At 43.6% G+C, this 128,304-nt stretch overlaps 1 protein-coding gene and 1 pseudogene across 1 annotated transcript; one reads left to right on the forward strand and one right to left on the reverse strand.

Annotated features, from left to right (window-relative positions):
- Positions 1-15,044: 15,044 nt before the first annotated feature.
- On the reverse strand, positions 15,045-86,820 carry CLIC4 (chloride intracellular channel 4). Its single transcript, XM_047724774.1, has 6 exons — positions 86,574-86,820; positions 51,163-51,272; positions 39,340-39,465; positions 33,182-33,288; positions 20,011-20,192; positions 15,045-19,281 (listed from the first exon to the last, which is right to left on the reverse strand). Exons 1-6 carry the CDS (start codon positions 86,643-86,645, stop codon positions 19,117-19,119), a joined length of 762 nt encoding a protein of 253 aa, XP_047580730.1. The 5' UTR covers positions 86,646-86,820; the 3' UTR covers positions 15,045-19,116.
- On the forward strand, positions 42,091-47,113 carry LOC125099168 (60S ribosomal protein L36a-like; annotated as a pseudogene).
- Positions 86,821-128,304: the final 41,484 nt, after the last annotated feature.

Raw genomic sequence — 128,304 nt, forward strand, 5'->3', positions numbered from 1 at the left:
CATGGAATCCCCAAAACACTGGCATCCCCTGAGTTAGGCTCCCGGGCCCCTGACAATTACAATGGGGGACACGGTTCTTCAGGCTTAATCCTAAGAGCCAGAAGACGCAGGATGGAGCCCTGAGTCAGCCCGTTATGAGGTGTGCAAACTTGAGCACAGAGCTGGACCTCTCTGAGCCTGTCTTCTCATCCCTAAAATGAGGGTAATACTGGCACCTCCTCCACAGAGGGGCATGAAGAAAATACAAGAGCCCTCCATACAGCCCTCAGCGCTGGGCTCGGCACAGAGTGAACACTCAATAAACACCAGCTGTTACTGCTGTTGCCATAGGGCGGAAAGCCCGCTGTTAACCAACACCCAGACCACCACCCTGCCTGCTCTCAGGCCACGGTCTTCCTCTGCCCTGCCTCAATAGCCAAATTATACCCCTCCCAGTCAGGACTGCCACAGGCGGTTGCACAGCTCATACACTGCACAAAGTGCTGTGGCTGGAATGGGGCTCAAGTCCCAGCTGACTCCGCGGCTCAGCCAGGTGCACCGGCATGTGAGCAGTGCCCAGAAGAGACACATTTTCTAATCTGTCCCAGAGGGCCACACAGGCAGCAGCAGGTGCTGTGGATCTCTGGCTGAGCTTGCCCCAGCTTCGACCACTCCCAGGACCTGAAGCAGTGACTGCCTAGGTCAGTACACTCCAGCTGCAGCTCAGCTCCTCAGAGAAGGTGGTGGCCAATGGAAGGCTCCCCATCCTTCTATAATAAGAAAATGACTGTCTACAGCACACCCCCCCAGCCCTGCACCTCCACAGTCCATGCAGGCTGCAGAAACTGCAGTGTTTCTGCCTGACAGGCCCCGGCAGGAAGACAACAGTGATCCACTGGTTTGTAAAACTGTATCTATATATTTGGCAGACAACTTGGGGAATCTGAAAATCAGTTTATTATTAGATGAGATTAGAACATGATAGTTAATTTTCTTAGGCATCGAACTGTGTAGGAGAATGTCCAGATTCTTAGGAGATGAGGGCTAGATTATTTAGGGATGATGCGTCATGATGTTTACAACTTCCTCTGAAGAGTTTCAGAAAAATTATATAGATACAGATGTACATATGGATATAGAGAAATAGATGTGGGGAAGAAATGCACATAAGCAAACAAATATGGCCAAGTGTCAACAGCTATTATATCCAGGGGGTAGGTATGGAGATTTATGTTGAACTATTCTTTTTAAAAAAATATTTTATTTATTTATTTATTTGAGAGAGAGAGAGAGCACACAAAAGCAGGGGGAGGAGGAGAGGGAGAGGGAATCCCAAGTGCACTCCGAAATGAGTGCAGAGCCTGACACGGGGCTCGATCCCATACCCCCAAGATCATGACCTGAGCCGAAACCAGGAGTCGGATGCTTACCCAACTGAGCCACCCAGGGGCCCTCGTTGGACTATTTTTGCATCTCTTCTGTACATTTGACAGTTTTCAGAATAAAAATCATGAAATATTTTTATTTCACACGTAATATTTGTAAAGGAAAGGGTGAGAAGTCTCCCAGGGTCAGAGTTCTCTCTGTCTTCCCCCGCCAGCCTGCACTATGGTCTTCCTTTCTGAGAGAGACCCTCCTGGGCAGACCCCTGCCTGCTTTGGATATATGGAGAGTGTCCTCCCAGGGCGACACCTTAGAGCCACTCAGAAACCAGTGCCTGGAAGGGCAGACCATCACCGCTTCTGACTCGGTCCTCCCAGAGGAGTATAGACGCACAACTCTGTCCCCCGAGTGCCCTCCCCCTTGGGATCCTCCTTTTAGAGTAAGGTATTCCTTCCTGCATTTTGTATAGTCGAAGAAACTGGAAATCACATGATTGTCCATGAGTAGAGGATTGGAGGCCTGAACTGAACAGCTGTGTACCTGCACGTTCGGACACGACGGTAGGTCTGTGACCTTCCAAGTGAGAAAGCAAGTTGCAGAGAAACCTGAAGAATTTGTTGTTTTTAAAAGAAAACACTAGGAGGGATGCCTGGGTGGCTTAGTTGGTTGAGCCGCTGCCTTCGGCTCAGGTCATGATCCCAGGGTCCTTGGATAGAGTCCCACATTGGGCTCCTTGCTCAGCAGGGAGCCAGCTTCTCTCTCTGCCACTGCCCGTCACTCTGGCTGCTTGTGTGTGCCCTCTCTCCCTCTCCCTGATATAAATAAATAAATAAATAAATAAATAAATAAAATCTTAAAACAGAACAAAACACTAGGTACATATGATCATTGTGTGTGCCTAGAGAAAGATCTGGAAGGTGGCCCACTGAATTGTTCACAGTGGTTACTTTAGGAGAGTGAGAGTAGTTGGAGGAAGAGAAACTTTCACTCTCGTGTCAAACACATCTGCATTTTTGGAATCTGTTCACAATTCTCAAGCACACACCCCGGAGCCCTCACTGCATGTCAGCAGCGTAGCGACGCTCTCTAACTCTCACGCAGCTCCCACTATGTGTCAAACGCTGTTCTAAGGACCTCATGCCTACTAACACATTTAATCCACACATTTTTCCCATCATCCTTCCCAATTTAGAGAGGACAGAGGCACAGAGCTGTTACATAACTTCCCTGAGGTCACACAGCCTGTACGTGGCGGGAGCTGGGATTTGAACCTGAGCAGTCTCTCTTCAGCAGCAATGCCGCAAGCTGTTGCTATCCCCTCGGAGGCCTCCTCCGGCACTGTTTCTAACTCTCACAAAGCTCCCAGAGGGCTTCTGTGCCCGACTCAAGGACTCTAAGAGCCACTGAGAGGCCGACCCGAGTTGGCCCAGGTATTAACACAATAGAAGCTGGTAGAGGTTCGTCCTCTTCTTTTCTAAGAGGGAGGCAGTGAGGGCACCAGAGAAATAAAGACGGTGGACTCTGGGTAAGGCCCTGCAAACTCCAAAGCCCTTTCTCCTTCCCACGCACCTGTGGTGCCACACAATGTTCGTCCTTGAAAATCAAGGCCCTTCTGCTCCTTCGGCAGATAAGGGAACTGAGGCCCAGAGACAGGGAGAACCCCAGGTCTGGACAGGTTTGGCTGGGGCCTTTCAGGGCAAGGGAGGAGAATAAAGCCCAGTCCTGTTGTCCAGGCCTTCCCCGTCATGCTTTCCATGGGTGGTGAGCACTGAGCCTCGAGTCCCAAGGGCCTCCTGCTGGCCGCCAAAGGGGAAGCTGTCTCCAGGACACCCTTCGCAGGTGGGACCCCATGGCTCCCACGCAACCCCCATCCTCAGCGTCGCTGGGGCCTGGACAGAGGTGTCACACTGTCCCAGAGCCACACCTTAGATTTCTGAGAATAAGAAGTGGCCCAGCAGCCCGAAGACACACCCAGATGTTCATGGGGGCAGATCTGGGGCGTGAAACTGCGGGTAATGTTTATTTCCTTCTTTGTACTTTCCCACACTTTCCAAATTTTTATTTGGTGAACATGCATCACTATTATAATTAGGCAAAGAATACCGGACTTTTTTTTTTCCTCCAGGAGAAACCAAGGACATATCACAGGACACATTTCAGCCAGTGAGCGTAAACCGTGTGACACTTGCTAACCTAAGAAGAGGACATGGGAGAGGGAGAGAGTCAGAGAGCCAACATCTGTTGGGTGCCTACTACGCGAGGTGCTGGGAATGCTACGTCCGTGATCCCTGTCATCTTCACAACCAGCTTGGGTGTTTGGTGTTATGACTCCCATTTTACAGGGGGATATACTGAGGCACAGAAAGCAACTGCTCTTCCCACCTCACTATCCTGCCTTTCCTTGACGTAGTCTTTTGACTTGGGAATTCCATTCCCAAGAATGTATTTCTAGGAACTACTTTAGCAGAATTCGAAAGCTGTAGGCATAAAGAGGTGTGTGTCAGCAAACTACAACAGCAAATACTGTATGATCCAACAAGGTGACAGAAGACGCTATATAAAGGGACCTTCGGCCATGGGGAAATAGTTTCTCCATACGTGGTAGCCAACCCGCACAAAGGCCCTGCCTCCTTCTAGTCACAGGCGTGTGAGGCCCCGCCTCACGCTGAGTAGGGCTGCCTTGGTGGTCAGTGGGCTATAGGGGAGCGACCTCAAGGAGAGGCCGTGAAAGATGTTGCAACTTTCGCCTCAGTCTCTTGATGGCTCGTTCAGGAGTAAGCCGGTGGCCACCATGTCGTGAAGAAACACAAGCCCCACGACAGAGGGGCCCGGGTGGAGAGGCGCTGAGGCCTCCTGCCAACAGCCACACGAATGTGCCATCTTGGGAACGGAGGCCCCGGAGCCCCCTTTCAAGCCCAACTGAGCTGCTCCCCAAATTCTTAACCTACAGAAATGACGAGAAAGTAAGCATTGTGGCTGGGTGTCTGTGAAGCTGGAGAGATCCTGGCCAGACCAAGGACATGGGTTCTTGTGGTCTTCTCGACCCGTGACCTTTCCCTAAAGCTCCTCCATGAAATTCTTTGATCATTAAAAAAATAAATAAATAAATAAAATAAGTGAATAAATGTCATTTTTTAAAAAATTTAATTTTAATTTTTAAAGATTTTATTTATGTATTTGACAGAGAGAGATCACAAGTAGGCAGGCAGAGAGGCAGGCAGAGAGAGGGGGAAGCAGGCTCCCTTCTGAGCAGGGAGCCCCATGCGGGGCTCGATCCCAGGACCCTGAGATCATGACCTGAGCCAACGGCAGAGCCACCCAGGTGCTCCGAATAAATGTCATTTTAAGTCACTAGGTTTGGGGGTAACTTGTCCACGGCAGTGGATGAACGATGTCCCATGCAGCAACGAACGTGAAGGGTCATCTGCGTGAGGGACAACATGCGTGAATTTCCCAGTGTTGAACAAAAGAGCCCAGATAGCAGATGCTATTCTTTGTGATTTTATGGATACAGAGATCAAACACTTTCAAAATTGGGGCACCTGGCTGGCTCAGCCAGTAGAGCTGGAGTGATCGTGGGGTTGTGAGTTCGAGCCCCACGTCTGGTGTAGAGCTAACTTAAATAAATAAATAGAAATCAATCAATCATTATTAAAAAACACTCAAAATTAACCTATGGTATCATAGTAGTGGTTCCCTTTGAGGGGGCGCTAATGAGGGGGGCCAGTCAGGAGGGGTCCCCCAGGTGCTAATATTGGCCTGTTTCTCCATCTGGGAGCTGTTTAGTTCAGATCATGGGTGTGTTTAGTGTGCAAAATTCCATCAAGCTGTGCATTTGTTACTAGTCCGTATAAACACCCTATTTCAATGCGAGGTGTTTTTAAATGACCATTTTACATGCACTGTAGAAAATCTAGACCCCTGTGACCAGGCTCTGGTCGGTGAGCTGGGAGATCCTGCCCAGGGATCTCTGTCCTACAGCACACACACGCACTGGAAGGCAGGATGGAAACAACTGGAAATGTCTGTGTTGGAGGGGCAGGGATTCCAGGCCATCCTTACATCTTTAAGGATTTCATTTGCCATCTTTACATCTTTAAGAATTTCCTTTAAGAATGTATTATACTGGGGGTACCTGGGTGGCTCAGTGGGTTAAAGCCTCTGCCTTTGGCTCAGGTCATGATCTCAGGGTCCTGGGATAGAGCCCCACAGCAGGCTCTCTGCTTGGCAGGGAGCCTTCTCTCCTCCCCCCCCCCCACCCCCTCCTGCTTCTCTGCCTACTTGTGATCTCTGTCTGTCAAATAAATAAAATCTTTAAAAAAAAAAAAAAAGAATGTATTAAACTGTCTTTTCAAAGGAATGAACTAAAGGGCCAAGAGGTAAAATACATTTCTGCAGGGGGTCTAACCAGAAACTACAGGGTAGTCCTCTAAGCAGTGAGCTTTCTTATTCACCCAAAATCTGGCCACCCAGAAGAACTCCTTCCCAGAGATTTTACAAATTGCTCAAGGTTTCTCTGGCAGGATTGGTTATTGCAACTATTGTTTACATTAAAGGTAGAAAAGTGAAGGCCTGTTCCCAAGGTTCACGGAACGTCGGGACCGGGAACGTCGGGACCGGGGAGGGAGAGAGAAGGTGTCGCAACATCATGGGCTAACAGAGCAGGAAGTATCACTTTGCTATGAAGTAAGAGGGAAATCTGCGGCCCTGGAAGATTCCTGCCAGTGCTGATATTAACAGGGTCAGATCAGAAATATCACCCTCCAATCCCCAAATGGCTACAGACACAAAAGAAAGAGGAGAGAGTTCTCCAGTTTCTCTGAGCTATGAACTTTGCGCTCCCCACAGAATTTTCCAGAACAGGCTCCATATTGGTCGCAGTAGACCTCAGATGCTCTGATGTTCAGCTACTGTCTTGAAGACACAGAACCTGTTCATGCAGCCCCTCCCCTATGTCCTCACCCAGCTCGGAAACCCTCAGTGGCTCCCCTGTTTGGAACCCTACAGCACAGCTTTAAAAAGTGTCCCTGATCTGGCCCTAATCCACAAATCCAATCCCAGCACCCAGAGTTGCCTAACCCTAACCCAGAGTTGTCTCTGGCCTCCAGGTCAAGGCCCCATTTGTATCCCTCACCTGGGAGCTCCCTTCCCCAACTGCCCTGTACTCGGGCAAGGGCTTTCTAAACTTCAAAGCTGTGGAAGAAATCACAAAGGAAATGTTTGATAGACCCGTGCTACAAAAAGCAAAAAATTCCAGTGTGATTAAAAAATACAAGCAAAATTAAAAGACAAACAACTGGAAGGAATGTTTGCAGCAAATACCACAGACAGATGGTTAGAACCCTTAATTTATGAAGAACCCACAAAAATCAATTAAAAAAAAACACAAAGATGCTCATGGATAAAAAAGCAAAGGACATAATAAAAAACAAATATAAGAGGCCAGTAAACACGTGGAGGGGGAAAAAAGGATGCTCGATCTGTCCAAAGGCCCAAGAAATGCGAATAGAAATAAGATTAGAAGTGAGATGCCATGAAGTGAGCCCAGACACTGCTCCCTGCTAGCTGAAGAACAGAGAGATGGCATTTGCCCCGAGGCTGTGGGGAGCGGGGGGGGGGGGGGGGGGGGGGGGGGGGGAAGGGTGTAAACCAGTGTGATATTTCTGGCAAGCCACTTAGTGTTATTTATCAAAAGCCTGAAAAATGTTTCTACTCTCTGTCTACATAATTTTTTAAGCCACTTACTTAGCAACTTTCCAGCAAATAACCTGGTGATACGTGTCCAGACTCTTAAGAGGTTCATACATCTGCTTCACATTTCTGATTATTTTCTCAGAAACATGGAAGTTGAATGACGGTCAAAGATGCACGCACAGAGATACCCATTGCGATGTAAGGGTGTGATAACAGAAAGCTGGAAACAACCTAAACACCCGTCCGTCAGCCAGGGCATCAGTGAGTCAATTATGGTGAATCCATGGGACGGAAAACATTAAACAAATAGCCTTATAATAATCGAGAGTTCCAGAGCATGCGGGCAATGCTTATGATATAATAGGTTTGTAATGGAAAGTAAGCTGTAAATCTTAAAGAAAAAAAAGAAAAATCCTAGCCAGTAGGTGAGAAAACACACCATGAATGAGTGTCTCTGGTGGTGAATTTGGGGGAAATTTGTGTATGTGCTTCTTTACTTTTTCCTGTACTTTCCAAAATTTCTACAATGGGCAGAATTACTTTGATAATCGTTTAAAGGGTTAAAAACCTTTTAAGAAATTATTCTCCTTGATACACTGTAGAGTTTCCTAGTGAAAAAGCAATTTTCCCATTCCAAGTGGGCGCAAGGTAGGCGCCATAAATACACACGAGGGAAGGAAAGAATGGCCCTTTTAAGTCTCTTGTGAATCGTTTCTCACTTTCTGCTTTTATTGCCTGGTTATTTGTGTTTATGTCTTTTCTCCCTTGTGATCCTGGAAGCTCCTGGAAGGCAGAAATCACGTGTCCATTTATTTGTGATCAGCTGGGCCCTTGTGCCCAGGAGGTAATCATAGTGTTATTTTTTTTTTAATGAATGGAGCATCTGATATAGTTAAGTGTGTTTTAACAGGAGAGAAGGATTATTTGTTAAACCCATTCCTTATGAAGTCAGGGGACTCCCTGAGAGTCAAGTAAAGGAGATCAAGATGTGGTTTCAGGGACCACTCTGCCCCTACCTGGTGGCCATCCCATTGTCTAGCTGCCCTAGGGGTCCCCGTACTGCAATTAATTAACTAAGGGGCCGTGGGCAAGTCACTTATCCTTAGTTCCTTCCTGGATGAGCCAAGGGTGCTGGAGTATTCCCAGCTTAATGTCACCATGAGTTCTGAAAAGCATCTGATAATGAAAGTTGGCTCAGAATATCAAGTTAGAAGGTTATCTTTAGAACGTTCCAGAATTTTTCTTAAAAAAAAAAAAAGGCTCTCTTGGTAATCAAATCAATACTATGCGATTGAGTTGGGCTTCACTTCACGTACATTTTTGTCTTTAGGTCCAGTTTTAAAAATAATTAAAATAGGCAACCTTAAGATTCTGCTAAGGACCGTAGGAGTCTTGGAGCATGTGTAGAGACGAAGAACGCTCTCTCTGCAGTGAACTATTCAGGAGAACGACAGGACACGGTTGACATAACAGAGTTTCCAGGGAAGGAAGGGAAGGGAGGGATAACCCCGGCTTTTCTTCTCCCGCCCCTCCCTGGATGGGGAAACCTCCCCGCCACCGCAGCGGGACGATTTTGCTGGCTTACAGTGACCTCTGCAGACAGCGGGGAGTTGCACATCCAGCTCTGAGCCAAGGAGGTGGGGAGGTCCCTGACGCTCTCCCTGGGCTCCCGCAGTCCCCTTTCAGCAGGCAGGACCCCTCCTCCAAAGCACTCGGTGCGATCGGTACTTCTTGTTGGATCGGTGCAGCAATGCTTGCGGGGCGCCCACCTGACTGTGCCCCGGAGCTGGAGCTGGGCGGGGTACAGTCCTGCGCCTCCCGGATGGCCCCCCTAGAAAAGTCGACTTGGGGACCTCCGGGCGGTTCCACCGCTGGGCCCAGAAATCGGCCTTGCTGAGTCCCCACTTGAGCCCCTCCCAACTCAGGGGAGGTGACAGCATTCAACCCAGCGCCCTAGGTAAATTCCGGAGCCAGTTGGACCTCTGTCGCCTTCCTGGGCACGTGGCCTTGGGCAAAGTATCGAAACTTTCTGCGCTTAAACGTCCTTACCTTAAAAAGGGGGGGGGGGGTAATAATCATCCCTACCTCAATAGATTGTTGACCAGATTAAAAGACCTGAAACATTTTATTTACATAGAAATCAAGATATTTAATATGTTCATATGTACGTTATGTATAAGCTTCACACCGTAACTGACGCACGGTGTTTACTGAAAATTATTTACTCTTCCCCGACTGCGGAAGTCAGAGGAAGAAGGATCACTTCCAAAAATCGAGGTACGCCCGTTCTCATTGTGCACAAACCAGAATGCGGAATGCGTCTCCGGCCGTCGTCCCCCGAAGGACCGCCCCCACCCCGTCCCGCCCCGCCCCGCGGGGGTCCCCTAGCCCGATGACACTCGGCCGGGCCTGGAACGGTGGCCGCGCGGACCCCTCCTCCGGGAAGCCTGCCCCGCGCCGCCGCCCTGCGCCCGCGGCCGCCCCGTCCCCTGCGGGGCTCCGGGAGCCGGGTCCCAGCGCCCGGGGATGCCCGGCGGCCGCGTCGCTCGCCCTCCCTGCCGCCCCAGGCCCTCCCACCCGCGGCCGTCCCCTCGAGGGCGCGCGGAGGGGCCGGGCTGTGCGGGGAGCCGAAGCCCGCGGGCCTCCTGGCCTCCCGGCAGCGGGTCCCCCTCCCCCGCGCGGAGGTGCGCGGTGGGGGGGAGCGGCCGTTCGGCACCGGAAGGAGGGGAGGAGGCCGGAGGTGCCTTCGCAGCGCGCGGCAGCCCTGACAGATCTGATAAAGAGGAAGGAAGCCCGCGACGCGGCCGAGCCGAGCTGTGGGCTCCCCAAACTGACGACGGTCTGCAGCTGTCGCGGCCGTTTGCCGCCGCGGGAGCCCCAGCAGGGGAGCCTGCGCCCCCTGCTGGCCATTTTAGAACTGCACCCGACGGGCGAAAGGAAAGCCCGCAAAGGCAAGGCTAATGCTTCCTGCAGCGCAAGGTGGTAAGCCTTCCTCGGGCAGGCAGGGCCTGTCCCGGCCTGGGCCCTCTTCCTTCCGCTCCTCGCCAGGGAAACCTGCCCCAGAGAGCAGACAAGAATAGATTTGCTCCCGGTGGAACTCCGCTGACCTGGCCACCCAATGACCTTGGCCGTCAGGGGTCAGGCCGCCAAGTCCACCCTAGTAAAAGTAGACACTCGGGCAGATGGCAGAGGACAATCTGCATACTGCTCCCTGCCTTGGGCTCTAACTTTGGCTCTTTATCACTTAATAGCTGTGTGACCTTGAGCAACTTCCTTAACCTCCCTGTGCATCAATTTCTGCATCCATAAAATGGGAATCATAGTCTCCATCTCATAGGATTGTTAGGGAGACTAAGTGAGTTAATATACGGAAAGGCTTAGCATAGTTCCTGGCACATACGTTAAAAGGTCTTAGTCTTATTTTGCACTTGCTGTATAATTGATTCCTCATTCTGGAGATTCTCTTGCTGTCTTTCAGTCCGTTTCTAATTTACTTCTACTGTGGTCGGAGAACATATTTTGTTTCATTTCTTTGAAATTTGTTGAGACTTGCTTTACAGGCCAGCATATGGTCTACTTTGCTAAAAGTTCCATGTGTACTTGAAGAGAATGTGCATTCTGCAGTTGTTGCATATAAGTGTTCCAATGTCAATCAAGTCAAGTTGGTTAAGTGAGTTTTTTAAATTCCTTAGTGTGTGTTTGGGGGGGGGGTGCTTTTTCTTTTTCTTTTCTGTTGTCCTGCCAGTTACTGAGAGAGCTCTGTTAAAAATTCCTAATGATGACGGTGTATCTATGTCTCCTTCTGGCTTAATTTTTGCTGTATGTATTCAAGACTGTGTTATCAGATGCATATAAATTTTGGACTGTTGTATCTTCCTAGTGAGTAAACTTCATTACAAAAGGATGCTATAAATGTCCTATATATAAAATGTCCTTCTCTTTAGGTCTAGTAATACTTCTTGCCTCAAAGCCTGATTTGTATGATAAATGGTTACATCTGCTTTTCTTTGATTTACTGTGTCAATAGATTGACTGTTCCATCCTTTAATTTCAGCCTTTCTGTGTCATTATAGTTGGTTTCTTGTGCATGTCATATACTGGGGTTTGAGTTTATTTTTTTTAATCGTTCAACACTTTGACTTTTCATCAGATTGTTTAGTCCCCTTATATTTAATAGAAGTACTAATGGTGTACAGTTTATAGCTAACCTTTTGCTTTTTTTTTTTTTTTCAATTTGTCCTAGCTTTTGTTCCTTTCGTCCTCTTGTTCTTTCTTTGGGGTTCATTGGATTCTTTTTTAAACTCCTTTCCCCTCAAATCTTGGATTTTTAAGTTATTTGTTCTTTTAATTATCTTAATAGATACCCTAGATATTATAATCTTTATTATAGTTTTCTTAAATCAGTACTTTTACCACTTGCCAAATAGTGTAAAGATCCTACAAGTACTTAACTCCACTTAACTTTCCTACTACACTTCCACCAATGTTACGTATTTATAATACATAACCACTGTTATATATTCCACATTATATACTTTCCTCCATTATATTTTTCTTCTATAAGCTAGTTATGTTCCACAAAATGTATTTCCACAGAACGCAAGTACATAAATGTTTACTTCCACAGAAGTGAAATATACAACAGTACATGTCTTCAAGACATTACTGTTGCTGTTTAAATAATCAATATGCTATTACATTTGCCTACAGGTTTTACCTTTGCCATTGCTTTTTATTCTCCCTTCTGGTTCTGTACCTCAATCTGGGGCTCATTTTCCATTGAGCTGAAGTACTTCCTTCAGTATCTTCAGTAGCGCTAGTTTGCTAGTGCCGAGTTCTCTCTGCTTTTGTCTGTCCGAAAATGCCCTTTTTGGCTTAGCTTGTGAGAATATTTTCAGTAAGTATGGAATTCTCTGTTGGTAGGGTGTTTCCCTTTTCTTTTTAGCAGTATAAAGATTCCCGTCTTCGGGCTTCCAACCTCTCTGCTGAAAAGTTAACCGTTAGTTTTATTGTACTCCTTCAAAGGTTATGGGTCATTCTTCTCTGGCTGTCTTTAGGATTCGCTCTTTGGTTTTCAGCGCTTTGACTAGGACGTTCTTAGGTGTGGTCCCTTTGTTTTTATTCCATATGGAGTTTGCTGAGGCTTATGAATCTGTGGTTTGATGTCAACACTTTTAGAAAATTCTTACCTATTATTTCACCAATTACTGCTTCCGCCCCGTTATGTTTCTGTCTGAGACTTTAGTTACATGTATCTTTGGATTGTGTTCCTTGTCCCCTATGCTCTTTTCTTGTAGATTTCTTTTGTTTGTGCATTCTTTTTACTGTCTTTGTTTCAGTTTGGACTTTTTCTGTTGACCTACCTTCAAGCACTAATCCTGTCTTCTGCTGTGTCCATCTTGCTGTTAAACCATAAAATGAATTAATTTCATCAGATTTGTGCTTTTCAGCTTTTTAAAAAGCTTTATTGAGGCATAATTTACAAACTATAGAATTCACCCATTTTTGGTGAACACAGTTAAGAGGCTTATAAAAAATTTTTTTTCCTTTTTCCTTTTAAGAATTTATTTTGGAAAGTGGTGCCTGGGTGGCTCAAATATCTGATTTTGGCCCAGGTCATGATCTCAGGGTCCTAAGATCAAGCCCCACATGGGGCTCCATGCTCAGTGGGGAGTCTGCTTCTCCATCTCTCCCCCTCCTCATCCATGCTCTCTCTCTCAAATAAAATCTTTTTTTCTAAATAAAATATTTTGGATGCTGTTTAAATTGAGCTTTAATTCAAACACAAAGGAAATCCACATCACTAACTTTGCCAATTAACCTGTCAATAGACTGATGATCCAAAACTTTAGCATGGTAGAGCTGCCTCCATGCAATTTTTGAAAATTGAGATATAACTTATATACCATAAAATTCACCATTTTAAAGTACACAATTCAGTGCCTTTTTGTATTTTAGTATTCACAAAGTTGAATAACCATCCCTGTTACTTTGTTCCGGCACATTTTCATCACCCCAAGAAGGAACCCCATACTCACCAGCAGTCACTCCCCATTCTTTCCTCCCCCAACTCCTGGCAACCCACTAATTTGTCAGTCTCTGTAAGATTTCCCTATTCTGGACATTTCACATAAATGGAATCTTTTTTTTTTTTTTTAAAGATTTTATTTATATTTGAGAGAGAGACAGTGAGAGAGAGCATGAGCGAGGAGAAGGTCAGAGGGAGAAGCAGACCCCCCATGGAGCTGGGAGCCCGATGTGGGACTCGATCCCGGAACCCCGGGATCATGACCTGAGCCGAAGACAGTCGTCCAACCGAGCCACCCAGGCGTCCCTCACATAAATGGAATCTTATGTGGCCTTTTTTGATTGGCTTTTTTCACTGAGCAGGTTTTCAAGGTTCACTTTATTGTGCCTTGTGTCTGTACTTTTTTATGGCTGAATAGTATCCCATTAATGAATATAATGAAAAAATTATATATAGAACATATATAGTGTGTGTGTGTGTGTGTGTATAAATTTTTTAACCCATTCATCTGTTGACATCTGGGTTATTTCTGTTTTTTGGCTACTAAAAAGTAAAATAAGCATCCACTACAAGACATATGTGAACAAAGTTTTATTTCTCCTGGTTATAAACTAAGAGTGGAATTGCTGGGCTGTGTGGCTGCTCTGTGTTTAACTATTTGAAGAACTGCCAGACTGTTTTCCAAAGTGGCTGCACCATTTTAGATTCCCACCAGCACTGTATGAGAGTCCTGATTTCCCCACATCATTGCCCACATTTAATAATGTCTCTTGATTATAGCCATACTGGAGGGGTTTTTTGTGTGTGTGGTTTTAACTTATATTTCCCTAATGACTAATGTTAAGCTTCTTTTATGTGTCTCTTGGCCATCTGTGTATATTCTTTGAAGAGCTATCTATTCAAATCCTTGCTCATTTATTATTCAATTATAAGAATTCTTTATATATTCTGGACACCAGACCCTTACCTATAATCCATATTTAGAACTGATCGATCATCCCAAAGTGATCCCTTATGCTTGTTGGCAATTCCTCCTCCTGCCCACAGCACCAGGCAACCATTATGCTGCTTTCTGTGTGTTTTGGGGAAGTCCCTCCTGCTCATGAAATCTTGTCTCCTAAATATGGTGAGATTATGGGAGATTTCATTCTGCCTCTTGGTAGCCTTGGACTTAGCTTCTAGCATGCCACATACAGTTCTGGAATTCAACAAATTATCTGTGAAAAAAACAATCATGTATTTGGACGAGATCGGGCACGTTCAGGGTGGTATGGCCTTAGACCAATCATGTATTTGGGTTCCTGGGTTTCCAGTGTGCCCTATAACCAAGAGCCTTGTTATTTTCTTTTCCCCAGCAGAGGCCCTCTGCATGGGCCAAACCCAATCCTCAGTTTCAGGCCAGAATCAGTAAATGCCCCCCCCAGGGAAGAAAATGGCCAAACCATCAAAGGCTTCCTTCACCTCAGAAAGGCTTCCTTCTCTGAAATTCCAATTTATTTAGTCCTTATTGCTTCCAATTTTCTGATGTTCAAAAATATTTTGTTTTTGTTAGTTGCAGCCTGAATGTTGTGTTGCTGTGACCCACTACATCCTACCCATCAGTTACTGTAAACTTTTAAGTCTTTATATCTCATCAGGCGAGCTTCCTAGGTTTTCCTCCCTTCTCCAAATATATATATGGATTATAGAGGGGAATAATTCTTCCGTATGAATTTTTTAAACTCATTTGTCTTATTCTCGCACACACGCACACTTGAGATTTTGTTGGAAAACCTACTGAATTTATAAATTACTTGAGACAGAATTAAAACTCTTCTTAAGCTCCCTACCATGAACATGATATACCTATCCATGGAGCAAATTTCTATTAGGTCCTTTGATAATAGTTTGCACTTTTCTTCATAAAGGAATTGCATGGTTTATTAGATTTGATCTAAGATTAATAGATTAGAAGGTTAGCTTCTTTTAAAGCATTTTATTTTTTAGAATAGGTAACATATGTTACAAATTTCTCAAATCTCAAAAAAGTATACATTGACAATTTCCCATTTTCCTCAGTCACCCAGGTTTTGTCCAGAAAAAAAAGTCATCCAGTTACTAGTTTATTAATTTTAATATAGTTAGTATTAATATGTAGTAATTATATTTTTTCAATATTTTATCTAGTAATCTGGCTAAATTTCCTTATTATTTCTGATAGGTTATTTTGTATTTCTTTTATGTATATGCATCATCTGCAAAAAGCATCCATTTGGTCATTTTTTTTTTCCATTCCCTATTCTTTCTACAGATTTTACTGCATTGACTAGCACACTTCTAATAAAGTAGCTGTAAAAAGTAGCCAAATAATAGCTGTGATAGAAGGCAATCCTGTCTTATTCCTGGCTTTAATGGGAGGGCTTTATTTCATATTTACATATGAAATTAACTGTAGGTTCTTGGCAGATGGCTTTTCAGGTAAAAAAAATTTTAATCTCTGGCCCTACTTTGCTAAGAATGAGAATCATAAGTTTTTATCAAATTATTTTATGCACCTACTGAGATGACCATATGATTTTTTTCCCCTTTAATCTATTAAATGTGTTGAGTCACCCCCTCATGGAAAAAAGCAGTCTCAAGTAAAACACTTTTACCCCAGGTTGTTATTTATTTTCATGAGGTGGGGGAAAAAAGAACATTTTATGATAGTGAAAATATACTTTATTTCTTTAATACAATAGCTGCCAGCAATATACTGGTTCTAGAGAGAGAAAAGAAAATACAAGCATTCTATAATAAGCTTTCATTTGCCTTTTCAAGTAATTCTAAAGAAAATACTCCCAATTCTGTTCAACATTAGGACTGAGGGAATTGAAAAATTTTTTCCATGATAAAAATATAATTTTGACAGCCCCAATCTTGATCATTTGTAAAGGATGGAATTTTTTTTAAAAAGCCTATATAGTATATCAATGATGAATGCTTCCCTCTCTGAATCAAATACTGATTATAACCAGTGTAAGAAAATGGTTAATCAATAAATGATGAAATGTTTATCAAAATGTTCATGAAAAAATACATTGCTATTTCTTCTCATTTTTTACCTTGTAGATATTTCCTAAGTGGATATTTTAAATGTACAGAAACAAAAGCTAGCTACGTAACTCTGGAGAGATTCAAAACTCAACAGACGTTAAAATGCCTAAATTCTAGAGTTGATCAACTTAGTGTAAGAATAAATGTCAGAAATCTCTTCATTGTATACAGATTGCTCAAGAGTTTAAAAATAAATTGTGTAAGCTGAGTTATCAAGAAATTGAATCTTATATATATGATTTTCATCACAAAAGTCAATGATCCTAATAAAAGATATTAGAGGGATATAGAAAATCTGCATCTACATTTTTTTAAAAAAGGAAGTTATATCAACTGAAATAGTAAAGAGCTTTCCAACTGTTCAACAGAAAAATTTCTCAGAATTCCTTGGAAAATAAGTGAGAGTTTCCATTGACTCTAATTTTGCTGAAGTGGTACAGAAGGGGCTTAAATGAGGAAATAAATGATTTAGTTGTTGTAAAAACAGCATCAGATGGTCTGCATTATATCAATTCATACACACTACATGAACTGCCATGAAAACTTTTATGCCCTAAAATCTCCCAAGATTTTAAGCTATGATCTTTCCACAAGTATAAAATGAGGGGAAAAAATCATGTTCTGGGTCATCCTTTTTCCTAGCTTTTGTCCATATGCCAATCTCAATTTCATCTATCTTCCCTGATAACGTAATAATAAGATCTGTCTTTCTACATCAAAATCGTAACAGACAGACTCGCCTTTCTTGGACATCTAGAGAGAGAGCCAAACACAATCATGGGATAAGTTTTAAAGAGACAATGAAGAGAATAAGTATCCAAAGTGAAAACAGTTCATGACTGAATTTCAGAATGTGGTTTTCGTCCCTCTATTTTGAGCAATGTACCTCCGTCCTCATTAGCCCCTCTATTCTGCACCACGCAGTCCCCTGCTCACTGGAAAGGACAGACCCTTCTCCTGAATCTTTTTCATACTTTGAGAGACATAAGGAGAGGTTCAGTATCACCTGAACGCCAAGTCACTACTGGTTTAAAAGGAGGTGGGAAGTGGTGATGGCTGCCTGTGTCCTGGTGCACACAGGACATTTTCACCCACTGAAACTACTGCTCTAGAATTTCTCGGTGATAACCTGAGTGCTTTTCTTGAAACCAGATAAGTCACTATCCAATATTTAATTACAAAAAGGTGGGTGCCCAGACTTTTGATCAGCAATGAGGAGTTGTAAGAAGGGCAAGGCAAAGAAACCTCCCTGAGCCAAATGGATACAATCTGGAGTTTATCTTTCTATACCAAGCTAATTACTAATAGGTTAAAAAATGCAGTATATGCTTATAAAAATCAGGCTGCTTCCGTAACGCCAGTGATTACTAAATGTTAACACACCAGGGGGGGGGGGGGGGGACATTGCCATTTTAAAGCAATAATATAAATTTCCAAAAACAGCCTATGAGAAATAGCACGTCTTAAACAAGTTACATATAAAAAAATTACCAAAAATGTATTTTAGTTACAACCACGGTCTTTGGAGCAGTAGTACTTAGAAAGTCCATTTTTTAAAAATGAATAAATACGTAGCAAACTTTTGTTTTATTTTTACCAAGTTCATCTTCCCTTGTTAGAGAACCAATCATTCCTGGTTTAGGACTTCAATTTAAAAAAAAAAAAACAACAAACCATGCAGAGTGCTATTCCTCAATGTAGCTTTAGAAAAATTTAATCAAAGGAAGTTCAATGATTGAAATTAGGCAAAACTGCAGTAAATACGTACTCACCATTAGAACTATAATATAGTTCAAAAGGAGTGAACCACCCTCTACCCATAGTTTAACAGTCACTGGGGAGGGGGGGTGGAATGGGAAAGCTGGTAATGTGTGTTTTACCTTGCTTTTGATATATGTTGGATAATGCATCCTTTAGATTATCCATATTAATTAAATATGCTTCAGAAACAAAATTCTGCCTAATATTTTGACAGACCCACGCTACATTCCTTAGGTTAATACCTTGTTAATTTTGACATTACAAGTTGTTGTACTGCTGTAGCTAAATCAACTAAGCGTCAGTTTATGTAGTGTTACTCAACAGATCTCTGGACAGCAAGGTCTATGCTTACCTAAAAAGGAGCTTTTTAAAATAAAGGAGGAAAGCAATAAAGTTCCAAACAAATGGCACTGGGCAGAATACACACAAAAAACAACACATGCAGACAGAGTAGCAGGGGCCCACTGGTTTTTCTCATATAGATAAAATGCTTGAGGAAGATCTTGAGGGCATCACCCCTCTCTTCTGAACTTTTAGCTTCTACAGAGCCTCAGATATAACTGGCATGAAGGATAAATGCTTTTGCGCAAAAGTAAAAATCCATGTACAAAGTAAAAATAACAAACTCTGTAGTGACTTTCTGTGGAAGGCTCTCTCCACCGTTGGTGACAGACCCAGGACAGACTGAACTGAAACAGAGTGTTCTGATACAATAGCGATCCTTTCATATACTCTTACTACATATTATACATTTCCCAGAATACATAAATATTCCTTGTACCATGCACTGTGCACCAGTTTGGGGCTGACTGAGGAGGTCGTGGGTACTATTTTAACAGTTAAACACTGCACGTCCGAAGTTCGGCCCTCTGTCCACCGTGGACAGATGAAACGGTAGGGCTCCGGACAGACAGCGATCTACCGCTACCAAGTGGGGAGTGTGGCGGCGTGTCTCTGAATTAGAGGAAGAGGGTATGGGGCAGGGGAGGGACACAGGATACAGAGTTTTAACATAATACTGCTTAGGAGTGTATATTTAAAGATAGCTACTATACCTTGTCTATCCTTTATCCTTATCTTGAATAACTGCATGTTCATGCAAAATAAAATTTCTACTTTATAGGAACAGGAGCAGTCTGTTAGGAAAAGCATATTCTTAGGGGAAGATGCGAAGACATCTCTCTCATCAGTGACATTTACTTGGTAAGTCTTTTGGCTACATCACTATAGGCTATTTCGACCTCCTTATCACTGGGACAAGTGTTGGTGAACTCGTCCCTACTGTACGCATTAGTTAAGTATCTCCAGATGCCGGTCATCCCTTTTGGAATATCAAAGTTGCGGTATTTTTTGGCCACCACCTGAAATACAAAGACATCAAAAGTTAACATTTATTTTCCAGGACTTGTAAACCAGACTTAGCTCTGATTTTAGGGCAAACGAATTCTGTGAATCTCTGAGAACTGTTTCTATTTGGGAAGAAGTCCCCTTCATTCTAACTAAAGTTTTAAACAATGACAAGGACCGCAAGGTACATCAGAACTTCAGTAATGTAACAAGAATTGCAAACGCCCTGCCCTGGTGACCTAGAGGGACAGCCAGGGGAATCCCCAGGTAAATACTTGAAGGCGTGCACACGATTCTGTTTTCCTTGGTCTTGATCTTTGTCACACAACTAGTGTTAACTACTATTCTATTTAGCACAGTGTCTTACGCAATAAATGCTCAGTAAATATTTCTTTGCCTTGTATGGATATAACCAGGTGATCAAAGAACAGAATTTGACAACATAAGTCAATGTAGCAAACTCCAATTCAAACTTACCTGGTACATTTTTGAATTTTTAAGCAGTCACACACACACACAAATTCTTCATATGCCTCAATTTTAAGACCTAATTTTCCATTCTACTAACCCTAGGATATTCCAACTGTTGCCTAAATAGCATTAAGTTATATTGTTCGGGGTTCCTAGCCATATACCAGATCCAAAAAAAAAAAAAAAAAGGTCATAGACAAACAAAGGGCTATCTTAGTACACAGAGAATATGTGGTCTAATGGCAACGTGACACCACATCCAACAGGCCTACCTTGACAATGTGCAGCTTGGGAAGCAGGTTGCAATCAGCTAATGTCATTTCATTGCCATCCAGAAATTTACGCGTAGAAAACTTAATGTCTTCCATACTATTCTCATCAATTTCATCAGGGAGGGGAGAATTCAGATATTCATCCAGTTTCTGCAGGGTTTTCAAGAGACCCCTCTCCAATGCTGAAAGAAAGATGGGGATACTGTGAGACAGAAAACCACCCAAGCCCCAAAGCAGCAGCAATACTCTTCCGGTCAGTAACGATTTTATCCAATGTTTACGCTGACCTGAAGTGCCGCAGAACAGGACAGGCAAGGTTCCTGCTCTCCTGGATCTTATTTACGAGGGACAAGGAATGAGACAAGCAAGTACATTTGTTCAGGTAAATGCAGAAAAGGGCATGTTTCAAAAGCTGGAATCTATAACAACTCAGCAACTAAATGCCCCACTTACAAACACACTATGACCTGACACACTTGCTGTTTAAACTAGAAAAATGAGTGAGAATAGGCCAAGCTATTAATTCAAGTCTAGGAAAGAAAATTTTGCCAAGACAGAGATCCTTGCCCTGAATTTGGATGCCTATTTCCCCAGGAATATTTGGATTTGCAACCAAGAAACATGCTAAGATCCAGTACAGACCATCCAAGCAAAAAGCCTGAAGTTTTTGCACTGTCTTGTAATACATAGGAAGCCAAGAACAGCACTATTTTATAATAACACGCAGGCATCTGAGTAGAGAGTTCAATTTACAATAGGGAATCAGGGGGCTCTTCAACCAAATAGATTAAGAAGCTATGATTGTTATAATTCAGAGACGAGTGGGACAGAGCCACCCCGGTGTATCTGGAAAGTCAAGGGTAGTGACCTTTAGCGGAGGGAGTGGGGATGTCCTTAGAGAGGAATAGGGAATAACAACAGACAAGTCTTCTATTATCGCTTCTCATCCTTTACCTTCCCAGGCCCGCTTCACCCCCCACTCCCGGAATGCCAAGCTCACACCGCTGACTGCAGTGCTCGGCCACGGAAGAAAGCCAAAGGTCATGAGGTGACAACCAATACAGTCGTAAGTTTGAATAAATTTAGTTCCATTAGAGAAAAAGACAAAAGTTTTCTATGCTTCGTATTAGAGGTTTCACCAGCAGCGTTAAGTGTGTCCTAACTCAAAACCTCTTCTTCCAAATCGCTCCCACCTGCTCGTGCCTTGGCCCCCCCTAGCAGCGCAGACAACAGATGGCAGTCCAGAGGAGTAAGTGGATTTTAGACATACTTAGAAGACAAAAACCAACAGAGCTTGGAAACAAAACTGAGTATGGAAAAAGGATAGATGTTTTTAACAAAATACACACGTGAGCCCCTACTACATGCCAACTGTTATTCCAAGCACCGTTAAACCCGCTCTTGGACAAAGCAGTTTGCGTTTACATTCTGGGGAGTGGGCACAGTACAGAGAAACGGCCAACAAACGATTCCCAGGGCAAACGCTGGTATCATTTGCTGCCACATTTCCCTGCCTAGAGAAGCAGGTTCAGGGGGTGCGGACAGGAGTTCAGTACGAGCTGCCTTTGAGGTGTCCGTGGGACATTGGCGTAGAAGCGCCAGACAGACAGCTGGGCCACAGTGTCTGGAACAGTCTGGGCTGGAGTAGTACGACTGGAAATCTTGAGAACATAAATGAACGCCAAAGCCAGGGAAGTGAAGGACGGGCGGAGGGCCCAGGGTAGTGCCCTAAGGATCATCATCTGTGGAGCTGTGCCAGGCAGGTAAGCCACAGTCACTGTCACACAACATTCCACTGTGCGATTATGTAAGTGCTCGTCCATCCCCTTACTGGGGTCTGTGTTGCTTCCGGTTTGAGGCTCAAGACTAATTGGGTAGCAAACGTTCTTGGACAAATCTTTTGGTGCACGTCTGTTCCTATTCCACTCAAAAGTGGAGCTGTGGGTTACTGGGTATACCTGTGCTTAGGTTGAGGAGAAACTGCGATCGACTTTCCAAGTCCCCACACGACAGAGAGCGGTGCAGAGATGTCCCAGTGACTTCACACCTTCAACACTACTCGGTAGGGTCAGCTTTAGTCACATGGGGGGATGACAAATCAGGTGTAACACCTTCTCCTATTTACTATTTGGATATCCTCTTTTTGTAAAGTGCCATTTGCTCATTCTTCATTACATAGTTTATCTTATTTGTAGGAGTTCTCTATAAATTACAGTTGCAAACCCCTTGTGGTTCTACATGTTACGTATACCTTCACCCTTTTCACTCCCTAAATGGTGACTTTTTACAAACCAAAGTTACTAAACCTAATGTCCAATTAATCAATTGTTTCTTCCACAATGAGTGCTTCGTCTAGATTAAGAGGAAATCTTACCTATCCCCAAATTATGAAGATACCCTCCATTATCATCTAGAAGGTATATTATTTACCATTCATATTTATATCTACAACCCTCCTCGAACTAGTTTTTGTGTAGGGTGTGAGACAGGGGTATTTTCTCAACTCCATATTCGGTTTCACTGTTCTATTCGTCTATTCTAGTATTAGTACAACACTGTTTTAACTACTATTCCTTTATAAGTCTTGATATCAGATAATATTAAGTCTCTTTTCAAGATCATCTTTGCTATTCTTGGTTCCTTCCATTTCCCTAATAAATTTTAGAATTAGCATGTCAACTTACACACACGCGTGCATGTACGCATGCACAGAAAACCGGCCGGGCTTTCTACATATTCAACAGAGCCCAACTTGAGAACGGGCATCGTTATAATACTGAGGCTGCCAACCTATCAATACTGCTTATTTAAATTCGTCTCTTTCAGTGTTGTATGTTTTCTATGTATAGGCTTTGCTCATCTTTTATTGGATTGATTCCTAAATATCTGACTTCTTTTAAAAATATCTGACATTTTGGGACACCTGGGGGGCTCAGTGTGTTAAGCCTCTGCCTGTGGCTCAGGTCATGATCCCAGGGTCCTGGGATTGAGCCCCACATCTGTCTCTCTGCTCAGCAGGGAGCCTGCTTCCCTCTCTCTGCCTGCCTCTCTGCCTACTTGCGATCTCTGTCAAATAAATAAATAAAATCTTTTTTAAAAAATCTGACATTTTGATGGTGTAAACATTTTTGCAGGTTTTCTATGGTTTGTTGCTAGCATGCAAAAACACAACTGATTCTTCTAATGGCCTCATACACAGTAACCTTGCTAATTCATTTTTTTTATTCCTACAGTTTTTCAGTAGATTCCTTTGGATTTGCTACATACAGAATTATATTGCTTAAGAATAATGACAAATTTGTTCCTTCCTTTACAATGCTCTTACCTTTTATTTCTTTCTCTTGCCTATCGTACTGGCCAAGACCTCCACTACAGTGCTGAACAGAAGTGGGGACAGTGAGCACTACTTCCTAGTTCCCAGTCTCAAAGGAAACTTTTTACTAGTTCCCATTACATATGATATTTGCTGAAGTTTTTGTAGATTCTCTCTGCCAAATTAAGGCAGTTCCCTGCTATATCTAGTTTGTTAAGGGAAAAAAAAAAAATCATTGTACCCTAAGTATCATTGTACCCTAAGTATCAAACTTTATCAAGTACTTTTTCTGCTTCTATTGAAATGATCATATTTTTCTCCTTTATTCTATGAATTTATAGAGATATTTTCATGTTTAAACAATCTTCTGTTCCTTAGTTAAACCCCACCTGGTTGTGTGTTTTATCTTTTCTCATATTGCTGGATTAGGTATGTTTTATTTTAGACTATAGCATCTATGTTTGGGAGAGACTAGCCTGAAATCATCTTTCTTTTGATGTTCTTGTGTGGTCTGAGTGTCAAGGTTGCCCTCAAAAAGCAAGCTGGAAAGTATCTTCCTCTCTCCTGTTCCCTGTAAGACTGTGCAACGCCAATGTTACGTCTTCCCCAAATGCTTAGAAGAAGTGCATCGGTGAAACTATCCGGGTCCAGAATTTCTTTAAGAAATGGTTTTAAATTATAACTATAAGACTATTCACATTTTATGCCCTCCTATAGTAATTCTGTTACACTATACTTTCTGTAAATTTAACCAATAGTGTTTTCAAATTTATAAGCATAAAAATTTTCACAATATCCTCTAAAAATCACTTCAATGTAAGTCCTGTAGCAATCCCCTTTTGTTCCTAATATTGGTTACTGCTGCCTTTCTCATTTTTCTGGATTTTTCTTGTCAAGATTTATCAATTTGATAAATTGATATATCAATTTATCAATTTACTGACTTTTCAAAGAACGTTTAGCCTTGCTGACCCCTCTGTCATATTTGTTTACTACTTCAAGGAAATCTGCTCATTAGTATTTCCTTTCTTCTACCTTCTTGGGTTTAACTAGCTGATCTTTTCCTACCTAAACCCTCGAGGTGGAGACGGTCGGATTTCCAATCTTTTTTTCTAATATAAGCACTTACAGTTATAAAAGTTTCCCTTTAAGCACAATGTTAGCCATATCACATAAAATGACATCTGTTGTCTTTCATAATTTTATTTTTCTTCAGCCCATGGGTTACTAGAAACGCACTACTAAGTTTTCAAAGATGCAGAAATTTTCTAGCTGTGATTTTAGTCATGGATCTCTAGCTTCTTTTCTTTGTGGTCAGAAAAAAATATATTCTGTATGACTTCAATTTCCATTTTTTGGAAAAATTTTCGGATTTGCTTTACGGCCCAGCTTTACAGTCAATGTTGATGAAGTGTTCTACGAACATTTGAAAACCAGACGTATAATTCTGCAGTCACTGGGGATGGTGTTCTACGTACATATCAGCAAGACTACACGTGTTCGTTGCATTGTTCAATCCTGCTAGATCCTCTGACGGCTCGTTTTCGGGTGATTCTAACAGTTACTAAGGGAGTGAGTTAAAATCTCCCACCAAGACTGTGGATTAGTTTATTTCTCTTTTAGTTCTATGAATTTGGCTTATATATTTTCAGGCTAGGTATTTAGTAATACAGATTCAGAATCATTCTCTCTTTCAGGTAGATTACCCCTTTAAATCAGTTTGAAACATGCTTCATTATGTCTAGTTGGTGTTTCTTAATGTCTCCTTGTCTGGTATCGGTGCAGCTTTGCCCACTTCTTTTGGTTGGTATTCACACTACTTTAACTTTACCTTTCCTGAATACATGTGTGTGTTTCACGTCTATGTGTGTATTTGTTCTTGCACATAAGCAACATTTTTTTAAAAGATTTATTTGTCAGAGAGAGAGAGAGAGAGCACAAGTAGGGGGAGAGGCAGGCAGAGCAGGCAGAGGGAGAAGAAGGCTCCCTGCCAAGCAAGAAGCCTGATGCAGAACTTGATCCCAGGACCCTGGGATCATGACCTGAGCCAAAGGCAATTACTTAACCGACTGAGCCCCCCAGACGTCCCAGCAACATAGTTTGGAGCCAGCTGCCAAGTGACATCTTCAATTTGGAGTATTTAAGTCATCTACATTGAATATAATTACTATAAACTTTGGTTTAAATCTGTCATCATACATTTTGATTTCTACTTGTTCTGTGTTCTCTTGCTTCTTTTGGATTAAGTTTTTAAAATTTATTGTTCATTTCTCCCTCTATTAGTGTGTTGCACACTCTTGTATACTAGCCTTTGTTCCTCTGACTTAAAGTTCACTTATAACTTTCAGCACTTCCAGGATAAGGAAAAGGCCTCAGAACCCTCTGCTGTCACTACCTCCCTCCTGTCCTGAAGGCTGCTATTGTCACGTATATACATTTGACATAGATTTTAAATTCCCCAAGGCGTTACAGTTTTTTTATACAGACCGTATTCATTAACACTTTATAATGTCTTTATACTACTATTTGCTTTCCTCCCTTCTTGTGTCTCTTGCTGTACATCTGAAATCATATTCCTTCTTGCTGAAAAACTAAATATTTCTTCTAGGGGGAGTCTACGGAGATAAGTACTCAGTTTTTGTTTGTTCAAAAAGTCTATTTCACCATCACTTATTAAAGTTCATAAATAAAAAATTAATGTCTTAATTTTTACATTCTTACAGCATTTTTTTCAGCTGAAACACTTGGTGAATATATAACAGAATCACTTCTCAGAGCAGCCATGGGACACAGGAAGTGTGGATAATATCCTACTGGAAAGATACAGACATGAAGGAGAATTTGCCTTATTCTGAACATTAAAGTAAAATGACCCTGACTGACATCTTAGAGAATGTGGGTGTGTTATGACCACTGGAACTGTAAACGAAATGGTGAATTTTAGAGGCTCACGGAAAAGGCGGTAAGAAAAAGCTGACGGGTTTAGCAAGTGTACGAATCCAGGGAATAAATATAAAGGTTGTATCTTGAAGAAAAAACAAAAAATTATTTGGATGTGCTTGCTTGGAGAGTATTTTACTACTTACAGAATTTTAATTCACTTTTAGCTCTCTGAAGAGCTCTTAAGATTGTCTTCTAGGTTCTACTGCTGCTGCTGAGAATCAGTGCTCACTCTCGCTGCTTTTACCTTGACGAACTCTCTGCCACCACTAAGATTCTGTCTGGATCTCAGAAGATGCCTATGTACACACAGGTGTGGTTCCCTTTAAATTTGTCCTGCTGGGGTGGCATAATGTTTGACTCCATGGCCTGTTACCTTTCATCAGTTTTAGAAAATTCTTGGTGATTACCTCTATGTCTTTGGCTCCATCTTCCCTCCCCTTCTGGGACTCCACTTACATACATGTGTTCCTCTCTTCATTGTGTTCCGCAAGTCTTACACTCATTCCTCCGGTTTGTTTTGTTTGTCCTTTTCTCTCTGTGCCTCCATTAGCTATTTCCTTCTGACCTGTCTTCCAGCTCACTAATTCTTCATTACTATCTCATCTGTTCGGTTCACATACTGGATTCATAATCTCAGATACCATATTTTTAAATTCTAGGACTTCCATTTGTTTTTTTATAATGTCCAGTTCTTAGTTCAAATTTTCCACATTGTTCTTTTACCTTTGAATATGAATCTCTATATTAAAATCAGTATCTGATAACTATCTTGTCATTTTTAATATGTCTGAAAAATATGTATTAGTGGGGCACCTGGGTGGCTCAGTCAGTGAAGCATCCACTCTTGATTTCAGCTCAGGACATGATCTCAGGGTCAAGAGATGGAGCCCCTTGCTGGGCTCTGTGCTGGAGCCCAGCAAGAGAGACTCTCTCTTTCCCTCTGCCCCCCCGCCTCAACCCCCGCTTGCTCACACTCTTAAAAAAAAAAAAAAAGTATTAGTTATATTAGTTATGTTCAGTCTTTTAACATTAGCACTGTTAGATTTTTAGAGTTGTTAAATTTTTAAACTCAGGGATGGTTTATATTAAACTAATAGTCTACTAAATCATGAACCTCTTCCTTCTAATTCTTGTTATTAAATCAATGCATTATTCTTGCCTCCTTAACTGGACTCTGTTTTCTTTGAAGGTAAAGTCTGTGTCTTGTGCCTATTCTGTATAGCCCCTAATATTCACAGCATTCTACCCAAGCACAAATTAAACATCTGATTGATATCTATCACAGACAGAGGAAGGCCAATAATTAAATATAAAAGTTTGGAGTTTCTTAAATGTCTAGAGAAGGTTCAAAAGAAAATCAAGTGAATATGTAGAATAGATACTTTTTTAAAAAAGTCAGGTGAGTGGAGATATTTGTATGTGACTGTTCAATCTTTGTGGGAAGCTGAAAAGGAGGTAGGAACGGCATATTGCCATAGAACATAAGAGCCATTTTAAAATGTAAAGAAGAACTGGTAAAATTTTTTACTTAGGTAACATATCAAACACACTGGAATGTATGTATGTATATATGTCAAGTGACAGATGACAAGATCAAGAATCTACTTATTTTATGAATAAAATGTACTCTAGCCATAGCCAGGATGAAGCTAGTTGATTTCTTAGAGAAAAGAGTTAAGCAGGAGGACACTGGAGCCCAATAAACTAGAGAAGCTGAGTTGTAGCTGTGGAAGGCACAACGAATCACATCATTTAAAACAAAAGATCAAAAATACAAAAGCAGTAAATATAACCTTTCATTGATTACATGCAAGTCACTGATCATGCACACAGTCATAAAATGTTAAATTTATAAAGTGCCAAGAGAATGAAATGTGAGAAATAGCTAGGTTACTTAAGGAGTCCAGGGCAGGATGGAAATTTCATGGTTGTACTTAAAAGGGGGTGGCGGGTGGTAAGAAGGAAGGGACAGCAGAATCTCGGGACTGTAAAAGAACCAACTTAAAGACTCAATATGCTTCCTATCAAAATCAGTGAGTACAGAATAAATGCACATTAGATATAAGGATTTATTTTCAACCAGATTACAAAGAACGGAGTCGTGGCCTCTATGGAAGATAATGCTGTCTGAATTCAAACACTGAAACAAAGTCTGGGCAAGTTTGTGACCTTCAACCTGCTCTAAATTCATCCTTCTCCTGGATTAGTTTTCAAACATATTCAACAGAAAAACTAAAATACTCTGAATTTATAAGGTTTGAAACATATGATGCTTATAATCCTAGATGCGATGCACAGACTAAAACTAAGACACTGGTAAACATTAAAATTACTATTCTTTCTACAATTTGGGACCTAGGTAAGCACCTGCAATGAAGCTGAATTGCTGTACCTCCTAGAAATAATTTTTCAATAAGAACCTCATAATAAAGGGTATATGAATGCAAACAAAGAATGGTGAATTAGTTTGATTCGATTCTTATGTAACAACCTGAGGAAGGCCAACGAAACTAAGAAAAACAGAGGGGCCAAGAGGTACTAAAGAGCATCATTCAATATGAAGTTTTGAAGACAAACTACAAAGGAATTGTTAAGATAAAGAAAATGTCAAGACTGACCACTAGGAGGCAGTAGCAAGCTATGAAAAAGGAGCTCCTTGTCTTAGGGCAACCATTCTCTAATACCCTTGCTGTGGTAATGCTGGTTATCTCTAAGGAAGGTATTTGAAAAGCTCTCCAAAAAAATTAGTACTTAACTGTGATAGAGGCTATCTGATTAGTTTTAGATTAATTCTGAAAATCAAAACACCCTTTTTTGCCTATGAGACTATAGCAAAATTTTAAAACACACACAACACACGCACACGCACACCCATGCCAGGGTCAGAAGTGAGGGGAAATGAATACTTTCACATTAGTGGGAATATAAACTGGTGTAGACATTTGAGGAACAAAATCTTCTGACCTAGCAAAGGACATTCACTCGCACTGTTTGTCACAATAAAAAAACTTAAGACAATCTAGATAACTATCAACAGGGAAACAGTTAAATAAAAATCCGTATTATGGAATATTAAGCAGTATTTATAAAAAGTGAGGTAGATCTACATTTTGATATGGAAGAACTTCTACCACATAATATGTGAAAAGAACAACTGCAGAATGTAAATATACATATAAATACACACTCATACACAATGTTTGCAAAATTACATAGAAAAAAAGGATGAATATTAACTGTTGGGGAAGAGCTCAAATGAGGTTAAGAAGGGGCACTGAAGTTTTATTGAATTTATTTCTAAACGCTTTTAACTTTTTCAACAAGCATACATTAGTCAATTATGTATATAATTTGAGTAAATGCAAAACAGAAAGCATTAGATTTAACATGACCATATTTGCTGTAGGAAGACTACAATTCATAATGAAGAATACCAAAATTATGAGCCCTTACAAGGATAAAACTGTATTTTAAAGCTACTGCTAATTTCAGTAAAGGGCAGTCTTATGCAAACAATTTGTAAAGGCCAATAGAAAATAGGGAGAGGTCAGGAGTATTTAAAAATGATGGGGCGCCTGGGTGGCTCAGTGGGTTAAGCCTCTGTCCTCGGCTCAGTTCATGATGCCAGAGTCCTGGGATCAAGTCCCGCAACAGGCTCCTTGCTCAGTGAGGAGACTACTTCTCCCTCTGTCCCTCGGCCTGCTCGTGCACACTCTCTCTCTCACTCTCACCTTTTCTCTCAAATACATAAAATCTTTTTAAAAAAAGTAAAGATGATTAAATAATAATAATAATACAATTTGGTTCCATAGCTACAATGATGAACAACCATCCTCTGATTCCAAACACTTCCACAGAGAGAGAAAAAAAGGCAGGGAGACAGGCAGGGAGGAATTCTGAATAAAAAGGAATGAATTAGAACCTATAGATTCCTTGTCTCCACTTAAAAATGAGAATTTGGACATTATGAAACATGCTGTAGAACGTAATGGCAGATTTCATCACTACTAAATTCACTGGGCTCTTAAGAGTATTATAAATACCAACACACTAATAAATTATCTACTAGTTATATTTGGGAGTTTAATAATTTATATAAATTAATGAAAACAAAGAAGTGAAAAAAAAATTTAAAAACCCAGATCTGGAACAGGTCATATCTAACCCATTCTCATAAAAGGAATTACCTATTAATTTCTTTTAATGCTCCAAAAGATTACACAAACTTACTTCCGATCAGCTTGGACATGTTACCAAAAGAATTCATTCATTCATTCTTTTTTTTCTTTCTCCCTCCCTTTCTCTCTCTCTCCTGTATTTCCCTTTGTTTTATTCTTTAAGCCCTATTTGTGTATTTTGTACCCAATCTAAGTACTGACACTTCTCTTTCACTGACCCAATACCACAGCATCTAGGCATCGAATCCCTTACTTAGAATTACATCTTAAAAGGTCTTAAAATTGCCCAAACATATTGAATTTTGTAAAATATTTAGTAGGTTGGTAAAACTGATCAAAACTTTGTCTACTGAGTTACCACGTAAAATGACTACTCCATCTCTTTGTAAGTGGTTTATAGTTTGGGAGAAGGAGGAGCTGGAACACTAATTTCCAAGGCTGATTTAAGGCATTTTATTGCACTAAACAGACAAGACACCTTCAACAGATCTACATATACTCAGTAAGCTCCAAAGTCATTTGGAATATTGTTTTCTAAAGTCTCCTGGCAGTGACAGGTCCTATGGGGAAAGTTGCTTGGCAACTGGAATTCTTATTTACCAAGAAGTAATTTAATATAAAGCCTTTCAGTGATCCGTTATGTTGTTTGTTCTTATTGGTTACAACATTCGAAGGACAGTAAGCATAGGTGGCTACTTAAGACAGCAACAAACTACGTGAGTAAACCTGGCGATTCACAGACCTGTACCCCGGGGATTAAAAATATATGTTAAAAAAAAAAAAAAAGACAGCAACAAACTGATAGGAAAAAAATAGAATACAAAGTTATACTTAAATGAGTCACTTTCTCCCATGTTCTCTCCCCTCCATCCCATCCCCAAAGCAATTGTTTGGTTTTGTTCTTTGTGGGTTTTGTGTTTTGTTTTGTTTTTAAGCAAACATATTTTTTTTCCCTCTCCTCTCCACCAAGTGTCAAAAGAAATTCAGCCACCCTCCAGCTTCCAAAAACTACACAGAGAAATGAAAACATTATGAATTGAACTCAGATGGTTCAGGAACTATGGGCAAGAGCATCTGGATATAAAAGGATGATTTTGGGGAGGCCTGGATGGCTCAGTCTGTTAAGCAGCTGCCTTCGGCTCAGGTTATGGTCCCAGGGTCCTGGGATCAAGTCCGGCATCGGGCTCCTTGCCCGGCGGGGGAGCCTACTTCTCTCTCTCCCTCTGTCTGCCTCTCTGCCTGCTTGTGCTGTGTGTGTGTGTGTGTGTGTGTGTGTGTGCGTGTGTGTGTGTAATAAGTAAAATCTTTAAAAAAGGTGAGGGGGATGATTTCATGAAAAGAAATCCTCTGCAGGCAGGAAGGGTATGACAGAAAAGATACTGTCTGTGGACAGGAGGGGCTCCATCGTAACTGTTTGTTTAGAGTATAAAATGCTTACACTGAAACAGCAGGCAGAAAAAGAGCCAGTTACTTGGGAAAGTTGTCCCCAAACCAAGGCAGTTACTGGAACACATTGAAGAGCTGTAAGCCAGGCCCGGACTCTACGGCCTTTCCCTCTTTCCCTCTGCTGCAGAAAAACATCACATGCAGTGAATATCATCCCAGAAACCCTTGAAATTCAATACTAGATTATAAAATGTCACAATTTTAAAATTTAATAATAAAAAAATACTGGCCTGAATGGCTTGGATCTCTGCCCACAGAAATCACATAAGGAAATCAGAGAGTGCTTCCATTTTTTAAAAGATGTTTATTCTTGCTTAACCAGCACTGATAATTTCTTCTCTTTGGTTTTCTTGTTTATTTGCAGCCATAAGTTTCCACCCAAAAGAACCACACCCAAGCCACCAAACTGTCCAAAACCATGACGGATTAAAGTGTCTTTAGGAGCTGGAGTTTTTGTTGCTGTAATTACTTTTAATTAAACACTAATGCTCTCTCTGGAGAGTTTTACTCAGAACAATGCTCAACATCTCAAAGAGAAGAAAAACGACTGAATGGTGTGGTTAAGACAAGGCTCATTAAATGGGCCTCTTTCAAAGAGGCTTCCCTTCACCACACGTAAGTTTGGTAAATGAAATAATAAGATAGTGTTGTCCTTTAATAAAGAAAAGAAGGACTTTGTAGCTGTACTACCCTAAACAATTCTCACATGAAAACAGGACTTGAAAGTAAAATCCCTTTTTAGGATGCAGAGAAATTAGGAAGACGGGGGAGGAGACATGCTCTCTTAGAGTAACTCCCCAAATTGCTCTTGAAGGTGAATTATCACATAACCCACCCAGGCTGATTTCAAGTGACCAGAACCCAACAAGAAACAAAAGATTTAGTAATAATCTAAAGGAAGTTGTATCGATCCATTCCAAAGCACCACACCCACACCACTCATTGTTTCTGATGCCCCGTTAATTCTCTGTATAGCTCCCCCTTCACGAAAACAATTCATTCAATAAACACTGTATGGTACATCTACCATCCCAGGCACTGTCCCACTAGCCAAAAACAGGAAAACAGCAATTTAAGGTCTTACCCTGTTTATCATCAAATCTCGAGTCAACTTCGAAAGCCAGTTTTTAATACTTAATGGGAAGGTCTGGACTCCAAAATATTAATTTAAAATCACTGTCCTAACAGGATTTTTGGATTTATTTGGGGCTTTTCTGGTTTATCTGCAGTGGTAATCCAATCATTTGTGGGGTGTTGTGTGTGTGTGTGTGTGTGTGTGTGTGTGTTTTACCTTCATTAGCCTCTGGCCTTGAATTCTTGATATATGCAGAAAATTTGGCAAAGATGTCCATTCCAGCAGTATTTGATTCAGGGTGTTTTGGTGAAAGTTTCAAGTACCTGAAGGGGAAAAGTGAGAATGGATGATAGATCCTTGTAAGTTCTCTCCATCAATAAACCACTGTGCTAGCAGTTTCTTCACACCTTTTAACAGTTATTACTTTAAGAAATGCCATCATGTTTTCTATGGTATTTTTAAGATGTGTTTTTTCTTTAGGAAAGAAAGCTCTGCATTGTTTTTGTTCGCATATTAATTTTCTTGGCAACCAAAAGGCATCCGCACTCCACCTCCATTTTGTAAATTAGGATGTTGGGGAAACAGTCTTACTTGCTCAGAGGCATGTGCCAAGCCAATGGGCATCTTAGAAAGAGAAGTCTGGAGCAGCACTGTCCAAAAGAACTTTCTATAATGACGGAAACACCCCATATCTGAATTTCCAATATGGAAGCCATTTCGTGAAGTGTGGCTGGCTATCTGAATATGAATTTGAGTGAACCGGTGTAATAGAAAGTTAAAAATTCACTCCCGCCATTGCAGAAGCCACATTTCAACTACAGAGCCTTCTTGAAACAGAAATGCCTACCAAGTCCCTGGCAATTGCCATGCACTGAAACACCCGATGCTACCAGAGAACCCAGACAGCGGGGAAAAGAGGGCATCTCGGGTCATCCACAGTAGTTTAAGGACAAAGACGGCAGGAAGCAGATCACTCACTTCAACTCCACACTTGGGATTTTCCAGAACCTCCCATGGGCTAGATATTGGTAAGGGTGGTACTGAGCAACAGAACAGTAAGACACTGGGAATTCTGCTCACAAGTGCTCTTACAAAGTTTATCTGCTTTGAAAACGGACATTCATGACACACAGCCTTTTTTTTTCAACCACACAAATGTGTATTCTATATACTTAAATTCCAAACACACATACTCAGTGTCTATTTCCTCCTCAAATTGGAAAATACATGCGAGAAGGCTCAGCTCCTCCCTCCTCTCTTCCGCAGACAGCTACACCCACTGGGAGTCGGCTCCACAGGAATTCTGACCATTAGCACCATTTTAGGGAACACTTAATCTGTTTAAAGGCCCTGTAATATTTCACTGGAAACTGGGCTTGATGCAGTCAAGACTTTGGGGAAAAAAAAAATCTAACATTAAACTGGTAATTTAGATTTCTTCATGTATTTTAGGATACTGTCTTGCCACTTTTTTAAAAATTAAAAATGAAGGTGAGGTATTTTTAGGAAGAAATTTAGTTCAGTTGCAAGCTGTAGTGTCTGGTTAGTTTTTTTTATTCAAATTTTTTACATGTGTAATTCTGAATTCTAGGAGAGACATCTAAAAAGATGGACACCAGAGATGATAAAATACCTACTGAATATATATATGTTCAATTCATCTTCCCTTTTAATATCTATTTTTAAGCTTAAAGATTTCTCTTATAAACAAAAATATTTACAGAATGAATTTTTCAGTGAACAATTACAGTAAATGAATTTCATGAAGTTATAGACTATGTACACTATATTAGTAATATATGATTGATTTTTTTTTTTTTATTTTTCCCCTCCCCTTAACTGTAGAAAACTTTATCCTCTTTTTTTTTCCCCCTGCTTGTGCTAAAAGAGTTAATTCCAGGTTCAACATCCCTGAATTCCCTTTGACTATAAAAACAACCAGGCTCCAGTTTAAATGTTTTTACTGCTTGTAATACGGTAACTTCATTGACTCATTCCATTCCAAACAAAAAATAGCACAAAGAACATAAGTGACTCTTCAATACACTATGTCTTCCACTAGCCAAGTTTCCAAAATTATTCTTCTTTTCCCAACCAATATTTAGCAGTACCTTGTTTTTCTAATGAAGGCAGCTGGAAGGTAGGCTTACACTGCAGATCATTTACACCTTCATTGTTCACATATATTCATTTATTCCAATTATTAAGGGTCTACTCTGTATCAGGCATTACACTAAGTGCAGAGGTTGTACTGATGAGCACACAGAGGCATACTAGAGACCTATTTTAATGAACAGGTAAGAATGCAGAAGGATTTGCAATTGGCATATCCTTATCCATATGAAAACGGATGCTATTACAATTCTTAAAAACAAAACAAAAAAGCACTGTTCTCTAAAGCAGGTTAAACAGGCCCTATTCTTCTCCAAAACAAACCATTAAATCCGTACTACTAACTTAATGCATTCGATACCAGAACTGCAAGAGACCATTCACCTAAAACTCTCATTTTGCTCAAAAGGAAAGTACATTCTAGAAAGCTCATATACTGGGGCCCCTCAAATCCCTAGACTAGTTAGAAGCACTGCCAAACTACGACAGGCCTCGGTCCCCAAATCAAGTGCTGTTTCTGTTTTACTACAGACCAGATTCTCTCTGAATGATAAATCAAATCCTAAACCAAGAGGTCCTCAATCAGTTGCCAGCTTATCTGCATTCCCCCAAACACTGGATTTTAGTAATTCATCATTAATCACTGTCCCAAATAGCTTGATAAAGCAAAACTTTTCAATGACTGACAGTCTCATTTCAACGTTTGACTAAAGGTGGGCAAATAATCAATAAAAAGCCACGTGTCAACAACATCGTGGACACGAGCATCCAGGGCGTGCAGACTTTCAGATCCGTCCTTTAGTCTGTATGACATCACAGACTCTTAACGCAGAGGCTAGCTAAGAATATTTCCATCCTTTTAGGAAAGATCTCAGACATTTTCTTTCTCATGGGAATGTAAGAATAAAGTCTGATTATACAACCCGTTAAGTTACCCTTGTAAATTCAACTTTCACTGTATTTCTCACTTTAAAAAAGGGCGGGGGGGCGCCTGGGTGGCTCAGTGGGTTAAGCCTCTGCCTTCCGCTCAGGTCACGATCTCAGGTCCTGGCATCGGGCTCTCTGCCCGGCAGGGACCCTTCCTGCCACCCCGCCGCCCCCGCCTGCTTCTCTGCATTCTTGTGATCTCTGTCAAATAAATAAATAAAATCTTTAAAAACAAACAAAACCAAAAAATATACATTAAAAAAAAAGGCTTACTAACACTTTATAGGGTCCTTCTCTGAAACTGTCAACTCCCCTTCCCTTCTATCCTGTCATCAGAAAGTGAGCCATGCACACAGGTCTGCCTCAGTTAAAAATCCAAGTTTCAAAGCTTTTCTGGACAAAGTATTCCCTCCATTCAAGCAAGGGGAATGAAATATATATTTATAAATACTTTCCCCAGAGGAAAAGATAGATAAAGTTTCTTCTTTCTATGTAGACTGGTCACACAGACCAGCAAAACTTTCTTGCTTTAAGCTCTTCACTAGTCTCTAGATTCTGAACAACTCTGGAACAAGCAGTTGCCTGAATTTATCTTTGTCATGACTGAATCAGAAGTGCTCACACAAAAACACTCTGTTCTCAGTATCATCAAATGCCAAAAACATGTTATTAGAAAATGCTAGATTCTGGTCTGCCAGCTTGTGCAACTCCTCTGCCTTTTCTCTTCATTCGGTCTAGAAACAAGAAGGCTCTCACTCAGCGTTAGGAGGAAGATGAGCCCTAGTTAAGGACCCGAGGCCCTCCTCGTTCTGGAGGGGAAAGGCAGAGAGCCAGGACCGTCCTCGAATGCCCTAGCACACAGGAAAGGGAAAGGAATGCCCCCTAGTCCTGGAAAGAACTTCCTCTGGCTCCTCCTCTAGAAACAATTCTGCATGATAAAGACTCTGCTGTCTCCGTCTGTCACCTCAGGGGCTGTGGAGCCCAATCAGGGGACAGCACTCCCAGTGGAAACAGGCTGCTCCAAGCAGGGAAATAAAAATTCACTGGGGGGACGCCTGGGTGGCTCAGTTGGTTAAGCGTCTGACTCTTCATTTTGGCTCAGGTCTTGATCTCACTCATCTGAAGTGAAGACTCACCTATTTCTTAAAACGGATTCATTAAATTTAGTTTGACAGCCACCTTCAGTCCCACTTGCTCATCGCAGGAGAAACTATCTTTGATTTCTCTCCTGCCTTTCCTCCAAGCCTGAGCTGGCCTACAATTTTACACTCACTAAAGCACAATCCCAATTAGAGACTTACATTTCACCTCTTTTGTAAAAGTTAAACTCAACAAAATAAAAAATAGAAAAAGAGGAGGAGGAAAACAGAAGAAACACGGGTTTTTGAAGTCTTATAGGCCAGGCTTTGAAGAGCTCTGCCACCAGTAACTATAAAACTAGGACAAGTTAGATTCCTCGTCTTTAGTTTCTCCACAAAGTCTTGGAGAGGAGTGAGATAATCCACAGTGCACAGTGCATGGCACATAATTAGCACTGGAATGTTCGTTAGTAACAGCAGAGGCATCAGCAACATCTGAAGTACTCACTTCTATAATCAAAGTGAAATTTTTTAAACTTTATTTAGAAACTCTCTTCAGAATATAAACTATAACAGAAAGACAAGGAAAATAATGGAAATAGGGATTGGGATTAAAGAGTACATTTAGCATGATAAAATAAAATAAAATGATTTACAAAAAAAAAAAAAATCCCACAAGAAAAATACCCTTCAATTTAGCACTCAGTGAACCCTTAAGAACTGAAAGATCTCTAAGTTTTAAATTAAATTATTTAAACTGAAAGAAGAGACAATCTCTGGTTAGAGTAGCTCTATGAATATGCCCAAACAAAATCAAGTTGATTTCTATATATAAAAAGCAAAGTGAAAATATTTATTTTGGGGGTGCCTGCTTGGCTCAGTTGGTGAAGCATCAACTCTTGATCTAAGGTTGTACATCTGAGCCCCACAGTGGATGCAGAGATTACTTAAAAATAAAACATTAAAAAAAAAAAAAAGAATCAGAAGGAAGAAAATGTTTATTTGCAAGGTCTAATTAAAAAAGCTATGATACATCTTACAGAAGCTGCCAAGAAACCAGAATATTTTTATATTGGTTCTACCATTATCTTCATGTCCATAACCTCTGAGAAAAATAGCAAGAAGGAACAATTACAATTGTTGTTCCTACAGTTGAAGAAAGCCTGGAATGCCCGTCGTTCCTTCATTCATTCACCTGTGAGATGCCTCTTTTTGTACATTAAAGCTAATTCAAGTGTTCATTCTTTTTTAAAGCCTTTCCTGGTTCTACTCACTTTCCCTCACCACACCACGACCTCTCCATCCATACTGGAGTGTGTTTCCTGAGGATAGGAATTATGTCTTATTCACTACCGTATTCATAAGGCTTTGTTGCCTAGTAACTGTAGAATAAATGAATGAGTAAATTCTGAGTAACTGATTATTTTAGAACCCTCTGACCCAATAATCCCCTTTCTGGGAAATTTATCTGGATATGGAGAGTAAGAGTCAAATCAACTAGCAAGAAAGGCTTGGGCCAGAAGAAAAACATTTCAGGTTTTCAGAATAATGAAACCAGAAAAGCATAAAGCAAACCCTAATGTGTTGAACCTATGCCAAGATTACAGTACAATGCAAAACGGCACATTTGCAATTCAGGTAACTCTCATTATAGTCCATCTACCCCTCACCCGTACCTCTAGTTGAGTACCTTAAAATCATTGACCATGTGGACTAATGTGCAGGACCTGGGAATCTAGAACACTTCAAAGAAATACTTAAATAAAAACTGAATCCCAGGGACACAGTCTAAAAAGTCAATTCCCTTGGGTGACAGCTTCAGACAGTTACCTTTAAAATGACCTGATAAGAAATCCCCCAGCAACCTGCACCGCCTGCTTGGAGCTTCCAGCTGGGTTCAGTCTGAATCTGTCTCTCCCCATTTCTTCTCTTCTCAGTTGGGGACCAATTCCCCTCAAAGAACCAGTCTTTCCTAACCTAGCTCTCATGTCCCAAACCTACTTTCAGTGTATACACTATAGCTTAATCACATTCCTACCTATGCTTATTGGCCTAGCCAGAAGCCTGTTCTGACATCAGTGTAGCATTAACTGTAGCATTAATTATAATGAATGAAGAGAAGCCCTAGTCACTGCAAGTTAACGCTGTATGGATTGAACTCCCGTACCATCCAGAGAAAGATCTCTAAGGGCCAGAAAAGACCAAACTTTAAAGAGAATAGCAATATTTTCATGTGTATCTTTCTCTGATACTCACTTGGGAGGGCATAAGACTTCTTCGAGAAATTCTTCAATCTTATTTACATCCGTTTTGACTTCATTGTTAAAAGTTATAAATGGTGGGTGGGTCCCAGGAGCCAAGTTCTGCAGGTCTGCAGGCTTCCTGTTAAGCAAAACAGTCAAAATTGAATCATTTTTTATTCTGGGAAGGCAATAATACTTTAAATACTCAGAGTGTTTCTAAATGTTTATGTATATAAAATTGAAAATGAGTAGAAGAATTAGTAATATGGGGGGACGCCAAGGGGGCTCTGTCAGTTAAGCATCTGACTCTTGATTTCAGCTCAGGTCATGATCTCAGGGTTGTGAGATCAAGCCCTGCATCGGGCTCCATGCTGGGCATGGAGCCTACTTAAGATTCTCTTTCTCCCTTTGCCCTTCCCAGATCGCACTTGCTCGCTCGCTCTCTCTCAAAGAAAGAAAGGAAAAGTCACAGTATTTTTTCCACTAGTTTAATAGCTGCAATACTATTCTACTAAGAAGCAAACCTTCAAAAAGCACAAAATTCATGATAAGAAAATCAAGAATCTCTGACTCTAACCAAAAGACAAAGGCCCCCATTCTTATTCTAAATTCAACTGAAGTGTTTATTAGAAATGGTGGTAGAATTGAGAGGAAACAGTTTCTAGTCTCAGCTCCAGCACCAACTCATTGTATGGATGAGTAAACCATAACTTCTCTAGGTCTTCCTTTTTTTCTTTTCTTGTAAAGTCAGGAAGAAGAGCAGCTCATTCCTACAGTCCTTTCTAAGTATGAGATTCCAAATTCAGCAGCTACCAATTTTCCATTTTCCTAGAAGTTCACACTCAACAAGGAAAACGATCATCAGTCAAAATGACTTCAGTATAGAAAACATGGCATAACCAAAGGTAAAACACAACACAGAAAGGGCAAAATATTATAGTGAATAAGAAGGGCTCAAATATGTCTTAGATTAAGAATTTTGTCCAAGTTCATTAAAAAGCCATCAACAAGTCAAACAGGCGCCAACATAAACTGATACACAATAGATCAAATAAGTGAACACACAGAAAAATGTAAAAAAAAAAAAATTAGCAAAGAAATTGAAGAGTAAACTATGATGACATCTCTCTTCTATTAATTAGGAAAAAAAAATACACAGAACACTGATACAACTACTAATAGCATGGAATGTTGGCACCACTCTATTAAAAAGCAAAATGGCTCACTTAAGCCCACCAGTGAATCCTAGGATCAATAATAATGACAAGATAGCGAGTGTATCCTAATGATAAAATACAAAGCAAACATCAACATCTATGAAGTATTCTTACCGAAGTTGAACCTGAATCTAGAATCAGGCCTCTTAAAGCAGTTGTCTCTCAAAGTACGATCCAGGGGACCCTTTCACCAGGCGGTCCATGAGGTCAAAACCATTCTCATAATACTATGACATCATTTAGTTTTTCCACCCTCATTCCCTCATGCCTGAATCGCAGGCTACTAGTTGTGTGGTATCACAAAGTGATGTATACACAAACAGACATGAGAATCTGTCTTCTATTAAGGCAGACATAAGAAATGTACCAAAATGTAAAACAATGCCACTCTTCTAACTAACTTTGTTTTGGAAAATATAGTTTTAATTATAAACATATTTTTGTGGGGACGCCTGAGTGGCTCAGTGGGTTAAGCCTCTGCCTTCGGCTCAGGTCATGATCCCAGGGTCCTGGGATCGAGTCCCGCATCAGGCTCCTTGCTCGGCAGCGAGCCTGCTTCTCTCGCTGCCTCTGCCTGCCACTCCGCCTGCTTGTGTATGTGCACGCGCTCGCTCGCTCTCTCTCTCTCTCTCTCTCTCTGACAAATAAATAAATAAATAAAATCTTTAAAAAATATTTTTGGGATAACAAAATTACAATTTAACAAAATCACGATTGTTCTAACTAGTATATAGGTTTTAAATTTCTCAGCTTTAATTTATAATACAGTAAAGTTGATAGCTATAATCCACATAACTGAAAGCTCTTTGAGGCCTTTAATAATTTAAGAGTATAAAGGAGTTCTGAGACCAAAAATTTCATTTAGGAAACTTGAGGAGATGCAGGGCAAAGTTAAAGGATACCACAAAGAAGCAATCAAATACAAAATTCGGGACACTCTACAGTTGAAAAGAATGGATTTCTACCAGTCAATGGCATGAAGGAAAAAAGCCACAAATGGTAGTTGGAAGGAAATGCTGCAGATTAAGAAAAATTTAAGAGACATAACAACCAGATATAATGAGTAGAATTTGTTTGGATCCTGATTTGAACAAACCAGGCAAAGAAAAAAAAGATATTTTGGAGCTAATTTGGGAGATCGGATCATACGCTGGGGACTAGACGTGATAATGACAGGGTGGTCGGGTAAGAAAACGTATGTGCTGCTTGGAGATGTACAGTGAAGTATGGAGGGTTGAAGTGACATAATTTCTGGGATTTGCTTTAAAACATATCAGGAGAGAGAAAAAGAAAAAGAAAAAAAGGGACAAAGCAAATGGGTAAAACCTCAATAACTGAGTTGAAGTTAGAGGGAAGTTTATTCTATTCTTGCATATGTTCAAAAGCTTTCATAATTAAAAAGATAAACTTCAAAAAACTGAAAACTTTAAAAAGGCACCAAAAAAACTGCTTCAAAGAACTATCCCCCCTACCTATTATTATGTCCCTTCCTTCCTTCCTTAACACAAACGCAGAGAATTTGAACAAAGGAAATCTCTAAGTGTACCATGAAGGTGAAATACTTTGTCACTGAAAAGGATTTTAAAGATAGAGTGTACCTCAAAATCTCTACTCATCCCAGCTTATCCATTTTCCTTGGTCTTACTAACATATTCCTTCACGGTCCCTTCCCACTTTTTTCTCCCTCCACCCCATTAAGATTTGGAATGTGCTGCATCTATGACTACATTCCAAAAATACAAAGGCTTATTAATGATCTGATCAGTCCAAATTTTCTAGCTCAGAACGCCCCCACCATCCGAGCTCTGGAGCCCATCTCCCTCCCAAAGAAAATAAGACACAAAAATATAAAACATAAAACCAAAGAAAAATAAAACTTATCTTCTATCAACTTGTATAAGTACCTAAGCTCTGAAAAAGGACTTTTAAAAGTCAAAATCTGATTTGATATTCAATTCTGATTCCCTTCCTGAGCACGCGTTGGTCTGAGAAGGTAAAATTGAGCACAGAATGATAGGAATATAAGAAAGCTGAGTAAGTCTTTCAGATCCACATTTATTTAAACGGTGACTTTTGCCACGAGACTCCTGGAATTCATGTAAGTACTCGACTCCAGATCAGAACTAGTCCATTTCTAGGTTTCATTTCTTTGGTTTGTTTGGTTAGTCCTTTTTACTTCTCACCCTGCCCACCTGTTCTTTGATCACCAACAAGTCCAAGAGGTCCCAGACCACTTCATCTTTGGTCTCAGTCCCCCTCACATTCCCACTCACAGCTCACAGATGTTCCCAGTTACACTTTATTTCTTCCTCAACTCACCAAGACCTTGTACATAACCAAGGATACAGAAACCCTAACAGTTCAGGGTGTATAATTTATTTTCAAATCTTAACATCTCAAACTTTTTTTTCTAAGATTTTATTTATTTATTTGAGAGACGGAGATCACAAGTAGGCAGAGAAGCAGGCAGAGAAAGAGGAGGAAGCAGGCTCCCCGCCGAGCAGAGAGCCTGATGCGGGGCTCGATCCCAGGACCCTAGGATCATGACCTAAAATGGGTGCCCCTAAATAAGTACATCTTTAAAAATAAATAAAGGGGCGCCTGGGTGGCTCAGTGGATTAAAGCCTCTGCCTTCGGCTCAGGTCATGATCCCAGAGTCCTGGAATCGAGCCCTGCATCGGTCTCTCTGCTCGGCAGGGAGCCTGCTTCCTCCTCTCTCTCTCTCTCTGCCTGCCTCTCTGCCTACTTGTGATCTCTGTCAAATAAAATAAAAAATAAATAAATAAATAAATAAATATGACTTTTCTCATTCCAAAGTTATAAAATATATTCATCAACATTTTTCTGACTAACAGTCCCTTAATGCCTAAATGTAAGGTAATAACATACATCTGTGTTTTACAATTTTTTCATGAGCAAGGTAGAGTTATTAAAGGGGGAGAGAGGACAGATGCTTTACAATAACCCATGGGCGGAGGGCAACAAAATAAGTAACGGCTATTCTATAATAAATTGACAGCTTTTAGCTCTCCAAATAAAAATATTTATTAGGGGAGGGATAGAGTTGGCATGGTAGAGAAGAAAGAGCCAACGACTGAATAAAAAGGACCTGGCTGATTAAAGCCCCAAATTGGATACTTCTGCCATCCACCAGCTACGTGACAAAGGAAATCACAACCTCTTTGGATTTCCTGCTCTGTACCGCGATGTAAGACCTGCTTTGCCTGTGAAGATCAAATCAAATAAGAGCATGAGCTAAACCAAAGCATGCAAATGAGATGCATGCCTGCTTTCAGGCTCACTTTAACATAGCGTTATGCAGGAGATGAGTCTTGGCAGTTTTTAAACTCTACTTGAGTCTGATGGTTCAAAACTGGTTATCTAGCATTAACTGAATGGCAATAAGAAATTGGATTAAGCGAGGCTTATAAATTAGGTGTCTGTGTGGCTCAGTCGGTTAAGCGTCTGCTTTCGGCTCAGATCATGATCCTGGAGCCCCAGGATCAAGCCCCACATAGGGCTCTCTGCTCAGTGGAGAGTCTGCTTCTCCCTCTGACCCTCCACTCTCTCTCTCTAAATAAAGAAATCTCAAAAAAAAAAAAAAAGTCTTATAAAGTAAAATGAAATCAAGCAAAGGACTACCAATTTTCTACTAATATCAGGGACTAGTGAATAGTCCACTTTGTTTCTGCTGAAAAGCTGTATCGATTTTTAAAAAACAAAGGTGGTGAAACTATTCTCTAGGATTAAGTGTTGAGATGAAGAGAAACCATGTTGGGTCCTTACTCCAAGTCAAAGTAGGCCCCAAAAGAAACTTGGACACATCTAAATGCATCAACGGACTTCAAGCTGCAAGCACAGAGGTGACTTAGAAGCTGGATGGAGTCATCAGCCAAAGAGAATCTCACTCTGTACTCCCAAGGCCTCAGGTGTTTTGTCTGACCCACAAAGGCTCATTTTACAGACGCTGCACAGAAACTTAACATTTCCGAAAGTGCAGCGGGACAGAAATGAAACCGAATGGACAGGCAATGGCTAAAAATGTCAGGACATCTGTGGTTTAGCTCCTAAAAGCCCTTCAATAAATACTCAACGATTCATTCAAACTCATTCCCTTAAGTGACATCTAGAAAAAGCAAAGTGCATATAATTCATGCCATGAGATAAGAGCACAAATACTCTTCAATGTCTGGGGGTTTTCTTGTTTTTAATGTTACTTATCTGAGTAGTCTCTCTCTCTCTCTCTTTTTTTTGGGGGGGGGGTCAGAGTAGATGAAAAAAATTCTTCTGTTCTCTCTCATTTTGCTTCTTGTTGAAGAAAAGGAAATAAAGAGAAACAAAATAACACCAGACAGAGAGGGAAAGGAGGAATAGGAGGAACCTCATGGGACCTAATACTTTAAGCAACTTAAGTGGCTTAACTTCAATTAAAGTTTAATTCGGTACACTTGCGACAATTGGAGAACACTGGGCCAGTGGCTCAGTTCCAGCTGCTTCTTATAAAACGAGTGCAGTAGGGCCACAGGACACTGGAGCTGGGGTTTAAAGATGACCTAATTTTGTAACAAGCTGACTCCACTAAATGGAGGGAAAAAATATTAAGTATGTAGAACTTATATTCTTTTAAAGGTTTAATTAATTTATTTGAGAGAGAGAGAGAAAAAGAGAGAGTGTGTGTATGTGTACATGGGGAGGGGTGGGGAGAGAACTCAAGTCTGCTGAGCATGGAGCCCACCTGGGACTCAAGGTCACAACACCAAGACCATGACTGGAGCCGAAACTCAAAAGTCGGATATTTAACTGACTGAGCCACCCAGGGCCCCCTAAAACTTCTATTTTTAATTGAGTTCTTTTGGAAGGTACTGATTTTCAAGGCATAAAATTCATCCACATAAATCAAGAAAATACTGACACTGTACGGCAAGTATGGAAAAAAAATTAACACAAAAAAATCCTCCATTTGTTTCAGAATACTTTACTCCTATTAATTATTCTTCACTAAGTTTGCCATATTCTGACTAAAGTCACCAGCTGAATGAATGAATCATGGATTCACCAAAACATACACACCAAGATCCCGGTTACTAAGTCCTGGTCTAAGTTAAAGGATTTTATATTGATGACATGGTATACTGCTAAATCTTTGTCTACTTTAACGTCAATTTGCAGAGCAATCATGTTAAAACAAAACAGGACCCACCAAAAGGTTTCAAATATAGCTTCTATAATTCTTAAGAGATTTTCTTAACACAGTTGAGAGAGATTACACACTGACAGGTTGAGAAAAGCATTCACCAATAATGTTTTTCTACTTCAGCTCTTAGGGACGTCAACAGGATCTATCACCTTTGAAATCATTTTGAAAAAGACCAGAAGACGTGGCAGTGAAGCGTGCTCTCTCTCTGTATGACTGTCCATGTCTGTCTGTCTCTCTCCGAGTTTTTGTCCCCTCGCCCTCAAAACACACACATAGGGCATCTCTGTGATTCAGAATGCGTTTGTGAAACACATATCTTGATTTGCAGGGGTAACAAGGGCTTCACGTAGCTCAAGTCAACCTCACAGAGGGAAAGAAGGGAATCTGTACTCCTGACTGGCCAACAGCAGGAAATGCAGGGTTTCTCGGAAAGGCTGGCCTGTCCCATTCCATTCAGTCTCTCTGTATGTGTCATTCACACCACTGTCACCACCTGGAAACCAAACTTATCTCTCAGCTTGCTGAAGCCATTTTTCAGAAGGATGGAACCACAGAAACATGACAAGGAAAGCAAACGATCTGAAGAATCTATTTAGAAATCAGATTTTGTTCTGAGTTTATAAATGACTTTCAAGATATGCAGAACTATCAGTTTTATGGCTCTATGGCTCCATGTTAAATGGTTACAAAATTGTTAAAGTTTAAACTATCATAATAAGCTTCCAAAACTTTGGTATTATTACAGCAACTTACAAGTGAGTCTTACACAATACCTTACAAATGGTATGCTGACATGTGAAGCAGAAGGAAACCATTTGTGACAATGCAGAGGATGAGAAAGTTTCAGCGTTTAAGGAGGAAATGGGAACAGAAGCATACATTTCCCAGATCTTTTAAAAGTAGCCTTCTCCAATTTATTTATTTTCTCAGAGACTATCACGGAAGAGGGATTTTATTCACTGGCAATATAGCATATATCACTGCTTTTACAATAAAAAGCTAATTAAAAAAAAAAAACTAATTTCTTTCCATACTGACAGCACTCTCACAAATGTGGTGAACGTTCCTAAAACCCACTGGACTTTCTAGAAGGGTGGCAAGCACCAACCCCACAAAGTGACACAGTACAAGAAAGAAAAAAGATTCTCTTTATGTGCAGGGAAAGCGGCATTATGACAGGAAGCAGAGTGGCTATGGTTGGCTTACAAAGCTGATTTTCCAGAAAAAAGCTAAAACTACAAAGAAGATTGTGCTGAGGCTTGAATGTGTTCAGCCCAATTGCAAATCTAAGAGAATGCTGGCTAATTAAGAGATGCAAGCGTTCTGAACTGGGAGGAGATAAGAAGAGAAAGGGCCAAGTGATCCAGTTCTAAGCTTCATGGGTTTTTGTTTTTTAATTTTTTTTTAGCTTCATATTCTATTATATTATGAAGACAATAAAACCTTGAGGTTATGTTCACTTCATTTGGTTGCAGTTGGTCTTTTAAGAGGGAAATAAACTAGTGCCATCAACTTAAAAAAAAACTAATTTCTTTTTCATTTCCACTCTCATTTCTCAAAACTAGAAAAGCTAGGGTACCTGGGTGGCACAGTTGGTTAAGCGACTGCCTTCGGCTCAGGTCATGATGCTGGAGTCCTGGGATCGAGTCCCACATCGGGCTCCCTGCTCAGCAGGGAGTCTGCTTCTCCCGCTGATATCTCTCAAGTGTTCTTTCTCTCTCTCTCTCTCTCACTCACTCAAATAAAAAAATAAATAATTTTTTTAAAAAAATAGAAAAGCTTACCTAACAAGTATGTGACACTCAGTTATATCCAAGTCAGCATCTCGTGTGTGTGTGTGTGTGTGTGTGTGTGTGCACGTGCACACGCACCTGTGTCAGAAAAACAGAGATAAAGATAATAGACAGGGGTGACGGCAGATTACTGTTGTCACACCTTCTTTCTCTTCCCTTAGCCTGCCTCTTAGGCTTATCTGTGATTGCTGATCTAAAGATGCTGATCATTGATTTAGAAATTTCTGGGCATGGGCGCCTGCGTGGCTCAGTGGGTTAAGCCTCTGCCTTCGGCTCAGGTCATGATCCCAGGGTCCTGGGATCGAGGCCCGCATCAGGCTCTCTGCTCAGTGGGGAGCCTGCTTCCCCCTCTCTCTCTGCCTGCTTCTCTGCCTACTTGTGATCTCTCTCTCTCGCTGTCAAATAAATAAATAAATAAAAATCTTTAAAAAAAAAAAAAAGAAATTTCTGGGAGTAATGAAGATAGCAGAAGTCTTCAAAGATTTTCATCACTGCCACAAACCTGTCAGCCTAGAAGTAGGATATAAAACAATGAATTTTATTCAACAGGCCTGAAAATGGTCTAATGAATAGTGAAAAGGGCCTTGAATGGTGTTTTAGCACACAGTAAACACTGAAGAAGAAGATATATTAATGTTTTCCTTCCTTTTTCATGAATTTAAAAATGAGATAACTGACCTCCAAAGATGAGGCGTCCTGCCCAGTGTCCTAGGGAAACCAGTGACAGGGCTCTCTCCACACAGAACCAGGTCTCTCTCCCTCCTCCACTGCTCCCATTTGACGACACGTGATAACATCTTTAAATATGCCCCCATATTTTAATATTTTCTTTTATATTTACTTGAAGGTTTTGCTTAAATGGTGCTTGATGTAAGCCTAAAATCCTTCTGAAACCTGGGCACTTTTTTTTTTTTTTAATCTACAAGTTCTGTAATACAACTGCGACGTGAACAGAAAATGAGGTTTAGAAATGACTCCCCCCAAAGCATGAAGGCAGCACTGGCAGGCGAGCAACAGGAGGCTGTGCCGAGCCTCACAGGGGCACAGGAGTACCACCAGCAGAGCCATTAACACCAACTCCATTCAAAGAGAACGTGTCACACGGTGCCAGAAGTGGAAACTAGCTTGTTCTAGGATGAAATGTCATGTAACGATAATTTTCTCAGAGCACAGAGTGGGCCTCTAAATAGCTCGCAATTGAGTCTTACTGCTCTCCACCAACGGTTAGTTCTGCGATCAGTCCTCTTCAGCAAGGAATTAGCAGTTACGGGGAGAAGCAAGAAAATAAGCACTAGAGGCATTTCCTCCCCCACAGTTTTATAAGAACAGTCATATCTGAAGTTTTAATGTTAAGATTATGAACGGTACTTTTTTACTACGGAGTGTTTTACTCCTCTGTGACAACTTTATCTTCCAACAGTTTTTTGAACCCATGTTCACTCTTCTGAAATCTTACTCAAGACTCTAAGTGTCTAAGTTCATAGAAAAGGTCCGGAAGGATAAAGACCAAACCAAAATGCAGTGGTATCTGCGAGGGGAAAGCGAACGACTGGGGCCTGGGGTTGATGAGGGGATTCACGGTCATGTACTACTTCTACACTTTCCCTGGCCCTCGGAAAGCGTGTTTTAGATGCACCAGTGACCTAAGATTTCTAAAGAAAACCAGTATAGGCTCCAATTGTAAGTGTTCTCTGTTGATTTTATACAAAGCCCTAGAAAACAAACAGACATCTCCTTTGGAAGGTAATACTGACTAATTAGGAAGCCCTGAATCTTTCATCCTGCCTCCCATGGGTGACTTTTTACACGTAGGTATATTACTCTGGAACTTGTAAGTCCTCAAAGATCAACCAACATACAGAAATAATGTCTTCAGGAGTTTGTACAGGAAAAGGGAAACAGCCATTCTGAGCCCACTTCCTCTCCTGAACCAGAGTCCCTGGCTCACGGTGCTCTCACCGGTAGGGACCACAATCAAGCACTGTGTTGAGCTGCTCAAAGAAGGCTTTCTTGAAGCGTGGCAGTCAACTCACTTGCTCCAAGCCAAAAATGGGATGGGAGAAATCCATGTATTTTAAGACACAGGGTGTGTGCCTAGTAGCATGGTCTATTTTTAGAAGTTACATTGAGAAACTTCCTTTTTGAGTGCATGTAGGGAGAAAAAAACAGTAATAGAAGGGTAACTGCATGAATTATTTCATTCTTACTGCAGCTCTGTCCAAAATGAGGTAGGTAAATCCCTGAAAGAGCCTGCAGTTTGAGCTCTCACTATCCCCAGAGGCTTACCTCTGCATTCCCATACGTAACTGAAGGGGTTCCTGGAAGACTCCACGGCTTATTTTCAATAAATAGACCTTAAGTCTCCAAAAATCTCAAAGAAGTGCACTAGCAGTAACTAAAGAATAAAGTGTAAGAAATGGACAGAAGTCCAGGGAATGCCAGCTGAGAACTGGGAACGGGATGACAGCTCCCAGATAACTCGCTTGGTGACACCCGGAAGGATAACACACATGAATTCCACCACGCATCATGTGACAGCCCGTCCACAGTCTTTCTGGACACTGTTCGTGACTGAGTCGCTTAAAATAATAAGCAGCAAACCACGTTGCTGCCTTTGTGTCAAGAGGAATACATTTCCACTGCCCAATCCTGGATTTTCTGTTAGTGTAACTGCTCTTAACCCTTGATTTAAGTGTCTTTTTCCCTAATTATGAACGTCCTTCACCTCAAACCTGTTTGTTAAGGAAAAACAGAAGCTCCTGAGTAAAGGGAGAGCTTACGCTTTATCAGGGCTCTGCTCAGCCCTCTCTACTTTGGTCTGTGGAGAGACAGAGACAACTCTTCAACTAGCAAGACCAATCACAGGGCCACAGACAATCACTCTTATTTTACAATATATTTAACCAAATATGGTTAAAATCATATTACAGAAAATTCCCATTATTCCCTGAAAAGCAGAATAAATCAAACAGACCAGAGCAGCATTCATCCTCCTAAAACCGCACACTTGTCTTCAAGGATCCAGATTATAGACACACCATGTGTTTGGAACATTCTAAACCAATAAACTATCTGCTTAGAAAGTTCTTCGGAGGGACGCCTGGGTGGCTCAGTTGGTTAAGCCACTGCCTTCGGCTCAGGTCATGATCCCGGCATCCTGGGATCGAGTCCCACATTGGGCTCCTTGCTCATTGGGAGCCTGCTTCTCTGAATGCCTCTGCCTGCCACTCTGTCTGCCTGTGCTCACTCTGACAAATAAATAAATAAAATCTTTAAAAAAAAAAAAAAAAAAAGAAAGAAAGTTCTTCGGACCTCCACGTTTACACTGGAAAGTCAAAACTGAATTCCTGAATCCACACTAAAATTTAGCTCCTGGTACGGCTCTTGAAATTAAAAGTAAACAAACAATAAGTTCTTAAAAATACTGAGTGGCTAGTAAACGCAATTTACTGACACTGTGAGTTATCCATAATATTTATACAAGTTAAATTTGCCCACAAATCAGATCAACTTTAATATTTATTTCCTTTAGAAAACATTCACACGCAAAGTGAGGAATGGGGAGAGAATCAAACTGAAAACAGTATATATTCAACTTAAGTTGATTTCAAACTGCAACGAAGTCTTACCTCTTCAGGTCCACAGTTGTGACACTAAATACAACTCCTTTGAGCCAAAGTATCATGAAGAGCCTCTGGGAAAAGGGGCAGTTTCCTATGCTTTCACCATCACTGCCAGCCTGGGAAAGAGAAATCAACATTGGAGAACAGGGTCAAGGTGGTGATACTCAAAACGATAGACCTTTTCCTGACTTATACACAAGGGTTCGAGAAAACAGAAGAAGTTGCGCTGTACAAGGAAGGGTGGAAACTCAGGTCTCTTATTCTGCTCTTTCATTTGCCCCCCCAACCTTCTTAAAAATGGCCACTCTGCTACAGCACTGTCCTAGAGAATTTTCTGCAATGGTAGAAACGATCTGTACTACCACTGACCAAATACAGTAGTCATTTGTGACGTATAACTAATGAGTGCTTAAATGTGGCTAATTCCACTGAATTTTTTAATTTGCCTTTTTAATTAATTTTATGAAATGTTAAGTCATCTCCTGTTCTGTGAGACGGCATTTTTTTTTAATAGGGCACCATAAAGGAGAAAACTTGCAGGTTTCCAAAGAGTTAATAAAGTAATCACCAACGCCCACCCATTTAAAAAAATATTCATTATAAAATCCCATATCCTGTTTTACACATTCCTTCAAGGAGCAAGAAAATAACAAGATATCTTTATTAAAAAAAACTATCTGTAACCCTACTTAATATGAATGGAGCAGCTGACAACTTCCCCTAGCTCAATGATGAGATAGAATTTTCCTAAAAATCAGGGTGGGACAGATCTTTACTTCTGTCACATATGCCTCCAGTTTACAAAGGAGGGAGGGGGGAAGCCGGGCACAGGAGCGGGGAAAGCAAGCCAGCATGCTGGAAGAGAACATTCTGACACTTGCTACGGAGCAACACAGCCATCTCCACCACAAAGTCTGTGGAGAAAGCCAAAAATAAACTTTCAACAGCTCATTCAGAGATGCATGGCTCAAGTTCTGTTTATTATCCTAAAGTAACTCTCAAAATATTCAGAAGTCATTTCAGTAAGATGCTACATTAGTAGAGTTACTAATTCCTAAACTAATGGGGAGACATGGTGGAGTAAGACAATAAATAAAGCAGTTACCTGATGAAACATAACACAACTAACAAAATACATGGGCATAAAAAGAGGATTCCAGAACCCTACCCTAAACAGACAGCATGAGAGAGTTACAACTGAATTCTTTTTTTTTCTTTCTAATCATTCTTTACCAGAAATGAAACATACACAGAACTGTAGACAGAGTGAATCACATTCATTACTAGTACTGCAACTTGCAAGAAACTTGACTTCCTAAAGAAGGTCTAGTTCTTAAACTCTAATGTGATTAAGAATAACCTAAAAAAGCATTTTAAACGAGGCTCTCTGGGCCTTATAGCCAGAGATACTGATTCAGAAGAATTTCTCGGTGGGGCCTAGGAATCCTTGTTTTCTTACAGGCACCCAAGGAGATCACAAAGCAAAGCATCTGCTCTACACACTGGGAGACACTGGGGTGGGAAGGTCAGGATGAGTCCTTTTTCAAAGTACAAATCAGTTCATAGTACTAAGTCATCCTACGGTACAAAGTAACTGGAACTCAAAGTTGCTTTTTTGAAGATGTTGGCCGTCCCAACACCTATGGAACACGGATAACATACAAGTGAGTTTATCACAGATAAGAAATTAAGATATTATCTTTCCATATAGCTTGATGATTAATATTTTTATACAAGGTTGTGGCCTTAGATACTCAAATCTTATTATCATTCTTGTTTCGTTTTCCCCTCCTGGTATTAACATGCTTAGCAGCAGAAATAGAACAATAAGAAAACGTGTACCAAATTTCAGACTTACTGAAAAAGCAGTCAAGGTTGGTAGACAAAGAACAAGTCTGACTCACCCTGTCCTACTCCATTTGTTTTATCTGTAGAATGAACCATAATATCCCAAGATGCCTGTCACTGCAGTGTTAAAATAATTATACTGGTAAAGAATTTGTAATAAAGATATTATATATAGGCACTTGGAAAGACATTAAACCCAAGGCAAGCTGGAGAAAAACAGTGACGGGCTACAGATCAAAACCACCACACCACCATTTCCTACGATGGTCTGCAGAGCCTACACTGGAGTTCAGACAGAAGGATCTTGGGGACACGGATGCTACATGAAGACTTAGTCGGGATGCAAATGGCCCCTTTCCTTTCACCCCCGCTTGCCTATAATTTTCTAGCAAATTTTACCAATGTAGTCTCTCAGGCATATCCAAAGCTTGTTGCATATCTCATACTCTCTGCAAAACTATTCTTTTTTTTTTTTTTAGTTTTTTTTTTTTTTTTTTTTTTTGGACAGACAGATCACAAGCAGGCAGAGAGAGACAGGAGGAGGAGGCAGGCTCCCCGCCAAGCAGAGGCCCGACGCAGGACTTGATCCCAGGACCCTAAGATCATGACCCGAGCCAAAGGCAGAGGCTCTAACCACTGAGCCACCCAGGCGCAAAACTATTCTTTTACACACACACAAATAAAAGTACGCGTTTTTCAAGATAGATCTGAAAAGCTGCTATTTTAATGAACTATTCCCAAAACTCATGACAATTCAAATAAGAAAAACTGCCAAGTACAAGTTTTTCTGAACTTGTAACAGCATGAGAAGATTGAGAGGTAGTAACCAGATAATGTTTTCATCAAGTGTAGTGAAACTGGAAAGATTCAGATCTCCAGAAGTCGTAAGTCAAAAAACTTCCCCCTTTAATGCATGTTGTCATAATAAAGTTCCATTTCAACATTTCAATAAAATTCCATTCCAGGGAAAGGATCAAAAGCATGCTCTTCAATATGAACTACGTTGAACATAACCTATTGGTACAATCGAGTGAGGAGGACATTCTGGCATAGTGGAAAGCATTATACCCTGAAAATCAAGATACCTTATTCTACACCCAGTTTTTTATTATAACAAAAATTAACATGTAGGTATATCTCATAACAGTGCCTAAGAAAAGTATACCTTTAAAAAAAAAGAACTTTGCTTTTTACCGCTTCGAACAGTACACTCATTATTTTAAAAGTAATTAAAAACTGAAACCCTTGCAGAAGGTCAGAGTTCCCCTACCTTTGAACCATTCACTAGTTGCTTAATCTTCTGGATTTTTATTTTCTGTGTACGTACTACTTTTCTCTCTTAAAAATGTGATCACACTATATATAACTTTTTTATGATCTACATCATTTTATTCTCAATTTCATGCAATCAGCCCTCTGGAGGCTGTAATGTGCCCTCCAGCATGGTGTCCAAGGGGACCAAGGAAGGAGCCAGGTGTTTCAACCCTGCCAGCCAGTAAAAGGAAGACCTATTCCTTCCTCCCCACTCGGGGTTGGGGTGGAGGGGTGTCAGAGGAGGCCCAGAATACAGTAGTCGGGAGGTTCACAATCAACCAGAGGTATTGTCAATGGCGATTACCTAAGGAACTGGAACCCCCACCCCCCCCAAGCAGAAATGGCCCAGGGGTATCAATGGAGGTCACAAGTTATTCATTCTCTATCTGGTTGTAACAAGGCAGTGTCCTTGTCACCCATCTCTCCGCCCACCCTCCTCTAGAGCCCTGTCAGAGAAGTCTTATTTGAGTATTAGAGAAGTTTAAACCAAGCTTAAACAAGATCCAGAGTCTCATAGCATAATATGAAAATGTCCAAGTTTTGATCAAAACTCACCTGTCATACTAAGAACCATAGCAAACTAAATGAAACATGGCAATCAGTACTGTCACCATCAGGATGACAGAGATGTTAGAATTTGCTGATAAAGATTTTAAAGCAGCCGTGGTAAAAGTGCCTTAATGAGAAATTATGAACAGCTTAAAACAAGTGAAAACACAGAAAAAAGCCTCAGCAAAGAAACAGAAGATGTAAAGAACCAGTAGGAAATTCCACCATAAAATAACCAAAAAAAAAGAGCTCAGAGGATGATCTCACAGCCGAACAGCCAAATGGAAGGGAGACAGGAAAAAATCACTGAACTGGAAGATAGACTAGAAGTGACCTGCTTTACACAGAGAAAAAGTTGACTGAAAATATCAAACTTCCTCTGTATTTCCATAGTTTGAAGTCATCAATCTAACAGTTATTTTTGAAGGCTTCATTTGTGCTATTCATCCAACAATTTCACATGTATAAGTTTATTCTGTAGAAACATTTATACAGATGCCCAAAGACACCAGAGGGAGGAACACTGAAGCTCCATTTGTGACGGCAAACCACTGGAGACCACCCGATGCCGATCGATAAAGGATCTGTTAACTACAAAACACAATCAGACGGTGAAGTCTGGGCTAACCATGTGGCCTTTGCTGGAAAGGGCAGGAGTACAGTCACAGTTTTTCCCTGCGGTGTGTGAAGTAGAGAAGCTACTGCCTGAGTCTTCTGTCTTAAGCCTACACTGTCCCTTTCCTGGTCCTCTGGCTAGAGAGAGTGGACTTCTGTTTGAGTGTTGCCTGCACCTTTTGGTGTTTCCAGCTGCCAACTCCTCTAGCTCTGAGTCTGTGATAGATCAGGGCAAAAAAAAAAAAAAAACAAAACCAAACCCCAAAAAACTCATCTATTCTGCCTCCCCAGAAGCAGAAGTCTCTCAGACATATTAAATTTAGAAAGTAAAATTAAAAATGTAGAAAACGTGGTATATCCATACAGTGGAATAGTATTCAATAATAAAAAGCAATGAGGTATTTTGATATATGCTAGAAGTTGGATGAACTTTGAAAAAGTATGCTAAATAAAAGGAACTGGTCAGAAAATAAAATCATAGGACACAATTCCATTTATATGAAATGTCCAAAATAGGCAAATCCACAGAGACAGGAAGTAGATTAGTAGTTACCTACTTAGGGCTTTTGTGGGGCAGGAAGGAAAGAAGGTTTGGGAATGACTGCTAACAAGTACAGGGATTTCTTCTGAAGCGCTAAAAATGTTCTAACATTGGGCAGTGGTGATGGCTGCACAGCTTTGTGAATACACTAAAAATCACTGAACCGTACATTTTAAACGGACGCATTATATGATATATGAATCATATCTCAAAGCTGTTTTAAATATATAGGCCCAAATTACAAGTATAAATATACACATACTAGACAAGATTTTAACATGGAAAACATAGTTCAAATATTATGATTTCATATTATACAAAAAATGTACATGCCCATAATGTTTTCCCCAAAATTAGAAAACCCAAATAAAGCAAAAACTTGAAGAATTCCACTGACAGAAATAATTGCCAATTTCCAGATAAAGGATGAATCTTCCCATTCATTTAGGTTTTGTTCTTCTAAAAGGGGTAGTTTTATTTAACTTGCTATCAGAGGTTTCTCTTACACACTATTTCTCACCCTTCTCCCTCCAGGCCTCTGTTGTAATTCCTGAATTGCCTAATACCAGTATTTAATTAGAAACTGCCAGATTAACTCCTACCTTGCTGAAGAGGGGTCAGTGGCAGATGCCATAAATATTTTAATGTTTTACTAATTCAGGGTTAAGGAATGGCTCACTTAGAAAACCTAGTTTAATCAGTTGCTAGAACAGTCATTTTAAAACACCCAAGAAGGTGAGCTTGAACTCCGTTCCTCTCTATTTCTTTGTGTTTAAGGGACTGGTGGTGGGGGTGATGGTTGACTAGGGTAAGAAAGACAAGCCTGGGACCTGAGGGTAAAAATGGGCTCCTGACCATGAAATTATTTTCCTTGACACATTTTCTAGGGAATGCACACAACAACATGTCGCCAAAAGAATAAACTTAAAAGATTTAAGGCTTCATTTACCTTCAGTGTGGATCCTATTTCACTTAGCTTGCGCTTAGATTAAAAGTCTCAAAACAACATGATAAATGGGCAAAATCGCCTCCTTTCTATTACTCATTTCTTCAGTTCTTCCTAACCACATGCTAGGACCATGCTAGGTCCTCAGGTTCAATAAGCCATCGTCCTTCTACGGGCTCTGCAGAGCATGAAGGAAACAAGGCTGAGAATCAGACTCAGAGGATTTGAATCCTGACCTCATTACTTATTAGATGTGTAATCTTCAGTAAATTACTTAACATCTGTGAAACTTGACTTCCTACACGACGTTACCAGGAGATCAAATCAGTTAGGGTACACACAGCTCCTGGCATATGGGAAGAGTTTTGTAAATGTTACTTGACTATAAAGATGCTTCATGCACAGAACTCAAGGCCTAACGATGCGTTCTTCAGCTCATGCACTTAGTCATTAGAATCCCTACATTATTCTTCCAGAAAATAAGAAAGGGGAAAGAATTGTGGAACTGATCCCACAAATGGAGCCAAAGGATACATGACGGAGCATTTACTATATCCCAAGCTCTGGTGATGTAAATAAAATCAGCCAACAGCAGGGCATGGGAAAGACCTCAGATGCTACCATTTTCTGGTTCAGTACCACCAGGCCCTTAAGTCTACTCTCCAGGTTCGGTTCTATGCAATTTAAGAACAGATTCATGTGAAATGACATGAGGATACCCAGCTATCAGGATTAGATGAAACTGCAGGCTAGGCTGTTTGAGCTCCACATAAAACATTTACCTTACTGAAAAGGAATGCTCTACTCTCCCCAGACAAGCTCTTCACATGTATTCATCTAGTTCATCCTTATATATTTTGACTCAGCAGAGGAAGGTGGTTAACTAAGAGCCACACCCACAGAATGCCACCACTTCCTAGCTGTGTGACTTTGAAAAAGTGATTCAGCCTCTCTGGGCCCAGTTTTCCTCTTCCACAAAATGGCAACAATAAGATGACCTACCTAGTTGGACTGCTGATGGGAACTGAAGGAGTTAACAAACACAGGGGCTTAGAACCCTTTCACACTTTTTGATATTTGTACTACGCACATGAATCTTTCATTTCAAAAAAAAAAAAAAAAAGAAAGCAAATAAAAGTCTTCCACCCAAAACATATAAATAACGTCAAACAAAAGTGACAGGGGCAGCTGGGTGGCTCAGTCAGTTAAGTGTCTGCCTTCAGCTCAGTTCATGATCGCAGGGTCTTGGAATCTAGCCCCATATCAGGCTCCCCTGCTCCCTCCCACCCCCACGTATGTGTGTACACACACACACACACACACTCCCTCTAAAATAAATAAACCTTTAATAAATACAAAATTAAAATAAAATACTGATTACCAGGCCTCACCTCCAGACATCTGGATTCAGTATGTCTTTGGTGAGGTCCAGGAATCTGCAATTTTTAACAAGCACTTCAAGCAATTCTAATTCTGATGCATTTGGTGGACAGACCACACTTTGGCAAATACTGACACAGAGGAAAAACATGCCAAAAATAAAGACTGGAAAGAAGTTTACGCCACAGTTAGACTTTGAACTTGAATTCCTCGTGATGCCTTCCAGACTCTGCTCTTTGTAGACCAGCAACCCGGTCACCATTCGTTAGACACAGTTTTGGTAAATAACAGCCTCCTCTCTTACTTTAAAGGAATACTACTCGATCTGTCCTCAATGCAGGATATATCGAAACTTAAACCAAAGGAACCTAAAAGCCCTTAAAACTTACGATACTCAAGGGCGCCTGGCTGGCTCAGTCAGTTAAGCCATTGGCTAAGGGACGGACTCATGACCTGGGCCTTCAGGTCATGATCTGAGGGTCTTGGGATTGAGCCCCACTTGGGGCTCCATGGTTGGTGGGAGAGGCTTCTTTCCTTTCTCCCTCTGCTCCTCCCCTCCTCTCCCAGCTTGTACTCTGTCTCACTTGCTCAAATAAAAATCTAAAAACAAAACAAGACAAAACAAAAACACCTAGACACTCAAAATCAAGAACATTCTTATTTATACAAACTAAGAAGCAGAAGCAAAACAATGTAACAATAACCATTCTAAGGGCTTATCTTACTGCCAAATATAATGTTAAGGACATTATGGTGACAAAGATCCCTCTGCAGATCAAGTCTTTTATTCTGTGGGATGGTTGTAACTGGTTTAGAAGAACAATTACAAATTTTAATTATTATATTACTAAATGATTGGACTTGTCAGGAGTTAAAAAAAAAAAGATTCTTCTGTGACGTTAGGGACATGGACCAACACCTGACTTGAAAAACAGCTGGATTTTCCACTTAGAAACCACAGAACTTTACACTTGGGTAAGTCACTCAAGCATTTTGGCCTTTTAGTTTTCTCTTCTGGAAGGGCAGCGGGGGTGGGGGAGTGGTCTGGGGCAAGAGGTGGGGGGTTGAAGATTGCTTTACAGAGCTGGTAACTATAATGTGATACCAGATACATATTCCTACTCTTAGGGAATACAGTGTGTGCAACTTCAAGAGAAAGAGCAAATAATAAAGTGAATGGGGTAACATGTTAATAGGTAAACGGGGTGGTTTCTGTACTGTTCTTATTCCTGCAACTTCAAAGTGTAAAATTAGTTCCAAATTACTAGTTTTTATATTATTCATCTAATTTCCACTTCTGTACGAATAGTTTCTAATTATAACTCATTTTTACTGTACCAGTTATAAATTATCTCCAAGGACAGATAAAAAATCAATATTTTTAAATTAAAATTTTTTATATTTCTTAATCATCCATCAACCATGTAAGGCCCTACTTACACTAAATACTGGAGATCAGTGATGAATAAGAAAAGGCATGGTTCGTACCTTTGTATTACCTATGTTCTACAAAGTTGAATCTGAGTAATTTAAGAATATGAGAACACACTAAAAATGAAACTCAATATAAGATACAGTGTAACTCAAAATACATTCCCCATCTGGGGCACCTGGCTGGCTCAGTCGGTGAAGCATGTGACTCTTGATCTCGGGGTTCTGAGTTTGAGCCCCATGTTGGGTATAGAGATTACATGGAAATAAAACCTTAAAAAAAAAAAAAAGCCACATTTCCCAACAACTGAAATAACACTTTAATATTTTCTCGAAAGTGTCATAAACATCCGCCAATAAATCATGATTTTGAGAGTTTCAGTTTTAAGAGCTTGCCATGGCTCCTCCTCTGAGTTAGTAATTCAGCTGTTAACAGGAAGCTCAATGTTCTCTTGCTTTAGTCTTAATCACCAAACTGAGGAATCATTCAAAACTATTCAAAAATATGTCCTTTCACTTTATTTTCAAATATAAAAAAAGGAAGGAGCAACAAAATTATAAGACAAAGATAATTGTGCTTAACCATATAAAATAAACTTCTAAAATTTACAGTAATTACTAAAGTCATCAAGACTCAAGGTTACTTGAAGACTGTTGGAAGAAATCACTGAAATACACAAATTAGCCCACAATTTAGTCTTAGCTAAATGTCCTGGTTTAGCGATACAGCTGTTTTTTAAGCTTCTTCCACCTACAACTGTAGATAATTAAACCTGTCGAAAGTGAAAGAATTCATCTTCCTGTAGTTTCTCAGTTCTGTTTCATTAGTAAATGACCAAATTATGATTCAATAACCTAATGCAGCTGAGAGCTGAACTAACAATAAAAAGGAGCCTGTAAACATGTACAATAGTCCTTAAAATTAGATCTTTGCAAAAGTTCTCACTTCTCCTTTCCCAAGATGACTTCCCCACCCACGTTCTTGAGGACCCTATACCTTGATTCCATTATCCCCTCCCATCTGTCCTGTACAACGGGCCACATTAACCTGGACACTTCTGTGACTCAAATCCCCTTTTCTCCCACAGAAATACCCACTGCTGCCCCTGTCGTTCAGGCGAAGCTCAAGCGTCACCTCTAAGAAACCTTTCTAGATCACTCTGGCCCAAACCAGTCACCTGTCCTCTCAACTTCGACTCCAGCTTCTCAGACTCAGAGATCAACACAAATCATCATCAGACTATCTTGCGAGGATGCAGCTTCTGATTCAGTAGATCTAGGGTGGAGCTCAAGAGTCTGCATCTACAAACTTCAAGCAACAGCAAGCCTGTGCCACTTATTGAACAATTAATATTCAGTTGTCTTGTGATCTCTTAAATGGTTACTGTGTATTATTACTTTACTGTTCATATCCCTGCACTATATCTCCTGGGCTAGACTGTCACTTCACTGTGATGGCATACGTTTTTGGTTTTGTTTTGGTTTGGTTTTTTTTTTAACCTTCCCATAAGACCTCATCTGCTGCAGATGCCTTACTATGTATTAGCTTTCTACTGATTGCTAATGAAAGCCTCAGGAGTTATAAAGAACTCCAGGTGATCAGTATAGGGGAAAAAAAAAAAAGGCAAACCTTTCAGATTAAGGCTTCTCAAAAATTTAAATTAGTTCTCCAGGTGAACTTGGGACAGAGCTAACAAACCACAGAAGCCACTACAACAAACTCTGAGAGTTGCCTGCCCAACACCCATTCTCCCACCTTTTTTTTTTTCATTCTCCCACTTTTTATTGCTGCTAGAACTCCCATTTTTGATCAGGCATCTGTTCACCCTTCCCTCAAGGGACACAGTGGGTGATGACCCAATCCTTAAAGCTGGGAGTAATCTGGACTGATTCTAAGTCAGTCATGATAGTTCCATTCCTCTTGCCAGTGATAAGCAGCAAGACTCGGTGATGAGATCCAGTCCCAGTCTTTGCTCTTAAGACAAAGACACCAGAGGAGGAAATCCTTGGATGTGAATGAAACCTGTGGCTGCTGTGGCCAACATGACCGAAGCCAGAGGCTGCACCCAACACCAAAAGACAACAGAGCCAAGAGAATTGCAAACAAAGAAGGGAGCCCAACCCAGACCTATTTCACGTTACATATGTTTCCTTGGGAGCTAAAGACAATTTGAGGTAGAGTTTTCTGTTTTTCACAATCATAAATCATCCTCACCATGCATCTCCAGTTATGAGTAGCGGGAAGAATAAAAACATTTATTTGGTAAGGAAAGAAAAAACAGTTCTCAACGTAAGTTAAAGGAGACAGAATAGCCACTCAGGGCTCTGGTTTGCTTACAATGAATTCTATTTTCTACAGGTTGCCATTTAGACTTTGCTCTGGGATTTCAGTGGGCTGGGTAGCACTTGCCACTGATGTTCAAGCTATGGGCTCTCTTCCTCCTTTATGGGACAGCTCCCAGAAAGAGCACCCCCTTGCCCAGGATCCAGGCATATTGATTCCACACACAACACATACTTACTGAGGACCTCCTGCCTCCTGTCTCCCAAGCACTGGGAGTTGGCAGTGGGGAAACAACTGTCAGATAAGACCTGAAACCTCATGAAATTTAGATTTTTATGGAATAAATAGATAATACATCAAGTTAAAAACATATACTATAGTAAGTGCCAAAAGCGAAACAAAGTAGTAAGAATAAGGATAAGGAGCACCTATTTTAGAGAAGATGACATAAAAGATCTCTTAGACCTAGAGCATGAGAAGGAGCCAGCTGTGCAAGAGCCAGCATGAGTACGAGAGAAAGCAGTATTGGCAGGGGGGCCAGATCGTGAAAGATCTTCCAGACCAAATTAAGGAGTTTGAATTTTATGCTTACAGAGGGAACATTTACTTACTTATTTAACAAATGTTCACCAAGTGCCTACCGTGCAGAAAGAAATCACTTAATACAATGGTTAACAACAAGGACTCTGGAAGCAGTGTTTTCTTTGATATTCTACCTAACCTACTGTGTGATGCCTGGTACACTACTTAACCTCTCTGGGATTTTGTTTCCTTATATGTAAAATGGGGATTACCTACTTCATAGTCAGGAAATTAAATGAGTTAATAGGACAATCTCTTGAAACACTGCCCAGCATCTGGTGAAGTGCTCAGTAACAAAGTATGTGCTAAGTAGAGAACAATTTCACTTCATTGAGCTTGGGGGAAATGCCAGAGAATGGGGTAATGGGATACCACTGAAGGGCAGGGGCATATGAGGGCAAAATCCAACTTCCATTTTAAGACAATAAATAACACTTGCTACCATATGGAGAACAGGCTGCAGACATGGAGCTGGCAAAGAATGTACATTGGGAGACTTGGAATGTGGCTTGAATTTGAGGCAATGAAGTTAGAAAGAAATGCATGGGTTAAATTGAATTGGGAGGGTATAATCCAATCCTAAAGACTTGTGAGGATGTGAGGATTTACATGTGGAAAGTGAAGGAAAGAAAGAAATCAACCCCAAGATTACTGGTTTGAGCAACTGGGTAGAGGAGAGCCTCAAGACAGGGGTGGCGGGGCACCTGGGTGGCTCAGTTGAGTAAGTGACTGCTTCAGCTCTGGTCATGAGCTGGGAGTCCTGGGATCAAGGCTTGTGTCGGGCTCCCAGCTCCACAGGGAGTCTGCTTCTCCCTCTGACCTTCTCCCTTTCTCATGCTCTCTCTCTCTTTCTCAAATAAAAAGAAAATCTTTAAAAAAGACAGGGGTGGGGGTATGCCTATACTCTGCTGGAAAACAGAGAAATCCCTTCAAGAGATAACCGTACAACTACCACCTTGACTTAAAACCAGTTCTTTTTTTTTTTTAAAGACTTGACTTTTTTTTTTAAGATTTTATTTATTTATTTGTCAGAGAGAGAGGGAGAGAGAGCAAGCACAGGCAGACAGAATGGCAGGCAGAGGCAGAGGGAGAAGCAGGCTCCCTGATGAGCAAGGAGCCCGATGTGGGATTCGATCCCAGGATGCTGGGATCATGACCTGAGCTGAAGGCAGCTGCTTAACCAAATGAGCCACCCAGGCGTCCCTTAAAACCAGTTCTTAAGTGTGAAAGGCTACAAACCAAAATTGATATTGTTGACCCCACGACATACTTTAGGAGAGGTGGGAACAGTATTAACTTTATACACCTCTGTACTGTTTGGCTTTTCCTTTTTTTTTTTTTTTTTTTTGGTGGGCAGAGGATTTAAGAAAATTATAAAAGAAGATAAATGTTCAAAATGTTTACACATGACAATCTTATTCCTGTCCTTAACCACTGCCAAGATACTAAACTGCTTAAAGATGACAGAACTTCTTTAGAATTCTTCATATTGCTTGAAAAAATGCTGAATGCAAAGTAATCACTCAAAAATGACTAGCTTAAATAAAGTAGGGAATGAATGACAGTTGAGAAAGATTCTATTGAGTACTTTTGTACTGTTACATACTTGAAACATAAGCTGAAAATGAAAACAAACACTAATCTATACTCAAATCAAACCTGAAATGTCTCAGCTAGAAACAAAGTGTCAGATATACAATGACCAGACTTTCCATCTAAGCACAAGAGAACCATAACAAAAACAAGTTCTGCCAGAATGTTTAAGTTACATTCACCCATCAAAAGCCTAAGGAGAAACAAAGTTTCTTATCTCTTTGGAGCAAATTATATGTCATATATAATTAAAAATACTGACTGGCAAGAAAGGAAAAAAAAAAAAGATAACCAAAAGTAGAACCCTTTTCTTCTGCCTGGATCAACCTTGATTCTACTCCCTATGGAAATCAAATACAACAAATGAAAATGTCACCAAAGTGGCCTAGAAACAAGTTAACAGCTACTGTTTACTTTGGCAGTTTACTTCTCATTTGATAAGCACTATTATGAACATGTTTTGTATATGTTAATCCTCACAATAACCATAAGAAGTTAGATACTGTTTCCCTCATGCTTTGGATAAGGAAACAGATTTTTTTTTTTTTTATCAGATAGAGTGAGGAATTCTTTTTAAAGATTTTATTGATTTGACAGAGAAATCACAAGTAGGCAGAGCAGCAGGCGGAGGCGGGGGTGGGGGGGGAGCAGGCTCCCTGCTGAGCAGAGAGCCCGATGCAGGGCTCGATCCCAGGACCCTGGGTTCATGACCTGAGCCGAAGGCAGAGGCTTAACCCACTGAGCCACCCAGGCGCCCCAGGAAACGGATTTTAAAGCAGCCTTAGGAACCTGCCTTAGGTCATACAACTGAGGAGCAGCAGAACTGAAGTCTGATGTCTGATGTCCATTCTATCAATCACTTTTACAATTTCTAACACCAAGGTGAGAAAGAGATGCTGAATCTTACCTGCCTAATCTCATGATTTTATGGTACAACCACCATCTCATTCCTATGAACATTACTACCAAGTAAGATAAATTACCTGAACTACATTCAATAGAAAGTAATCTACAAATGTTATTTCAAAATTTTTAGTAGCCAGATTTTTTTTAAAAAATTAAAAAAGAGACGGGTGAAATTAATTTAAATATTTAATTCTATATATCTAAAATACCATAATTTGGGGCGCCTGGGTGGCTCAGTGGGTTGAGGCCTCTGCCTCAGGTCATGATCTCAGGGTCCTGGGATCGAGCCCCGCATCGGGCTCTCTGCTCGGCGGGGAGCCTACCCCCCCCCCCCCGCCTGCCTCTCTGCCTCCTTGTGATCTCTGTCTGTCAAATAAATAAATAAAATCTTAAAAAAAAACAAACAAACAAACATAATTTCGGGGCACCTAAGTGGCTCAGTTGGTTAAGCGTCTGCCTTTGGCTCTGGTTATGATCCCAGGGTCCTGGGATCAAGTCCCACATTGGGCTCCCTGCTCAACGGGGAGTCTGCTTCTCTCTCTCCTCTGCCTGCCTCTTCCCCTGCTTGTGTTTTCTCTCTCTCTTCTCCCTCTCCCTCTCCCTTGTACTTCCCCTGCTTGTACTCTCTCTCGCTCTTCTCCCTCTCCCTCTGCCTGCTGCTTCCCTGCTTGTGTTCTCTCAAATAAATAAAATCCTTAAAAAGAAAAATAAGAAAAGGGGCGCCTGGGTGGCTCAGTCAGTTAAGTGTCTGCCTTCAGCTCAAGTCATGATCCCAGGGTCCTGGGATCGAGCCCCACATCAGGTTCCCTGCTCAGCGGGAAGCCTGCTTCTCCCTCTCCCACTCCCCCTGCTTGTGTTCCCTCTCTCGCTGTGCCTCTATCAAATAAATTTTAAAATCTTAAAAAAAAAAATAAGAAAAAAATAAAGTATCATAATTTCAACATGTAATTGACATGAAAAATAACTACATTCTTTGTACTAAATCTTTGAAATCTGAAGGTCGTGTACCTGGACTCATCAACTCGACATTCAAGCTCTCAGGAAAGATTTAGTCTTATTCCGAATTTATTTGAACAAGTTTGTCTGGCTTACCAAACTACAACAGATTACAACAGAAAAGTAGGGGCTGCATCAACAGAGCTAAGCTGGCAAGGGAAGAAATACACACACACACACACACATATCTCACGCATGCACACACACAAAACAGATCTAGATCCAAAAAGATAACAGCTGAGGCCACTTAGCAGAAGGGCAAAAATAGTCTTCCATACCTTAACAGTTCCCCAGGTCATTGCCACATTACAGAATTCATCAGAATGCTGGCATTAATGGGCAGTTAAATTCAGCATTTTAAGAAGTCAAGGAAGCATTAATATATTTTAGAAATATTTTCACTTAAGGGAACCTAGGTAGCTCTGACTTTGGCTCAGATCATGATCTTGGGGTCCCAGGATTGAGCCCCTCATCAGGCTCTGTGCTCAGTGGGTAGTGTGCCTGTCCCTCTCCCCAACTCGTGTGCTCGATCACACTCAGGTGCTCTCTCTCTCTCTCTCAAATAAATAAAATCTTTAAAAATTTTTTTTCATTTAAAATCAGTTTAAGAACTCTCTATACTTACTTCCTTTGCAATTTTCCCATAAATCTAAAACCATTCTAAAATTATAAAGTCAACTTTTAAAAAACAATGCAAGGGTCACCTGGCTGGCTCAGATGGTTGAACATACACGACTCTCAATCACAGGATTGTGAGTTTAGACCCCACACTAGGTACAGAACTTACTTTTAAAATCTTTTTAGAAAGTAAAAGCAAATGAACAATTTGAGACTTCTGGTATAGCAAAAAAGTTCCCAACGATTGATCCTCTGCCCGCATAACAAGAATAACTTCTAGACCAAAGCAACCGTTTGACTGCACTGGTGAGTAAACAAAAGCAGGCAAATGTTGGAAGGGACCAAACTGACATTTGGAAGAAGGGAAATATGCTGGACAACTTTCCCCAATGTTTATCTTTTCATCTTGTGCCATGCAGGGCAACTAAAATTCCAATGGAGGGGCGCCTGGGTGGCTCAGTGGGTTAAGCCTCTGCCTTCGGCTCAGGTCATGATCTCAGGGTCCTGGGATCGAGTCCCGAATCGGGCTCTCTGCTCTGCAGGGAGCCTGCATCCTCCTCTCTCTCTGCCTGCCTCTCTGCCTACTTGTGATCTCTGTCTGTCAAATAAATAAATAAAATAAAATAAATAAATAAATAAAATTAAATAAAATAAAATTCCAATGGAAAATTCACAGTTCTGCTGGTTTGAAGAACAGCACTCAGAGCAACCATTGCCACTGGAAAATAAAGTAGAAGACCATAAAAAAGAAAGCCAAAGACAGGAGTCCTAAAATCTGAATAAAACTCTGCCCAAGTCTCTAGCTGATCCCTGACATATATATGCACAGTACAAACTCCAGGCAGGACAGCTAAAAGGACTGAACTAAAATCTGAGCTGCCACCACCACAGGGGAAAGAGTGCTGCAGTTTGAGTTCAGCTGACTTAATTACCTGCTTTAAAATGGAAAAAAAAAAAAAAAAAAAAAAAAAAAAAAAGTAGCAAAATCAATACTCTTCAGAAGAACATAACAAAATCCAAAGTTTCTACAACTTGTCACTCACAATATCCAGAATACAATCCAAAGCATTCTCCACAGGAAAAAACAGGAAAACACAACCCATTCTCAAAAAGAAAAAATAGGGCGCCTGGGTGGCTCAGTGGGTTAAGCCGCTGCCTTCAGCTCAGGTCATGATCTCAGGGTCCTGGGATCGAGGCCCGCATTGGGCTCTCTGCTCAGCAGGGAGACTGCTTCCCTCTCTCTCTCTCTCTGCCTGCCTCTCCGTCTGCTTGTGATCTCTCTCTGTCAAATAAATAAATAAAATCTAAAAAAAAAAAAAAAGAAAAAATAATCAAGGAAACACATCTTCTGCTGACCCAAACACTGTAATTTGCAGGTAAGGATTTTCAAGAGGTTATTATAACTATGCTCAAGAACATAAAAGAAATAAATGCTCAGGGCACCTGGGTGGCTCAGTTGGTTAAGCATCTTACTTTTAATTTTGGCTCTGGTCATAATCTCAGGGTTGTGAGATCAAGCCCCATATCAGTGTGCACCCAGCACACTGGGTCTGCTTCTCTCCCTCTCCCTCTGTTCCTCTCCCCTCACTCATCCCCAGAACACTCTCTCTTGCTCTCTAAAACAAAAAAATAAATAAATACTCTTTTTAAAAATAAATAAATCTAAATAGATAAATCTTAACCAAATTACTAAAAAAAAGAAATATATGCCCTTTACGATTAGTTACTTGCACTCTACTCACATACGAAAAATGTATCTTTAAGTTTTCCATTGTCTAAGACTCATTCTTTTAACATCTTCTAACCAAAGATAAACTCATTAACTTCCAGAGTTTTCCTTTATCAGCCAAAGACAAATACACTGGGGGAGCAGGGGGTGAAGGTCTTATGCAAGTCAAAACCCAGCAGCCACTTTCCCTAAGGGTAGTTTAAAAATATACACACTGTACTATAAACTAGACTCAGAAAAAGACCTAGGATGAAAGAAAACTTCCTTCCCAATCTGTGTTTATGGAAGCTACCCGGTTTTAGTGGATGAGAGGTATTTCTCTTCATCAACAAGTTCCCAGACCTAGATATTCCACTAAGAGTTCAGCCACAGGACCAAAATTCCAAATTCTCCCTTTATAAAAAATCTAAATTCTCCAGGAAGTTCTTTTTTAAGAGATTACACTTTAGGTAAACAAAATAAAAATGAAGAATTCAGAGGATAAACAAGATATGGGAGCAACTCTAAAAACATAATTACATGACATGGTTATGCACGGAGAATCAGCTATAAAGACACACATCACAGTACTGTTTAATGGGTAAATTTTGGACCTGTAAATAATAAGAACAGTGGATTAACAGTAACAATGAACAATGAAAAACTGCAGTCATAAAAATGTATAGAATCACAGGTTTTGGCACCAACAAACAAAAAATGCTATAGAATTTTAATATAAAATACTATCAGTCAATAAACATATGAAAGAGTGAATTTTTCTCTGGTATTTTATTTTGGATTATCTATGTTTATTAAAATATATTTACAAAAGGGGCGCCTGGGTGGCTCAGTGGGTTAAGCCGCTGCCTTCGGCTCAGGTCATGATCTCAGAGTCCTGGGATCGAGCCCCGCATCGGGCTCTCTGCTCAGCGGGGAGCCTGCTTCCTCCTCTCTCTCTGCCTGCCTCTCTGCCTGCTTGTGATCTCTCTGTCAAATAAATAAATAAAATCTTTAAAAAAAAATATATATATATATATATATTTACAAAAAAATTTTTTAAATAACATACTCAACAATGTACTGCATCTGTGAAAAGGTAACATTTAGAGTTCTTAGCTGGTCTAAAATAAATTTCAAATATCTGAACAGTACAAGATGTATGTTTATTACTGAAATGCTTACTTGTCATTTCAACACACAGGCGCCTTAAATATGAAAAATAGGCAAATTCTAACCTAGAAAAAATAGTTCTGTATCTGTCTTATTTTAGACACAACAAACAAAATCTTCCCTTTATTTTTCAGGTAGTTCATTTGAAAAATAAAACATTTCTAGTCCAAGAATTCACTCTTGAAATATTCTTCATTTCACTGACAAACTGCATTATCACTGAGAATTTTTATTACTTCCATTTATATTTGTTTTCTAATAAACTGCATCTAATTATGAATTTAATTATCTGGATATGACTTTTAAATAACAAGTCTCAATTTTCTGTCTGGACCTAAACACCCATGACTAAGGCTACTTTGGTACATTAAAATATATCTGGACTAGATTGGACATTAGTTCTAAGAAACACACCTACTTTATAGGTGAGAACTACTTGAACCTGGTCTTCCAGTTATGTAATTTGAAGATGCTAGACCTCTAAACCCATCTGTTATTAAGTTTGGATCAATGGCTATCTAGTGAGCACCAAACATAAAGCCCAAATTATATGTCTCAAGTTCAATAATTGAACACTATTTTTATCTCTGGTGTTTTACTATGAGGCAATGCAGAAGCCAACACCAAAAACAGCCTTAAAACTCTCTTACATGCATCTGTCCCCAGACTTCACATATCAATTTGCCCCAAAACTCCAATAGACATTTACTGAATTACTGAGCTTTCTACTATGTAATGAGATTATGTTGGGTGGAAAATATAAAAGATGAAGAAAATAGTCCCTGATCCCTGATCTCCTAGAATTTATACTCTGGCCTGAAACAAAGCAAGGATGAGAAATGATTCAGATGAACAGCAGAATAGGCAAAAGCACAAAGCTCCAGACAAAGAGTGGGAAAGATCTGCTCTGCGGAGGGAGCAACAAGGTCAGAGAAGGAGCTAAAACCTTGGAGGGCGTTTGTTTTTCATGAACTAAAACCCCTGAAATTATATGTTAAGCTAAACTTCTTACAGAGTTCCAAAATATTTATAGTAAAATATACCATAAAGGTATATAGTTCTTCTCTTCAGAAACATAGCACAGTCCTAAGTGCCTGAACACTCTGGCAAGCTTGCAAAGAGCTCTGAGAAGGAGCTCAAAAGCTGAAAACAGTGATTGTCAGTAAGAGTATTCCAGGGAGCTTTTAAGAGTTCTTATTTGAGAATAAGTGCTTTGGCCAGAAACAGATTTATTCCTTCATTCTGTTCTACAGTATCTGTGACCAACCCATCAGAAGAGTCCTATTACCACTTGACCACACTGAAATCTGACTTCATGGTTAAAAAGTGAAAAACAAACAAACAAACAAACAAAACAACAAGAAAATGCTAATCTTACAAAAGACAAAAGGAATCTAATCTCACGCAGTAAAGATACATGTGAAAAAAGATGTAGGGATAAAACCACCTTAAAAAAGAGAGAGAGATTTGGGGATAGGAAAATGACAACAGGATCAAGAAACTAAAGAAACCAACCTAATTATAACCTCCCTCAAAAAGGAGATAAGCAACTCTTCTTCATACAGAAAGAATTTGTGTGTGTATGTTTGTCTTAAAGATTCCTTGTAAACTGTTTGGTTTTTCTTTAACAGACAAAGGAAGACAGACCATAGGACTAAACAGTTTGGTGGCCTTTTTAAGTGATCCAAAATTTAAAAAAAAAAAAACTAAAAAAAAAACTAAAAAAAAAAAAAAAAAAGTGAAACAAACAAAAAAAAAAACCCCAGATCCAAAAGCACTGGCTGATCTCATTAGCTCTGCTTAAGAAACTTCATAGATGTGACCTCACCATGGATTACACTTCTATATTTAGTTTATACCTAATATGGATAAAGTCCCAAACTAACAGCCGTTTCCTCTCTCTACAAAAAGAAACTTCCTTGCTTTTTTTTTTTTTTAAATCAACAATGCAAAGACTAGTGTAGGCTCCTCTAAAGGGAGAGGTTAAAAAAAAAAAAATTAAAAAAAGGAACACAAAGAAAATATTAACAATTTGGTATGTTATTTCTGTTAAACTTGGACTGCTTTGACACTTATAAATTGTAAAACGATCCTAAAATCAAATATGTGATGTATCAGTCAAGTTCCTTAACAAGTTTATAAATATACCCTTTAAAGAACTTTACGAAATACTAATTAACCTGGCCCCAAAAATGCACAGAGGTGAGGTCATGGAAATTTTACAGTTTCCTTTCAAATCTAACCAAGAGAACTGAAAGCAACCGAACTCATTTAATGAACCATCTAGACTCGTTAACTGTTAGTATGTTTTAGGAATACCCTTAAACAGTCTCAGAAGTTTTTATTTTTTATTTTTCAGAGTGATTGAATACAGCTAAGAGTGAAAACAAAACTATTTTAGATAAACATGTGAGTTTCAAATAAAGAAAAAGGATATAAACAAATAAAAAAGCTCTTAGTGGTTAAGAGTCAGGCTCTGGATGACAAAGACCTTGGTACAAATCCCAGTTCTGCTACTTACCCGCGCCCCCCCGCCACCCCCGACCACACAGAGGGAATGACCTCTGTAAGTCTCACATGTAAAATAGTATCCATAGTACCTATTTCAAAGTTTATAGGAGGATTAAATTAACTAACATGTAAAGGGTTTGGCACACTGTGCCTGGACCAGAGAGAGTAAGCCCGTAATGCTGTTAACTTATAACTTTTATTCTGACTTTAACAGAAAAATAAAAACTTACTCTTCATTTTCATGTATCAGTGTACTCTATTTTATACAGGAATAAATTAAGTAGTTTCTTTTTTTTTTTTTTTAATATATTACCCAACCAGGCAATCTTTTTTTTTTTTTTTTTTAAGATTTTATTTATTTATCTGACAGAGAGAGGTCACAAGTAGGCAGAGAGGCAGGCAGGCAGAGAGAGGAGGATGCAGGCTCCCTGCTGAGCAAAGAGCCCGATGTGGGGCTTGATCCCAGGACCCTGAGATCATGACCTAAGCTGAAGGCAGAGGCTTAACTCACTGAGCCACCCAGGCGCCCCAAATTAAGCAGTTTCAAGAAGCTTAAAGCATTATCATAAAATGAAGTGTTTTAAAATCAGTTTATGATCCTTGTATCACCCATCAATTACAGCCACGCTAACGTTTTAAAGTTTGATTATCATCCCATTGTGGTACAAAGTAAAAATTTAAAACAACAACATCAACAATCTCAGGGTCTAGAAATAAATTAAGAATTAGGAGACTTCAACTCTCTCTACTCTTACCCCTTAAAAATTACTAAGCATAAAACCTGTCAATCTATACTAGTTCCATTTCTTCTGCTACAAATTAAGTAGAAAGAACCTAATCTCTCCTAAACACGTCTGTATTTCCTGTAAAGAAAGCATTACACAAATGTCATTTAATATATGACCTGCTCGGGACGACTGGGTGGCTCAGTTGGTTGGACGACTGCCTTCAGCTCAGGTCATGATCCTGGAGTTCAGGAATCGAGTCCCACATCAGGCTCCCAGCTCCACGGGCAGTCTGCTTCTCTCTCTGACCTTCTCCTCGCTAATGCTCTCTCTCACTGTCTCTCTCTCAAATAAATAAATAAAATCTTTAAAATAAAAAAAATATGACCTGCTCAACTTTATAAGTCAATACCACAAAAATCAAGGAATAGTACAATGTAGTAGCACAAGGAGCCACTATGCCAAATCCGTAATTCCAAAGTACTTCCGCAGAACCACTAGATCCTACAAGCCACAGATTACTCCTCTTTACTTCTTTTATGCGCTCACTAAAACAGAAAGGAAGAAAAAAGAAAACCACTCTTACTAATAATAGACCCTTAAGCTTTACCTACTAGTCCAGAAAGCTGCTGAGGCAGAGTCTAAGACGTCAGAGTCCAACCTGAATGTCTTTTAGTTATCTAGAAAGTGTCAACAGAATCATGGTTCACTTAATTCAGGAATAAATTCGAGTCTAATCTTGTATTTTTTTTACACTAAATATACACTCTTCTGATAAAGAATGGTTAAGTTTCCCCGGCTATTTTTTTTGTAGTGGCAGCCTGGCAGATGCTTCTCTTAGTAACATCCTGGAAATTGAAACCACATATATTGAACATATAAACTAACCATGAGAGGTGTCTGGGTGGCTCAGTCGGTTAAGCGTCTGCCTTTGGCTCAGGTCGGGATCTAGGGGTCCTGGAATTGAACCCTGTGTCAGGCTCCGTGGTGACTGTGGAGCCTGCTTCTCCCTCTCCTCCCTGCTCATATGCTCTCTCTCTCCCTCTCTCTCTCTCTCTCTGTCTCCGTTGCTATCTCTGCCTCTCTCTCAAATAAATAAATAAGTAAATAAATAAAATTTTAAAAAATAACAACAAAATAAAATAACCATGAGCCAATACAGTCTTAACTCTGCATTCCAGAGGCCCATGGAATAATAATAAGCAAACAATGCTTACTATAGGTCAGACTTTAAGGTTTTTTTCTTGTATTAACTCTTTTAATCTTTACAAAAGCCCAAGTAGTAGTTACTATTGCCCTAGTGGAGACCTGAAGGCAGCTAGCGAAAGGTAGCACCAGTACTGAAATAGTCTATATGGGCCTAGAGTCCATGCTCCTAACCACCACAGCATGACAACAATGAAACAAAGATCAGTCTTCCAAATGACAACTCAACTGCCTACTTGAAATACTATTTCTAACCATCTTCAGCTCCGAAATAGACTCTTTAGTGCCTACAGAGGGAATACAAATGATACTTCAAGTCAACCATCACTCCCCCTCTCTGTCTTTGGGATCTCGAATCGCTAGAAAGAACCGAAGGCTAGAAAGAACCTTCACAAGCAACACCAAGGCAACACTATGTATGATCTAGCACAGGAGTCCCTACTGAGTCATCAAGACCGTGACTGCAACTCTTCATTCCACTGGCCGTCAAGCCGCACACTCAGGGACAGGACACAATTGTGGACTTTCCCTTCGCTCTTTTCTATTGTGCAAGAAGAAAAAGTAAATCTTCATTTCAATCTAAAATAACAGTCTTAAGGCACTAAATCAGTATGAACTGAGCCCAGTGATTAGCATCATATTCTATTTCTCTGGTTTCTTGTACGAAGATTTCTGTGAATTTAATAAAAATCTGCTTTTCCCCAAGCACACAACATTTTCCCTCTTCTTTTCCCACCAGCTTCCTCTGGAATCAAGCCTGTGCAAGGGAGAGAAAAAGCTTCTGTATATTCCTTCAGCAAACATTTTATTGAGTTAATACAAGTAATGCAGTTAACACAGTGTGTGGCACATAGAAAGCACCCCGTAAATGTTTACATTACTTCCATTAAGTATGAAATACTCTTCTATATATTCATTCTGGCTCAGGCATTTGGGAAATGCAACAAAAAAACCAGTCAGTGGTAATAAGCACATCTATTCTAAATATACACAAAACAGACCTTCCTCGCAGTGAAAAAGGCATCCCAGTGAATTATGATGACTCCCATGGGAAATATTTTCCCCTCTAACATGATGGTGTAGTGTTCCTTCCAACATTGTAGCTCTTTCGGCTCATAATTTTTAAAAACGCCTCCCCTTAAAATGTATCCCCTTCTGGCCACCAACCCATCCCTTGTACATTGCCAAGTTCCTTATTAGAGCTGGCCTCACACTTCCCCCTGCTCTTGTTTCTACTCATTCTTCTGCCTACGCCCCTCTAGCTTCCCCACCAGGGGACCACCATACAGACCAAGGCTGCTACAGTGTTTCCAATGACTTCCAGGAGGATAAATCAAATAGATCTTCATCTTACTTGACACAAATAGTCACTCCCTTCTTCTTAAAAGCCTGTCCTGGCTTCTGCGGTACTTCACTCCTGTAATCCTCCTCTTTCCCATGCTGCCCTATTGCAGCTCCTCGCTCTCCTTCTCCAGTTTCTTGTCTAATGTTGCACCCCCAAGTGTTGAGAACGCCTCAGAACTTGGTCCTGAGCATTTTCCCTGCTACTCCTAATTCATCCACTGCATGATCTCACACACCTTAAATACCACATAAATATCATATATATGTATCAAGTCTGAACATCAGATCTGTATATCCAACTTTCTACTAGACATCTCCACTTGACATCTGTCACCTGAAACTCATCAAGTCAAAACCTGAACACTGTCTGCTCCTCCTCCATTTCAACGAAAGGCACTGCTACCAATCAGCGATTCTGATTAGAAACTCACACACATCTCCTTCAGTATCTTCCTATTGACTCCGCCTTCAAAATTTATCTCAAATCCATTCACTTCTCCCCATCACCACCCTAATCCAAACCACCATCATCTCCTTCTCAACTACAATGGCCTCCATATAATTTGCCTTGTTTCCACTCTTGCCTCTCCTCTCCAATTCCTTTTCCAGACTACTCATCTTAAAATGCACATCAAATCATGGCACTCCCTTGCTTAAATCATTTTGAGACCTGCTCTTTTTACTAAGGATAAAATTCACCTGACCTCCAAAGACCTCCATGATGTGGTTCATCTATATCTTACCCTGTACCTCAGTTTTGTTCTCTGTATTGCAGTCATACCCTCAAACAAAAATATTTCTTGAGGGCGCCTGGGTGGCTCAGTGGGTTGGGCCGCTGCCTTTGGCTCAGGTCATGATCCCGGGTCCTGGGTTCGAGCCCCACGTCGGGCTTTCTGCTCCGCGGGAGGCCTGCTTCCTCCTCTCTCTCTCTGCCCGCCTCTCTGCCTACTTGTGATTTCTCTCTGTCAAATAAATAAATTAAAAAAAAAATATATATATATATATTTCTTGAATATTCCTAGCCTTCACATATATCAATTCCTCTAGCCTGGAATCCTCTTCTCCTCATTCTTCTCTTAATCACCATTCATCTGAGCATCAATTCTAAGAGAACCCCCAATCAGCTTCTATTTAATCAGATTTCCTATCATTCCTTCTCAAGATGCCCTACTCTTGTCCTTACTATAATTATATACTGTCTTTATTCGTGTATTTCTTTAACATAAGCCTCTCCCACTAGACAAGGGATTATATGGGGTCTTAACATACTCAAATATAACATGTCAAAAACTAAATTCCTGACCTCCTCCCTGTCAGAACCAGGTCTCCACAGCCTTCCCCATCTCAATTAATGGCAGCTCCACCACTCTATAATTTCTTCAGAATGAAAATCTCAGAATCATCTCTGACTCCCCTTTCTCTCATATTCCACATCATGAAATCCTGTTATCTCCATCTTAGAAATACATCCAGAATCAGACTACTTCTCACCTTAGCCCAAGCCATCATCTCTCACCTGAATAACTAAATAACACCTAACTGGTCCCTCTGCTTCTAACTATGCCTCCCTATATTCTGTTCTCTGCAAAGCCATCCAAATGTTGTTAAATCAAAAACAGCAGCACCCCTATCATTCTCCATACTCCTTACCCTACTTCAGTTTTCTTCATAGTCCTTATCACTAGCAGACGTACATTTTCATTTGCCTCCCCCACCTGAATATCAACTCCAGGCTGTTCCTTAATGTAGCCAAGCCACCACAACACTACTTCAATATCTGTTCAATGACTGAATAAAAAAAGAATGATTACTGTTCCAGCAGGCAGAAATAGGGAGTGGGAGATGGGCTGGAGAAGTCAAAGATACTTCAAATGAAGGAAACACCAGCAAAAATCTTACATAAAGACCGAGAAGTCCAGGGCATGTTCAGGATGAGTCTAGCTAGAATATGAGGTAAATGTGCAGCTGCTGTGGGAGATAAGACCTGGAACATAGCTGGGTCATGATCTGAAAAACTCTGCCAGATCAAGTGGCTGTATCTAATTCAATAAACATTTACTGAATTACAGTACATTTGAGGCAAGAAGTATAGGTTTTATTTTATTTTATTTTAGGCAGATTAAAATTACAGAATATTAATACATAACTTAGTTATTGAGGGAAAAGATACCAGTTTCTGGAAACAACTGATAATACACCACACTTAGTAGATTCCATAATACTAACTACCCTTCATCTGTCAGCAATACAACATAGACACTTCACTCATCTCTGAGTCAATCAGTTCATTTAGGTTGTCACATAAATCATTTCTTAACGTCTTAACTCAACTGGAATTTTTTTTAGAGGTGAGGGGCAAAGGGAGAGGGAGAGAGAGAATCTTAGGTAGGCTCCACACCCTGCACAGAGCCTGACACAGGGCTTGATCTCACTACCCCGAGATCATGACCTGAGTGGAAATCCAGAGATAGACACTCAACTCACTGAACCACCCAGATGCCTCTCATTTTTAAAAGCACAAGACAAAAAGTTACTATACTACATAGGAAAAAGCCATCAACTATGGTGCATTTACCCACCTACTGCTTGTCCATTAGGCTATACAGTAAGCTCCTTGAAGACCAAAGATCTCCTCTTATTTCTTTCTCTCCAGCACTTACTGCATGGAATGTATTCAACTAACATTTGCTTCTATTAATATCCCTATACTATGCTGGACCATTTCTAGACAAGATTGTATCTTATCTCCTCTAACTATAAAATGGGCATCTACCACAAGGCTGAAGAGGAAAATTAATACCAAAAAATAATTTTGATTTTCAGAACAGATTTCTCCTAAAGAACGTAAAGGAACAGACTAACTTCAAACCATTTAATCAGTATCTATTCTACGAGCAATTCTAGGTTTGGCAAATTTCACCCAAAAAAGCTTGCTTTCTTCTAGCAAAGATCAAACAGGGTAAATGTTCTTTTAGTGCCACTGGGAAGTTAAATACAGATACAATATGAGTTGCTTTGAAAAAAAAAAGGAAATAAAGTATATCTCCTTTAAACCAATTTGCAACTTAATACATGTTATACACTAGACTGGGCTTCATTTTTCATTCCAAGTATTTTGCTGTCATGAAGAACATTAAAATACTCTCATCAATAAATCATGCAAGTTGATAGAAGAGACTATAACATACAACAAAATAGAAATAGTAGCCATTTCCAAAGGAGGGGTTATAAGTAATTTTATTTTACATGTACTTTTTTGTGTTTTCAAGGTTGTCTATGTAAATGAATATGGTTTGTTACAACTGGGGGGAAAAACACATATTTTTTAAAGAAACCATTCCATATAAAATGAATATACTATGAAGCAGAAAGTATATGACATTACTTTCCAAATTGGGGGCCAATATTTAAAAGAAAGCAAATTGAAGTTAGATACTACTTATGCTAAGTGATTTAAAAACAGTGTATTTGTAAGCAAGGGTCCTGCAGACAATTACAGAATGCAAACAAAGCTTGTGTGACTGATGGCTAGCAACCGTTTTTACATGGTTTAATGAAGAATCAATAAGCCCTCAACATTTCTAAGCCAATATTCTGAATCTCTGTATTAACTAAAATATGCTGTAAATCAGAACTGCACATTCTTCCTAAGTTTATTTCTTTGAAAATTTTTCAATTGTCTCAGACATCTGTATGCGCAAAACCAAACTTTCACTTCCTAAGTTTTTATTTCTTTGAAAATTTTTCAATTCAAATAGATTTTTTCAAATAAAATTCAATTTTATTTAAAATAAAATAAAATTTAAGATACTCTTAGCCCATCTTTGGTATAAACTTTCACATACAGTCTTACTTGTCTACATTAAGTTGTTACTTTGATAAATTTAGACTAATACAGTCTCCTGGTTTTAAATAAAGGGGGGAAAAAAGCCAAAAACCAAAAAGGCTAATTGATATCCCTTATACCAATACTCTACTCAGTACTGAGCACTGAGGGATAAAAGCCAAGTCTTTTTGATGACAGGATTAGAAGTTCCAAGAGAATTCACAAACTGATGCCCTGAATTAAATTTAGATTCCTGTTAATTCATACTTGGAAGGTTTGTAATGATGTTATTTTCCTTCAGAAACTCCCTTTCCATTCTCTACAAGAGTCTCTAAAATGGGTGAACTTACCCCTCTCTTTGATCAAAATCTTAATTAATGCTTTAATCACACTTCCCATCCTGGCTAACATATTTCCCTTCTATGGACTCACTAATTCCCAATCCAGGAGACACCTGACACTGAGAATCCAAAGCATTAATGAAACAGGAAGTGGGAAAGTCTTGCTCATCATTCTTTTACTGGCTTCTCAGCATCTCTATAAGCATCCTTTCAGACCAACTGTAATTTTCAGGGACAGCCAGGTTCTCCCCACCGCCTCTTTCCTATCATTATTCATATCGTGTTAGGCTTCCCATTGGTTCAGTCCCCTACCTCTGCAGCCCCTTGTCTCTTCCCCATTCGGGGTCCCATTCTCTCAGAACTTTACAGTTAAACCAAAATCAAGACCTTGGCCTTTACAAAGGCCTTCAGGAATAGGTGAGACATGTAGAAAGAAAAGAGTTCCCACTAACTTCACATTTTACATTCATTTTTTTTTATCTCCTGAATTTCCCCCTCTGGAAACCTCAAAGGAATGGCAAACCAATTAGATCCAAGGTAACATTGTCTTACTGTTGAATTCATTTTTGTTCAATGATAAGAACAAAGTTCTCAGCATCACTTCCTATAAAAATGTATTTCATTTGTGTTTAAAAAAAAAAAAAAAGGAGGTTGAAAACTGCCCTTGATACAAAATATACAGAACTCACTTTATTTTTTTTTTTTAAGATTTTATTTATTTGACAGACAGAGATCACAAGTAGGCAGAGAGGTAGGCAGAGAGAGAGGGGGGAAGCAGGCTCCCCATGGAGCAGAGAGCCCAATGCGGGGCTCGATCCCAGGACCCTGAGATCATGACCTGAGCCGAAGGCAGAGGCCTTAACCCACTGGGCCACCCAGGCGCCCCAGAACTCACTTTATACTGGCAAAATAGATGAGGGTCTGCCGGTCTCTGAGATCTAGCTGCACCCTCCCAAACGCCACTGAGAAGTTGTTGGCTAGACAGCAATCCAAAACATAGGGAGTGTCAGGAGAACAAACAAGGCTTGGAAAATTGTATTCATGAGCAAAAACCTAAGTTAGGTTTTAAAAGTCTCATCCTCAACCTTTAAATAACTTGTCTCCTTGGCACTACAGATTTGAATCACTCCTGGCTCCTTCTTTCAAAAGGATCAGTCTATCCACTGTTTCCTGAATAATGAGTCTACAAATAATGTCAAAACTAGCATTTCCCTCTATCCCTCTCTGTCAAATAAATAAAATTTTTTTTTTTTAAAAACTGACACTCCCATTCTTGGCTTTTCCCAATCCAACTATTCCACCCACTTTTTCAAGGTCAAGTCCAAATCTACTTCCATCTTTCCCCAAACTCTTCTTTCCAATAAAATTTATAAACTTAAAGATAGGAAATGTTTAAAAATGTCTTATAACTTCCATAGTACCTAATTCAGTATGAGGCACTTAATTCATTCCAATAAATGCTTTAAGTCACAGATAATCAGACAGAAGTGACCTTAATGATGACCTAGGCCAAACCCTTCTTTTACACCTTGCTTATATGAATTATGCTTGATAATCAGAACTCCACCATTTACTTTTTTAAAAGCAATGGTTCTTAAACCTGTGTCAGGAATCCCCAGAAAAAAAAAAAAAAGACCCATATAGAACTTTTTATGTAACTTCAAGGATTTATAGAATCTCCTGAATCCTATTAATGAAGCCCACATTTAAGAATATACTGTCACGGGTCGCCTGGGTGGCTCAGTGGGTTAAGCCGCTGCCTTCGGCTCAGGTCATGATCTCAGGGTCCTGGGATCGAGTCCCGCATCGGGCTCTCTGCTCAGCAGGGAGCCTGCTTCCCTCTCTCTCTCTCTCTCTCTGCCTGCCTCTCTGTCTACTTGTGATCTCTCTCTGTCAAATAAATAAAATCTTAAAAAAAAAAAAAAAAAAAAAGAATATACTGTCACTTAAAAAAAAAGAATACTATATTGTCATCAACAACAAAAGTAAGTCTTTACTGTTGCTAAGCCCTATTCCTAATGCTTTCCAGAGAATAATGTATGGCTAAATTACATTTCCCAGCCTTCCTTGCAATTAGATAAAGCCATGTGATCAAGTTCTCCCCAGTGGAATGAGAAAGTAAGTGAGAGGCGGAAAGTCTGGGCCAGGGTCCTTAAGAGACATGTGCCTCCTACGAATTCTCCACCTCCCACTGGCTATAAACAGGACTTCCCTGCCACCAGCTTTGACAGCTTAGGGGAGTTCAATGCTCTCCGGGTTGATGGAAAAACAAGTTGCTAATGCTGTGGTCCCTAAATGACTCTAAGAAAGAACGCCACCTCAGTGTCTAAAACACTCTCCTTGGACTGCTAAGTGAGAAAGGAAATATAACTTCCATCTTGTTTGAATCATTGTTTGGGGTGAATTATTTACTAAAGCAGCTCAGACTACCCTAATTAATATATACAGATTAGCAGCTGATCCCCTCAGCAACCCTATAAAATTGTTGTTATTATTATTATCCTGGTATTAGAGGTCAGGAAATTGAGGCACTGAGAACTTAAGAAACTTGTCTGATACACTACTGGAAGCCAGAGTCAACCAAGTAGTCTGGCTCCAGGGTCCATGCACACTGGAAATCCTGCCAAATATTTCAAATGGAACAGTTATTCTTGTGTGTTATGCCGCCCTGCACCAGACTAATTTTTTACAGCCACCACCCCAATCCCAGCAGTTTACTGACCACTGCTAACAGGGACTGTACTGGTTCAAAATCGTGCATCAACAACTTTAAATTCTAGCCCATAAGGAGTGCCTGGGTGGCTCAGTCATTTGAGGGTCATGGGATGGAGCCCCAAGTAGGGCTCTGGGCTCAGCACGCAGTCAGCTTCTCTCCTTTTCCCTCTCCCTCTGCCTCTCCCCCTGTTCACAAGCCTGTGAGCACAGGCATGGGTTCTCTCTCTCTCTCTCTCTCTCTCTCAAGTAAACAAATCTTTTTTTTTTTTTTTTTAAAGATTTTTATTTATTTGTCAGAGAGAGAGCAAGCACAGGCAGACAGAATGGCAGGCAGAGGCAGAGGGAGAAGCAGGCTCCCTGCCAAGCAAGGAGCCTGATGCGGGACTCGATTCCAGGACGCCGGGATCATGACCTGAGCCGAAGGCAGCTGCTCAACCAACTGAGCCACCCAGGCGTCCCTCAAGTAAACAAATCTTTAAATAAACAAATTCCAGCCCATAAAACTAAACTCTACAGAGGGAGTCCTTCTATGCTGAGATCAGAAATACCATCGCATCATACCAAAGCTAGTGGTAGGGGCTGGGAAGGCAGCAGGGTCAACAGGAGCTGGGCTTATACAAGCCAAAGGAAAAAAACAATCAGTCATTTTCAGTTTCTCTCATTGTGTGATTTAATAACTAACATTTTTACTTAATACAGAAATCCTGGTTTCCAAAGTCTGAACACGGCCAAGAAGAAATATTGATGGAAAATTGGCAGGTACAAGAAAAGACTAGAAGTACTACAAACTGGAGGGAGGAAAAAGCAGGTAGATCAAACAATACAGGGTTTTAGAAATAAAGGACGAAGGTTTGAGACTCAGACTATGAAGATCTAAGTAAGTAGTTCCCAATTCCAAAGCATATCAACACATATATAAACAGCAGAGTGCTAACAAAAAAGAAAACAACCTCATTTCAAACATTTGGTACCCTCTTATTTTCCAGGCACTTAGAACAGTATGTAGACTTTACCTTCAAGGAATTAAATGTCTATCTACAAGGGGAGATATGCATATAAATATGTACATACAAAATGACACACACTTAGCATCTATTTTCTGTGTATCAGAAACTGTTCTAAGCTTATTACATGCTCCATATACCAACTAATTTATTCCTATGAGCTTGGTCTATTAATATCCTAACAGTACAGATGAGGCACAGAGAGGTTTAAGTAGTGTATCCTGGAACACACAACTAGTAAGTGGACAGAGTGGACTAGAAATTTTAATTACATTCAAATTATAAGGGGCCTTATGTCCTTGCTAAAGGATCTGACCTTCACCCTATTGGTTAGTGGTTCCCAACTAGAGCTGGTATATCATAATATACACACCTACCCGGCCCCTCTTGGTGAGGGAAGAAGGCATTCTCACTGTTGAGGATGACTGCCTTTGTATGCTTTTTTTATTATTGGGAGGGTGCCCTACCCTCTAGGTGTTGGAAGGAACAAACACAAATGGAGAATTGCACTTATCCAGGTGATGGGGAGCCAAGGGACTCAGGGGTAGAGAACTCCAAAAACAACACTCACCAGGAAGACAACGTAGTTGTGAGTCCAGTCACACTAGTTAGTAAGGTCCTGGCCTATTTCTCTTCAATTTAAAGCTACCTAAACCGGGAAGCTCAATATCCTTTTCACTCACACGCTTTAAGTGTAGATAATAGATTTTGGCTACAAATTCAGATACCTCTTGGCAGAATAATTAACACTGTTTAACATACCATGCTAAACAACCATGGCCTCTGCCCACTCACTTCTTTCAAAATAACCGTAAAATCTTCCCCCATTTGCATTTCCCATATATAGGTTTGGAGAAGAAAACAAGCACACTCTTTAACAACAACCAAAAAAACCTCCACCCCGATTTACCTGGCCCTTTTTTTCCTCTTTGAAATAACTATCCTGGTTTATATCAGCACAATGTCTTTCCTAAGCAGAACAACAAGGCAGCAGAAAACCTTTCACGTCTTATTCCACACAAAAAGAAAATAAGTCTCAGACAGGGAAAACAACTTGCCCAGGGAGTACAGAACTGTGTGACCTGAACCCTGGGTCTCTGCCACCAAGCCCTGTGAGAAAGGCTCACAATGAGTGGTAAGCAGGATGCTGTTAGGTGGATCACATTTTTTACTTTAATAGTTACGCACAGGAGAAATATAATCACCACATCGAATCAGTTTCAGATATTACTGCAAGATACACTTAGTAAATGATAATACACATCAACGCAAATATGGAAAACTGGGAAGCAGGATACAGTCACTCAAGTTTGAGAAACAATGCACCATGCCGCTCTCATTCTAACTAAAGGGTTAAATTAACAGTAGGCAGAGCATTAAGCATAGATCTCTTCCTCTCTAATTCATATAATTCATACACTTCGTTTCTTTTTCTTGTCTTGTTGTATGGCCTAGGACCTCCAGAACACGGCTGAAAAGAAACCATTACTGATAGTATCCTTACCTGATTCTAAATTTAATGCTACCTCTAAAGTTTCACCATTAAGTATCATGGTAGTTTGTTGTTTTGTTTTGTTTTGTTTTTAGAACTTCCGTAGATACGTTGCTGTTGAGTTTACGGAAATTCCTTCCTATTCCTAGTTCAATAAAACTTTCTGAACATTGATCTGTAACCCACCCTTCTTCCTTCCACCCATATTACTTTCTCTTATTTCAGGTTCCTTCTTACATCCTCTGCACTTCCCAGTACTGTATCTGCCACAGAAACAAACAGAATCTTTGAAGACATTCTGGGGGTTCTGCACCTGTCTGCTGTACCAGTTCCCCCAACCACAACGTTTCTAACACCAAAATGTTTCTAACACCAGTAACTGAAAGAAAATCCTAAAACATTTTCTTTTTCTTTTTTTTTTTTTTAAAGATTTTATTTATTTATTTGACAGAGAGAAATTACAAGTAAGCAGAGAGGCAGGCAGAGAGAGGAGGAAGCAGGCTCCCTGCTGAGCAGAAAGCCCGATGTGGGGCTCGAACCCATGACCTGGGATCATGACCTGAGCCGAAGGCAGCGGCTTAACCCACTGAGCCACCCAGGCGCCCCCTAAAAAACATTTTCTGATCATGTCTTCTCTCCCATCTCTCAAACACACCCTTCAGTACCTTCCCTTCTTTAAAATAAAAACTCAGGGAAAAAAAGACAAAATTGTCCTAAATTCCTATTAACTTTCCAATTCACAGCCTAGCTCCGTGTAAGTAAGTGACTATGAGAATCTCAAGGATTTTGAAGTTTTGAGGGAGGCAGCTGGAGCCAGATGCTCATTTCTCTCTCCTTTGCTTAAAAGAAAAATATTAAGGAATCTAGGAAAGAGATAGGGATAATATCTGTAAGCAAATAAGGTAGTTCCAGGAAAGCGACCAGAGGGGAAAATCAACTGTTTAAAGCCCAAGCAAGTTATGAATTCTTCCCCTCATCAGATTTTCTTTCAAAACAAAAGGGCACTCAAAATCTTTCCCGAGGCAGCAACACCAAAGGGAGCAGCCAAAATGTTGCATCATACAAACCACTCCGAGTTTGAGAAACAAGAAACCCAGATGGTGGTAAAATACCTAAGACAGGAAAACCCAAGTTGGGAATCTAGGTCCTTCCGGGAAGCCCTGCTGCTCTTCTTAAAAAAAAAAAAAAAAAAAAAAAAAATTAAGATCGCATCGAAAATTAAACTTAAGAGTTTCATGCCAGCGGGAAGCGAAATGCTCTCTGACAAAGCATTCCAAGAAGTTGGGTTCATCATCTCCCCACCGAGAGGTTTCGGCCCCGGTCCGGGGAGACGCGGGGGTGAGGGTGGGGTGCAGTCGGGCCGGCGCCTGGGCGGGAGCGGGGCTGGGGGTGACGGGCCCACCCCCGCCCGGGTGCTGGGGCAGCGGCGCGTCCCACCCAGACGCGGGACGAGGGTCTGGCGGCCGCCGGAGCCCGCGCAGCTGGAGGCGGTGAGCACCGCTCCGCGTGCCGGCTGCCGGGGGTCCCGGTCCCGCCCCGGCTCCCTCGACCCGCCTGGGCGGCGGGAAGGCGCGGGTGGGCCGGAGACAATGGGCCGGGGGCGCGAGAGCAGCTTCTCCCGGCCGGGGGGGGGCGGGGGCGGGCGCCGCGCTAGGGCGCAGCGGGGGCGCGGGGGCCGAGGAGCGTCCGGGGTCCAGGGACGCCGCCCCCCCCACGGCCGGCTGGGCTGACGCCGGTGGCTCAGCGCGGCGGGACGGCGGGCGAGCGCTCACCTTGACGAAGAGCTCGATGACGGGCTCTTTGTCCTCCTCCTTCAGCCCGTTCAGCGGCATCGACAACGCCATGGCGGGTTCGGCTGCGCTCCGTGGACGGCGGCAGCGGCTGCTCCTGCTCCGGGGGCTGCTCGGGCTGAGGGCTCCCGCCGCGCTGCGCTGCGCCTCCCTGGACAGTCCCCGCGTCTAGCTCGCCTCAGCCTCCGCTGCCCAGCACCGCCCCACGCCTCGCGCGCGACTCAGAGGCTGCCCCAGCGCGAGCCGCTTCAAGCCGCGGGGCGGGGACCGAGGGCGGGGCCTCGCCGGGGGCGGGGCCAAGGCCCTGCGTCTCGGGACCCCAGAGGAAACCGGGAGGCCGAAGCCCGGAGGGTGTGGCCTCGGGCGAGGGCGGTAAAGAAGCTCAGGTTCGGGCGGTAGGTGGGCGGGACTCCGAGCCACGCCTCCCGAGGGGGCCGGAGGGAAATTCCCCCCGGGGGCCGGAGCCTGACACTGCCTCCCGCCGCGGCGGGGCGCGTCCTCGCAGCTGCTGCTGGCGCCCTGCCCGGTGACCTCATGCCTTCGGCTGGCCTGGGGGGGGCGAGGAGGCGCCTCCCGCTCTGCCCCCCGCTGCAGCCCACTGGACCCAGCCCTTTCCCGCGGGCGGCCACCTCCCCAACTCCCTCTGTTAGGCGGAGCTGCCTTCCGGAGGGACAACTCTTTGGAAAGTTTTCATCCCCTTAGAAACACCTATTTTGGGACGCCTGGGAGGCTCAGTGGGTTAAGCCTCTGCCTTCGTTCGGCTCAGGTCATGATCTGAGTCCTGGGATGGAGTCCCCCCATCGGGCTATCTGCTCAGCGGGAAGTCTGCTTCCCCCCTGCCCCCCACCCGCGCACACACACACACACACTGCCTGTTGCTCTGCCTACTTGTGATCTCTCTGTCAAATAAATAAATGAAATCTTTAAAAAAGAAGAAACAAAGAAACACCAATTTTTTTCCTCTGACTTCTTTTTCCTTCGACTCTCGGGTCACTTCTATCTTGGAAGCCAGCATATTGACAAATGTATCTTCCAGGCCTTAGGTGGTAAACAGCAGGGACAGGATCCCTTTCCAAGAGCCTGCTGTCTTGAGTTGCAACCCCAGCGCCTGAAGGCCAAGAAGGATTCCCAAGCCACTTCCATGCTGTTCCCCCTGCCTGGACTGATTTCTTACCCCCACTCACCTGGCCAGCTCCAATGTGCATCAGAATCACCTGAATGCTACACCCAGACCTGCTTTATCCATCCAATTCCCCTTCTCTGGAGAATCGGGAAATTCACATTTTAACAAGCATCAGGACAATTTTGGTATAGTTGGTCCTCAAACGGAGAAACTGCCCTAGGTGTTCAGCCCCGGAAGGCAGGGACTGTGAATCTTCAAGCCAGGCAGGAGGTAGGAACCTAGTCCAGGTTTGCTACTGCTGAATGCCTGAGACAAATGTCACCCCCACTCTGGGAAGAGTTACTTGTTCCCTGTTCTGACTTGGTAATACTTGACTCACAACTTTTCCCCTCTTCCCAAGTGAAGTTGAATGATGAAGGCCAGTCGTAGGAGGTTTGTCTCTCTATACCTTTAGTGTATTAACACATCTCAGTGTTGAAACAAATTGAATGTATGCATGAAAATACTGTGAAACGGGACGCCTGGGTGGCTCAGTGGGTTGAAGCCTCTGCCTGCGACTCAGGTCATGATCCCAGGGTCCTGGGATGGAGCCCCGGATCCGGCTCTCTGCTAGGCAGGGAGCCTGTCTCCCTTCCTTTCTCTCTGCCTGCCTGTCTGCCTACTTGTGATCTCTGTCTGTCAAATAAATAAGTAAAATCTTAAAAAATAATAATAATAAAATAAAGAAAATACTGTGAAACCTGCAGCTTCCTCCTCTCCCAGACCATAGCAAGTTGCTCAAATATTCTGGTAGGGACTCTGTGAATGAGACAGTGTCCCCAGAGGTCAGGAGCACTGCTCTAGAGTCAGAAGAAGTGCTGACTGGGTCGCCTGGGTGGCTCAGTCCATTAAGCCACTGCCTTCGGCTCAGGTCGTGATCCCAGGGTCCTAGGATCAAGTCCCACATCCGGGCTCCTTGCTCAGCGGGGAGCCAGCTTCTCTCTCTCTGCCTCTGCCTGCCACTCTGCCTGCTTGTGCTCTCTCTCTCTCTGACAAATAAATTTTTTTAAAAAATCTTAAAAAAAAAAAAGAAGAAGAAGAAGTGCTGAAACCCCTAAGCTTTGTTTCATTATGGCGGGAGGGGCGCTCTTAACCAGTCTTTGTCTTACCGCAAGTGCTCTTCAGTCAGTGGTGGCTGTTAGCTCTGCCATGAGCCTTGTATCAACCCCATTCACCCCTGCAGGCTAGGATGATGTCATATTCAAATCCCTCCTTGACCAGCTTGTTCGTTGAAAAGAAATACACACCAGGATGCTGCCCCCAGACAGGGACTCGAGCCTAAAACAAACTGCAATGTCTGTCTGGACTCTGAGAGGGCCTCAGTATTCGTTTTTCACGAAATTATGACCTGAACCCAGGGTCCCTTCCAGCCACCTCCCTCCACCCTGCCTGAAAAGCAACCACAGTGGTCTACCTAGTTCAAAGCTAATCCAAGTCCAAAATGGTCAAATGAGGGGCACTTGGGTGGCTCAGTGGGTTAAGCCTCTGCCTTCGGCTCAGGTCATGATCTCAGGGTCCTGAGATTGAGCCGCACATCGGGCTCTCTGCTCAGTAGGGAGCCTGCTTCCTCCTCTCTCCTCTCTCTTTGCCTGCCTCTCTGCCTACTTGTGATCTCTGTCTGTCAAATAAATAAATAAAATCTTTAAAAAAAAATTTCTTTTAAATGGTCAGATGAAACCCCAGAAAAAGCCCCAAACTGGCCCTGGAGCCAAGGAGCATTTCCAGACATCCTAGTCTCCCAGGTGTGCCTGAGGGTTTATCCAGTTCATTGTGAATCAGCAAACATTCCCTGTGGTGTCTGTTGCAGGTCACGTACTGGTCTCCCAGCACCAGGATAAGGAGATGCGGAAAGCCTGGGAGCAGGGGTCTTTAGACCTTCTTGACTACAGTCAGATCTTAGCTGAAAGGAAACCAAACATTCTCCTCCACAGAACGCCAAGGCAGTGGTGGTCTCCAGGGCTCAAACCCCAAGCCTGTGCTTAGAAACCTGGTCACAGTCACTCTTACCTGGTTTTCCCAGTTTCAACCCCATGGGCTCACAGGCATGGGCAGAGAGGGGGTGAGTTGGGATGTTTATGCAGGGGAGGCTCCTTGCATTCAAGTCTCATTTTCCAACTGTGAAATGTATGCATAGTTTGCATTCTAGACTCTTGTTTGTTTCTATAGCACACACACCAACTTTAAAGATGGGTGGAGATGTGCTCTCTTTCCCACCTCCCCCACACCCATCTGACCTCATCTTAACTGCTCTCCCCTTTGCTCTCTACCCCAGCCACACCCACCTCCTTGCTACTCCCTCAATAGCCCAAACACACTCCTGCCTCAGGGCCTTTGCACTTGCTCTTCTGCCTCCCCCAGGATTCCAGTGACTCCCACTCCCTTACCTCCTTCAGGTCTTGGCTCTCATGCCACCTGCTCTGAGAGATCTCCCAAATACCTTCCTGTCTGACAGTGCAAGCTGTTCTATCTCATTCCATCCTCCTCTTTACCCCCTCCATACCACCACACTCAGTTATCTAGTCTACTTATTTCTTTGCATCTTGTCTGTGTCCCCGCACTAGAACATCAACTCCTATGAGAGTAGGGATTTTTGTTTGATTTTGTTTATGGCTGTATTTCCAGCTCGTGGAACTGCTCATGGTACACAATAAAAACTTAGGGAATGAGTGAACGACCGTGTTCACAGTATGGTTTTCTGTACCCCAGGCATACTCCGAAGGGTCCTGCTTGCCTGGTCTGAGAAGCCAGGTGCTTTGTGTGTGTTATGATTGCCACTTGCCAAGGAGTCATGTTTTACAAAGGACAAGATGGCGCCTCCAGAAAGCTTCCCCTAATGACACACTTTCCTCCTCCCACTCTTGATTATGTGGCATGACTGGCCGACGGTCTCCACCCCCTTTCTACAATTGAGGCAGTAGAGAGGTGCTAGGCACATGCACTCAGGGCCAGACTGCCCCATTTCCACCCTGTCATGTCCTAGCTCAGCATAACTTATTCAGTCTCTCTGTGCTACAGTCTCTTATCTGTAAAATGGACCTAAAAATTGTACCTATTTGATAAGATCATTGGTGAATGAATCTATGTTCAGTGCTTGCAGTGGTGCCTGGCATGTGGTCAGTGCTCTGTAGGGAACGTTGGTATTATACCCGTATGTGCATTGGCTTTGACCACTGAGTTCCCACACTGCATGCCAGACACCTAGCTGGTTGTTTCCAGAACCAATCACATCTATTCCTCAGGGGGTGTCAGAGGAATAGTTTTCATGGTCCCCATTTTACAATTAAGGAAACGGGGTCAGAGGAGATAAACAGAAGCTGTTCAGCTGGGAAGACGGTGGGCCCGAGATTCAAATCCATGACTATCTCTTCGCTACACTGTCCACTAAGTGGGTATGGGAAAAGGTGGGCTCCTACTCATCCTTTAAGACCCACTCATGGGACGCCTGAGTGGCTCAGTTGGTTAAGCAGCTGCCTTCAGCTCAGGTCATGATCCCAGCGTCCTGGGATCGAGTCCCGCATCGGGCTCCTTGCTCAGCAGGAGCCTGCTTCTCCCTCTGCCTCTGCCTGCCATTCTGTCTGCCTGTGCTCACTCTCTCTCCCTCTCTCTCTGACAAATAAAAAAAAAAAAAGACCCACTCATATATCCCTCCGCTCCATGGAGCATCTTTCCACCATGGCATTGGTCTGGATGCTACACAACCCAATAAAGTCAAGGTGAGGGTGGTGGCACAGTTCTCTGCAGCATGTGCTTCCCTAGCAGACTGCCTGATTTCCAACCCCCGCTTGGGTGGATTACTCACGTATGTTCCCTCATCACTACAGCAGGCCGTATAAGAGAACCTAACTCATAAAGTCATTGTGAGGATTAAATGAGATAATACCTGCATAAAGCATTTCATGAGCAGCATTTAATAAATGTTAGCTATGATTACTATTCATATCAATGTGTTCTGGTTTTCTGTGAGCTTCTCGGAGCATGGGGAAACGTGTCGTATACATCCTTACTTGAGCTAAATATTTCACTTCCTGGCCATGTGATTTCGAGCAAGTTACTTTCTCTGTAACTTTGGTTTCCTCATGCAAAATGATGATAATTACAATCCCTACGTCACAGGCTTGTGATGGAGATTATACAAGTTAATAAATGTAAAGCACTTAACACAGTGCCTGGAGTATACTACGTGCCCAACATATATTAAATATTATTTACACTCTACTATGCTTAACTTAGTGCCCGGTGCATTATATAGGATAACAATAATCAGACTAAGTGAAAGAATAAATAAAATAAATTTCAAACATTGCCTTTTAACTTCCCATTTCCTAAGTACATATTATTGTTTCTCTCGCTGCACATATTATAGGTGTTCGATTATTTTTTTAATGATTTTTATTTTATATTTATTTATTTGACAGAGAGAGAGAGATCACAAGTAGGCAAAGAGGCAGGCAGAGAGAGAGGGGGAAGCAGGCTCCCTGCTGAGCAGAGAGCCCGATGTGAGCCTTGATCCCAGGATCCTAGGATCATGACCGGAGCTGAAGGAAGAGGCTTAACCCACTGAGCCACCCAGGTGCCCTCAATTATTATTTTTTTTAAGACTTTTTAAAAAATTTATTCATCTGAAAGAGAGAGAGAGAGTGAGAGAGAGAGAGTATGAGAACGGGGAGGGTCAGAGAGAGAAGCAGATGCCCTGCGGATCAGGAAGCCAGACGTGGGACTCAATCCCAGGACTCCAGGATCATGACCTGAGCTGAAGGCCATCACTTTACCAGCTGACCACCCGGGTGCTCTGGTGTTCAATAATTCTTTGGTGATGCCAGTCAACCCACCTATGGAAAATCCCAACACAACTTTGAATTTCAACTCTGTTCCTATTGATGTGAATTAGGTCCTATAAAATCTTGCTAATGGTGACTTAGCCATAATTCTTGCTAAAGTTTAACCCGAATGCTGTGTCCACAGGAACACCAACCTTTCCAGCCTCCCTATAGGTCTGGGCTCCACGGGAACAATCAAGCAGAGGAGCTGGAGACACATTTCAGTTTGGCTTTTCTAGGCCCTTGGGAGAGCGTTCTAGTGTGTAGGTCCAAGGACTGACATATTCCTCCTGGCCACAAGCCCCAGTGGATGGACCTTCATTAGGAAAAGGACCATGCAGGTACCGTTTGAAACAAGGGTACAGTGGAAAAAATGGGTTCAGAGAAGTTAAGCAGTTTGCCTAGGGTCACACAGCCGGTAAGTGGCAGAGCCAATAATCAAACCCAGATCTCTTTATCCATGTTGCTCATACCCTAGCCAACCATCTGCTCATAAAGCTGGTCTTAAAGAGTTCTTATGAGTGTTTAAAAAGATGGCACATAGGGGCAGCTGGTTGGCTTGGTCAGTAGAGCATGTGACTCTTGATTTCAGGGTTGTGAGTTTGAGCCCCACGTTGGATGTAGAGATGACTTAAATCAAAACAAATCAAATTTTTAAAATAGTACATCAAGTTTTTAGCACAGTGTAAGCATTCAAAAACTGTCATCTTCTGCTTCTTCGGCACAAAACCCTCCTCAACTCAGTTTCTCCTTTGCCTCTTGATCCTGAGGTCAAAAGATGTTGCATAACGGGCCTTGATTCAAATTCCACCTCTGCCACTCACTATTTTGGGCAAATTGTTCCACATTATTAAGCCTCAGTTTCTTCTTCTGCCAAGTGTCAGAGGCTTATGTGGGATCAGGGAAGGAAGGGAAAGTTTACACAGATGTGAGAGGCCATTATTCATATCGAAAAGAATTTATTAACATACTCACAGGATCTACTGGGTTGGCTGTCTTCAACATTAATTCCAGAGAAAACCAGCTGGAAAGCAATTGTCAACAATAGGACCTCACAAAAAGCGATGAGATATAAAGTTAATATTCTTTAAGAAATCAGTGTCTTTCTATATACAAACCCTATACACCATCTTTTAAATTGTAATGGGACAAAACATCTCATTTATTAGAAGTGACCAAAAATATAAAAACATTTAAAAAGTAGAAGAGCATCTTAATAACATGTACAAGTTCCCTTTGGGGAAAATAAATGGTTATGCTTTTGAGAAACATGTATGTGTGAAAAAATATATATATTCATAAAAAACTTTGAAAATGCTTGGACAAATCGAGAGGCATGATTTATTCTTGGATAAAGAGAATCAAAATTGGGACACTTGGGTGGCTCAGTGGGTTAAAGCCTCTGCCTTCAGCTCAGGTCATGATCCCAGGGTCCTGGGATCGAGTCCTGAGTCCGGCTCTCTGCTCAGTGGGAAGCCTGTTTCCACCTCTCTCCCTGCCTGCCTCTCTGCCTGCTTGTGATCTCTGCCGGTCAAATAAATGAATAAAATCTTAAAAAAAAAAGAGAGAGAGAGAGTCAAAAATCATTGTGATATTAGGTCTTTCTATATAATCCAAAACTTAATGTGATACCCATGTGTCATCTTTGCATGTCTGTATTTCACATGCACACACCTGTGAATCATCTTTTCATAACCCGTAATTTATCTTTCATCACATATGCATTTTTCTCTGGAAAGAGACATAAGAAATTGCTACCCCCCTAGAGGAGAACCACTCACAGGGGACAGAGGTGCACCTTTGTTTACTATACTCTGTTTTGTTTCATAACTGAAAATGTCTGCCCTTCCGTATGTATTACTTATCCAAAAATTGGTTTTAAAAAGAAATAAACAGGGGTGCCTGGGTGGCTCAGTCAGTGAGGTCAGTCTGCCTTCAGCTCAGGTCATGATCCTGGAGTCCCCAGTTGAGCCCAGGATGGGGTTCCCTGCTCAGCAGGGAGTCTGCTTCTCCCTCTGCCCTTCACCCCATTTGTGCTCTCTCTCTCAAATAAATAAAATCTTAGAAAGGAAGGAAGGGGAAAGAAAAGAAAGAAGAGGAAGAAAAGAAAGAAGAAAAAGAAAAAGGAAGGAAGGAAGGAAGGAAAAAAGGAAGGAAGGAAGTTGAAAGAGCATTCTGAGTGCAATTGAGACTAAACTTGTGGACAGTCGCCTTTCCACTTGTGCTGTAGGGAGCTATGTGACCTCGAGCTTTCACCAGCTTGGTTTCCGGTCCTGCCACACAGTGAGGTGGGAGCAGGAGAACTCAGGTCTCCTTGCTTTCATCTCTTTTCCAGTGACTGCATCCAACCCCTTCTCTGTAAGTACTGGTCTTGAGGGTGGTGACCCAGCCTCTGATCCTGGCTTGTTCTCTCTCTCTCTCTCTCTCTCACACACACACACACACACACACATTATTAAAACAATTTCTATGCAAGGCACATCTGCTTCCCTGGGAGCAGAAACCCTACCCGCAGCCCCTTTCCTGCCCAGCTCGCCTGGAGACTGTCTCGTCTTGGGAAAGTTACAGGTTTCATTTTGTCACTTGGAAGGGGCAGCAGCCAGGAAGGGAACCCGAGTTGACTTGGAGCCAGGGCCTTAATTGGATTGGATCCCTGTGGAGGCCATTAGCCTCTTGCTGCAGCTTGGCAGGGAGGAAATATTTCCTCCCTCGCCCCAGTCCCCACTTGCTCATGGCCTGGCCAAGATCTTCAATGGCCTACCACCCAAATAAGGTCCTGTATTAAGTTTCCAATTATTATGACTCTCCCTTCCGTTTGAGCAGGTTTTTACTGTTTCCAGGCACTAGCAAATACTGTGAGTGTTGTGAGTAGTCTCGTTTGATCTCTTTATTCACTCATGCCATAAAGTTTTATTGTGAGCCTACTGTGTGTCAGGCACTGTTCCAGGCCCAGGTCAGACAGCATCTTGGTTTTTATGAAGATTATATTTTATTTGAGGAGACAGACAACAAACCAATAACCAGGACAGTTTGCCTACCCAGAGGTAATAAGAGCTACCACGGAGAACAAAGCAGAGTCAGGAGATGGGGAGGGGTGCTGGGGGCAGGGAGTAGGAACAGCCTCTCTGATAAAGTGACATTTGAGTTAAAGATCTGGAGGATGTAGGACAATATCAGGCCAACAGCGCTCTAGGCAGAGAGAACAGCAAGTACAAAGGCACTGAGGCAGGAATTTCCTCAGGGTGTTGGAGAAACGGTAAAGAGGCAGCTGAGAAATCAAACCTTCAGACAGTTTGGTGACCTGTTTGCTGACACTTCCTGCCAACAGTTCAGTGGATCTTACCCCCGCCTCTGCCCAGTGAACACCGAAAAGTAGCAGAGGGTTTAGAAAAGCTTAGTTAGCTGGATAACAGAAATCATCTCAGGATGATAAATAACCCTTGCACAAAAAAAAAGACTAAAACAAAAACAACCAATAACAACAACAAAAAGCAAACCCAGACATTTATGAGGCTATCTATGGCTACAGTGTCCTTAAAAACAAAAGAATAAAAGCTATGTATATCTCTCTCTATATATATTTAAAATCACTAAACATTACAAGAGAGAAGTAGTATTTGTTGGCTGAATACTGTGCTTATAACACTGTACATTGAGCTTTCAATATGAGGAAAGTATGACTCAAGGAGGACACGTGACTTGCTTAAGCCCACATAGCCAAGGCTTTCAACTCAGGTCCCATTATTGCCTGCCTTCACTGTGGCCCATGAGCATTGTGGGAGCCAGTCCACATCTGTCCTCTTTACCCTGGCACAGAGCACAGGGCCTGGCCCAGAGTCAAGGCTGAAAAAATTGTCGATTAAAGGGTTATGCTCTCCATCTTCAAAGGCTTTTCTGATTCTAATGCACCCCTTTTGCTTCCTTGCTAAAATGCGATCCATCTAATCATGGAAATATTCTGCGACTGTTAAAAGTGATTGTTTGCTTAAATAAGGCATAGTTCATCCATACGGTGGAATAATGCTCAGTCATTAAAAATAAGGTTGAGGGTTACGGTGAATAAGTCTACTGGCAGGGGTTGGCCACCAGGGTGATGGCTTCCTGCACCTGCTGCTCTCAGCTCAGTGCCCCTGGATGGTCCCTTAGCCCAGACCCCACCCCTGCTTCACCACGGCCCCAGCGTCCCTGTCAATCCTAAAATAGCCGCCTGAAGGCTCAGAAAGGATAGTGATCATCGCCATTCTCACCATAATTATTATTCGATCTTACACTATTTTTAGAGGTTCACAGGACACTTAATATCTGCCTGATTGAGTGGATTGTGACCACAATCTCATTTAATACCCACAACCCCATTTAATACCTGTGATACCTACAACCTGAACTGAATATTATTATTTTTATTTTTTATTTATCTTTTTTAAAGATTTTTTTTTTTTTATTCATTTGACACAGAGAGAGAGAGATCACAAGTAGGCAGAGAGGCAGGCAGAGAGAGGGGGAAGCAGGGTCACCACTGAGCAGAGAGCCCGATGTGCGGCTCAATCTCAGGACCCTGAGATCATGACCTGAGTTGAAGGCAGAGGCTTAACCCACTGAGCCACCCAGGCGCCACTGTTTATCTTTTTTAAAAAGATTTTATTTAATTATTTGACAGGCGGAAATCAGAACTAGGCAGAGAGGCAGGCAGAGAAAGTGGGGGAAGCAGGCTCCCTGCTGAGCAGAGAGCCCAATGCAGGGCTCGATCCTAGGACCCTGGGATCATGCCCTGAGCTGAAGGCAGAGGCTTTAACCCCCTGAGTCACCCAGGCGCCCCCCCCCCTTTTTTTAAAGAGTATTTCTGAGTAATCTCTACACCCAGTGTGGGGCTTGAACTCATAACCCTGAGGTCAAGAGTCATGTGCTCTATGACTGAACCAACCAGGTACCCCTGAGTTGAGTATTATTATTGCTCCCCATTTTACAGAGGAAACTGAGGCTTAGAGTGGTTAAATCACTCGCCTAAGTCAAACAGCTGGTAAATGAGAGGCAGAGCTGGGATTTGAACCTGAGTTTAGACCGTACACTGTGCTACACTGTTCTGCCCCTCTCCCGTCACCCACAGCCATCCTGCGGGCAGTACCCCGAGTTCAGCAGTGTTCCTCCGCTAGATGCTTCCTCTGCCCTCTGACCTTTGCCCTAAGACTATGAATACAATCTTCCAACATAGACAAATAGCTCTTACCACATAGGGTCCCACCCAGAGCAGTGGCCCTGACTCAGAGGAGCTGCTCATTTCCTTCCTCCTAAAGGTGCAGAGACAGCCAAGCTGTTGTCCCAGGAGAACCCCAGGGCTGGGTAGTCTTTCCCAGCAGTTTTCTTGCTACCTAAGAGCAAAACTCGGCAACCATCTCCAGCTATAAGGTTTGATTTGAATAAGGACATTTCTTCCCTGTCCTTGGGCATTCATAGTTCATTTATTCGGTACTTTGAGGCCTGAACAATCAGTCCTTTAGATCACAGCTAGGTAGCAGAGGGGGCGTTAAACTATTTGAAATTCAAGCAGGCAATGGTATTTTTTTCAAAGCTGAGAAGTGTCCTTCATGCTTCAAAAGAATAAATGCGTTCCCCAGCTCTGAGCTGTGCTGAGTGTCAGCAGCCAGAGGAGACCCTGCAAACAGGGGAAAAGGAAAAGCCTAGAACTGATGTTTTCCCAGCTGCATCCCACGCCCTGGGGGCCCACCTCCCTCCCTTGTTGGCTTGGAGATACCTGGAGGCTCACAGAGCTAATGCAATATCTGAGTTTCCACCAGGACCGCCTAGTCTTTGTGTATTCACCAGGGGACAGTCCCTGGCAGAAGGACAACAGCCTTGCCTGAGCTGCTCCCAGACATGGCCAGGGTTCTGGGGGATGAGCCCAGTACTGTTTTCTTCTCTCATTTGGTTCACCTCTGCATTTCCAGGTGAGGTTCCAGAAGGAGTTCTTTCTTCCCCTGCCATTCTTTTCAGCAGCTGGAAACACCACTGCCAAGGCAGAGACCAGAGTCCCTGGAGTCACCCAGCAGGGCTCCCCAGGGGGTGAGCATGTCCAAGCCCCACAGAAGGCTGATCTAGTATGTGAAGCAAGGCCCCATCTCAGTCCCTCAATAGGGGAGGATGACAAGGGCAAGGAAGGTGAAAGGGGGCCGGCACCCCTTCCTACTGATCAGAAATAAACACTATAAGAAGGGCCTCTGGGTGGCTCAGTTGTTTAATTGTCCAACTCTTGATTTCAGATAAGGATCTCAGGTTCAGGGGCGCCTGGGTGGCTCAGTGGGTTAAAGCCTCAGCCTTTGGCTCAGGTCATGGCCTCAGGGTCCTGGGATCGAGCCCCACATCAGACTTTCTTCTCAGCAAGGTGCCTGCTTCCTCTCCTCTCTCTGCCTGCCTCTCTGCCTACTTGTGATCTCTGTCTGTCAAATAAATAAATAGAATCTTAAAAAAAAAAAAAGCATATCAGTTTCACGGGATCGAGCCCCATGTAGGACTCCACACTCGGAGAAGAGTCTGCTCCAGATTCTCTCTCTCTCCCTCTGCCTCTCCCCTCAGTTGTGCTCTCTCTTGGAATAAATAAATAAATAAAATCTTTAAAAAAAAGAAAGAAAGAAAGAAAGAAAGAAAGAAACACTCTAAGAGTCAGCAAGATCAGGATATTTATGTGACCTTAAAGTATTCCTACAGAGGGCTTACTACTTGCAAAGAAAAAAAAAAAACAAAAAACTGTAACATTCAGTGTAGAAACCAAACCACCTCTTAACTGCTGATCAAAATGAACATCACCCTCTCTGGGCAGACAGACATGGGGGTGCTCCTGGAAGTGATGCTCACAGTATCAGTTTAAAAAATATTCCAGCTGAGGGGCACCTGGGTGGCTCAGTGGGTTAAAGCCTCTGCCTTCAGCTCAGGTCATGATCTCAGGGTCCTGGGATGGAGCCCCGCATTGGGCTCTCTGCTCAGCGGTGAGCCTTCTTCCTCCTCTCTGCCTCTCTGCCTACTTGTGATCTCTGTTTGTTAAATAAATAAATAAAATATTAAAAAAAAAATTCCAGCTGAGAATGTACAACCTGAATCTTGTCCTGAGGCGCCATCAGACACACCCAAATCGAGCAACATTCTATTAAAAATACCTGGTCCTGGGGTGCCTGGGTGGTTCAGTGGGTTAAAGCCTCTGCCTTCGGCTCGGGTCATGATCCCAGGGTCCTGGGGTCGAGCCCCACATCGGGCTCTCTGCTCAGCAGGGAGCCTGCTTCCCCTCCTCTTTCTCTGCCTGCCTCTCTGTCTACTTGTGATCTCTGTCTGTCAAATAAATAAATAAAATCTTTAAAAAAAAATACCTGGTCCTTATACTTCTAAATATCAATGTCATGCAGAGCAAGTTGCATTCAACTTTCCTCATTCCTCCTGCATGATTCCTCCCTCCAGAGCCTTCTGTCTAGCACCCCACCTCCCAATGTCTCAAGTGGGGCTGGGAATCCATGGAACCAGAAACCCCCTTTTCTGTTTCCTGCCTGTCAAGGCATTCCGGAGTGTCTCCCGCTCTGTCTGGCTATAGATGACTGTTGTCTTCCCCAAAGAGCAATGTGTGTAGTGGTTAAGGACTCCAGTGTTAAATTCAGACTGCCTGGGTCAGGTGCCTTTAGCAAGTGACTAGTCCGTGACCTGCGGCAAGTCTCTTCACCTCCATAAGCCTCAGTTTCCCGCTATTATTCCTAAACTGTCCTCCCCGAGTTTGCTGACTGGCCAAGAAAACCACAGATTTAAGAAGGAATATCACAGAAGGCTGATTACTGCTGGATTAGGGGGAATTACTCAGAATTTGCACGAGCTCAGACACCATCTGAGTCTGGGGCAGAGAAGAGTCAACAGGGTTTCCAGAAGCGAGGATATTTAGCACAGATATAAACTGAGCATCTGCTGTGTGTCAGGCCCTGTGCTAGGCCTCATGAACACCACCAAAATAAAACCCCAGTTCTCATCAGCTTCTGTTCTTACAGAGTGACAGCCAAGTTCTGTTACTAGCAAACAAACACATAATGCATGGGCGGGGGCGGTGGGGGGAATATGCTATGATGAAAAAATAAAACGGGTGTCGAGGCTAGAAGGTTTACCCATCTGTGAAATGGGTATATTGCAAGGATCTAACTCACAGCCCGCTCCCAAGGATTAAAAGAAATCGTGTAGGGAGGACATGTAGCTCGATGTCTGACACAAAGTGCTCAGTACCTCACATGCTTTGCAAATGCTCAAGAAATGGCTATTCGCATGACAGGATCGTGTCATTTCTTTAATAAGAATTTTTTGAGAATTCTTTAATATGTACCAGCCCCTGAGCAACTCCCAGGATGACGTGTCTGATGCGTCCCAATCATGGTGTGCGAGAGGCTCAGAACAGTCTAGCAGGGGAGATGGATCCACCGGCAGTTCCAAGTACGATAAAAACCAAGAGTTATCGAGCATTTACCGTGTACCAGGCACTATTTTGAGCATTTTATCTGTATTAAGTCATACCATCTTCTACAATTCTGAGCTAAGCACCGTTTTACAAATGAGAAAACAGGATCAGTGAGGTTAGATAATGAGCCTAAACTCAGGAGTCCTGGTGTGTTATGGGAGCTCTGTGGAGGGCCCCTGACAGGACCGATCAGGGAAGGCTTCTTGGAGGAGGGCCCATTTAAGATTAGGTTTTCGTAATGAGTCGATATTAGCGGGGCAGGATGGGGGAGGGAGGCTGTCCAGGTACAGGGAACAGCTTGTGTGGGGGCCTGAGATGAGAGAAGGAAGGGTCTTCTGCTTCCCAGCCATTCTTCTGGTGATGAGGGAGTGGAGAGGATGACTGGGACAGAAGGGCGGGGCCGGTCGGGGAGGACCCTGTGCTTTCTGAAGAAACGTGGCCTTTCCTCTTGGGTGTGGTGGTGCAGTGAGAAGCTTGGGAGGAGCATCTACCTGCCCTGGTGGGGGTCCTCCAGGCAGAGGGGCGCCTCCACGCTTTTGCTTCCTGAGCAGTTTTGCTCCCTGAGTTCCCTGAGCGCCCACTTTAGGAGAAACAGCCACTTGGCTGGGAGACTCCCTGTTGACCCAGGATCTCTCAAAAGAGATGTCTCATAAAGAGCCAGAACAGAGAATGAAGGGGGAGCCCATAGTCGAGTCCCCAGGACGGCAACTGTGGGACCCATGGAAATCTGGGGCTTGGGTCTGGTTGATATTCTTGACTAAAAGCCAACTGAAACAAAACAAAAATTTTAAGGGGCCCCTGGCTGGCTCGGTGGGTACAGCATGTGACTCTTGATCTCAGCATTGTCTGAGCCCCATGCTGGATGTGGAGATTACTTAAAAAAGAAAAGAAAAGGGGCGCCTGGGTGGCTCAGTGGGTTAAGCCGCTGCCTTCGGCTCAGGTCATGATCTCAGGGTCCTAGGATTGAGTCCCCGCATCGGGCTCTCTGCTCAGCAGGGAGCCTGCTTCCCTTCCTCTCTCTCTCTGCCTGCCTCTCTGCCTACTTGTGATCTCTGTCTGTCAAATAAATAAATAAAATCTTAAAAAAAAAGAAAATCTAAAAAGAAAAACAAAAAACCCACACTCTTTTACAGAGTTATGCTCGCATATGGTAAGATAAATAAACAATTCAAGCAGTTCCAATGACACTACAGCCCAGAGCCCACCTCCCCAACCCTGCTGTATTTACCCTCCAACCAGCCCTGTGCTTGACCATTTTTCTAGGTTGCCTTCCAAAGACATCCTATGCATAGATGCATAGGTTATGTAGACATATCCCACAGAGGAATTTTAATAATGAATTTGAATGTTCTTCTTTGGTGGGGGCGGGGAGTCCATTAAAAAGTAAAATATGTTCGTTGTAGAGAACGTTGAGGGGAAAAAAAAACAACACAAAAAGTAGAAAAGCAGAACAAAGCCTGAACAGCAAAGGCAATCGCTGCTCACATTTTCAACCCAGGATTTCTGCTTTAATAAGAAAAACAAATAACATTTGAATGGCATGGTAAAAAGCCGCTGGGCGTTCTCCACCATGTTCCATCTGCCCCCTCTCAATGGCATAATTTTTGAAATAATGTGGGTTGTTTTTCCTTCAAGTGAGCAAACAGGGATTTGGGGAGCTAGTCCCAGAAAGCTCTCCGGGCTCTAGCGCTCCTTTCCACATCCACTCCCCACTCCTTCTCCCCCATCTCTCGGGCCTCAGGAGGGGGGCCACCTCCCTGCCCAGCAGAGACAAAACCTGGCTTCCTGCCTTTGTCTGCCAGAGGCAGGTTCCCCTGACAGCGGCCACCACCAGGCACAGTGACTCATGCTTTGAAGCCCTGGCCTGATGGGGGGTCCTCTCTCTCCTCCTGCTGCTGAGATGGGGACCTGGTGAGGAAGGTATGGGGCACATTGAGAGCCCTGGCACTGGGGCCAGAGGGCCCTTTGGCAACTGTGGGACTTCTGCTTTCTGCATCTCATTGTCTTGAATGCCCGAGAAATGCGTGCATGTAGCAAGTGCTCTGTAATGCTCTTACCATTCTGGTGCTCTCGGCTGGGGAGGAGGCAGAGAGGACCCGGCTCTGTCTTCTGAGGGCCATGTCTCCACACTCCCCATTCCCAGGCTACTCTGCCCATAAACCCCAGCTTCCCAGAAGCACACAGATCTTTGCTCATGCTGTACCCTCTGACCCTCTTCTCAGGCTTTCCCGGCCGAGGAAATCTTTCTCATAGTTCAGGATTCAGAAGTGAAGCCTCTAGGGATCATCCTACAAATACACCTCCACCCTCAGTCCAAATAAATCTCTTCCTCCTCTAGATCCGGCACCACCGGACACTGGATGAACACGCTGGATTCAAAGGATTTGTGTAACCCAGGGGTCCTCCCCAGATCCTCCAGCTGACAAGGGTCATTAGTTCCTTAAAGTTGCATCCACAACCCTCCTTTCTCCCTTCCCAACAGAACCCTCTGGCCAGCCCCCTTAGTCTGGGAAAGCCCACCCTCATATCAGTTACAAGCATGTAGACGGAGAAGGCAAAGCCAACCAGCTCCTGGCGTTGTTTTGGTGCTGTTATTGGTCCAGGGATGACCCTAGGACACAGCTTGCCCAATCAGACTTAAGGGAAAACCTTAGATGTCTGGCATAGAGGCACAGCCTCTTCTTTTTGCTGGGGAAGAGTAAGGGTGCTTGACAGTCTACGTGTTGCCTGTGGCCATCTTGCCGCCAAGAGGGTAGCTGACTTTAGACTGGTTCCAATGTGCAGAACAGGACACGGAAAACTCCTGGGTCCTTATGCCATCATCAAGCCATTGAATCAACCAATCCTGAGGCCAGGAATGCGTCAGGACTTCCTGTTGGTGAAATAATAAATTGCCTTAATGTTTCAGCCTACTGAGTCAGGTGTCCATATCACAGACCGCAGCACAAGAGCTCACATTTAACATTTTGAGCACTTCCTATGCTCCAGGCACTGTCTTGAGAGCTTTACGTGCCTAAATTCACTTAACACTCACAACTGCACTCATGGGTAGATGTGATCCATGTCATAACTCATAGCTCATTTTCTGGAGTGAGACCTCCTGGGTTTCCACAGCTCTGCTACCTACTGTGGAAACGTAGCCAGCTGCGTCCCCTCCTCTGCCTTGGTGTCCTCGCCTGAAAATAGCACCTGCTTCATAGGGTTGTAGCAAGGGTTAAAACAGGATAATCCACAGAGTCCTTGTACCTTAGCCTTTATGCCATTATTCTCATATTACAGACGAAACCAAAGCCCAGAGAGTCTAGGACAGGACCTAAGTTTCCATGTGCAGTACGTGAGTCAAACCTGTACGATCGATCTCTTCAGTCTGTAGTCTCGACCACCAGATTTGGAGCCCTGGTGGCCACGTGGGGAGAAGCCCAGGAGATGGGCAGGTTACAGCTGGGTGGCCCATCTCATTGGCCTCCCCGGACCGCATCCCCTGAATTGGCACTCTCCAGACCCGTCTATGCCTCGTGTGTGCTGTCCACACCCCTACTTCCCGTTCTGGAACACCATCGCCCATAAGTGGTACGAGGGCCCGGGTGTGGCCGGCGGTTGATCTGGAAGGTCAGGAGTGACAGCGTGGGGAGCCACCACTAAACAAATGAAATTTGATTATCAAATATCCTTTGTCTCAAAAGTCTGGCCAATATTTCCACCCAGGGGAACACAGGACTCTGGACAGGCTGCCTCTTTCTTCAGGCCCCATTTTGCTGCTCCTGTCCTTTTCTCCCATTTGCAGTCGCAAGTCTTCCCTGTTTCCTTGGCCGAGACCTTCCTGTAGGCTGTGGCCAGGGAGAGGGCAGTGCCCTTCACATCTGAGGTGGCCACCCGTGTATATGGCCACGCAAAGACCCTCCTCCTTTTCACGGAGGAATGCTGGGACCAGATTTCAATGTAACATCCCTCCCTCGGCCAAGTCTGTCAGCATCTTGAGGCTCTGGGTTGTGTGGATTCCGGCCTCTGGCTCCAGGCCCCAGTCTTATTCCAGTCAGTGACCAAGGAAGGAAGACAAAGTCAACGCACGCTGAGTCCTTCCCGACTCCGTGACTCCCCCCACCTCCCCGGCTCCCCCACCTCTCCATGAGTCAGTACTGAAGCCAGGCCTCAGAGCCTTTCCTGTTCCCTTCCCAGGATCCGGAAGAAGAGCAGGATGGGAGCTGCACCCACGCCATTTTTGGACTTGGCCTAGTGGCAGGTGTTGGCAGGCCGTCTCCAGGGGCTAGGCGAATTGCTCAACTCCCCACATCCACAGCCAACCCCCTCCTCCTACCCCGAAAATGGGAGAATCCCATCCCAGGAGATGAGTAAGGGATGCCCATGGATAGGTGGGAACACTGTGTACCCCAACTCCTGAACAGAGGGGACAGGGTCAGAGAAGTTCAGAAGATGAATCTGGAGCCAGAGGACCTGGGTTCAAATCCCCTAGCACATTCTCTCTCTGCCTCAGCTGCCCCATCTGTTAAACAAAAAAATGGGGGGACACCTGGGTGGTTCAGTCAGTTATGTGTCTACCTTCGGCTCAGGTCATAATCCCAGGGATCTGGGATCGGGTCCCACATCAGGCTCCCTGCTCAGCAGGGAACCTGCTTTTCTCTCTGCCTGCTCGGCCTCCTGTTCTCCCTGCTTGTGCTCTCTCTCTCTGACAAATAAATAAAATCTTAAAAAAAAAAAAAAAAAAAACCCAGGGATACTAATAGTCCCTCCCTCCAAGGTGGCGAGGAATAAATAAATTCATATCTGTAAAGCACTCAGAAGAGCACCTGGCACATAAAAGGGACTGAGTTGGTGGCTGGCTGGCTCAGTGGGTAGAGAGTGCAACTCTTGATACGGGGTCGTGAGTTCAAGCCCTCATGTTGGGTGATGGAGCCTCCTTAAAAAAAAAAAAAAAGCACTAAGTTGGTGTTTGTTTAATGAAAAACATAGATTTGGCAAATATTTAGTGAGGGCCCCCCATGGGCCATGTTCTGAGGATACGTCAATAAGAACAAGAAGGACAGACTGATTCGGTAGGGTGGGTTGGGGCCCAGGAATCTGTTAGCACATAGCCCCCACAGTCAAGTCTAAACTTCACTGAACTAGTGATAAAACTGAGGCACGGGAAGGGACAGGCCATGGCCAAGGTCTTATAGCTGGAGAATAACAACAGAGGCACTAAAGCTTACAGAGTACTTCTAATGGGCCAGACACACCATTGTCTTATTAGTGTCTTGTCCTTGTCCCCAGGGTATAAGCGAGGAACTGAGCACAGAGAGGTCAAGTAACTTGTTCAAGGTCATACTGTTAGGAAACGGTAGAGCCAGGACTGAACCTCAGGCAGCCTGGCTGAGCAAACAGCCAAATAAAACTAATAATTAACTGTTGTCTCTTGGGTGTACCACAGAGGTACCACAAAGGTACTGCAAAATACATCACCTTCTTTCACCCTCCCCGACCCGAGAAAGTGGGTACCATCACTGTCCCCATTTCACAGATGAAGGAACTGAGGCCCAGGGAGGGGATGCAATTTACCCAAGTTCTTGCAACGAAGCTGTGGCACAGCTGGGGTTTCTAGAAACTAGGCTAATCCTGCCTCCCCAGACCTCTTAATTCCCAACCACTTTCCCTAGCCTGGCTGGAGCCTATCCTGTCACCCTCCATCCCTTCTGGGCCCAGGGCAGTACGTGCAGAGAATGCAGACGTCATTGAACCACAGTCTGGACAAACAAGCATTATAAGCAGAGTCCTTCTGCCAAGCAGAGAGAGCCCTAGAATGTAGCCAGAGCCAAGGGGATGCTGGTCTGGCCCAGCCGCAGCCCTGCTCCCTGCAGCCCGACCCCAAGATTCCTGATTCTCTGAGAAGCCTGGACTCCTCCAGGCTCAGAACACACCAGTGGTAACAGCCGTGCTCAGCTCTGCTGGATCGTCCACACACCTTCTGTGAGGGCTGGACTTTACAACAACCTTATGAAGAAGGTTCTAGCATTATGTCCATTTTGCATGGAGCAGGACAGTTGAGCGTGAAGAGCATTGACTCTGGAACCGGAAAGCCCGAGTTCCAGCCCCAGCTTGGCCACTTCCGGGTTGTGGCCTCGGGCAACCCTTAACCACTCCAGGCCTCAGCTCTCCTGTCACTAGAATGAGGACAATAATAGTTCCTCAGCCTCACAGGGTGGGTAAGAAAACTCCAAGTGCCAGGACATGGAAAGCACTTAGAACAATGCCCACATAAATAAGCACCACGTGTTTGCTATTTTAAGGAAACCGAGGTTCAAGGAAGTTCTGTGACTCGGCCCATGTCACTCAAGGGCCCTGTAGAAGAATTGGGGCTTGAACTCAAGTCTGTTTGCCTCCAAAACAGCTCTCTTGTCACATGTGAGGGGCAGAGTCTCCTGATGGACGAGCAGGGTATTTAGGCTGAGGGAAGACAGACATTTTAGGTTGAGGAAAAACAGCATTTGCACAGAGGTGGAAATGGGCTGCAGAGCTGCCTGCTGCTAAGACCATCCCCATCCCCACAGCGCCAACACCCAGCCACAAAGGCGAGACTGAAGGCAAGTCACATCAGTCCAGAAGCATTTCTTGAGCACTTACTCTGTGCCGGGCCAGGCACCGGGCACTAAGAACAGAACAAATACCAAAGGTCTTGCTCTCAAGAAGTTCAATAATGTAGTGGAGGAGATGGGTATAGAAGCAAGCAAATCACCAGGAACCAGTCAAATAATGCTTCCAGAAGGGACAGGAGCAAAGAGCAAATTCTCCCCAGGGAGGTGCTGGGGAAGGCTCCATGAGGGAACTGGCATTTGAACTGGACATTTAAGAGCTGAGCAAGGACAGGAATGCCTGGGTATCTCATTCGGTTGAGTGTCTATCTTCAGCTCAGGTCCCAGGATCGAGCCCCTTATCGGGCTCTCTGCTCAGTGGGAAGTCTGCTTCTCTCTCTGCCTCCCTCCACTTGTGCTCATGCTCGCGTGCTCTCTCTCTCTCTCTGTATCAAATAAGTAACTAAATCTTAAGGAAAAAAATGCTGAGCAAGTACAAAAGGGGAAAGTGAGTCCACCCCAAGTAGAGTGCCCCACAGAAGTCACCAAGCCCGTGGGCTGTTTGGGGGAATGGTGAGTCCAGAGCAAGGCAGATGGGAATGTAGAAATGGTTTGAGGCCACATGAGGGAAGGCCACTGTATCGTAAATCCTGGGTTGCAAGGGACAGAAAACACAATTCCAAGAGGCTTAAATGAAAAGGTAATGTATAGACTCAAGAAACAAACAAACAAATAATTCAGCTTATCTGCTTCAGGTACAGCTGGATCTAGGGGTTTAAATGATGCCACCGGGACTTGGTCTCCCATCTTTCTGCTTCCTTTGTTGGCTTCACTGCAGAGCAGGTTCTTTCCAAATGAAGGCAGCGCCAGGCTTATACCCTCCCAGTTCCAAGCCCTGTGGAAGGAAAGATTCATTTGTCCAAATGTTTAAACACAGATTCTGAAATTGAATCACCCTGGAGTGGTTTGGGTCACATGCCCGTGACTGAACCAGTCACTGTGTGGGGGTGGGGAAGAAAAAGCTCATTGGCCAAACTGGGGTCACACGGCTATCCCTAGGTGTGAGCCCACCCAAATCACAGGGATTGAGAATGGGGGAAAGATGGCTTCCTAGGAATAAAAGGATTTGAAGATCAGAATAAGGAATAGATGCTGAGTGGGCAAAGATGGCGGTCTGGACCCTAAGGCCATGGTCCTTTGGGCAGTGGGCAGCTGGTGAGGGCTTTAATTCACTGATCAGCTTAGATTAGATTTGTGCCTTTGGAGTGGAGAAGGGGGAGTGGAGGGGGACAGATATATTTGTGGGAAGATGCAAGTCCCTTTAAGAGATCCTGGAAGACAGGGCACCTGGGTAGCTCAGTAGGTTAAGCCTCTGCCTTTGGCTTGGGTCATGATCCCCCCTGCATCGGGCTCTCTGTTCAGAAGGGAGCCTGCTTACCTTCTTCTGTCTCTGCCCGCCTCTCTGCCTGCTTGTGATCTCTGTCTGTCAAATAAATAATAAAATAAAAATCTTTAAAAAAAAAGAGAGAGAGATCCTGGAAGCCTGGGCAGAAGGCGTAGAGAAGAGGGGGGATGCGAAAGATGCCTGGCTGGGATGCCCCAGTTGTTACTGGAAGGGTTTTTCAAGGACCAACACCACGTCACCCTCTTGCTATGGGCCCGCAGATGCCAACAAGAGCGTGGGCTGAGGGCCCAGCCTTCCTCCCCGCTCAGAACCCCATGACTAACTCTTTCCCTCCATCTGCTCCCACACTTACTCACCCCCCCATCCCTACTCTGGCCCCAGGCCCCAGAGACCCTGATCTCCTGTGGCTCCCATTGTGGGGTGGTCAGCTTGACATCAGGTCATCGTGAGGGGGTGGCTCAGCACCTCTACCTCTCCCAGCCTTGGCGGCTCCTTCCTTAGTTTCTGATCTCCCACTCCACGCCCCCTGGGCCTGGGACATCACCTCCCAGGCTACAGGCAGGCCAGCTCCTCTCTCTGGTGAAAGGAGGCTTTGTGAGATCAGCCTGAGAGCTGGCAGGCGCTGGGCTGGCCCACGTGGCTCTCCCAGAGGCCCTCATCCAACCATTCCTGTTTCTGGCCACTTGGGCCTTTCCAGAGAGCAGGGAGGAGGCCGAAGGGGGCTTGGGCCGCTATGGGGGACTTCTGGGCCTGCAGCAGCCAGGCTCCCAGTATAGGCTACATCCTGGTTTCCATCTGCCTGGGGTCTGAGGGAGGAGCCTGGGGGGCAGGGCTGGCTGCTGGAACCTTCAGAAACTTGGAACAGGAGGGCCTTGCCAGCTGGACCCCAGCAGATCTGGGGCCTTCGCCAAACTGAAAGCCGTGGTGTGCCAGACAAGGCCAGAACCCTGTTGCCCAGCAGCCCAGCCAAACTTGGAGGGAGAGGCAGGGCACTGAGGCCATCCAGGAAAGGTTATGAGGTTTGGGGGTGGGTGGTGAGAAAGGGAAGAGCTTAGGATTTACAGCGTCAGCACAGACTGCCAGAGACCTTCCAGACTGAACCTGTGGTGTTGTGTCACAATACTGGGCTACTGTTTATTGAGTACTTACTAAGTATTGGGCATTGTGTCAGAAACTTCATATACATTATCTCATTTATCCTCATACCAACCACATAAGGACAATACTATCTATCCATGGGGCTGTCTCGTACGACTGTCCAGGTTGTTCACTGCACAAGGGTCCCTGCCAAGGAAGACATGCGAAGGCCAAAATCCCCCCAGCGCTCCACTTACCAACAGTACCCTGCAGACCTGTGTCTATACCAAGATCCTACCCACCTTATGTCCCAGCTGAGAGAAACAGATTCTGAGGAGATGAAATGACAGGTTCAAGGCCCCAAAACTAACACATCGCAGACAGAGGCTTCAAACTCAGGTCTGTCTGACTCTGAAACCTCTAACTTAACCAGTACACTCTGTGTTCAGGCCTGTTCACCTGGACTCCTCTCTACTTTCCTCTTTCCTTCAGACCCAACTGCTCAGAGTTTACAGGGTGGTGTGAGCAAAAGCTTGGACTGGGAAGCAGGCCACTGGCTCACAGTCCTGGCTCTGCCTCTCCACATTTCCTCTCCAGGCCTCATGCTCCTCATGAGGTGAGGGGTGGGTATGCCAAGCAGAGCTCTTCAGGAGGAAGCAACAGAAACCAGCTTTGGCTTTCTTAAACAATATCAACAACAAAAACAAATGCCCTGGAGGGATCTGGTGCTGCCCACAGAATGGAAGGAGGAGGTAAACCAGGCCTGGGAAAGGCCAGAAACCATGGCCACTCAAGGATCCAGCAGCGGGGTCCAGGGAACGGCACCTTGAGGGGAAGGGTTGCAGCAGCCCCACACAACTCATGCCCGTAGCAAGGGGAAGGATGGTCAGTCTTCCAGTAGGAATGACCCAAATCACGTGGGCTCTGGGAGAGAAGCTTCTCGAAGGCCACAAAGTAGCAAAAGATGCAGGTAGCGTCTCTCTGTCCCTCCCAGCTGGGGTGGAGAAGGAGGGTGAGCCCAGCTGCCTTCTCCTCCCTGCTCTGCCACTGACTGGTCATATGTCCTTGGGCAAATTACTTTTTCTTCGGGAGCAGACTTTCTTCATCCATAGAAGGAAAGTGATCATCTTCGGGGCCTTTAGTAACCCATCCCAGAGGAATTTGGGATGTTAAAAGATGGTCCTGGGAGCAATTGCTCAACCTGAAAGAATGAATCACGAATGGTAGAATTTCAGGCATCCGTAAAGATGGTATTGGGTGGGGTTTTGTGTGTCACACCCAGTGGAAAAACACCCACCACACCTGGGAGACTGAGCAAGGAGAGGGGCAGCTCACGCTCAAGGCCCCCACCTCATGCCTCTGGAACCTTCGGCATGAGAGGGCTGTGGGGCCGCTTGCTCAGGGGCAAGAGGTGGGTCACTTTGGAGATTTCATTCCCCGGAGGTGTTCCAGGCAGAAGAAAATATGGCCAGCCAACCGGATACATGCAGCCTCTGGACCCCTCATGTCCCAGAGCCTTTGTTGAAGGGACACACAGATTTGTGACGGCACATGGAGAATATCAATTGTGCAAGGAGGACAGCAATTCTCCTTTCTGGGCCTCAGTTTCCACCTCTGTCAAGTGGGGATAAGGTCACTATTATAGCAGCTTTCTGGGCCCTTCTGAGGAGCAAATGGAACCACACATAAGAGAGAAAACCTAAGGAACTGTAGGGCGCCGGTGCTGAGGAAGGACTGGCTTGGAAGCTTCCCCGGGGCAGGGCCTGTGTCTGCCTGTTCCCCGCTGTGTCCTCCGTGCAGCATGGGGTCCCGCCTACAGCAGGGGCCCCAAGTGTTGGTTGAATATTAGTAGCTCACAGGTCATCGGTACTTATGTTCCAAGCTCCGCTCTGAGAATTTTCCACGTATGTACTCTTTTAATCTTTACAGTAATATAGATACTGTTCTCTTCTCTATTTAGAGATAAAATTGGAAGCACAGAGCCTGTGTCGCCTGCCCATGGCTCTGCCACTAGGAAGAGGTCAAGCTGGGCTTTGAACCCAGATGGTCTGGCTGTGGGGTCTGTGCTCTTAGACATAACTTGAGCTGCCTGGACGGCTGAGTAAGCGAGAGAGTACATGAATGAATGCTCGTGGGCATTTACAAATGAGTTCTGGGTTTAGACTTCTCAAATCTCGGCGCTGGGGGTGCAAGCCGAAACTTCTCATTTTTATTAATCTATCAGCAGGTTCTGGTATTTTCCAGAAGGTGCATCACAAATGCATCAGTGCATCCCAAACCGGTCTTCTCCCCTTCCTCCCAACCCACTCATCCATCCTCTTCCTCTCTCCCCCTACCACCCCGCCCCCAATTTCAGCTCATGCTGTCCCTGAGGACAGTTGCCCAAGACAGAAACTTCCAAGTCTCTGTGGATATCTTTCCGTCTCTCACCTGGACAGTCTTCGAGCCCCTTCCTCAAGGTCACAGCAGACACTTTATCTCATACCAAGTTCATCCAGATGTCACCCTTGTCAGCCTCCTAGTAGGCCCCATTGTGCTCTAAGAATTCCTGAAGTTGGCTCCCCTATCCCATCCCACTGTGATGGGATCCACGGCTTGTCCCCGGGTCCAAGGAGACTATTGTTGTGAAATGGTTTGACCAAAACTCGATAGCTTAGAACAAAATTAATTTGTTGTTTTTTTCTCACAGTTCTGGGGGTTCACTGGGCCTATGGAGGCATTCTTGCTCAGGGTTTTTTGTGAGGTTGCAGTCGTGGTGAATGGCGTTGGAGCAATCTTGAGGCTTCCTCAAGCCCATGGCTGGCAGCTGACACTGGTTGTCAGCAGGAATCTTGGTTGGGACTGGTTGGCCAGAACCCCTACACTTGGCCTTTCAGTGTGCCCTGGGCCCAGCGTGGCAGCTGGATGCCAAGAATAAATGTCTCTAGGAATAGGAAGTGGAACCTACCAGTCTCTTAAGATTTAGGTCTTTCTTACCATATTCTATTGGTCGAGCAGTCACAGGACCAATACCTGAGAGGAGGGCATAGAAAAGGAGTGTCAGAGCATTTGGGGGCATGTTTTATTTTTTATTTATTTATTTTTTAAGATTTGATTCATTTATTTGAGAAAGAGAGAGCGCATGAGCAGGGAAGAGGCAGAGGGAGAGGGAGAAGCAGACTCCTCGCTGAGCAGGGAGCCCATGCAGGACTCAATCCCACGACTCCAGGATCATGACCTGAGCCGAAGGCAGACGCTTAACCGACTGAGCCTCCCACGCGCCCCATGGTGGGGGGCATGTCTTAGAGCCACACACCTTCCCATCTCTCTGGGGACTCTCGTGGTGGGGGTCTGTTTCCCCTAGCTTGCCTCTGCGATTCTTCTTTTCCATGCGACCTTCCTCCGCTGGATTTACTACCCTTCAGCTCTCGACTCACCTCGCTTGAAGGCCCTTTCCTGGCAGCCCAAAGATCAAAGCCCCCGTTTCTTGAATTTCCCCAATGTCACGTGTCTGGATGCAGGAGACAAGCACTGACTCCTGGGTGGTGGGTGAGTGGCGCTACATTGCCCTGCGACCACAAGCAGATGCCTTCCAGCTGCACATCAGACCTCTCTGCTCTCCACGGTCCTTAGGCCATCCTAGCACCACACGCCCCCCCACCCGGCCTCCCTCCTGCCTGGGCCCCATCTTCCCACCAGACTGCTAGACCCTCCCCAACCCTCAACCCACTCACCTTTCTTCTTTCCTCTCCCTTTCCTGGTTCCACACCCTTTCATACCACGAACAACTACGTTCTCTCCCCACTCCTTCCCAGTGCCTCCCAGCTGTGTCCACAATTACAGTGTCTTTTTAGCCAAGAGAGCTGCTGCACACAGGCGGTTCCCTCCCCTAGGAGGAATTCAGTTACCAGAATGCTCCCCCTTCTCCACTCTCAGGGGTTGGAAGGGCCCCAAGAGATTCCTCTCGCTCAACATCTGACCATGTTCCTGGGAGCTGTATTACTTCTCATGTTGGTCGTGGATGTGCCCTAGGGGTAGTGTGGTCAAATTGTGTGGGAGACCCTAGTTAAGTTGGAACAGGCCTCCTCTGACTGCAACACCATCTACTAGCACTTTCTGTGAGCAAGGACATTCTCCAGTTGCTTCTGTACTGCATGGTAACCACCAGTTGTACATGTCTATCAAGCCCTTGGTTTTATGGCTGGTGAGACGGAGGTAATGACTTTTAAATTTTAATTGATTTTAATTAATTTTAACTTAGTCAACACATGTCACCAGTGGCTACCATATTGCACAGCCCAGCCTCAGTCAGAGTCTTTAATATTTGACTTAGTGTTAAATGTTTTTTTTTTTTTTCCCAACATGTTTGGCCAAAGATTCAGTCTCTCTCTCCCTCTTTTTGTAGTACTCCCTTAACCCTTTTCTTTTTTGCAGTTTGGGAAATGCTCCTCCAGTCCAATCCTTATTTGACAGCTGAAGGAACTGATCTCTGGAAGGAGAAGGGACTTTCTTAAGGTTACACAGCAAGTCAGATGCCCAGCTGGGACTCGAACTCAGACCTCTTCTCTCTCCTTGGTCCAGCTTTGCCCCTCTGGTCTTTGGACAGCTTTCAGGGCTGAAACCCGGAGGAAGGACTGTCACTGAGTTTGCTGAATGTTCAGCTCTGGGGCAGGACCTCACACATACATGGACTCCTTTCATCCTCTCAATAATCCTGTGAGCTGGGAATCATTGGGGAAACTGAGGCTCAAAGGGAGGAAGTGACTTACCCAAAGCCATATATGTGGCCACACTTGAAATGAGCAGAGCTGTGCCCAAAACGTACAATCAGCAGGAAAAAGGTGGGGAAGCGCCAGGAAGGAGAAGAATAAGTCTCCGTAAACAATGAACAAAGTATTGGGGCGGGGGTAGGAGCACAGGGAACTGGCCTAGGCCCAGAGGAAAATCAGGATAAGCAGAGAAAATGTTTGTGTAAACCAAAGCTAAAAATGACCCCAACCAATACAGTCCAGGGAAGGGGCGGGCCTCTGGTCTTGGGCGGCCATTCTATAGGTTGGCTGGCATCCAATGGCGAGGGTGGGGCGGGCAGCTTGGTGTGAATGCTCTGACCAACGGGGGCAGCCGTCACAAGAAGGCAAGTGGGAGAACCAATCAGATCCTCTCGTATATGGGGTTTGGATTACAAGGTGTAAAAGTTGTTGACAGCCACAGAATGAGGGAGCAGTTGAGTTACCTTGACCTAAGCTTGCGTAAACACTGCAGTCACGGACTTGAGCACATGAGCAATGGCTGGTTTGAAAGAAAGGATGACTTAAGAGCCCTCCACCAGTAATGAGTAATTAGGGACAATGGAAGATATTGTGCCGTGTGGGTTAGTAGGAGCTCCATCATGGAGATATGCAAGACTTCTGTCTGGGAAGGTGGGGGCTGGGATGGGACTTAGCTCAGCTGACAGGACTGGGGAGGCATCACTTCCTCCACCCTCCACATTGGCCTTAGAGAAGCCACCCCATGCTCAGCCTGCTCCCGCAGCCCCCTGGTCGTGGGCGGTGGGTGGTGGCCCCTGGCCCAGGGGTGGCTGCCAACCCCAGCTGCTCAATCAGGTTCACTCTTCTAGAATTTGCGATAGAGACCTACCTAGGTACCAGTCCCTGTTGACTGTCTGAACGGAGAGGACCGGAAAAGCTGGACTGAAGGCAGCCAGGAGCCTTTCCAAAGCTAGCGCACAGGGGCGGGGGTGGGGGTGAGGGTGGGGAGTCATACATTTGTGATTTTCTGGTTTTGTTTCTGGCCTCTTGGGAGCTCTAGCTGCTGTTTCCTGTCCTTGCATTGCACAAGGATCCTGCCAGTATGCCCACCCCCATTTATGCTTCAGCAGGCTGGGCTGAGTGGGTTCTGTCCTTGTAATTGAAGTGAGGCCAGTGTGTGCTCAGTGTGTCTGGGTGGAGGGGGAGTCATGTATAGCTGTTGTGCCCGCGAGAGCCCATGTTCCTTGTGAGGTATATACTTGACCCTGGACAAGCCACTTGTGTGGGGAGGCGCTGGAGAAGAGGCGCTTCTGATGGCCAGCTTTCTGTCGCAATCCTAAGTGCCTCAGAAAAACGATAATCGAGTCAGTCATTCATTCTGCAAATGTTTGCTGAAAACCTCCTACAGGCCAAGCATTGTTCTAGGCAACAGAGATAAAGCAGTGAATGACAGAGACAGAAACAAACAGAACCCTTTATACAGGTTGGCCTCAGTTTCCCTATCTGGAAAATGGTGCACGGAACCAAAAACTCCTTGAAGTTCCCCTAGACTGAAATGTCTGTGGTTCGCTAACCTGCCCCTAAAACTTGCTTGCCCTTAGCCCAGACAACCTGAATCTGTACTTGAGGCTCCTAGAGGGGGCCGCACAGCAGAGCTGGAACCTGAGAGCTAGGTGGGTGGGCCAGGATGGCTCCCAGGCTCATGTTGCAGACTTGGCTGGGCCTGCCAGCTGGCCTGGCCGCAGCCCCATTCCCGGCCACCCTTCGCCTGTGGTGGCTCAGCGCTCCCGATTTAGCCCAGGGGCTGCCCCACCCGACCTCTGACTCAGCCGCATGGGCTTCCCTCACAGTCCACCCTTCACGTGTTGGCGTGGTGGATCCCCAAATTCCAGAGGTTAAATACCAGGGCCACCACTTTCTGGCTGCATTACCTCAGGCAAGCTTCTTTGTCTCTCTGTGCCTCTGTGTTTCCCTCTGTGAAATGGGGATAATAATAGTATCTTACCTCATAGGTGATGGCTGGCACGAAAAGTGTTACTATCTTATTACACACAGGTTCCTCGTGGAGCAATGGGGCTGGCCTGGGTTCCGCAACGAGAGCCTGTTTTCTCCTCTATGGAGTGAGGATAATAAAGATGTTGGAAGGATAATAGGCAAGGCAAAATGTCTCTGCGTGTGTTAGAATTCTGCTCTGCCTCAACAGATGGACAACCTTGAGCAAATCTCTTCTCCTCTGAGGCAGAGCCCTGCTTCCTCACCAGCAAAACCTGGATGTTGTTTGCCCTTCTCTTGGCACCTGGGGCTGCCAGGAGAGCCCCACCCCAGGACGCCCCCCCCCGCCATTTACTCCTTCCCTCCAAGGGGGTGTTGTTCCCTTACCCACTGATCGGTTTAGGCAATCTTGGCCAATAGGAGGTGAGGGGAAGTCTGCAGGGGTGCTGAGAGGGTCTCACCTCTCTTAAAATGGGTGACAGGGAGGAGAGAGTTCCCTGTTTGCCTCCGGGTGCCATTGTGGGTCCCCGACATCTTTGCAGTTATTTGGGGACTGTGAGGAAGGGATGGGCCAAGGTGCCAAGGAAGGAGCCCACAAAGAGGGAAAGAGCCCATGTCCTGATGGCCTGTGATGTCCCTGGATTACCGAGCTAGAATTTGCCAAATCTAGAACTTTGGGAGTTTTGTGAGATGAATGTTTTTATCATTTAAGCCACTTTGGGTAGGCTTTTCTGTTACTTGAATCCTAACAGGTAGACTCCCCTGAGCCTCCGTTTCCTTACCTATAAAATGGAGAGGACAATTCCCACCTCCCAGTTACTGTGAACAGTGAAAAGTCTAGTGGCCTCTGCATAACCAGGGCTCGCTCTTGTTTCTTTCTGCCAGGCCCAGGCCCAGGCGCCCCGGGGCCTCGTGGCTGAGTCACCTCTTCCTGCTGGTGTGGCCCCAGCTCCCCAGTGTGCCTCCCAGGCTGATTGCGTGTTCCCAGTGGGTCGGCTCGGGGAGCACCAGCGCCAATATCAACCCCCCTTTCCCACCCCCCGCCACCACACACACACACACACACACACAGAATCAAAGCAAACCAGGGAACCAGCGCTGGGTCTCGTACAGAGAGGTGGTGGCTAGGAGCCTAGGCTCTGTGGCAGCCAGACCTTGGGTCTGAGTCACAGTGGTGCCACCACCTAGAAGTGTGTCATCTGTTACATTCACCGCTTTACATCTCAGCTGTTTGGTCTGTAACCTGGGAATCACAGTGGCACCTGCCTCACGGACAGGCTGTGATTAAATGGGCAAAGTGGTCAGGTGCTTGGCACCTGTGAGTGGCCCGAAAGGGGCAGTTCCCTTCCATCCTTGAGTCCCCAGCTTGGCCCACTACAGCTTCTGGGTCCTTCAGAGCCTGTCGCTTCAGGGATCATCTTTTCCAGCTCCTTTTTGGTTTTGTTTGTTTGGTTTTTAGTAGTCCAACTTCCTCAGATAAAATCTTGTGCGAAGGAACATTCACAGCAGCTTCATTTCTAATAGCTAAAAACCGGAACGATCCGAACTGCCCCCAGCGGGTCAATGGGTGAACAAATTGTGGGGTTTGCACACAACAGAATACTGCCCAGCATTACAAAGTAACGACCCACTGAGCCAGGAGCCGACATAGAGGAATCTCACAATAGTTACGCTGAGTAAGAGAAGCTGGAAGAAAGAGAGTATCTACTGTGGGCTCCCGCTTACGTAAAATTCTAGGAAGGGCAATGAGAGAAGGAGATCAGTGGTTTCTGAATCACGGAATGGCGGCGGGGGGGAGCGGATTAAAGGACAGGGGGAAACTCTTGAGTGGATGGATATGTTCACTGTCTTGACCATTGATGGACAAAATTTATCCAATGGTACACTTTAAACATGTCCATTTATTTTTTATCTGTTTTCCCTTGGTAAAGCTGTCAAAACAAAACCCAAAAATCTCATGTGAAAACCGAATTCTTATAAAAGTTATAAGAATGGAACGGCTCCGGGTGGTGGGGCCTGGAATCCCAGCGCATGCCCTTGGCCTCTCCTCCTCTCCTCCACCCCCTCTCCCACATTCCCTCCCCCAGGGCCCCACTCAGGAATATCCACAGCCCGCTTGGCCTTGACTTAGCACAAATGCTTCTGAGGAAGGCAAAGGGCCTCACTCAGAGTCACACAGCCTGAGCGGAGCGCAGTCAGGGACAGAAGCCGCGTTTCCTTCCTGTGTAGCCAGAACTCTTTCCAGTAGGTGCCTGGGATCGGGGATCCGGTGCATGTCCATCAAAGACCTCAAGGAGGAGCCCAGAGCAGGAGCAGGACCCGGTCTGAGGTTTGAGTGTGTGCACAGCCCTAGACTGGGCTCTGAGGGCAGCCCAGAAGCAAGCAGGCCCCAGGATCTTGTTCTTCAGGACAGTTCGCTCTCGCTGGGAGCAAGACAGACTTGGGGTTCAAGAGGAATCAGGGACACGAAATTAAAAAGGTGGCTTGGTGTGACATCCCCAGGCTGGACTACTATTGATGGCCTCGGTAGGGCTGGGAAGTGTCGTCCCTGATGGAGGTTGGTGTCCCCTTGGTAGGACAGGCTGTGGGGGCTGGTCAGTGAGACCAGGGTACTGCAAAGACAGGGACTGAGAGGGGAGGAGTAGAGCCAACCCATCCAGGCCTTTCTATGGCTGATGCTGGGTCAGGCGATGACAGACTTCCCCACCCGTGAGCCCTCTGGAATGCTTGGAACTCAATGATGACAGTCCAGAAGTTTCCCTTCCCCTGCAGGGCCCTGGAATGGAGGGAAAGTTCTAGATAAGCACCCAGGGCTTTGGCCTTTCATCCTGCTCTGCCTCCTCTCTCTGGGACCTCTTGTGTGCAGGGGTGGAAACAGCCACTCTGGGCCCCTTGGCCCGCCCTCTCGAGCCGGCCCACTTCCGGTCTCAGCTCCTGCGCAGCTGGGATTAAGGAAAACAATGATCTATTAGACTTAACAGCTCTCGGCAGTCTGCAAGAAATGCTCACATAGGTCTTCACTAAAAATGTCTCTCCCTGGTCCTCACAATTCAGGCGAGAATCCTTATGCCCATTTTACAGACACAGAGACAGAGGTCCAGAGAGACGTGTGGTTTACCCCGGCCACGGGATAAGTGCTCAGTTTGTTCAGGAACCCAAGGCTCTGACCAACTTGCTTTGGGCCAGCCTCCTCCCACCTACCCTTGCGCTCAGGAAATACCCAGAGACACTGTCTTGGGACAGGCTCGGGGACATTCAAGCTGCGTTGGAGCTTCCTTTTGCTGCATTTTCTGTACTTACTTTACCCCCCGGGTTCCGGTTTCCTTATCTGTAAAAGGGGGTAATAATAGTAACCACCCATCAGGGTTGGCGTGTGAAGGACCACAACGGTCACACATGAGGCGCTTGGCACATGGTGGGCGAAGAGCACTCAGCGAATGACAGCGGCTGTTTCGTGACAGGCCCTGGAGGGGAAGCTTTGTGGGCCCTGAAGCTCTGGCTCGTCCCGACTCCATCCTGGCTGTGCGGAGAAGCAAAGGAGATGGCAGACGGCAAAGGGCGCGCCGTGGTTGCCTTCCTCTCCCCTGGGAGGTGGATGGCAACACAAGACCCAACTGTCCGAAAGGGAGGCTTCTCCTGAAACTTCCTGTCTGCTTCGGACCGCAGGGAACTAAGAACACCCGAAAGCATCTCAGACACGCTGGTCCAAACTTCTGCTTTCCTCAGGGAAAACCCGGAGGCCCAGAGAGAAGCTTGGACTTGCTCAAAGTCACACAGCAAGGCAGGGTGGAGACTGACCTAGAATTCTTCCCACGAGGCCTTGCGATTCCTCAGTGCCCACCACCTCTCCCCCGCCCCAAAGCAGACTGACCAGGGGAATCCTGGGAATTTTGGCCGATTGTTCAAGGGCAAGTCTAGGACATCAGACTCATGTCTTAGCAGGAGGAGCAAGTGGAAGGACGAAGAGGATGGGTCATGAGTCAAGAGAACAGGGTGGTTCTCCCACCGCCATCTTCACTGGTGATGGAACAATGGCATCTACTTTGTTGTAGGATGAAGGACCAGAGGCACAGAGGGCCTGTCCTTCCTCTCCCAGAGCCTGGGCCTGGCTCTTACCACAGCATTTCCGAGGGACACAGCCAGACAAGGTGGATCTGGAGAATGAGATGAGGAAGAGAAAGGCACTTCCCATGAGACACAGGGACCTTTAGGATTTGCATGAATCAGAAAACCCAACTCAGGGACGCCTGGGTGGCTCAGTTGGTTGGGCAGCTGCCTTCAGCTCAGGTCATGATCCCAGCGTCCTGGGATCGAGTCCCACATCGGGCTCCTTGCTTGTCAGGGAGCCTGCTTCTCCCTCTGCCTCTGCCTGCCATTCTGTCTGCCTGTGCTCGCTCTCTCTCCCTCTCTCTCTCTGACAGATAAATAAATAAAATCTTAAAAAAAAAAAAAAGAAAACCCAACTCAAACTAGCTTAAACAATAAAGGGAATCGATGAACACTAATAACTAATTAAATAATAATGTATCCAAGGGTTCAGAGATGGGTCTTCAGGTATGAGCTGATTCAGCAACTCAAGTGATCTCCCCGCAATGATGATTGAAAATTTGTCCACGGCATCTCTGCCACTTCCTTCAAAGGGAGCCTAATTAGGACTGCCTGGGTGGTGCAGTCAGCTGAGTGTCTGACTCTTGGTTTCGGCTCAGGTCATGAGCTCAGGGTGGTGAGATCGAGCCCCACACTGGGCTCCACACTCAGCAGGGAGTCTGCTTGAGATTCTCCCTCTCCCTCTGCTCCTCCCTCATAAATAAATTAAGTTTAAAAACAACAACAAAAAAAGGGAAGCCAAATCATCCTCCCCTTGAATGGTGGGTTGGACTTAGTCACTTGAGCTTAGAAAAGTGGAAATGACAGTACACAACTTGAGAGACCATACTATAAAAGGCACTGTTTATTCCTTCCCTCTGTCTTCCTCATCACTCACTCTGGTGGAAGCCACCGGCCACGGAGAGGCCCCCTTGGTGAGGAACGGAGGCCTCCTGCCTCTAGCCATGTGAGTGTGCCATTTTGGACGGGGATCCTCCAGCCCCACTCAAGCCTTCAGATGAGTGCAGACTTCCAACATCTCTCTGCAAACTCATGAGACCCTGGGCCAGAACCATCCACCTGGGCCTCTTCCAAGTCCCGACCCTCAACCATGGGAAATAATGTTCGTTGTTTTAAGCTGAGATTCGTTACCCAACAATGGTAAGTAATAAAACCATGGACCCACTTCTATTTCTCGATGAAGTCTCTGGGCTCTGCCCTCCTCTGTATGTTGGTCTCATCCCCAGAAGGAATGAGCTGCCGCACTCCCATCCCCTCCACGTGCTGGAGGGGCCCAAGCCCTCTCCCCGCACTCCTGCCGAAGCCAGCAGCAGCTTCTCTCCCTGCCAGGCCCTGCCACTCCTCTTGACACCGCTGGCTCTGACTGAAGATGTGTCCATCGTCATGACGGGGGAGTGGGATGATGTGTGGCTTGGTCTAAGCCCCCCGAGCCCACCCCCACCCAAGCCCATGGGATTGCAATAGAGCTAAATTCAGCTCTGATGGCGGGAGGGATGGGGATCCGATGCAGGGAGGCTGCATAAGAGCCTTGACATCAAGGTAATGGTGGTGGAGTGCTCAGGGACAGGGAAGTCCCCCTGGGGCCCCAAAGTGTCCTCCAGGGTATGGTGATAACATGGCTTAGAGGTTAAAGTGTGGGCTCTGCCGTCAGCCGGGATCCAAATCCTGGTTCTACTGCTCACCAGCTGATGTGAGCTTTCTGTGCCTCAGTTTCTTCACCTAGAAAATGGGGTCAGGATGCCCAGGAACACAGGTGGGAGAATGAAATGAGGTGCAGTAAAGGCCACTATTCATCCCAAGTATTCACTGGGCACTCACTGCTGCTCACTTGTCTCCTGCCCTGGCTAAGCCAAAAGCCACCCAAAGGAAGAATCTACGGTCATGTCTTTGTCTTGGTGACCCCAGCCCTTGGCACACGGGGCATACATGTATGCTAAGCTGAGCGGAGTCCTTTAGAAAAGGCTGTACATGTTCTTTGTGGCTCTGAGGGACAGAGCTAAGCCCAAGGCCAGTGTGTTGAAGTTTTAGGAATCAGGATGCAATTTGTTCTAAAGGAGAACTTTCATGTCATTCGAGTAGAGCCACCCATAAGTATCAGTGGAAAAAAAGGTAAGAAATACCTGTTGTTGAAGACATACTGTGGGCCAGGCCTGGGGCTAAGCTTGTCTGCAAGTCCCGTGTCGTCTAATCCTCACGACGTTGAGGTAAATACTACCATTTCCCAGGTGAGGAAACTGAGGCACAGAACAACTGAGCTCGTTCATTAGCTCTTTCAGCAAATGAACGCTCCGCCCCGCCTGCCCCAGGTCCTGGGGATTCAGCCAGAAACATAGTAGACACACCTGCTGGACAAGGAGCAAAGCGGGGACATGAGAACCCAGCTGGGGAGTCGTCAGAGACCCAGTGCCTGACCATTACTTGGATTCCTTCCAGAAGACGAGCCTCAGAAAGCAGGGAGTCTCCAGTCACCGAAGGTGTGCAAGCAACTGGAGAGATCTGGGGGCTGGCTGCGAAGGAATTCTGGTTTGGGAGGTACCGGACGGAGCCAGGGGGCTGTGAGAGCCCTGCGACTGTCAAGCTCTGGAACCCTGCGGAGCCTTCCAGCACAGGGGCCTCTTGTGGCCAGGAAGAAAGAGATGGAGGGAAAGGGACGAAAGAGGAAAAGTCAGAGCTGGAGGAGGATTGACTTTCAGGGCGTCAGCTCCTGCGGCCAGCACCCAGGGCCGGGGCGCCACCTAGTGGAGAAGTGTGGGAACACCGCTGAAGCCGAGGAAGAGATCGGCAGCAAGTAGAGGTTTAAAGTGATAAAGGAGTGTCGCCGGGCTGTGTCAGGAGCCCTTCCTCGGCGTTGCAGGCCTTTCTGGGCATAATAATACGGTATAGAGTGTGAGATGTACACGCTGGAAGATGAAACCCAAGATGCTTTTTTACTCTCCACATTGTAAATTCCCTAAAATGGGATGCAGTTTAAACAGGCGACAATAATTGGCACCATCGCAGATGTGATGACGCATGGTCCTGACTCCACTGGTGGAGCCCTCCTGATGGGCTGCGCACAGGCCAGGCCCTTCACGTGATGGTCTTCCTCAACTTACAGAAGAGGAAACGGAGGCTGAGAGAGGTGAAGTTACTTGCCCGGGCTCACAGAAGTGGCTGCAGAACATTATTCTTGTCCGTGGACGCACTGCCCTGGGGTCTTGATCTTCTGTCCGCAGTCACATGGTTTTGTCACCACTGATGGCTGATGGCCCTCTGCTCACACCCCGCTTCCCCATCAAATGCCATGAGCTCCTGGGGCAGCGCCTCCTGAGTTTTGTTCATCCGTTCATCCTCCCCCAAGCCTTGGGAGAGGTGTGCTATTGTTACCAATGTACCTGTAGAGCTGAGAGTTTAAATAGAGAGGCATCTACAAATCTTGTAAAATGACTAGGTAAGAAGAACCAGGGAGAACTGTAGCTGTGTTTTGCTGTTGGCATGGAGTGATTTATCTAACTTCCAAATGTCCTGGTTAAACACTTAAAATGGATTCTGCGATTTTAGTTCACGATATGCCCCAGGGAAAAAAATACTGATTATGTGTATATGGTATGACCTTGATGTATACTTATAAACAGGTGAGAAAAAAGCCTGGTTTGTTCCAGTTTATGTAAGAGGGGAGCTTGGTGTGAATTGGGTACAGTCAGGTGGAGAACTTGACCTGAGACAGGCGGCCTTGGTTGTATTTGGATGGTGGGATGGCCAGCAACTTTTTTTCTATTTTTGGTTCCCCAGTTCTCTAAGTCAGCATGTGTTTTCTTTATAGTTGGAAAACATCATCTTAAATATATTTGTAAGTCCAAAAAAGATTTGGACATTAGGAGACAAGAAAGGACATTCCAGGCAGAGAAAAGCAAGAGAAAAACAAGAGAATGGAAGTGGGGAATCACAGGCTATGAGCCCTGACCGGGTCTTGGGCACCTGGCACCTGGCAGGTGTTCAGCACATCCTGGCTGCCTGGGGAGGTCCCGCTGGTCTGGAGGGCTTTCCCCACCAGCTGGGGCTGAGACCAGACTCACCCTTCCATTAAGACCTGTTGGTTATGCAGGCCAAAGCCTCCATGCTTATTAAAATGCCAGAAGGGTCCCTGCCAGGTTATGTACAAAGAACAGATGCCAGACTCTTGGATTCATAAAGGCCATTCTTGTGTTATGTGCCTAGATGGGGGGGTTTTCCCTCCCTTTACCAAGACCCGCTGAAAGCTACCCTCCATGCCTTGCTTCTGAAGCACCTGGCTCACTGCACTGGGGCTGCTTCCTCTCACCACAGCACAATTAAACGTTAGGAGACATTAACAGCCCCAGCGGAGGCAGTGCGATGAAGTGGGAAAGTACCCGGGGGAGCATTTACTATGGTGTGTGGGACCGTGGGGGCAGTCTGTTCCCCTTTGGACTTTCTGTAGACAAGGGCTAGGCTAGATCCATGGTTTTCACACAGGCTGGGGTTGTGAATCCCTTTACTCAAACAGAACACAAGGGGAAAAGCCCAAACTTAAGAGAAAAAAAAAGATGCGTCTGTACCTATGTCTAGATCTACATTGCAAAACAGAGTCAAGCCCTTGCAAGGCTTAGGCTTCTCATCCCAGTCCTTCCACAAAGGTGGGCACAGCCACTGTACCTTTCTCTCAAGAGAAAATCTGAAGTGTACTTCGCCCCACTTAGGGCACTGCGGGGCAGTTTATAAACCAGTGGACCAGATGCTCTGCGAGGTAGTGGCTTTCTGTTTTGCTGACTACGAATGACACTACAGTTTACTCTGCAGCCCAGGACACAAACACACACATGCACACACGGGCAAAGACACACACATCATCAAACAAGACATAACCTACTGCAATTCACCCTTAAATTTACTATTTCTTTTCTTTTTTTTTTTTTTTTCTTTTAATGCTGGTTGCGATTCAGTACATTTTACAATCCCTACTGGCTTTCAGCCTGCGGGCTCCCAAAACCTCTAGTTTCCACCTGAAGAGTACGACTGCTCCCTCTAGGAATCCACAGCCCTCTGCTCCCAGGCTGCTACTCCTGGGAGCATGTCAGTTTCTCCTCCCCTCTCATACACCTGCAATAAAAGGACATCTTGGTAAAATCCCCTTATGATATACTAGACAGATACATTCAGAAAGACACTGGGGTTTTGGGCACCTGGGAGGCCCAGTCAGTTAAGTGTCCGACTTCAACTCAGGTCATGATCCTGGGGTCCTGGGATCAGGCCCCGCTCTCGACTCTGTGTTTAGTGGAGAATCTGCTTGAGGATTCTCTCTCCCTCTGCTCCTCCCCCAACTCACACACTCACTCTAATAAATCAATTTATTTTAAAAAGGGGGCTGCCTGGGTGGCTCAGGTCATGATCCTGGAGTCCCAGGATTGAGTTCCCTGACCCTCCCCCCTCTCATAATCTCTCTCAAATAAACAAAATCTTAAAAGTCGGTAAATAAATAAATACAAAAAGGGGAAAAGAACGGGGCACCTGGGTGGCTCAGTTGTTTTAAGCACTTGCCTTCAGCTCAGGGCATGATCCCAGGGTCCCAGAATCAAGCTCTGCATAGGGGTTCCCTGCTCTGCGGGGAGCCTGCTTCTTCCTCTGCCTGTGCTATCAAATAAATACAATCTTTTAAGAAAAAAGAATAATACTGGTTCTTTGTCAGATGGTGGGAGCGACAATATAACTAGACCTGCATCTACCCCTTCCCTTACGTAAGGCACACTCTCCCTAACATCCTGATCTTCTTTATAAAAGGTTACAAATTGTTTGGTCACAGCCCTCCAGCCCAAACCTCCGAAGTAGGTATGAGAGCACTACCAATCACCTGACAAATGAATTATTAGCTCTACTCTACAGACCCTGAGAGTCCTGGATCCAAACCTACGGAAATTCTGAAAAATTTCCATGCAGATACAAATCAGTTTCAAAGGATATTGTGGTTTATCAACAGATGAAGACGTACTCCACATCATTAGCCGTTGGGGAAATGCAAATCAAACCCCAATGAGATACCGCTTCACACCCACTAGGATGGTTATAATCAAATGACAGATAAGCAGCACTGGTAAGGATGTGGAAACGTGGGAACCGTCGTACACTGTGGGTGGGAATGCAGGAGGGGGCACCAGCTTTGGAATGGTTCTACTGGTTTCTTAAAAAGTTAAGTCACCACATGACCCAGCAATTCTACTCCTAGGTACATACACACCCAAGAGAAAACATGTCCACAAAACTTCATGTGCAAATGTTCCTAGCAGCTTTACTCGTAAGAGCCTCAAAATGGAAACAGCCCAAATACTCAACTGAGGAATGGATAAACAAATGTGATATATCCATACAAGGGAATGTCAGTTGGCAGTTAAAAAAATAAGGTACTAGGGTTGAACCTTGAAACATTATGCTAAATTAAAGACACCAGACACAGGCAGCTACTTCTTGTATGATGCCAATGACATGTCCAGAATAGATCTATAGACAGGAAGTAGTTGCCAGGTGGCTGGCGCTGTGGGGACTGTCAGGAGAATGGGAAGGTACTGCTAATGGCCACAGAGTTTATTTCTAGGGCAGTGAAAATGTTCTGGAATAGAAAGTGGTGGTTGGCAGCACAGCCTGACGAACGTATTAAATACCCCTGAGTCACACACTTTAAAATAGGAAATTTTATGCTGAGTTACATCTAAAAAGCAAAAGGGAAGAAAATGGCATTGAATGGGGCTGTGATTGGTTAAAATCTTTCATAGGCACATAAATTAAGCATTTTCATCACTGGAATGGACGTACATAATAGAGCTAAGAAAATGGGAATCTTTGTGCCATCATTGAATGATGAGTACCAATTAAAAAAAACTCTTGAAACCACTTTGAGATGGATTCCACCATTATTTCCCTCATTCGGAAAGAGACGGTAGCACTTAGCTCAAGTGTATCTTGACCAAGGTTACACACAAAGCTAGGGTAGAAACCTGTCCAATGTTCTGTCCACTCCAAATTGTTATTTGCCATGTTTATATTCCCAGTAGGCAAATACTCCTTTAGGGCAGTAATCACTGTCTTTTTTTGTCTTTTTTTTTTTTTTTTTTTAAAGAGAGAGCAAGCAGAGGGAGAGGGAAGGAGAGAATCCCAATTATACTCCATGCCCAGCACCTGACATGGGGCTCGATCCCATGACCCTGAGGATCATGACCTGAGCCGAAACCAAGAGTCAGACGCTCAACTGAATGAGCCACCCAGGTGCCCCCGTCTTTTGGTTTTCTTTACTTCGAACCCTATCTAGTGGTATTTGGCAAGTATAGCAACAAGTCAATTAAATTCATTCGCCCATTCTCCAAGTATCTGTCCTTCTACCATGTATCAGGCACTGGCAACAGAGTCA

This window comes from Lutra lutra, chromosome 4 (assembly GCF_902655055.1).
Source record: "Lutra lutra chromosome 4, mLutLut1.2, whole genome shotgun sequence".
Lineage (NCBI taxonomy): Eukaryota > Metazoa > Chordata > Mammalia > Carnivora > Mustelidae > Lutra > Lutra lutra.

What these genes read in the sequence shown, in the direction of transcription:
- CLIC4 (XM_047724774.1), bottom strand. Translation starts at nt 86,645, where the DNA reads ATGGCGTTGTCGATGCCGCTGAACGGGCTGAAGGAGGAGGACAAAGAG. An exon ending in TCATCGAGCTCTTCGTCAAG is followed by an intron (nt 51,273 to 86,573) that starts GTGAGCGCTCGC and finishes TCTCTTTCCCAG; the next exon opens with GCTGGCAGTGATGGTGAAAG. An exon ending in ACAACTGTGGACCTGAAGAG is followed by an intron (nt 39,466 to 51,162) that starts GTAAGACTTCGT and finishes TTTGCTTAACAG; the next exon opens with GAAGCCTGCAGACCTGCAGA.